Source organism: Bufo gargarizans, chromosome 6 (assembly GCF_014858855.1).
Source record: "Bufo gargarizans isolate SCDJY-AF-19 chromosome 6, ASM1485885v1, whole genome shotgun sequence".
Lineage (NCBI taxonomy): Eukaryota > Metazoa > Chordata > Amphibia > Anura > Bufonidae > Bufo > Bufo gargarizans.
In genome coordinates, this window is record NC_058085.1 from 389550593 (window position 1) to 389694771 (window position 144179).

Consider the following 144179-nt stretch of genomic DNA (forward strand, 5'->3'; position numbering starts at 1 on the left):
AGCAAAACATCTGCGTAGACGAGTCCCTTATACATTTTACCGGGCGCCTTGGCTTCAAACAATACATCCCAAGCAAGCGCGCCCGGTATGGGGTCAAATTGTATAAGCTCTGTGAAAGGGCCACAGGCTATACCCACAAATTTCGGATCTATGAGGGTAAAGATCAGACCCTGGAGCCGGTCGGTTGCCCTGACTACCTGGGGAGCAGTGGGAAGACAGTCTGGGACTTGTTGTCACCCTTATTTGGCAAGGGGTACCATCTTTATGTGGACAATTTCTACACAAGTGTGCCCCTCTTCAGGCATTTGTTCCTAGAACAGATTGGCTGCTGTGGCACAGCGCAAACTAGTCGCGCGGGCTTCCCCCAACGGCTCGTTAGCACCCGTCTTGCAAGGGGGCAGAGGGCCGCACTGTGTAACGAAGAACTGCTCGCGGTGAAATGGAGAGACAAGCGTGACGTTTACATGCTCTCCTCCATTCACGCAGACACGACAATACAAATTGAACGAGTCAGTTTTTAGTTTCCCGACGCACCAGACGCTGGTATAAGAAGGTGTCTGTATATTTAATTCAATTGGCTCTGTATAATAGTTTTGTTCTCTACAGTAAGGCTGGGAGAACACGATCCTTCCTCAAATTTCAGGAAGAGATCATTGAGAACCTCCTGTATCCAGGAGGTTCCGTGGCCCCATCCACCAGTGTAGTTAGCCGTCTACACGAGGGACATTTCCCCAATGTCGTTGCTGGTATCTCAACCCAACCGTCACCCCGAAAAAGATGTTGTGTCTGTAGCAGGAGTGGAATAAGGCGTGACACCCGCTATTTCTGTCCTGACTGCCCTGACCACCCTGCCCTATGCTTAGGGGAGTGTTTCCGGAAGTACCACAAACAGGTACACTTAGCATAGGGATCACATCTCACAGGACAGGCACACAGGGCTATTAGGGCCCATTCACACAGAGCTGCTGCAAACCTCTCCTTTCACCTGGAACAAAGTGCATAATGTACTTCGCCACATCTTTGGGTGATTTGCGCTTTGTACATTGTCCCATGGGGAAGGAGAGGTTTGTCCTATAAAGGTAAAAAAAAAAAAAAAAAAATCACCAGTAAGCAAAAAAGTTAACGTTATGTTCAAAAAGTAAAAGTTTATATGTTCTGTTCAAATGTTATTATAAAGTTAATAAATTTATTGCGTTGTGGCCTGGTTTTTTCTTTTTTTTTTTACCTTCCAGGTGGACCAACCGATCGACTAGCTGCAGCACTGATGTGCATTCTGACAGAAGCATTGCGCTGCTGTCAGATTACACACAAGTCTGTGTATGCGGCGCTGCAAGACGAGATTTCTCCTCTGCAGTAAAAGATACGTTTGCCGAGGCATACGAGCTGAGGAGGAGGCGGCGTTCCTATGCTTTGGCAAACACTTTGTATATAAAAAAAAATAAAAATATCCCGGCAATGATTTATTCATCCACATCGATTGATGTGAATGGAGAAATCTGGTTTGCCAGGGCATACGAGCTAAGTGGGTATGGATGTAGGGCGGAGCTCCTATGTCCTGGCAGACGCCTTTCCCCTCCTTTTTTTTTTTTTGCAGAGATTTTTTCATCCACATTGATCGATGCGAATGAAGAAATCTGTGCCATTCATTATTTTTTTCAGCCCAGAGGCTGAACGGAAAAAAAATATCTCATTACCTGTATGCTCAATATAAGGAGAATAGCAGAAACTCCTAATGCTGGCCATACATGTAATGATTGCGGAGACCCTCAAATGCCAGGGCAGTACAAATACCCCACATGTGACCCCATTTTGGAAAGAAGACACCCTAAGGTATTCGCTGAGAGGCATATTGAGTCCATGAAAGATTGAGATTTTTGTCTCAAGTTAGCGGAAAGTGAGACTTTGTGAGAAAAAAAAATAAAAAATTTCCGCTAACTTGTGGCAATTTTTTTTTTCTATGAACTCGGCATGCCCCTCATTGAATACCTTGGGGTGTATTCTTTCCAAAATGTGGTCACATGTGGGGTATTTATACTGCCCTGGCATTTTAGGGGCCCTAAAGCGTGAGAAGAAGTCTGGGATCCAAATGTCTAAAAATGCCCTCCTAAAAGGAATTTGGGCACCTTTGCGCATCTAGGCTGCAAAAAAGTGTCACACATGTGGTATTGCCATACTCAGGAGAAGTTGGGGAATGTGTTTTGGGGTGTCATTTTACATATACCCATGCTGGGTGAGATAAATATCTTGGTCAAATGCCAACTTTGTATAAAAAAAATGGGAAAAGTTGTCTTTTGCCGAGATATTTAGCTCACCCAGCATGGGTATATGTAAAATGACACCCCAAAACACATTCCCCAACTTCTCCTGAGTACGGCGATACCACATGTGTGACACTTTTTTGCAGCCTAGGTGGGCAAAGGAGCCCACATTCCAAAGAGCACCTTTTGGATTTCACAGGCCATTTTTTACAGATTTGATTTCAAACTACTTTGCACGCATTTGGGCCCCTAAAATGCCAGGGCAGTATAACTACCCCACAAGTGACCCCATTTTGGAAAGAAGACACCCCAAGGTATTTCATGATGGGCATGGCGAGTTCATGGAAGTTTAGTTTTTAGTTTTTGTCACAAGTTGAGAGTTTGTAAGGAAAAAAAATAAAAAATCATCATTTTCCGCTAACTTGTGACAAAAAATAAAAAGTTCTATGAACTCACTATGCCCATCAGCGAATACCTTAGGGTGTCTACTTTCTGAAATGGGGTCATTTGTGGGGTTTTTCTACTGTCTGGGCATTGTAGAACCTCAGGAAACATGACAGGTGCTCAGAAAGTCAGAGCTGCTTCAAAAAGCGGAAATTCACATTTTTGTACCATAGTTTGTAAACGCTATAACTTTTACCCAAACCATTTATTTTTTACCCAAACATATTATTTTTTTTATCAAAGACATGTAGAAGAATAAATTTAGCGAGAAATTTATTTATGGATGTATTTTTTTATTTTTTATTTTACAACTGAAAGTGAAAAATGACATTTTTTTGCAAAAAAATTGTTAAATTTCGATTAATAACAAAAAAGTAAAAATGTGAGCAGCAATGAAATACCACCAAATGAAAGCTCTATTAGTGAGAAGAAAAGGAGGTAAAATTCATTTGGGTGGTAAGTTGCATGACCGAGCGATAAACGGTGAAAGTAGTGTAGTGCAGAAGTGTAAAAAGTGTTCTGGTCATTAAGGGGGTTTAAGCTAGGGGGGCTGAGGTGGTTAATGAAGGCCAATTGAAAAAAAGATTTTTAGCCCAAAATGAGTAAAATGCAATCATAAAAAAAAAATTGCATCTGAAGATGTACAAAGCCTTTAAGAATTGGTTTAAGAGAGGTTTGGAGACTTGACGTTTAATATGGACCATAGGATTTATTTTCTATATAAGCCCGGACCAACCCTAGAGTTCAGCCATGACTACATTCATATGACTACGCTGTGTTTTGCGGTCCGCAAATTTTGGATTAGCAAATTACAGATGCCGACTGCGCAATTTGCGGAACGGAACTGGCTGCCCATGATAGAAATGCCTATTCTTGTTGGCAAAACGGACAAGAATAGGACATGTTATATTTTTTTTTGCTGGGCCACGGAACAAAGCAATGGATGCGAACCCATTAAAGTGAATGGGTCGGCACCTGTGGCTCGGATGCGGAACCAAACAGTGGTCATGTGCACAAGGCCTTATTCATGAACAGACTATAGGTTTGATATGAAACACAGTAAATATTCTTAAAATGTATCAATTGTCTGGAAAATTAAAATCTTTGCAGTATACACCGCGTAACTGAGGATATCTGAAAGTCTACGCACACGAGCACCTAAGGAATAAGCATTTTCATTTTTCAAATATGTCTCCTATGAAAACACCTTAAATAATTAATGGAAGTTTGTTTTCCTCTCAGATGCTAAGACCACAGCTGTATTTCCAGCATGGGGCACGGAGAGTTCACTGGATTTTAAAGGAGATGTTGTAATTGTCGTATGTACAGCTATGGGACAAGAGCAGGAGGATAAACGATCAGCGCTCGTCGGAGAGAATTTGGCTTTCTTCCACTTTCCTAAAATTGATTAACTGAAGACAATCAATCAGTAAAATGTCTGGTGCGTTAGGACAAGAACCGGGACAGATTTCCAGGGACAGAAATATCTGACTAGCCCAGAAGACTGGGTGCATTAGGGTACGGCCATGCGGTCAGGTTTCCTGATGAAGTTTTGGACGCCAAAACTAGGAGTGAGTTCAGAAGAGGAAACGTCATATACGTCCTTTATACTTTCTCTCCTCTTATGATCCACTTCTGATTTTGGCTTCCAAAACCGCATGCAGCAAATAGTGGCCAATAGGATGGAGAAAGGCGCTCATAGGGTGAGTAAGTTCTGCAAATCAAATTTCTACTAAAAGAAAATGGTTTGCTCACCTATTGGGGTTGCATCAATTGGACGCAACAGCAATGAAGGTCAAATATGGATGAGTGACGGTTGGTGCAGCCTAGATTCGTCTGATCGCCTTGGGCAAGGGCCACCCTGCCACTCGGGTAACGGTATGAAAGCAGGAAACGCTGAACTTTACGTAGAGCGCATGGACCACAAAGGGCGCACAAAAACCCATGACCGGTTGTTTTTGTGCGCCCTTTGTGGTCCATGCGCTCTACGTAAAGTTCAGCGTTTCCTGCTTTCAAAGCTGACTGTGTGTCCGTGCCCTTATACTCTAGGGATCAAGGGGTATACGCTCACAGTCAGATCCTCGCCAAACGGACAACTCCTGTGATAAGCAAAAGATCCTTTTTTGGCGGATTGACTATCCTGTTATAATCAGACCTTAAGGGAGTGATCCATTGGGTGAAAATGTTCTTATGCAAGCTATAAATTCTGAACCACTTGCCTAATATTGTGTTGTTCCTCCAAAACTGCTCCGACTCATCATAGCATGGACTCTACAAGACCTCTGGAGGTGTCCTGTGGTATCTGGCACCAACAAGACGCCAGCAGCAGATAGAGATGGCCTTGCGGTTCACCCGGCGGTCGTTTCGCGGAGAACGGGCGAACATATGGCGATGACCGTCGGCGCCATATTCTTTTACATTGTGAAGAACTTTGACCCCTGACACATCCATCAGGTGGTACAGGACAGCCAAATGAGACGTTTTTAGCACATAGACCCCCTACCTTATAACAGAACACGATCTGGCCGCCATTTTACATTCAGTGTTTTGCCAGTGTAGGGAGAGGTTGCTGTGTGGAGCAGGGACAGGCTGTTAGGGACACCAAACGCTAGCTAATAGGGCCACAAAAGTGGTATAGGTGTGATACACAGAGGGGTGCGATATACTTATAATATACTTTCTAACATAGAAAGTATATTATAGTGCATTTGTATTGTGCGGCAGTTGTGTGCGGATCTGCTGCGATACTGCAGGTATATAGAGGGACAAACGCTATTGGAACAAATAATTTCTACTGGTGTGATATACCAGTTGCCCCCATAAAAAACTGATTGAAGCAGGGGTACTATATACCAATAATATACTTTCTATATAGTGCATTTAGGTAGTGCAGCATTTGTCTGCGGTTTTGCTGTTGTAAAATTGATATCCAATGACCGTGTAATCTTCCTCCAGCCACATACTTACTTGTTCTTTTCTGTCCGGTGAATGCCTAATAGTTGGGGCCTCGGAGGAATTCAACACCAGTGATGACCACGTGTTATCGAATTTCAACTATTATCATTAGTTTTTTTTTCAAGAGGGGGGATTTTGTTAGCCATGTTTTTAATCCAATTTTTGATTTTTAGTTATTTTAAACATATGTATTTAACCTGTATTTGTACTGGCCTGCAGTAAAATTGATATCCATTGACCGTGAAATATATCTCCGGCCACCTAATCACTTGATCTTTTCTGTCAGGTGAATGCCTAATGTTTGGGGCCTGTAGTCCAGTGGCCTACAGTAAATTTTTTATCCATTGACCGCATAATAAACTTCGAGCCACATAATCAGATTTTCTTTTCTGTCAGGTGAATGCCTAATTTGTAAGGCCCGTACTACCATGGCCTAAAATTAAAAAAATTCTCGGCTCCAACAGGGCTCATTTCAAAGAATTTCTCTTTAAGACGTATAAAAATGTCCCCTGATTAAGATACATATTTTTTGTTGGAATTTTTGTCCCCCTCTAGTATGTCACTGTCCATGTTGTGGGACTATTTGTACACTTCTACTAAGTATTTGGTGGCTGCAAATATGACCTGAAGGTTTTTCAGGTTCGCCTGCCATTAAAGTGAATGGGGCCTGCCGAGAACTTGCGGCTTGTGAACATTTGATCACGTTTGCGCCATTGCGTTTGCGAACAGTCCCAGACGATGTTCGTCCATCACTAGCAGCAGATCCTTTATGTCCTATACGTTGCTAGGTGAGACCTCTGTGGGATGGACGCGCATCAATGATCCTTGGGCATCCATGACCCTGCCTCTGGTTCACCAGTTGTCCTTCCTTGGACCATTTTTGGTAGTTAGCGGAAGTACAATTAGTTTACTGTACTCCCATATGCCTCCGAAAAGCATCACTTTGCACAGATACATCTGACGGAGCATTGAACAGCAGAACATGGATGTCCGGGATAGGACTCCATGTGGCTGAGCGGCAGTGCTGTACCAGATGAGGTGTCAGAGCTTGGACTACCACTAATCAACAGTGCATTTCAAGTCCCCCCCCCCCCCCCATTTTTTTACACTTTTGCAGGCCAATTTCTTTACATTAGCATTCCCACTGCAACCCTATAGCATTAGCATCCTCATTGGAACCCCATAGCATGAACTCCCCTCTGCATCCTCACTGCAGCCCTATAACATTAGCTTCCCATCTATATCCCCATAGCATTACTGTGGATTCCCCATTGCAACCCCATAGCCTTAATTCCCCACTGCATCCCCATAGCTTTAGCATTCCCAATCCATTAGCATCTCCATTGCAACTCTATAGCATTCACTCCCCCACTACATCCCCATAGCATTAGCATCCCCGCTGCAACCCTATAATATTAGCATCCCCAATACAACACCATAGCATTAGCTTCCCCCCTATATCCCCATAGCATTACTCTAGCTTCCCCATTGCAACCCCACAGCATTAACTCCTCACTGCATCCCCATAGCTTAAGCATCCCCAATGCATTAGCATCTCCATTGCAACTCTATAGCGTTCACTCCCCATTGCACCTCCATAGCATTAACGTCCCACTGCATCCCCATAACATTAGCATCCCCAATACAACACCATACCATTAGCTTCTCCTCTATATCCCCATAGCATTACTCTAGCTTCCCCATAGCTTTAGCATCCCCACAGCATTAACATCCACATTGCATAGGGTGAAGTCCTCAGAGAATATTCACAGCCCGCTGCAGATTATAATTCCGCACCTCTGATCAGGTTCTTCTGCAGATCTCTTTACATCATCCGATTTTGGTCTCTTCCTATCCCATCCACTTTGCTGGTTCTGTAAAACATGCAGATATTCCACATGTAAAAGTCCACCGGGTATCCATACCATGCAGACATACCCTAAAACTACTGGGCAGATCTAGAACACCAGGCACAGGCTTTGACTGCTGTATATAACTTTATTTACTAGAATCCGGAGAACTCCTTTAAGTTTTAGCAACCACAAGACCAATTACTCTTCCCTGATGAAGTGAAGAACAAAAAAAAAATAATATATCCTCCTTGTGCTGGCAGCCTGTAGAAAGTGGCGAGATTTACTGCTCTCCTAATGCTTCTTAAATGACTGTGAAAGACTCACACAGAAACAACAGAAGACCCCAAAGAGCTGAACAGGTGTCCTTCCCCCTGTGTTACAGGCGGCATCGTGTTTCCACATCGCTGGCGTTTCCCTGCTCTCATATGTGGACTTGGCAGGAGGACAAAAAACATAAGAAAAATACCAAGAGGGAGACGCAGATGGAAGGAAACAATGTGCACAAGGCTGGCATGTAACACTGTGCTACATTACTGCTTACGAAAATACACAAAGGAAGTCTCACGTAATAGCGACATAAAACTGTATAAACCCGCAGCCGGCCTTCCCTGCGAGCGCTGGGCTGTATGATTCCTGAGGATATGAAGGCACACAATGACCACTGCTGCCCATCCGCTTTAGCAATCGATCAAAACATCTGACATGTCACAAGTTGTTGTTTTTCAAATGATAGTTCGTGGTGTGAGGGTGGCTCTTGATGAGGCTGCGCAGGGTGTACATGTGGCTCTTGATGAGGCTGCGCAGGGTGTAGATGTGGCTCTTGATGAGGCTGTGCAGGGTGTAGATGTGGCACTTGATGAGGCTGCGCAGGGTGTAGATGTGGTCCGTAGCGTCATGTAGATGTGATCTGTGGTGCAGTGGCTTGGCATGAAGCCTGCTTTTGCTAAGGACAGGGGCGTTGCTAGGTTAAACCATTCGGGGCCTGGGCCCCTGATGTTTTGTCTCAGGCCCCGAATGTCCTGCCTGCCAGATAGATACAACTGTATTACTGTCCTCAGGACGGCAATACAATTGAATCTAATGCACTGCAATAGCTGAAGGACCTGTGGTGACATCACAGGTCACGTGATCAGTTCTAAATGCAGTAGCTGAAAAGGACCTGCGATGATGTCACCATCATGTGACCAGTGCAGGACAGGACGGCTCACCAGTGAAGAGAAGTCCTGGGAAGAAGCTGTGGTGATGTCTGTACATGAGGAGAGGTAAGTGAAGGGAGAGGCAGAGAAATGCTGGGAGTTGTGGTTATTTAACTGGGACTGTGTGTTTTTTACATGAAACTGAAAATTGAGGAGGTGATGTTATTTACATGGGAATGCATTGTGGAGGTTGCTAGGGCAGGGTGATGTTTTTTACATGGGACTATATGTTGAAGGCGGCTGTGGAAGGGAGTAATATTATTTACACGGGACTGAATGTTGAGGGGTAATGGGATTTACATGGGGCTGCATGTTGAAGGCGGCTGGGGAGGGGGTGATGCTATTTACATGGGACTGTATATTGAAGGGAGCAGGAGAGATGGTGTGATGGTTTTTACATGGGACTATATGTTGAAGGCGGCTGTGGAAGGGAGTAATACACAGGACTGAATGTTGAGGGGTAATGTGATTTACATGGGGCTGCATGTTTAAGGTGGCTGGGGAGGGGGTGATGCTATTTACATGGGACTGTATATTGAAGGCGGCTCGGAAGGGGGTGATGCTATTTACGTGGGACTGTATATTGGAGGGGGCAGGAGAGATGGTGTGATGTTATTTAAATGGAACTATATTTTGGAGGGGGCTGTAGGTAGAGGGGGATGTTATTTACATGGGACTGTATATTGGAGGGGGCTGTAGATAGAGAGGGATGTTATTTACATGGGACTGTATATTGGAGGGGGATGAGAGGTGGTGTGATCTTATTTACATGGGACTCTATGATGGAGGGAGGGAAATAATGTTATTTACATGGGACTGTATGGTGGAGGGGCTGAGGAATTATAATTTCTGGGGACACTAAACAGAGGAATATAATTACAGGGGGCACTGCATGCGGCATTATAAATACTGGGGTGCTTTAGGATGAGCATTTTAACAGTAGGGGGCAATATAAATATGGGGGCATTTTAAATCCAGGAGACATTAGGCGTTCTTATTACTACTGGAGGCTCTATAGGAGGGACATAGATCCTTATTATTTCTACTAAGAGCACTGTGGGGGTCTTATTACTAATGAGGGGTCTGTAGAGAGCTTCATTACCACTGGGGGAATAATAGGAGGCCTTATTACTACTGGGAGCTCTGTGAGGGTATTATTAATACTGGAGGGATCTTCTACTAATGGGGGCACTCTTGGGGAGCATTATCACTGTTGGGGGCACTGTAGGGGGCAGTATTACTAATGAGGGTATCCTAGAAGGGAATTACTATTGGTGGGACTATGAGGAGCGCTATTACTATGGAGGGCACTCATTATTCTTCAGAATAGTATTTTGGGGTACAGAAAAGTGAGAAAGCTAAGATGTCTGTGTGTCACACTCTGCAGAGACGAGGCGGCTGAGAGAAGTTGTCCGGACTGAATGGAGAAGATGACAGAGAAGATCTACATCGGAGGAGACGTCACCTGAGAGGCCCTGGATGTGAGAGGTACGTGCTGCTGTATGGCTGTATAGCAAGTACAGTGCTAGTGTTTGCGGTGGTGGGGGGGTTGGGGTCTGTTGGTCGACTTAGAGAATTGGTCAATATGCATTGGGGCTTGGGCCCCGGATTTTTTGAGACCCTAGCAATGCCCCTGGCTAAGGACATTGTGCTGGGTGAGGAACCTGATGATCCGTTTATTCAGGAGGCTGTTGAAGAGTTTCCCCAGGTTGCTGCGGACACATAATCCTCGGTAGTTGGCCGGGTTGTACCTGTCCCCGCTCTTGTGTATGGGGGTTATGGGGCCTTGGTTCCAGCTCTGGGGGAAGTAGCCGGCACTCAGCACAACATTGAAGAGTTTTACTATTGCGGCTTGGGCAGGAGCGGATTGGCCATAGACCTTACAGGGAAATTTCCTGGGGGGCCGCCCGAGCCCTCCTCTCTGCCTATGGCTGGGTACATAATGAGCTATCAGTGGTAATTAACGCAGTGAGAATCAGGTACTCGTGTACCCGGCCAGCGACCACACAGGACCTCCTGAATTCTACTGCTCTGGCCCACATCTCACCTCCTAAGCCTGGATACCGGATACTGGAGACCTGGGGGGGTTACATTCCATCCCATCTGGGCCGCTGGCTTTTTTACCGTTTATCAATGAGACCCTCCCTGTTTTCTCCTGCAGTGTGATTGGTGTTCCCAGAGAATTTGGGAAATCTATCTATTGTAGATTTTCTTTCGGGTAAATGTGGAAACAGTATGTAAATCCACAATTCTCAGTTTTGCAAGCAGGAACGATCCTTTGTATTGCTGCATTACCTCGAAGTGTGAATACTTCCATTATTGCCCCATTTCTGTCTCCACATTCTGCCTCAGATTCCCCATCTCACAGACAGCCCCCCGTTCAGCCTTTGCTCCTCTCTCATCATTGATCTTTCCTTCGTTCTCTTCAGCCGTAGCCTGTAAGTCAATGAAAGAATATTTAGAGAGCGGCACAAAGCACATCCTCCGGTAATGTTCTGCTGACGTACCAGACCTCCGAATAATTCCCCCTTATAAGCAGAAGCTCCTGGCAGTTTATATATTGGCACATTCACATGAAAAAACTCACGAGTTATTACTTTCTGTGTGAATGATCCGTACGCTGCCTCCTATACTACACGGGGAATAATAAATACCTTTATTCATACATAATTCATAAAATACAGCTTAAAATCAGTTGGTGGCGCAGACGCACATAAGGCAGTAAAATGCCCTCACAGGAGATAACAAACAGTATAAGTGCCAAAATATAGGTCGGTCATACATAAATAGGGTATAAAGCCACCACATAAAGTTTCACAAGATCATCACATAAAGTGCCAAGTGCCTCACCACGAATGGATAGATAATCCCGACCTCCTAGATCCCCACATGGTCACATAGGTATGCCTACAAATAAAATCTGTATCTCCCGCGTCCCGACGCGCCTTTTCGCTCAATGCTTCATCAGGGCGTAGTGCTACCTTAGTGGAGGTAGAGAAACAGGTTGAGTCCAAATTTTTTTATAAGGTTCAACAGCTTTACTGGAATAAACTTGCATCGAGACAATATACAGTCTTTCTATTGGCTCCAGCAGGTTTTGGCATAAACTGGCAGGCAAACTTAAATATTCTGCTTTATCTCTCTGCTGTGCTAACCTAGGCTCTATTCTGGCAGATGGACTTTAGGACTGTTCTGGTTGAGCCCCTCGTAATATTCTGTCTGTAAATCGAAAAGCAGTCATGGTGCTCCATGAGCTGCTTCACTCTGGAGGGACTCCTGCTGCAGGAGGGGGGCCTCCTCTTGCTGCTACATCTTGGCACATCTGCATTGGACACTACCCTGGCTTAGACTGACTAGACACTTCCTGCTGCCTCTCCCTTGGTAGGAAATGGGACTAACCCACTTCTGCCCAAAAGGGGGAGAATGGAATGGTAAGTTCCATTCTTACTAAAGATCTTTCTGCCATTCACGCTGCCACCTGCTGGTGAACCAGGCATAGTACATGAACATATATCAGTTTCATAACAACATTGTCAATGCACAGTGAAAAGGACCTGGAATAAATAGACAGATGCCATTGTGGTTAGCAGGGTGATGGAATGGTAATACTACTCTGGGGTATTACAAATAGTAAATGAAACTCACACTTAGGCCTCATGTACACGACCGCACCGCGCGTCAGTTTGAATATTTACGGAGCTATATGTTTGGATCATCAAACCGCCACGTGCTCTGAATAACAAAAAAAGTGTCTGGTCATTAAAAGGTTAAATGATCAATTCGGAACATACTGATATGAGGAAAATAACTGTTACAAGGCGGTAATTTATGTAGTAAAAGAAAACATGTAAAGAAGGTAAATTATGAGATACGTGTTAATATCTGGTTAGAAATATTGATGGCGTACAAACGGTTAATTGACAGGCGTCGTTCAGCGCTCATTGCTCTGCCAACGAGATCATTAGGGCTTTCAGGATCTCGTGTCGTCCTGGCCTTTTGCTCCAAGTGCAATTTAGGAATTCTGAAGGCACATCTGATGGTATCACTTACAGGCTCATGGTCAGTGCCCCGTCTGAGCGTGGCCAGACGCCAGGTGGCACATGTCTTCTGGCGCTAGATCCCATTACACTTTACATTAATTCTGAGAAGCAGTGAATTACTGAGATGAGAAGGGCAGTCGGCCTTGGACGGACAATCCCTTTTTGTCAGAAGAGTAACCCGATGATAAAGTGATCACCGGGTGTCATGCTGCCGGTGCCTCCAGCAATTAGCCGTAAATAGTGGGTGAACCCTGCGGCCAGTGTTCAGTTCTCCTACAGCGCCCCTTGTGGGGAAATGAAGCATGATGGCCAGTTCACACTGAGGTTTTGGAGGAGGGTTGGAGGCAGATTTCCCTACGGGATTTTTAACCAGACCCAGAAGTGGATCCAGTAGGAGGGAGAAATATAAGGCCTCATGCAAACGACTGTATCTGTTTTGCGATCCGCAAATCAGAGAATTGCAAAATACGGATGAGGTCCGTGTGCCGTCATGGTCCACCTTTTCCAGACATATTTTGTATAATGTGTGCTTTCCACATTCGTATGACTGTTCTGCAAAATGATAGCACATGTCCTATACTTGTCTGCAAAATGTGGACCACGGACCCATTGAAATCAGAGGGTCTGCAAAAAATGTGAATGCAACACGGACGGTATCCGCCGACCCCAAAATACATATGGTCTTGCGCATGAGGTCTTAGTCCATCCTTTATATTTCTGATTCCGTTTGAATCCACTTCTGGCTTTGGCTAAAAAACCTGAAGGGAAATCTGCCTCTAACCCTCCTCCAAATAACCTACCCTTACGGTTCTGCACCCTCAGCATTTTTTTGGGGTGTTTTTGAAGCATTTTGCTCATATAGTGTGTTTTAGTACCTGGGTTTTTTATATGCCTTGCTTTTTTTTTTTATAGAAAAGTATGTACCCCCCTTTATTGTGACTTATGTGGAAAATACAGGTACAAAGAACGTTTATTAAAATTGCCAACACATGGTGGCACTTGTGTTTTCTTTAAGCTACAAAAAAATGGAGGTCGGAGGGAGATAAATGCTTGCCAATAACGGAAAAAAAAAAACGCCAGACCCAGAGCATGCTGCAAATTTCAAAAAACGTACATCAAGGGTAAAAAAAAAATAGACTTCCATGCAACAATTGGAGCTGGTGTTTTCTGCCTAAAAATATCGGCAAAAAAAAGCACCCAAAACTGCGGAATAAAAAAAAATATCGCACCCCCCTAAAAAAATTAATAAAAATGAATGGGTTGTCCAGGCATTACACAGATTGTCCTCCAAAAATTGATAGAAGCTCTCTGCCCCTGAATAGGAGCCCCTGCTAATGGTACAGCCACAAGGAGAGATCCGTCAGGATGGAAGTGATGGGTGGGCCGCAGTGTGAGAGACCTGGCAGGACGGAAGTGATGGGTGGGCCGCAGTGTGAGAGATCTGGTAGGATGGAAGTGATGGGTAGGCCGCAGTGTGAGAGATCTGGCAGGATGGAAGTGATGGGTGGGCCGCTGTGTGAGAGATCTGGCAGGATGGAAGTGATGGGTGGGCCGGAGTGTGAGAGATCTGGCAGGATGGAAGTGATGGGTGGGCCGCAGTGTGAGAGACCTGGCAGGACGGAAGTGATGGGTGGGCCGCAGTGTGAGAGATCTGGTAGGATGGAAGTGATGGGTAGGCCGCAGTGTGAGAGATCTGGCAGGATGGAAGTGATGGGTGGGCCGCTGTGTGAGAGATCTGGCAGGATGGAAGTGATGGGTGGGCCGCTGTGTGAGAGATCTGGCAGGATGGAAGTGATGGGTGGGCAGGAGTGTGAGAGATCTGGCAGGATGGAAGTGATGGGTGGGCAGGAGTGTGAGAGATCTGGCAGGATGGAAGTGATGGGTGGGCCGGAGTGTGAGAGATCTGGCAGGATGGAAGGGATCAGTGGGCCAGAGTGTGAAAGATCTGGCAGGATGGAAGTGATGGGTGGGCCGGAGTGTGAAAGATCTGGCAGGATGGAGGTGATGGGTGGGCCAGAGTGTGAGAGATCTGGCAGGACGGAAGTGATAGGTGGGCCGGAGTGTGAGAGATCTGGCAGGATGGAAGTGATGGGTGGGCCGCAGTGTGAGAGATCTGGCAGGATGGAAGTGATGGGTGGGCCGCTGTGTGAGAGATCTGGCAGGATGGAAGTGATGGGTGGGCCGCTGTGTGAGAGATCTGGCAGGATGGAAGTGATGGGTGGGCCGCTGTGTGAGAGATCTGGCAGGATGGAAGTGATGGGTGGGCCGCAGTGTATGAGATCTGGCAGGATGGAAGTGATGGGTGGGCCGCTGTGTGAGAGATCTGGCAGGATGGAAGGGATCAGTGGGCCGGAGTGTGAGAGATCTGGCAGGATGGAAGTGATGGGTGGGCAGGAGTGTGAGAGATCTGGCAGGATGGAAGTGATGGGTGGGCCGGAGTGTGAGAGATCTGGCAGGATGGAAGGGATCAGTGGGCCAGAGTGTGAAAGATCTGGCAGGATGGAAGTGATGGGTGGGCCGGAGTGTGAAAGATCTGGCAGGATGGAGGTGATGGGTGGGCCAGAGTGTGAGAGATCTGGCAGGACGGAAGTGATGGGTGGGCCGGAGTGTGAGAGATCTGGCAGGATGGAAGTGATGGGTGGGCCGCAGTGTGAGAGATCTGGCAGGATGGAGGTGATGGGTGGGCCGGAGTGTGAGAGATCTGGCAGGATGGAAGTGATGGGTGGGCAGGAGTGTGAGAGATCTGGCAGGATGGAAGTGATGGGTGGGCCGGAGTGTGAGAGATCTGGCAGGATGGAAGGGATCAGTGGGCCAGAGTGTGAAAGATCTGGCAGGATGGAAGTGATGGGTGGGCCGGAGTGTGAAAGATCTGGCAGGATGGAGGTGATGGGTGGGCCAGAGTGTGAGAGATCTGGCAGGACGGAAGTGATGGGTGGGCCGGAGTGTGAGAGATCTGGCAGGACGGAAGTGATGGGTGGGCCGCAGTGTGAGAGTTCTGGCAGGACGGAAGTGATGGGTGGGCTGCAGTGTGAGAGACCTGGCAGGATGGAGGTGATGGGTGGGCCAGAGTGTGAGAGATCTAGCAGGACGGAAGTGATGGGTGGGCCGGAGTGTGAGAGATCTGGCAGGATGGAGGTGATGGGTGGGCCGGAGTGTGAGAGATCTGGCAGGATGGAAGTGATGGGTGGGCCACAGTGTATGAGATCTAGCAGGACGGAAGTGATGGGTGGGCCGCAGTGTGAGAGACCTGGCAAGATGGAAGTGATGGGTGGGCCGCAGTGTATGAGATCTGGCAGGACGGAAGTAATGGGTGGGCCGCTGTGTGAGAGATCTGGCAAGATGGAAGTGATCGGTGGGCTGCAGTGTAAGAGATATGGAAGGATAGAAGTGATGGGTGGGCCTCAGTGTAAGAAATATGGCAGGATGGAGGTAATGGGTGGGCCACAATGTAAGAGATCTGGCGGGATGGAAGTGATGGGTGGGCGGGCCGCTGTGTGAGAGATCTGGCAAGATGGAAGTGATGGGTGGGCTTCAGTGTAAGAGATACGGAAGGATGGAAGTGATTGGTGGGCCGCTGTGTAAGATATCTTGCAGGATGGAGGTTATGGGTGGGCTGCAGTGTGAGAGACCTGCAAAAAACAGTGGTACCAGCTAACCTTATTTTTTTAAACGCCTTCTGCTCTTTCCGGGACAGACAGGCCATTACCCTTCAGAAAGGGTTTTCAGCTTTATGAAAATAAAGAATAATCATACTATAATGAAAAGTAAGCAGCGTTCACAACTCCTCACGGTTTCCAGATGTCTATGATGGTGATGCAGTTGACAGCAGAGAGCGACAAAGTGAAGCTCTGTTCACTTGCAGGGGCAGAACCTGGCAGAATAAAACTTCATATTCACACTACTTCTGATAAAATCTCAATAACGGTATGTTAGCCCTGTGCTGTTAGCAGTTTGGATTGTGCAGACTTCCTGTAAGTGTGCCCTTTTGGCATACATTTGGGTGCAGTGCATCATCATGCGCTTAATTTATTTGTAGCCAACTTTACTTTTCAATACAAAGCGATCCCTCGAAAAAGCATGCATCAGGCTGTTACAGCGGCAGCCCGCAGCCACTGCTGTTCTGCTCTCCTCGCCTGGCAGTCCAGACCCGTTGTCTTCTTCTCAGTGGGCCTGGCTGCTTACCGGCAACGCCCATCCTCCTTTGCCCATAGGGTGCGCCTTCACCTCCTCCAGCTCTTAATGGGCCAGGGTGTGCACCCTAATCTTCACTAGTCAATGACTGGCAACCCTGGGGTACTTTAGGCACCTTGTGGGAAGTTGCCTGAGCAATGGCTTTTCTAGCATGCTAGTATCTTGCAAAGGTGTCTGTTCTGTTGTCTGGCTTTGTACTGACTTTCTGCCTGTTTCCAGGATTCTGGCCCTCAGCTGCCTGAACTAACTTGTGCCTTACCTCCGTATTGACCCTCCGCTGCCTGTCCTGACCTGTGTCTGACCTTCGTATTGCTGCTATGCTACCTGCCATAACCTTGGACCGTTTACTGTATTGCACATACTTTTCCAGCCCTGACCTCAACCTGTCCCTGACTATGATTGCGCCTGAGCCTCTGCATCAGTGCATCTGACCCCATGGCTCAGCTGTCAATCACACAGAGACTACACAAGGAGGTAGCGGCCTGGTGGTTCCCCTGCTGCAAGTCCAGATCCCTGTACAGGGGTTAATTAAACGGTAAAAACCAGAGGACCACCAGGAAAATACCCTCAGGAGTAGCCCAAAGTCAAATCTGTCGGTTGACACAGGGTTCCACACCCACTACCGGAACACATGTAGTATTATTTTTTTTAAAGGCAAGTCAATAGAGAACATGTGCAACTGTATTTCGTATAATTCCCTATTGTATATTTGGTGCATAGTTTGAAAAAAAAATTCTGCCGTCTACACCGGGCGTACAGTACAAACACAGCGGGAACAGGGCTTTAGGGTGGTGCTATGACCGGTGCCAAGAAATACACGTTGGTACCAAGTCATTTGGTTTCTTTATTTAACAATTTCCTTATCCGCAGCTGTGTTCACTCCATGAGAATCGTGCCAAGCCACTTGCAGATTGGTCCCAGTCGCAGGACCCTGCAGCTAAAGTGCGTCGCTTAACACTGCATATTCCTGGCCACGGACCAATGGCGTTAACGTACAGCTAAAAGGCTCGTCTGCGGCTCTTACGTAGGTGATATCTGCCCCCTTAACTTACCCTTCCCATTAGCGTCTAATTGCCGATGTTTACAACTTGTCATAATTACTTAATCGCATTGGCGGTGATGTAAGCGGCGCTCTGGGACGCAGCGAGGTCCTGAGGAGGATGCAGCTGTTGTACATGTCTGGCTGGTGGCAGATCCTCTGACCACGTGGAGTCGTATGGAGGACGCCGCTCTGTAGCACTGGCCGCGTTGCATTTGACCTTACTGTGCAGGATCACGTCTTAGAACTTATTGCCTGCGACGTCCCTCTTCTGTCATGTAAAGTTCTGTTCTTCTTCGGACGCCGTAGAGCAAAATGTATCTGGAGTTCTGCAAAACGATACAAAATATACAAAGTAAAATAATATAAAGCACACGCCGTGATGTTTGCCTTATAGATCTCTGTAATATGGCCGTGTGCATGAGGCCTTAAAGGGGTTTCCCATGATTGATGTAAAAATGAAAATCAGACATCATATAGAACATGACAATCTAGAACCGGCCCTGTACCTCTCATGGATCCAGACATCTCCCCATTCATTGTTCCAATTGCTCTGCTAGATTCTCTTAAAGGGGTGTGCACTAATTCCCAGACCTCTCAGACTGGCGGAACCAGCATCCTGTTCAGATCCCTGACACTGCACCCCGCTTCTTTGCTCCCCGGCCTCTGCTGCATGTCTCAGGTCATCATGTATCTTCATGTAAACCCCATTATAACTGGCAACTCGGGAGGCGTGTCCTTTCTGTTTTAGCTCTCTCCAAAGCAGATCAGGGTTGTGTCCTTTCTATTGCAGCTTAGTGGTGTGTCCTTTCTGCTGCAACTCTTTCCCCATCACAACTTCAGGGGAAGTGTCATTTCTTCTACAGCTGTCTCCCTATCACAACTCAGGCGACATGTAATTTGTGCTGCAGCTCTCTTATTATTACAGCTCAGGGGTGTGTCCTTTCTATTGCAGCTCTCTCCCCATCACAGCTCAGCGGTCATGTTTTTTTCTGCTGCACTTCTCTCCCTATTACAGCTTAGGGTGTGTGTCCTTTCTGCAGCAGCTCTCTTCCTGTCAAAGAGCAGGGGGGTGTCCTTTCTGCAGCGTCCCACTAGTGGACGTGGGCACTGCAAAAGCTTGTTTATGTCATATGTTACATCATGCTGTATTTAATTCTTATGTAGAATCCCTGTTACCAGGCTGTTAGGTGCACTACACACATTCCACCACTAGATGGGGTAGCACCACAGTATATATACCACAGTTCAGGCCTAGTTAGTCAGTTGGTGAGATGTAGGAGTTGGAGTTAGAGTGTGGAAGCAGGAGGAGATGGAGTGAGGAGCAAGGGGGAAGGAGAGGACCCCCTCCTCTCAGCTCTCTCACTTTCACAGCTCAGGGGATGTGTCCTTCCTGCTGCAGGTCTGTCCATATCACAGCTCAGGGAGTGTTTAATTTCTGCTGCATTTCTCTACCTGTCACAGCTCAGGGGGGCTGTCCTTTCAGCTGCAGCTCTCTTCCTCTCACAGCTCAGGGGATTGTCCTTTCTGCAGCAGCCCTCCCTTTTACAGCTCAGGGGATGTGTCCTTCCTGCTGCAGGTCTCTCCATATCACAGCTCAGAGAGTGTATCATTTCTGCTGTAGCTCTCTCCCTGTCACAGCTCAGGGGGACTGTCCTTTCAGCTGCAGCTCTCTTCCTCTCACAGCTCAGGGGATTGTCCTTTCTGTAGCAGCCCTCCCTATCACAGCTCAGGGGATGTGTCCTTCCTGCTGCAGGTCTCTCCATATCACAGCTCAGGGAGTGTGTCATTTCTGCTGCAGTTCTCTCCCTGTCACAGCTAAGGGGGACTGTCCTTTCAGCTGCAGCTCTCTTCCTCTCACAGCTCAGGGGATGTGTCCTTTCTGTTGCAGCTCTCAGTATCACAGCTCAGGGGATGTGTCCTTTCCGTTGCAGCTCTCACTATCACAGCTCAGACAGCATGCCCTGCTGCATAGCTCATCCAGTAACTGTCACAGTGGATACGGCTGGTGGTAGTTGAAGTAAGGAACTGAACATGTGCGACCATCCTTATATAGCTCAATAGGGGAACATGCACATTTCTATACAGACTAAACACCAGGTGCCGCCATCAGACCTCCATATCAGACCCCCGTATCAGACCTCAGATCAAACCCCCATCACACCTCTATGCCAGACCCCCGTATTAGACCTCCATGTCAGACCCCCATATCAGACCTTAGATTAGACCCCCATCAGACCTCCATGTCAGACCCGCCTATACCAGACCTCAGATCAGACCCCCGTATCAGACTTCAGATCAGAACCCCATATTAGACCCCCCACATCAGGAACTCAAATCAGACCCCCATTAGACTTCCACGTCAGACCCCCATATCAGACCTCAGATTAGACCCCTATCAGACCTCCATGCCAGACCCCCGTATCAGACCTCCATGTCAGACCCCCATTTCAGGCTTCAGATCCTCATTAGACCTGTATGTCAGACCTCCGGCCCCCAAAAACATCAGACCTCAGATCAGACCTTAAAATAAATTAATAAACTTACCTCTTCTGCTACACTTTTGGAGGAAAAATGCATCTTATAAAGCAAACGATATGGTAATTATTAAAATGGCATTTTCTTTCTGCAGCTCCTATACAGACCTTCATGATAGTAGACCACAGACGAAGCGTGTGTTGTCTAATCTTGTCAAACTATCTTCCTTCTCTCCCCTAGTACGAGCTAACCTACTGAATGTGCGTCACCGAAAAGTAAGGCCCAGATAGAAAAGAATATGCAGGATCTGACTACACAGAGTCTGTTTGCAGTCTGTTACCATGGAGACACATACTGTATCGAAGCTCTATAAACAAAACAGCGGGAAATCTATAATCAAGACCATCTACAGACTCCCTTCATGTATTATTTTAAAGGCAATGAAGATATTAAAAAAAACATAAAAAAACAACTGGTAGACACAGGCTTTGACAACACGCTACAAAAACTAAAAAATAATAATAATAGTTTTTCTAATGTTCATAAACCACGTCTTCAATGTGTGGAAAGATCCCAGAGTTTTGTCTTTGGAGGCCTGGGCTGCAAGTGAATGAGGCCTCATGCACGCGACCATATTTTGTTTCCGTGTCCGATCCGTTTTTTTTGCGGATAGGATGCGGACCCATTCATTTCAATGGGTCTGCAAAAAACGCTGTGTGCTGTCCGCATCAGTATGTCCGTTCCGTTGCTCCGCAAAAAAAAATAGTGCATGTCCTATTTTTTTCTAGTTTGCGGACAAGGATAGGCATTATTACAATGGATCCGCAAAAAAAACGGATGCCATACGGAACGTCATCCGTTTTTTTGGTGGATCCGCAATTTGCGGACCGCAAAACACATACGCTCGTGTGCATGTAGCCTGAGAAGGAAAGTAATTAATAAAATAAAAGGTGAGAATTTCTTTGAAGACGATGAATACAGCGGGATTAGAGCCTCTAAGAAGTGCTAAATGTTATCTGATGGACTCCACGTCTTATCTTATTGGATTCTGTTTGTGTCAATACGGTTTATCTCGGATTCCTGTAAAGTCTTCTCCATAGAAGTGAGCGTATTGTGTGCAGAGCGGAGCGCCAGAAGCCGCCCTAGGAATCCATCCTGCTCCTTCTGTTGACTCAGGTGTCTGCATTCTCAAAGAAGTAAGAATCCTGCAAGAAAGATCTCCAGCGGCAACAGCCAAAACTGTGACGGGAAAATGCGGCTTATAATCGGGGTTGTCATGTGTCAGTAAATTTATAGCGGCCCATAAAAAGCACATCAAACTCCCATCCATCAGCACAGATGTGCGGTGGCTTCCCCGATCTGCAGGGATGTGTGCAGATACACCGTACACGCCTGTGGTATTAGAATTGCGTGCTGTTTGTCAGTGTTTCTTGAGGATTTACAGAGTGTTGAGCGAAGCATCCGAAGCAGAATTTAGGAAAACTTTGATTCTAAACCAATCTGAATTTCGCGGTAGTGAATCAGGTTTTCCTAAAACGGTGGCTGCACGTGTTACAGAGTGAAAGCAAGTGTAGAGGAGACAAGCCCAGGAACGCGAAATCACCCATAATGCCGTGCAGCCAGCCAATCCGCAGAGCTCTATAAAACCCTCATTCCGCACGGTCTCCGCCATTTTCTTCTGAACTGAGCACTAGGGACAGTGTTGCTGCAAACTCATAAGGCGAGGGCTACGCGGTGACATGTGTCGCGCACCAATAATTTGCGTGTCAAAAAGAGTACAACTACATTGTGACGCGTGTTGCGCAACATTCATATCGCAAAAAAACGCTCAAAATTTTGTGCAATGACAGTCAATGGTGTTGCATATGCTGCGATGCGACAGCCGTACAAAAATCCAAATCATATTTTTTGCGACTGTCATTTCGCACTCGCAGCATTTCGCATTGACGCGCAACTTTTGTGTGCCAAAAAGTCGTGCAACAACCGTCGCCATGTAGCCCTAGCCTAACAGAGAATGTAGGATAATATTGGAGAGGGAGACTGCAGGGAGAGTGCAGGGAGACTGCAAGGAGACTGCAGGGAGACTGCAGGGAGACTGCAGGGAGAGTGCAGGGAGACTGCAGGGAGAGTGCAGGGAGACTGCAGGGAGAGAGCAGGGAGCGTGCAGGGAGACTGCAGGGAGACGTCAGGGAGAGTGCAGGGAGACTGCAGGGAGAGTGTAGAAGACTGTGTACATAACTGTGCAGTGCACCAAGAGCCATAGCTAATCCGTTCTGTTAGCTGTGGAGTTACTGTGCGTTGGTATTACAGGCCATTGTTACTTTTGTGATTTATAGTGTTATTAATTCATCACAAATCTAATTTCTTGTCGAACTTTGGGGAAGCTGCCTTATCGAATTTTTCAAAAGTTCGGTCATCCCTTCTACATTGGCCAGTCTGGAGATCTGCTGCAAAGAGCATCCATTACCGTGGAGGACCCAGCATACAGTATCTGTGCATTGCATGGACAGCCAATGAATTTGAATAAGAACTGTGTAATTCTTCGTAACCCCTCCGGGGGCGCTGCAGGGGGATTAAATACTTGTTGCCAGTTTACCGCAAAGAGAATATCTAATTGCAAGGACTATTAATCGGAGGATGCGTTGTGATTACCTAAGGATATGTTCACATGTAGTATTTTTTATTTATTTTTCTGCTGAAAACCCCCCAACATGGAATCCGCTTCAAAATTCCGCCCAGATTTTGATGCAATTTTTGATCCGAACTGTGGGAACACTGGATGTGGATTTGTCACGGAATAAACCTGTCACTTCAGTTTTTTTCCACGTTGCATTTGAAAAAAAAAAGAAAAATGCCGGGTAAATTACCATGCCATCGAAATCATTAAGACGTGCACGCATTATCTGAGTGGATGAGGCACAGAACCCAGGGGTTGTGAAACTATCACTCCCAGCATGCACACATGGTCACCTTCTGACTGCCATGGAACACGATGGAAGTTGTAGTTTCACATCTGTGCAGTGGCAGAGGTAGCTGACCCCTGCTCTGCCACACCGAGACCAGTTATTACAGTACAGGGCGACCGACAGCATAATATACCTCATTCTATATTTTCTTTCCAAGTGAAATTGGTTTGATTTGTAATTTTATTAATTTTACGTCCGTGGTATTTGAACAAAGGGGATGAACTGGGCCACTTTTTGTTGTGCATCACCTTGTGCGGCCACTAGGCGGAGCCATGCAGCCCTTGTCCTGGCTGGACGGAAGGAGAAGCAGTTGTGCTTATCCAGGGGTATACTAGCATGCAAACTAAAAAAACTAAGTAAGCAGATTCCCCCCCCCCCCCCCCCCCCCCACCAGAGCAAAAGATAATCCTGCAGTGTTCCTACTATGTCTAGGGAGATACCCTGAAAAATCTTATCGGCAAGCTAAATCTGTTTGATAACTCAGCCAGATAGATTTCCATGCATTTCTGAAGATAAAACAATGTTAAATTGTATCAAAGGACAAACTCCACTCTGCTACACTGCACTTTATGTGTGAAGAGGAGGTGACCGGAGGGAATAGCTTCCATACTTTCTTGGTTGCAGATTTTTCCTTCTCTTTGAAGAGACCTCTGGATGTGGTGACCACCAGAATCCTGACCCCCTGGAGAACAGCGCCCCCATCAGGTCATCTTGTAGCTTAAGAATAAAGTCTCTTCTTCTCGCTACAGTCCCTCAGGATGAATGTATCCGCTGAGATTTCATGATTATGTATTTTAGCCGTAAAGTTCTGTGCCGCAGCCATGATTAGAGCACAGGTATAGGGGCACGTATGGCGACGCATGGCGTCCTTCTTGTAGGTCGACGACTGACTGGTTCTGCAAAGATCTGATATTGACGACCTATCCTGAGGATTGGCCGTAAATAGTAAAAGCCCGGAGAACCCCCTCATGTCGGGAGTTTTTTCCGGCATGTACGCCCTCATTGATTGTAAGCTCTTGCGAGCAGGGTCCTCAATCCTATTGACTCGTTTGTTGCTATGTAATGTAGTCTCTGATTGTAAAGCGCTGCCGAATATGTTGGCGCCATATAAAGATTATCGCTATTATAAACGGATCAGAACAGCAGCAGATCCATTAACCCTCTCTTCAGAATGACGCTTTTCCCCCACAACGTGGACAAAAAAAAAAAACCTGCAGGTGTTTTTCTGCAGCATGTGAATGGTGTGCAAAATACCCCGTTCACTTCCATTGTCTGTGAAAAATGTATGGAATTTTATTTACGGAATCTGCGCTTAAATCCTTAAGGATGTGGATCCGTGAACCTCTGCGGGTTATAGAGGTTGGCCCTACGCACACATTGGTGGCATATCGCTAGGATAGGCCACTAATGTCACATAGGTGCGGGTTCAGTTGAGTGAGTGTGCTCAGTTATTTTCGGAAGTCCCATAGAAATGAATGGAGTTAAGATGTTTACTTTGGAGGCCTCATCCTAGGGACCCACAGCTATCTGATACCATAGACTGTCATCGTCATGAAAATGGCCGAGTGACGGCCATTAAAAAAAAGTCCATCACACCGTCATATGAATAAGGCCTTAGCCTTTTCTAACTTTATGCCTCGTCTGACAAAAGGGGCGTGGCATATCAGAAAGTGATGGGAAAGGGGGTGTGGCTTAAAGTGTAACTGACATTCTTTTTTTATTTTTGTAATATATAGGTTCAGTGATTCTGACCATTTTTGTAATATACTTTAATTACTGAAATTGTACATTTCTATTAGAAAAATAGCTCTGAAGTGGCCCATTTTGAGCCTTAGCAACGCTCCTCTGTCTTCTGTTTACATAACAGTGGAGACTTGCTGACACTGACCGTGTAATTTCTAGTAATTAAAGTATAATACAAAAATGTTCAGAATCACTGCCACCATATATTACAAAAATAAAAAAAGAATGTCAGTTACACTTTAAATTCTGGCACATTTTTGGAGTAAAAATAAGCCAACCTATAGGTGGTGTCGACTTACGGTAGACTAGAAGGTGTAAAGATGAGACAGATTTATCATCCAGCATCAGCCACTGATAAATGTGGCGCAGTTTAAGACCGTCTACGTTAACACTGTCTTAGGTCTCCTGCACACGGCCATGTCCGCAAACCATGGATCCACAAAATACAGATACCTTCCGTCTGCATTCCGCATTTGTTTTACTCCCATGATTAGAAATGCCTAATTCTCATCCACAGAACAAAGCAGGATGGGACATTTTCACAAATTTAGGGAACGGCCACACGGATCTGCAAAAAATGCAGATGTCTACTTAGCCTCATAGAAATGAACAGGTCACTGCACTATCCGCATTGTACTATCTGCACTGTACTATCCGCATTGTACTATCTGCACTGTACTATCTGCACTGTACTGTCCGCATTGTACTATCTGCCCTGTACTATGCGCATTGTACTGTCTGCACTGTACTATCTGCACTGTACTATCTGCATTGTACTATCTGCACTGTACTATCCGCATTGTACTATCTGCACTGTACTATCTGCATTGTACTATCTGCACTGTACTATCCGCATTGTACTATCTGCACTGTACTATCTGCACTGTACTATCTGCATTGTACTATCTGCACTGTACTATCCGCATTGTACTATCTGCACTGTACTATCTGCACTGTGCTATCCACGGTGTACTGTCTGCATTGTACTATCTGCACTGTACTATCTGCATTGTACTATCTGCACTGTACTATCTGCACTGTACTGTCCGCATTGTACTATCTGCCCTGTACTATGCGCATTGTACTGTCTGCACTGTACTATCTGCACTGTACTATCTGCATTGTACTATCTGCACTGTACTATCCGCATTGTACTATCTGCACTGTACTATCCGCATTGTACTATCTGCACTGTACTATCCGCATTGTACTATCTGCACTGTACTATCTGCACTGTACTATCTGCATTGTACTATCTGCACTGTACTATCTGCATTGTACTATCTGCACTGTACTATCCGCATTGTACTATCTGCACTGTACTATCCGCATTGTACTATCTGCACTGTACTATCCGCATTGTACTATCTGCACTGTACTATCTGCACTGTACTATCTGCATTGTACTATCTGCACTGTACTATCCGCATTGTACTATCTGCACTGTACTATCTGCACTGTGCTATCCACGGTGTACTGTCTGCATTGTACTATCTGCACTGTACTATCCGCATTGTACTATCTGCACTGTACTATCTGCACTGTACTATCTGCATTGTACTATCCGCATTGTACTATCTGCATTGTACTATCTGCACTGTACTATCTGCACTGTACTATCTGCATTGTACTATCTGCACTGTACTATCCGCATTGTACTATCTGCACTGTACTATCTGCACTGTGCTATCCACGGTGTACTGTCTGCATTGTACTATCTGCACTGTACTATCCGCATTGTACTATCTGCACTGTACTATCCGCATTGTACTATCTGCTCTGTACTGTACTATCTGCACTGTACTATCTGCACTGTACTATTTGCACTGTACTGTACTATCTGCACTGTGCTATCTGCACTGTACTATCTGCACTGTGCTATCTGCACTGTACTGTACTATCTGCCCTGTACTATCTGCACTGTGCTATCTGCACTGTACTATCCACACTGCACTGTACTGTCTGCTTTGTACTATCCGCACTGTTCTATCTGCACTGTACAATCCGCACTGTATTATGCGCTCAGTACTATCCACAGTGTACTATCCGCACTGTACTGTCTGCACTGCACTATCCGCACTGTACTATCCGCAAAAACTGCAGCTAGCATACGGATGATACAGATGGTGGTGTGCATGAGTCCCTACTTGTAGACAGTATTAGGGCTTATTCACACAAACGTAAGGGCTCTGTTCCCGTGCTGTGGACCGCAAATTGCGGTCTGCAATGCATGGGCACTGACCATGGGGCAGCCGCATGCGGATCGCAGACCCATTCACTCGAATGGGGTCCGGGATCCGTCCGTTCCGCAAAAAGATAGAACAAGTTCTATCTTTTTGCGGAACGGAAGCACGGAACGGAACACCACAGAAGCACTCCGTAGTCCGGATTTGCGGACCCATTCAAGTGAAAAAAAAAACAAAAAAAAAACGCCATGTGAATCGCCCCTTAGTCTGCAATGGTACTGAAAACTGCTTTCGTGTGAATATAGCCTTAGGAAATGTTCCATCTATAGAGAAAAAAAAAACGCCAAGAAAAGAAGCCAGAGAGACAAAAAAAAAATCCATCTAATGTGCAAAAAAAACAAACAAACGCTTGAGCGTTCAGCGTCTCCTATTTTCCGTAGACATCTGGAGCCGGCTTTAAATGCCACACAGCAAAAAAAATGCAAAGGTGCAGAGAAACACAATAAAAACAAACAAACTGTGTAACAATGCAACTTAATAGCAGGGGTTACAAGTTCCCAACAAAACAAAAAAAAGTTTCAACTCCCAAAGTGTCTTTCATGGCAGAGACCCCTCTGTGCAGCCCCTGGGGTATTGGGGCTCCACTGTTTGCCATTTGTGCTGAGTGCTGGGAGCTGTGTCTGCCGGCCATTGTAGTGGCTGGGTTTAGTCAATGAGCCCCCTCCCCTGCCTGTCCTGTAGGGGGTAAAGCCCTGCACACTAGACATGGAGGAGGGAGCAGGGAGGAGTCAGCCTGGGATATCTGTGTGTCTCTCCGTTGATGGATGACTGCTGTGTGTACTCCTTCCCTGGCTCTCCTTCCTCCTGGTACCAAGGCTCAGACAGCAGCAGATACCGCTCACTGTGCACAGGGCTCTCCAGGCTCAGCGGCTCCGGAGACACTTCCTGCCAGGAGGGCAATGCTGTGAGAAGGTGCTGCCTGCATTGTGCTGAGCACAGCCTTCTGCCTCCAGCCTGAGAGCAAGAAAAGAAAAAGAAGAAAGAGAGAGAGAGAAAGAGAGAGAGAGAGAGAGAGAGAGAGGGATTTCTGCCTCTTTGTAGCACCAGAAGGTTGCAATATTTTTTTTGTTTTGTTACATTGTTTCCTTTCTTTTTGAATTGTTTTGTTTTGTTTTTTCTATTTTTATTTTTTATTTTGTCTCTTCCAAGTTGGAATTTGCCAAGGAATTTGGAAGCTACCTGGATCCTTTGCTCAGGACTCTGATGATTTAAAGGGCTCAGCCCTGGAAACCTTCATGGCTGTAAGGGGATATTTTAGCTTCTCCTTGTGGCTCCTGGTTTGGAGCAGCTTCTGCCAAGTAGGTGCCAATGGATGCCCAGCCTTGTGCTCCTGCAGCGGAACTACAGTGGATTGTCATGGGTTGGGACTTAAATCGGTGCCAAAAAATATCCCAAGGAGCACAGAGAGGCTGTAAGTAGGACCTGATGGCTTCTTATTATATTTTATTTTTAGTATGGGTTGTTGCATTGCTGTTTATGGTCAGTTTTATATTATTTATATATTGCATAGTATTTATTTTATTATAATTATATATTTTTTTTTTACATATTTTGCAATCGTTGGCAGCAGTCCTGTAACTTTGGAAATACTTCCCAGAGCTCTTACAGAACATGTTAATACTGCCCTATACCCCTAGCCTTCCCCATTAATCACCAATATGCTTTGGACTAGCATCCCCCTATACTTTTTTTTTTTTAGTGTAGCAAAGCTGAGTTTGCGTTACTTAGTTACGGTAAGTCCATCAAGTTTAACCAAGTGATGGGTGGGGACATGAATCCCAATGTGTTCTTGATAACAGTCCTGTGTCAACTCATGGATGACCCATAGCGATGTTACAAATTCAGCTCTGCTGCACGGGGCAAACCTAAGTTCTGCTGTGCGTGTGTAGCTAACTTTATTTAATTTCTTTGGCTGTGTTTATGTCCGGCCCGCGTTCATTGCCGGATTCAACAGATCACCGCCAGATCCCTATTGACTATAATGGGATCCGGCCGGCATTCAGCCGGACAGATACCGCTACATGCAACGTTTTTTTTGTCCAGACGACACTTGGCATTAATGCTGGATCACCTCTGACGGAGATGTGAACGCAGCCTTAGGGGGCATTCACACGCTGCAGATTTTGTTGCAGAAATCTCATGCACAAAAAAAAACATATCCTAGGAGATCTGCTCTCTAGCACATACAGCTCAACTACACATGCAAGAAAATCCTCCGCAGTAGCGCACCCTTATGCGGTCTCGACGTAGAGGAGAAAATGGTTGTTTCATGTAATACTGGGAAAAGTTGCACTGAAACATATTCAGTCTACTTCCACAATGGCGTTTTGGCTTTCCATTTGCTAGATCCGTTCAGGGCTCTCACAAGCGGTCCAAAACAGATCCGTTTGCATTCTAATGCATTCCGAATGGAAAAGGATCCGCTCAGAATGCATCAGTCCAGTCACCATTCCGCTTCGGAGACGGACACCAAAACGCTGCCTGCAGCTTTTCGCGAGTGTGAAAGTCATTTAACTTCTGCAGATCCTGCTAGAGGCATGTGTAGTCGAGCTGTGTATGCTAGATCTCTTAGGGCAGGTTCACATGGAGAGTTTTTTTGTGTGCTGAAAAGTAACTGATGTGGAATCCGCTCCAGGAGTCCTTGTGGTTTTTAGGATGCAGCTTTTGATGTGATTTTTGATCCTGCCCATTTCATTTGGAGGTTTGGATGTGAATTCAATGCAGAATCCTCACCAAGAACAAACACGTTTTTTTTAATGCCGCGGAAAAATACAGCGGTGTGTAATCTAATAAGTTGTTTTCCCATTGAAATCAACAAAGAGGATTTTCATGCGTTTTAGGGCTGGTTCACACGACCGTGGTTTTGGTCCGCATCCGAGCCGCATTTTTTGCAGCTCAGGTGCAGACCCATTCACTTCAACGTGGCCGCAAAAGATGCGAGTTCCGTGGCCGTTTTGCATGGACAAGAATAGGCATTTCTATAATGGGCCTCCTGTTCCGTTTCGCAAATTGCGGAAGGCACACGGGCGGCATCCTTGTTTTGCGGATCCGCAATTTGCGGACCGCAAAAACACAGCACGGTCGTGTGAACAAGCCCTTAGGCGCGTTTTTTTAAGTGTGGAATCTACATCAAAAACCACGGCAAAGAAACCCCATGTGAACATGCACTAAGGCGAGGGCTTCACGGCGCTGAAAAATTGTGTGACATCTTCTATAATGATAGTCAATGGTGCGACACGACAGTTGGATTTTTGTGCGACATCATGTGTGTATCATTACAAAAAATGCTGCACGACTTGAAATGACGCGCATCACATGTGGCAGTGTAGTTGTACCCTTTTGATCGCATGGCTTACTGTCGCACGACACACGTCGCCACGTAGCCCTACCCTAAAGGTGCCTTTACGCGCGGCAGATTTTATTGCAGATATTTATTCCTTTCACGTGAATGGGGCTTGCAAAAAAATCAGCGTGCTTGTCACCAATACAACCGCATTCAGGTGAACGGAACTGATTTTGCAGTGCGTGAAGGCGCCCAGGGGTGCGGGCTGTCTTAGGTTACTTTCACACTAGCGTTTTTCTTTTCTGGTATTGAGTTCCGTCCTAGGGGCTCTATACCGGAAAATAACTGATACGTTTTATCCTAATGCATTCTGAATGGAGAGCAATCCATTCAGGATGCATCAGTACAGTTACTGTACGGTTTTCAGACTGAGAAAATACCGCAGCATGCTGTCCAAAATTCCGGAACACTTGCCGGAACGCCGAATCCGGCACATTGAAATGCATTAAGTGTTCCAGGCAAATGGATCCGGTTTTGTGGTCTGCGCATGCACAGACCTTTAAAAAATGTGAAAAAGATAAATACCGGATCCGTTTTTCCGGATGACAACCAGTATTGCAATACATTTGTGAGACGGATCCGCATCCGGATCCGTCTACAAATTGTATCCGTTTGCATACAGATTGCCGTATCCAGCGACGCTAGTGTGAAAGTACCCTTACAGAATCTGTGCATTTCCGCACCAAAACCCGCATGTGTTACTTGATGTTTTTGGAATGCGAATTTAATGCGGTTTGGCAGCAGATCTCACCTTTTGCCATGAAACGGGTGAAATCCGCACAAAAGAAGTGACACGCTGAGGATTTCCAAAATCCACACTGAACGAAAAAGCAAAGTGCACATGACATTTGTGAAATCTCATACACTGTATTACGCCGTGTGTTTTTCTTCTGCGCGTAATCCGCGGCGTGTGCAGATAGCCTAATGGTCGTGTTACGTAAGAAGGCTCCAGGCGTTATAGGTTCACAGTCGTACGTGGGGGGGGGGGGGGTGCAGTTTAGGATGAGAAGGAGCTAGATTTACTGCCTGCTTATGTGACGTAGATGCTGATTATTTATGTTGTTTTCTATTGTTTGGACTTGTATGATACATCCGTAGGTACAGAGCTATACGTAGACGTTGGGTGCAGAGTATGGGAAGTGCAGTCTCTGCGTCTCCTCTAATAGCCCTGGTAAGAAAATGTCTCGTCATGCTTTGCCATTACCACGGCGTGCTTCCTCTCCGAACCTTGTGGAAACTGCACAGTCTGTGCTTGTGAATACTTTATTAGATGGCGTATATGAAATCTGCTTGTATGAATTGGGCTGTCGACCTTTTATAGCAGAAAAGCTGATACTTCCTAAAAATGCACTTTGCAACAATGTAACATTCACAATCACCCTGGGGGTTAAGACCTATCACTAGGAGGATGGCTCAGTGGTTAGCACTGGTGGCTCGGTGGTTAGCACTGGTGCCTTGCAGTACTGGGGTCTTGGGTTCAAATCTGACCATGGACAACATCTGCATGGAGTTTGTATGTTCTCCCTGTGTTTGCGTGGGTTTCCTCCAGGTTCTCCGGTTTCCACCAGGTTCTCCGGTTTCCTCGCACACTCCAAAGACATACGGATAGGGACCTTAGATTGTGAGCCCCATTGGGGACAGTTGGTTGCTAATGGTGATGCCAATGTCTGTAAAGTGCTGCGGAATATAGTAGCGCCATATAAGTGCATAAAAGAATAGTAATACAATATCTATTTTTTATGTCTTCTTGTAGTCACTCGAAGGGTTGTACATACATAGTTGTCAGGACCTTTTCAGGTCCCGCAGTTGCTTACGTGGTCGACAACTTGTCAGATGAGTTTTTGGTAGTTTGTAGGATTGGAATACATTTTGAGCCACGCAAGTTGTGCATCGCGCTGCCCATATCCGAGGGGGCGGTAGAAGTGACCATATTGGGACCTGCGCTCAATGACGTTCGTTCATAGCGTTGAGTGCCGAGTGTATTTCGCTTCGAGACGAGTTTCTGCAATGACGGAAACATCATAAGGTAAGAAGCGGAATGTAAGTGCGCACGGATATGTCAAGGACATTGTCAGAAATAGCCGCGTGTCCCAGATTAACTGCTCCAAATATCGAATGGTCCCTGCTTTACCGACACGCAGCGAAAACCATTTCATTATGTGTCCGATAACCCAGAAAGTCCATGTGATAGTAGATCCCTGGGGACAGAAAACGTCTCGTCGCCTATAGAATGATAATCCTAGAATCCGAGAATCCTTCCTCGAGTTTTCTTCTATTATAGTTGAGCATCATACATAGAAACCTAGAATGTGTCGGCAGATAAGAACCATTTGGCCCATCTAGTCTGCCCAATATACTGAATACTATGGATAGCCCCTGGCCCTATCTTATATGAAGGATGGCCTTCTGCCTATCCCATGCATGCTTAAACTCCTCCACTGTATTTGCAGCTGCCACTTCTGCAGGAAGGCTATTCCATGCATATATCATTCTAGGGACCCAATAACCCAACATGTCTATCCGCAGGGGATGCGCTGGAGACTGAGGAGCTCCAGATGCCCCTGAACAATCAGTACGATGGGGGTCATGTTACAGATCTTGTATTGGGGTCCACCCCTCTGACTAATGAGTCTTTCACACGTCAATGAATCACAGCCGTGGGCTATCCGTGGTCTCCATGGACCTCCATGTGTGTACCTCATATCAGTGGTTTTCCACAGACAGTGGCTCCTTGGTGACACCATGGCTGAGATTACGGATCCCTCATGATAGCCTCATGTACATGACCGTTGTGTGTTTTGCGGTCCACAAATTGCGGATCCGCAAAACACGGATGGCGTCCGTGTGCATTCCGCAATTTGCGGAACGGCCCGGACAGCCATTAATATAACTGCCTATTCTTGTCCGCAAAACGGACAAGAATAGGACAGGTCATTTTTTTTCTTTTTTTTACAGAGCAACAGATGCGGAAAGCACACGGAGTGCTGTCCGCATCTTTTGCGGCCCCATTGGGTCCGCATCCGAGCCGCAAATACTGCGGCTCGGATGCTGACCAAAACAACGGTCGTATGCATGAGGCCATAATCTGTGGGTCCGTGAAAACCACGTACACCGATGCCGTCTTTGTTTGGTCCGTGGTTTTCAAGGATCTTTGTGAAGAAATGATCTGAAAAGAAATGTTTGGCCTAGCAGTGTCTGTGAAATACGGATGACACACAGAGGGCAAAAAAACGGACACACGGACCAAACACGGATCTGTCATGGACATCATCACGGGTGAACCACTTATCATGGAAACCGTGTGAATGAGGCCGAACAGGTCCCAGTGATGTCATACAAAGAAATGTTATTGTATATGGCAAGTAACATCATGGAAGAGGAACTGTGGAAGAGATAGAAAATAAATAGTATCTATCTATTAGGCCTCTTTCACACGACCGTATGGCTTTTTCAGTGTTTTGCAATCCCTTTTTCACGGATCCGTTGTTCTGTTTTTTTCTTTCCATTGTGTTTCTGTTTCTGTGTTCCGTTTTTCCGTATGCCATGTACAGTATACAGTAATTACATAGAAAAAATTGGGCTGGGCATAAAATGATCAATAGATGGATCCGCAAAAACGGAACAGATACGGAAGACATACGGATGCATTTCCGTATATGTTCCGTTTTTTTGCGGACCCATTGACTAGAATGAAGACACGGAACGTGTTTTGCGGGCAATAATAGGACATGTTCTATCTTTAATCGGAACGGAAATATGGAAATGGAATGGTTCCATATACGGGCCGTATACGGAACGCAAAAAACAACCCGTAAATGAAAAAAAAACTAAAAACGGTCGTGTGAAAGAGGCATTGGGGCTCGTTCACACGACCGTTGGTGTCCCGTGCCCGTGCTGTGAACCGCAAATTGCCGTCCGCAATGCACGGACACCTTCCATGGGGCAGGGGCATGGGGATCGCAGACCCATTCAGATCCCTCCGTTCCGCAAAAAGATAGAGCATGTTCTATCCTTTTGCGGTGCGGAGGCACGGAACGGAACCCCAGAAAGCGCTCCGTAGTGTTCCGTTCCGTTGAAATGAATGGGTCTGCATCCGTGATGCGGAATGACAACACAACAGTGCTCGTGTATTGCGGATCCGCAAATGCGGTCCTCAATACGGGAACGGGACACCAACGGTCGTGTGAACGAGCCCTTAGATAGATCTCAGCGGAATGTTCGCGGTGTCTGTGAGACTCATCTGATCGGCTCCAGTTCCGTTTTCTTGGATTAACTTATTCATCTCCAAACTCGATTAATTAAAATTGGAGGGAAAAGCCTGAAATGTCCGACCTCCTGATGGTTTCCCCTCCACGTGAATCAGATTATTTTCTCGCGTTATACGAGAGGCGTTTCCGTTACCCTTCCATGGAAAAGTCTCCGTTTCTCCCCTCGAGCTGCACGCTTTGGAATCACTTTAATGACTCTTTTTTATTTTTTTGTGACAAGCGTAAAACTTTTGATGAATTCCATGAAAACTATGGAGAGGTTTAATGAGAACCACGGCTCGTCCTGAGCTGCGAGGCGTGAAAGCCGCCAGGCGTTGTACGGACAGTGCGTGGCCGGGACCTCGGAGGAGTACAAGGGGCTTATCTTATTTCAAGTGCATTGGTATTCCTCACCTCCGTCCAAGTCCTTATGCTCTGCCTATGTTTAGATCGTTTAGATAGCAGCGCACGTTGAAATTTCCTGCGTTCCCATTGCCAGACCATCTGGAAAAGATGTCTTGTGCTCAGACGTGTGTTCGTGCTTTGCGGAGGCTGCGTTTGCATGTAAACCGTGGCGCTGCGGTAATACTTCTCGGCAGTCGTCTGGTTTTGACAATCCCCATGCACACAGGGTGTCCTGCTGCCGGGACCTCCACCGATCGCCTGTGATCTGTGAGAGCGCCCTGAATTATGTGTTCAGTTTCCCTATAGCGCCTCCACGGGGGAAACAGAGTATGGCACTGTTAGCATGGAAATCAGTGGGATGTCCATGTAATTGAAGGGTGTGCGGGGTCATCCATGGAGACGGATGCTCTTTGTAGCCACTGTCTTCTCTGGCTTAGGCTACTTTCACGCTTGTGCTGTTAGAGGAAGAGGATCTCAATACCGGAATTAACGGATCCGTCTTGATTTTGCACATCAGGAGGCATCAGTTCCGTTAGGATGCGGTTGTGTAAAATCAAAACGGAAAAAAACAGACCCGTCACTAAATACATTAATAGTCAATAGTTGATGAATCGGTTTTTTAGGCTCCTAAAAAAAAAAAAAAATTGATCCGTCACTATTGACTTCATTGTTTTTAGTGCCGGATCCGTTTTTTTTTTCCGTTTTTATGACCAGACACAAAACTGTGTCCGATCATAAAACGGAATGCTGCCGGAACAGAAGACATCCTGATGCATCCAGAACGTATCTCTTTCCATTCAGAATGTATGAGGACTAAACGGAAACGTATTTTTTTTTTTCCGGTATCGAGATCCTCTGCCGGATCTCAATACCGGAAAACAACAACGCAAGTGTGAAAGCAGCCTAAGGGCTCATGCACACTGACGTATTTTGTTTCCGTGCCCATTCCGGGGTTTTTTTACGGCCCGTATGCGGAACCATGCACTTCAATGGGCCTGCAAAAAAAACGGAAATTACTCAGTGTGCATTCCGTTTCCGTATTTCCGTTCTGCAAAAAAATAGAACGTGTCCTATTATTGCCCGCATTATGGATAAGGATAGGACTGTTCTATTAGGGGCCAGCTGTTCCGTTCTGCAAAATACAGAATGCACATGGACGTCATCCGTATTTTTTTGCAGATCCGTGTTTTGCGAAAATCGCAAAATACATACGGTCGTGTGCATGAGCCCACTCTGAATCGAAGACCCCTTTTTTATTAAAGAGGTTGCGGTGCTCAGTTCTAAAGTTCTCCCTTATCCACAGGATAGTGAATAACCATTTGTTCTGTGGGGGTCCGACCGCTGGGATCGCCACGGGTCACAAGAATGGCGGTCCCCTGAATGCATGGAGTGGCAGGCCCACTGCTGCTCTATTCATTCTATATAGGACCCCAGTCGGCCCTCCCATAGAGGTCAATGGACCAGGAGAACAGGACCCCAATGCTCTCGAACCCCCATCAAACAGGAGACTTTAAAGCAGGCATCCTCAATCTGCGGCCCTCCAGCTGTTGCAAAGCTACAACTCCCAGCATGCCCGAACAGTCTACAGTTATCAGCCTACAGCAGGGCATTGTGGGAGTTGTAGTTTTACAACAGCTGGAGGGCCGCAGTTTGAGGATGCCTGCTAAAGCTTCTTTAAAACTTGACACAACCCCTTTAAGAAAGAATTAGCTCCTCGGTGATATATAAACGGGCTTCCTAAACCCGACCGCCCCTTTTATAAATCTGTAGAGCATGAAATTTCTATAAATTTTTAAAAAAAAAAATACAAAAACCTTTATTATGTAGTGCATATAAAGACATCATAAAAAAACTGCACGAGACATTGCCGAGAAAACGTGTCCTCCTGGAGACCTCTCTTCTGGGTCAGCAGCTCCTGTGAGATGTGAAGAGCGTCTTCTGCTCTGGGCCATGACTTCTAATACGACCCGAGTCTGAGCCATTACCCCGCAGTCGGTTCTAGCGCTGAAGAACATTCCTTATGTGTGGTCTTGGTTGGAATAAAATCATGTCCTTCCGCAGAGACGTCGTGCGCTGAGATTGTGCTTGTTGTGACTTACAAGTCAGCCTTGTCCTATGTGTCGGCGCGGAAAGTGCCTGCTCCTGCGCCGCGCATCGGTACGTGATATGTGCTGTGCATGTAGAGCCCCCCCCATCCTTGCAGATGTGTTCTCTGGGCTTTTAATATTGATTACCTCTCTTCAGAATAGGTCATTAATATCAAACACCCGGGATCCCCCGCCGATCAGCTGTATGAAGGGCAGGCGCGCACCGCGCTCGCGTGCCGTCTCCCTTCTCTCTTCCTGCTGCTGTCTATGGCAAAGCCTTCTCCTCATACAGCTGATTGGTTCCGGGGTGTCTGATATTGATGACCTATCCTGAGGATATGTCATTCATATTAATATCCCAGAGAACCCCTTTAGGCTGGGTTCACACGGGCGTTGCGGGAAAAGGTGCGGGTGCGTTGCAGGAACATGCGTAATGCGTTTTGTGCATAATGCATTTTGCACGCGTGTGAGAAAAATCGGCATGTTTGGTACCCAAACCCGAACTTCTTCACAGAAGTTCGGGTTTGGGATCGGTGTTGTGTAGATTGTATTATTTTCCCTTACAACATGGTTATAAGGGAAAATAAAAGCATTCTGAATACAGAATGCATAGTACAATAGCGCTGGAGGGGTTAAAAAAAATAATTTAACTCGCCTTGATCCACTTGCTCGCGCAGCCGCCATCTCTTCTGTCTTCTTCTTTGCTGTGCACAGGAAAAGGACCTGTGGTGACGTCACTCCGGTCATCACATGGTCCGTCACATGATCTTTTACCATGGTGATGGATCATGTGATGAGCGTAGTGACGTCATCAAAGGTCCTATTCCTCACAAAAGAAAACAGAAGAGATGCCGGCTGCGCGATCAAGTGGATTAAAGTGAGTTAAATATTTTAAAAAAAATTTAACCCCTCCAGCGCTATTGTACTATGTATTCTGTATTCAGAATACTATTATTTTCCATTATAACCATGTCATAAGGGAAAATAATACAATCTACACAACCTTGAACCCAAACCTGAACTTCTGTGAAGAAGTTCGGGTCTGGGTACCACAGTCAGTTTTGTATCACGCGCGTGCAAAACGCATTACACCCGCGCAATAAAAACTGAACAATGGAACGCAATCACAGTCAAACCTGACTGCAATTGCGTACCTACTCGCGCGGGCTTGCCGCAATGCACCGGGATGCATCCGGACCTAATCCGGACACGCTCGTCTGCAAGGGGCCTAAGGCTATTTTTTTAGACGGGCGTTGCTTTGCGCACTTGTGCCAAAACGATAGAGATGGCGCTCGGTTTTATTAAATTTGGCACAAGTGTGATGTGGTTTCTCCACTGTTGGTGAAAGTAGGCCAAGGTTTTGCCTGGGGTGGAGGTGGGTTTTTTTTTTTTTGCGCAACTTTTTAAAAAGTTGCACATCGTCAAGGAGATGTAATCCTGACCAACTTTTCACACCACTTTTGAAAGTGGCAAAGCTCATCAAATGTCACAAAATTTCACCAAAAGTCGCAAACCGAGCGCAAATTTTATACCAGATTTGATAAATGTCCCCCATAGGATTTGCTTGGAAGATATGGAATACGTTGGTGTCTCAAGAGCACAACTTTCACTGAAGGATGTTCCTCCTTCTGTAAGTGGTTGGACATTGGTGTAGAGCAGTGGTCTCCAGCTATTGCAAAAATACAAGCCACGGGCTGTCAGGGCATGCTGGGAGTTGTAGTTTTGACAAAATATCTCAGGAAGACCTGGACATTGTTACAATAAAGTGTAACTTTTACTTGTTAAGAATAAAAATGGAGAAAATGCAAAACGTTCTCAAATAATAAGGTGAGAGAAGGATATATAAAAAAATATACGTAATAATCTCATATGCACCTGGATAATAAATGGAGAGATCTTACCAGACCCAGGAATTCAAATTGTGGTTTACATCTGCCGGGTGCCCGTCCTTCAGCGTGGTAACGATGGAATCGGGGCAGCCGGAGCTCGTGATAAAGCTGGGGGGACAAGAACTAGCGAGCCCTAAACCGATAACCCTGCCAAAGCAAGGGTAGGGGGCCCTGCCTAGCAAACACAGAGCACCCGCTCCGATTGGGGCGACCCATCACCTTATGCTCCCAATACTCCTCGCTTCCATTGGGAAGCGGCTTTCATTTTGGTTCTCTAATTTATAAACCATGGAGATCCAATCTTGGTCCATTTGGGCATATTTCATTTTGCATTTTTTGTCCTTATTTGACTATATTCTTTACTGATCCTCTTCACCCCTGATGAGTCCCTTTTCTCGGGACGAAACATGGCATGTTGGGACATTAGTGAGGGACCTTTTTAGGTAATAGGCCCCAAGTAGGGACAGGTTCCTGACGAGGTCGCCCCTATCGGGGCAGGTGGTCTGTGTTTGCTAGGCAGGGACTACTAGCCCCCTACCCTTGCTTTGGCAGGGTTATCGTTTAAAGGCTTGCTGGTTCTTGTCCCCCCAGCTTTAGTTGTCGATGCCTCCGTTTTTGGATCGTTCCTTTCTAAAATCCATGAAAGCCTCCAGAGATAACTCCAGGATTGTCCTAACCCTGTGGGCAGTATCGGACTGGGCTGTCTAGGGCCCACCAGTAAAATCTATTTTGGGGGCCCACCGTACGGATACATTCAAATATTACCTTCTCACACAGCAGCAAGATGCTACCAGATGACTGAATATGGAGGTTGTCGCAGCAACTTTGAGAAGGTAGATCCTGGGTAGAAGAGGACACTGGTGGCTTTCCTCTCTACCTAGAAGTCATCTCATCTCTGATCGTGTCAATAATAATAAACTGGGGAGTTTCTCTAATAATCTATTGTCAAGACTTGTATATGAACATCGGCTGGTTGAGGTGCTGCACGTTGAATATATGTATATAGGGGGTGGGAGACTAGGGGCCCACCTTGCTCAGGGGCCCACTAGGGGATTCACCTGTACCCCTGTGGGCCAGTCCGAGCCTGCCTGTGGGCCCTGACCTCTGGCCAGCCTTAGTTGCAACATGGAGTTTGATCTTCGGCTTTTAGGCCACATGCACACAACTGTACGTACTTAGTGGTCCACGGATCCTCAAAAAACGGATACCCGGGTATGCAACCCCTATCAAAGAAATGCCTAGTTTGGTTTGCAAAATGGACAAGAATAGGACACGTTTTAGAATTCGTGGAACGGCCACATGGATATGGACAGCGCACGGTTGACAAAAAAGAAAAAAACTGATCAGACGCAACCCAAAAATACGATTGTGTACATGAGGCCTTAGGCACCACTCATCACTTGAATGAGTCCACAATTCCAGAGATGCGTTACGGAGTCATGGAACGGAACACCGGCAGCACTACGGAGCGCTTCCGTGGCGTTTCTTTCCGTTGTTCTGCAACCACAAATAAATAGGACATATCATATTTTTTTCCAGTGCGGACAGACCACGGATGTTGCCCGTGCATTGGGGACCGCACAACGGCCGTGTGCAGGAGGCCTTACTTTGTCATTCGGATTGATCCACGAGCAGCCGGCTGCTGACACTGAAGGACCCCTGATAGCTGGGTAACTGGGGGCCATAGTGCTGCCATTGTTGTCCAGCCTGAAATCATGCCCGTAAATTGCACCCGCCGCCTCGCATGCCCCATTTTGGTCAACGCTGACGTAAGATCAGGGGAGAAATTCTCGTCCTGTTTTCCGATGGCGGAGGGTAATTGGCCAATTAACCCTGTTTGTTTTATAATAAAATGTAACTGTCGGAGTCGGGTTTCTTGTGCTATTTGTGGAATTTTTGTCACTTTCCGTTTTATTAGTACATTTCGTTTAAAAAATGAAACGTAACGGGGAATAAGAAAGGGTGCGGGGTGCACGCCAATTAATGGGGGGATTGCAGGTAGCACATAACGCCCCTTGTATTAACTCCATGGACCGCTCCTAACCTGTGCCTGCCAATGAATAGCATCTGTTTATTGGGACTGAATGGGGGACTGTCTTAATTTGGCCAAGGCAGGTCGTGGTAGTAATTAGTAATGAATCATTGTCAACGCGGAGGGCCGTAAAGTATTCTCCATGGAGAAAGGGAGGCATAAGGCACACAGTGTCTCATTCCACAGTGGTGCCACTAATTGAGTTATGGCAGACGTGTCCCTGTCAATGTCCTGCGTGATATTCCTGATATTCTAATTATGAACCAGGAGGATCAGGATGAACGGTCCGCTTTGCGGTAGATCCTGATTGGGTTTGACGTTGTGCAGGAGGTGGATACATTTCAATATAACATGTGATCATCTCCAGTAAATTGTGGATGCCGTGTATGGGGATGTAGACTTTACTGTAGTTACAGGGCTCACTGCAGTAATGGGAATGGTTTAGTATATTCACCGCAGGTTGTCCACGAGGCGACTGACCCCTGTATCACCTGCGGTAGAGCGTCTACGTAGAAAATCATGAATAAAGTCATGTACGGAGCGTCATCCCCAGAGATGAATGGATTCACACGAGCAACTGGGACCAGTGAGAACGCAGCAAACTGGTTTTGAAAATTGTGGGGGAATTTATCATAAGGAGAATATTTGGAGTCAGTTTTGCTCGAGTCTGCGTTGGAGGACGTTATGCCACATTTATCGAATGTCTCACATTTTTTTATAAATTTGTGTTATCCTGAGGAGGGGCTCATGCACACAAACGGTTATTTTTTTTCAGTTTCTGTTCCATTTTTTTTTTTTTTTTTTTTTTACAGGTCTGTATGCAGAACCATTCACTTCAAGGGGGCTTGAAAAAAAAACGGAAATTTCTCTGTGTCCGTTTTGTGGACAAGGACAGGCATTGTTACAATGGCTCCTTAAAAAAAAAAAAATAGATGCAACACGGATGTCATAATTTTTTTTTTTTGCAGACCACAAAATACATGCGTCGTGTGCATGAGCCCTAAACCTAACGCTTCTGTGTAGAGAAGCTCCCCCAGTTTTCCTGCTCCGCGTCTTGCTGGAGCGAGATTGCGACTTTTTAAAAAAAGTCTCAATGATAAATCTGGCGTGAAGCTCATTAACACAGCTGACCGTGGCGGCCACTTTTCTATCCATGTATCAAAACTGGAGCGAGGGGCGTAAAAATGCTAAAAGTTGTAAAATCTTTGCGCAATCGGGTGCAAATAGTCATATTCTGTGACTTTTTGAAGCCAGAATTCTGGACTGAAGGCGTGATAGCTCTATCCCTCGTCTCTCCCGTGTGGCTCGTCTTCTACATCGCGGGCTCCAGGATTTCAGTAGCCGAGTTCTATTCTATGTCCGGTTTTCCTCTCTTTCCGCCATGGTGTCCATCAGTCTGTGACGGAGATGTGAACGAAGCCCAAGGCTCTGCTCTCATGTGCATTAAGCCTCTTTCACACTACCGTATGGCTATTTCAGTGTTTTGCGGTCCGTTTTTGTTTCCGTTGTGTTTCTGTTTCCGTTGCGTTTCTCCGTATGCCATATACACTATACAGTAATTACATAGAAAAAATTGGGCTGGGCATAACATTTTCAATATATGATTCCGCAGAAACGGATATGGAAGACATACGGATGCATTTCCGTATGTGTTCCGTTTTTTTTGCGGACCCATTGACTTGAATGGAGCCACGGAACGTGATTTGCGGGCAATAATAGGACATGTTCTATCTTTCAACGGAAACGGAATGCATACAGAGTACTTTCCGTTATTTTGCGGAACCATTGAAATGAATAGTTCCGTATACGGAACGCAAAAAGTGGCCCGCAAAACGGAAAAAGAAAACGGTAGTGTGAAAGAGGCCTTAGGGCTTCTGGTAATAACAGTAACCGTAATGCTGCGACCGATCCAGCACACAGCGGACGCCATGGCTTCTGTTTATAATGGAAGCTATGATGTAGTGTAACGTGTCCGATACGCGGCGATCTTAGCCCGATACCCATAGCGCGACCAAGAATCGCTGTGTGTTACTGCAGGCATTGAACTGAATGGGGTCACAGTGCAACTCGCAAGTCGCTGCGACACTAGAATCGCAAAGAAATCCAACGACAAAAGTCATGAGGCTATTGGCTCAATGGCTGATGTGCGACACGGCGATCCTTGGTTGCGCGAAGGATATCCGGCCAAGACCGCCCTGTAGCTCCAGGTTTATACAGATGCCCTTTCCCTCAAGGTTCTGTTCACATCAGCATCATGGCTTCTGTAGTGGATCCATCACATGGCGGACACTGGCAGCACCCGCCGGACCTCATTACGTTTCAATATCTGCAATGGAGCCTCTGACGCAGACGTGAACATGAGAAGAGCCGTCCCCTCTCCCGACAGGTCTGTAAATACTTGTACAACATTGCAGCGTGCTGTTCTTCTGTTATTCCTGTTGGAAATGTATCACTCAATTCGCAACTGGTTGTTACCATTCCCCTTGGTTAGAGGGGGCGTCCCTGCACAGTCAGCGACCATCGGACCATGTCAGACTGGGTGTGGGCGCACCCCTAACTGGTAACATCTAGCGGTCAATTTGTGCATTCATTTCTAGGAGGAATAATGGAAGAAAGACACAGATCAAAGATGTTCTGGAATTGTTACAGGAGGGGACAGGATCTCTTTAAGGGGGTCCGGCATTTGTATGCTCCTACCTGAACAGATCCTGATATTGGTGACCTTATATCAATACTAAAGTGGCCTCTTGCACACGAATGTGTGCGCCCCATGGCTGTGCTGCGGCCCGCAATGCACGAACACCCACCGTGGGGCAGCCGCAGCGGATCGCGGACCCATTCATTATAATGGGTCTGCGATCCGGCCGTTCCGCAAAAAGATAGGACAGTTCGGGACGAAACCCTACAGAAGCACTCCGCAGTGGTTTTCGTTCCGCACCCTTCCGCATCTCTGGATTTGTGGACCCATTGAAGTGAACGGGTCCGCATCCGTGATGCGGAATGCACACGGAACGGTGCCTGTGTATTGCGAATCCGCAAATGCGGTCCGCAATACGGCCACTGAGCGCACACGTTTGTGTGCAATAAGCCTTAGGGCTCATGCACGCAAAACACGGATCCGCAACAAAAACGGATGACATCCACGTGACGTCCGTGTTGCATCAGTTTTTTTTTTTTGCATGGATACGTTGTAACAATGCCCGTCCTTGTCCACAAAACAGACAATAATAGGACATATTACGTACACACAGAGACTGAATGCACATGGAGTCATTTCTTATTTTTTTTGCGGACGTATTGAAGTGCAAAAAAAAAAAACGGAACAGAAAGAAAATACGGTCGTGTGCATGAGCCCTTATGGCGCAGCACAGGCCTCATGGTTGATGATTGCACATGTAGGCACAGATCTGCTCTGCCAAGGCAAACATGGGCCTCATCCTCATAGGTGAGAGTCTAACCAGCACGGGCATCACTGCTCTTGAAATTCGCGGTAGGTTCCTGGCTTTTCTGTGACTGATAGTACTGGCCATACTGGCGGCCTCGGTTCTTTTCTTCAGTGCCATTAAACTACAAGGCTGATTCCGCCATGACTGTGTTGGACCGCCACTTGCCCCAACGAGGGCTGTCGCAGGGCGATGAAGAATTTCTCTCCTCGGCTTTGTCAGGCGCGAGGCTGCGCTTTCTTCAAGCTGAATTCTAATTTCACAGAGTCCTGGCAGGATAATTAAAAAATCAACACCGATTACTTGGTGGCTACAATCGCTGCTGGTTCCCATTTCCTAAGGCTGGGGATTTTTTCCCGTCTCTGTTTTGACCGGGCAGAAGTTGCTGTCTGTATCTCTGAGGGGACGCATTTGCATGCTCCTGCCAGCTGCCTCCTTGGCAAGGCTTTGATTCTCCGAGGAGGAGGACAGACCTTCCAGCCTCTGGGTTCAAATCGTAATTGCCAGTGACTGGAGACACGGGTGATTAGAGATCAGACAATGGCCAATAAAATTCTGCCTTTTGCCGAATGCGAAAAGAATGAAACGTTGACACTGACAACAATAAAAAATAGATGAAGCCGTTTGTGTTGGTTTAACCAATATTTCGCGGATGGAGGCGGCGACGATGGCGCCGAGTCAGGTCATTTATCGTGAGCGAGTCTCGGTGGCTGTCGGATCATTTTATTATTTATTTTATTATATATTTAATATATTTTATTTGTTTATAAATTTACTTTGTATCAAAGTGAAGTTTTTGCAATGATCCCAGATACAAATAGTGAGACGTAAGGGTTCATCAGGGGCAATAAATCACGGAGATTTTCATAAAATTTTTTAAAAAAATGCATTAGGTCAAAAAATTCAAGGAGTTGAAAACACATAAATCAAAATTACTCCAAACCACAATTAAGATTGATGAGAAAATAGCGAGGGTCTCACCACAGTCTATGGGGCAGGACTTACCTCTGGGTCTGGGGAGTGTCTGTCGGATAAGGCTACTTTCACACTAGCGTTATTCTTTTCCGGCACGGAGTTCCATCCTGGGGGCTCAATACCAGAAAAGAACTGATCCGTTTTATCCCCATGAATTCTTAATGGAGAGTAATCCGTTCAGGATGCATCAGGATGTCTTCAGTTCAGTCGTTTTGACTGATCAGGACGGAGCTAAAACCGCAGCATGCTACAGTTTAATCTCCGGCCAAAAAAACGGAAGACTTGCCTGAATACTGGATCCGGCATTTTTTTCCATAGCAATGTATTAGTGCCGGATCTGGCATTCAAAATACCGGAATGCCGGATCCATCCTTCCGGTCTGCGCAAAAAAAGGTGAGAAAAATAAATGCCGGATCCGTTTTGCCGGATGACACCTGAAAGACGGATCTGGCATTTCAATGCATTTTTCCGACTGATCAGGATCCTGCCATCAGTTGGCATACGTTTTGCCGGCGACGGAACTGCTTGCCGGATCACTTTGCCGCAAGTGTGAAAGTACTCTAAGGGCAGCCCGTGGCAGCTAGTTTGCACTAGTTACACTTAAAGGGGTTTTCCGGCAATTTATATTGATGTATAAATATCAGATTGGTGGGGGTCCGACACTTGCTACCCCCCACCAATCAGCTGTTTTTGTCAGCCGTGTCAGTTCTGTTCGCTGTTTTGTTTCTGGTGCCATTGGCTGCCAAAAACAGCTGGTCGCAGGGGTGCCAGGTGTCGGACCCCCGCCGATCTAATATTGATGACCTATCCTGAGGAAAAGGCCTCATGCACTCAACAGTTTTTTTTCTCGGTCCGCAAAACGGGGTTCCGTTGTTCCGTGATCGGTTTCCGTTTTTGTTTCCGTGTGCCTTTCTTTATTTTTGAAGGATCACCAGACATGAAGGAAAGTAAAAAAAAATCTAAGTCAAGTTTGCCATGCAAATTATAGGAAAAAAACGGACGCAGACACGCAGATCTTGTGTGCCTCCGTGTTTTTTCACGGACCCATTCACTTGAATGGGTCCGCGAACCGTTATCCGTGAAAAAAATAGGACAAGTCATATTTTTTTCACGGACTGGAAACACGGATCACGGATGCGGATGACAAATGGTGCATTAGCCGAGTTTTCCACGGACCCATTGAAAGTCAATGGGTCTGCAGAAAATCACGGAAAACGGAACAACGGACACGGGACACAACAACGGTCGTGTGCATGTGGCCTAAGTCATCAGTATCCACAATCTGGAAAACCGCTTTACAGAGCACCTGTCAGCAGGATCAACCCTTTTACAACAACATATATCCTATCGGTAGGTGTCTGGTAGTCGGAGGTCTGACCGACAGGGCTCCAGATGATCACTAGAATGGAGTGGTGGACACACATGGGCGCTGCTGCTCCATTCATATCGATGGAGACATCGAACACCCATGATCAGTAGCTGTCCCAGTGCTGGGACCCCCACCAGTATAACCGTTACCCCCTATCTCCCAGTGCTGGAACCTCCACCAGTATAACCATTACCCCCTATCTCCCAGTGCTGGGACCCCCACCAGTATAACCGTTACCCCCTATCTCCCAGTGCTGGGACCCCCACCAGTATCCCCTATCTCCCACTGGATAGAGGATAACCTATTGCTGGAATACCCATCTAAGCGCTGAACACTTGATGCAACGATATGTTGGGTTCAACAACTTGTAGATAGAAGGCTTAGAAAGTTGCGCTGTTCTTTTCTTCTCCTTCACTTCACTGTTCGTCCGCCATCAGGGCCCAATAACAAGTCATTGCCGTCAGCCTCCGAAAGTAACAGCGCCAAAAGCGGAGACATGGGGAAGGATAGGAGAAGGAAAAGTGTAGATGTCACGAAAGATATGGCTGCAATGGTAAGTAGTCATTTGTATTTCTCTGTTGTGTGACCGGTCCTCTGCTGGCGGAATCGACCCCCGTTCTTGAAAATGACAGTAGTGCAAAGCATCCTCGGCGGCTGTGTAAGGCCTCATGCACACGACCGTTGTGTGCATCCGTGGCCATTGTGCCGTTTTCCGTTTTTTTTCGCGGACCCATTGACTTTCAATGGGTCCGTGGAAAAATCAGAAAATGCACCGTTTGGCAGCCGCATCTGTGATCCGTGTTTCCTGGCCGTGAAAAAAATATAACCTGTCCTATTTTTTTCACGGCCAACGGTTCACAGACCCATTTTAAGTCAATGGGTCCGTGAAAAATCATGGATGCACACAAGATTGTCATCCGTGTCCGTGATCCGTGTCCGTGATCCGTGTCCGTTTTTTCCTATTATTTCAATGGCAAACTTGACTTAGATTTTTTTTTCATTTTTCATGTCCGTGGATCCTCCAAAAAACAAGGAAGACCCACGGACGAAAAAACGGTCACGGATCACGGACCCCATTTTTGCGGATCTTAAAAAAAAACGGTCGTGTGCATGAGGCCTAAGTGTGTGTGTGATCATAGGTCGCTCTGTAGTACCCCGCACACAGCCCGCAGGAGAAGGAACCGCGTGTTAGCGGCTTGTGCCGAGATCCGCAAGACATTTTGCGGTGATATATTCCGTAGCAAGGCGAGGTTCAGGCTACTTTCACACTGGCGTTGCTGTTTTCCGGTATTGAGATCCGGCAGAGGATTTCAATACCGGAAAAAAACCTTTCCGTTTAGTCCTCATACATTCTGAGTGGAAAGAGATCCTTTCAGGACGTCTTCCGTTCCGGCAGCATTGCGTTTTGTGACTGGACATAAAACCGCTGCAATCTGTGGATTTGCGTCCGGTCATAAAAACGACCCAAAAAACGGATCCAGCACTATAAACAATGTAAGGCCCCATGCACACGGCCGTGTTTCACAGCCGTGTGCGGGCCGTGGAACCGCGGCCTGGATCCCTCCTGAGAGCAGGAGCGCACGGCGTCACTGGTTGCTATGACGCCGTGCGCTCCCTGCTGCCGGCACAGTACAGTAATACACTGGTATAGACCATACCAGTGTATCACTGTATTGCGGCAGCAGCAGGGAGCGCACGGCGTCATAGCAACCAGTGACGCCGTGCGCTCCTGCTCTCAGGAGGGATCCAGGCCGCGGTTCCACGGCCCGCACACGGCTGTGAAACACGGCCGTGTGCATGGGGCCTAAGTCAATAGCGACGGATCCATTTTTTGATGGAGCCTAAAAAAAATGATCCGTCACCCATTGACTTTCAATGTATTTGAATCCGTTTTTTTTTTTCTGTTTTGATTTCACACAACCGGAACGGATGCCTCCTGATGTGCAAAATCAAAACGGATCCGTTTAATTCCGGTATTGATATCCTCTGCTGGGAAAGTGTGAAAGTAACCTCAGACAGGCATTCCAAGTTCCGTCCGCAGAGCATGGACATATCTATAGCGTCCAGGGTGCGTGAGTTTTTTGAGTAAAAATGTCACACGACCCCTTTTTTGTGACTTTTTGAATGTCCGTGCAAGTATTATGTCTTACAGGCGTTTTTGCGGATTGTTGAGGTTGTGGCAGGGACCAGGGGTGCACCACCAAAGAGGCCAGGTGAGGCGATTGCCTCAGGCAGCACCAGGTAGGGGCAGCCATGGGCTGAAGGGAAGGGGTTAGGTTAAGAAATTGGCAATGGGAAGGGGGGGAGCAGAAAGGCTAGGTGCGCGCCGGGGGCTGGGCCGAGGTGATCGCCTCACCTGGCCTCATTGGTGGTGCACCCCTGTTTGGAGCCATATTGTTCCTAAGGGGGATGGAAGAGTGCCTACGACACATGCACTTGACCCGGCGAATGCGCTCTGTATCCCGCTCCTCTGCTGCAGCGCCCGCTCTGTAGTCCCAGCGTGGCGCGCGGGGCTCATCTCGTGTCATTCCTGTTTTGCTGCAGTCATGCAGAAATCTTTAGATAAACTTGTAATGATTGCCTCTGGTTCAGTGCACTTTGTAATGAAACTCGTGCTCCAGTCCTGCATTGCAGCATTCGCCCACCGCCAGCGCGCTCGCCCACACCTCACGGGTTCTGCTCCGTGCCATGAAAGCCGTCCTCTTACCACTTAATCTTCCTAATCAGCCTGGATGCTTCTCGCCTCTGATTCCTCTCTCACTTTCATAAGACGTTATTATTGTATTCTTCCTTCTGTTGGGTTAACCCATCTGCTGCCAGGGAGCAAACGCATGAAGGGTTAAAAGAGTGTTTAAAAAACGAAAAATTATTAAAAATATTTCTTAATCTGAGAAATTATTAGCTCAGTCTTTACCAAGCTGGAGGTCTAGTGGTCACCACCTGCAGGTCCTGGAGAAACTGCCCGTCCACCTGACGCTCATTCCCCCAGCGCCTGGGACTTCTTCCACACGACCGTATGTATTTTGCGGACCGCTAAAAAAACGGATGACGTCCGTGTGCATTCCATATTTTGCGGAACGGAACAGCTGGCCCCTAATAAAACAGTCCTATCCTTGTCCGTAATGCAGACAAATATAGGACATGTTCTATACGGACATACGGAAACGGAAAGCACATGGAGTACCTTCCGTTTTTTTTTGTTTTGTTTTTTTGCGGACCCATTGAAATGAATGGTTCCTTAAACGGTTCGCAAAAAAATAACAGAACGGACACAGAATGAAAATACGGCCTCTTTCACGCGACCATAGTGCTCCCGTGGCCAAATTGCGGGCCACATGCGGCGGTTCCGCAATACACGGGGCACTCACTTGAATGGGTCCACAAATCCGGAGAACGGAACCCCACAGAAGCACTCCGTAGTTCCGGTCCGTGCTTCCGTTCCGCAAAAAATAGAACTTGTTCTATCTTTTTTGTGAAACAGACGGATCACCTTGAATGGGTCTGGATCCGTCCTGGCTGCCGCACGGACATCGCCCACGAAAAGTATTAGTGCCCTTTCACACGAACAATACGGATTGTGGCAGGATCTGATGGTTTCGCACACGTTTCGCACAAGTTGAATCCATTTTGTCTGGGATTGTATTCAGTGTTTGCATTTTCATTCTGTCCGGATTGTATCCAGATTCCATGCGTTTTTCACGTGCGTTAAAAAATAAAAAAATCTACATCTCCGGCAACAATCACTGAAAAACGCATTGCATCCGCGTGCCTTCCGTTTTTCACGCTATGGAGTCAGAGCTGTGTGAAAAACGAACAATATAGAACATGCTGTGTTTTTTTTCCTGAACGCAAAGTTGATGCTTGTACACAGAACCAGTGAAATGAATGGGTCAGGATTCAGTCCGGGGGCTATGCGTTTGCTACACGTATCGCCGCTGCACTGAAAACTCACTCGTGTGAAAGAGGCCTAAATATGCAATGAATATGACATTTTACATGAATTATTATTACAATATACATTAGTTAAAAATAAAGTATTGTTTTTTATCTACATTTTCCTCCCTGGTAGCGCCCCCTGCTGTTCATCCATCCAGTCCACCTTCTTCTGCATTTAGTAGTGGACAGACATGCTCAGTTGCTTCCCTTCCTCCTACCAGTGCCCCCATAGTGAATACTTTATAATTCATAGAGGTATATATAGCTCTATCTCTCTATAGGTAGCGGAGAGGGAAATTGTGGGGGCGTTACATACCATGTGTATCTCCGGGACTATATAAGAGGGACTGTTGTCTATGCAGTTGAGGAAGGGGTTAACAGGGGTGGAGTTCAATATAACCCTGGGTGATGCAGGCGCTTGATGGTCACGTGGGATGAGCTGTATCCAACCAAACCCATGATGCACTTCTCCTTCCCCCGCTACAGCTTCCAGCCCCACCCCTAGCAAAGACCAGGTAGGTTATAGCTCCTCCCACCCAGCTAGTTCCATAGACACTCCCCTATCACTTCCCCGCCCATGGACATGACATCACAGGAAATAAGAGAGAACGGCATTGACATGGTCATGTGATCGCAGCCAAGAATGGGAGATAGGAGTAGGGTGGCCAGACGGCCAGTCTTAGGCTCCCTGTCCTCCGCCCAGCACAGGGTCTGGACGGACACAGGGATGTCCACCCTTAGTAACATAGTTTATAAGGCCGAAAAAAGACATTTGTCCATCCAGTTCACCCTGTTATCCTGCAAGTTGATCCAGAGGAAGGCAAAAAAAACCTGTGAGGTAGAAGCCAATTTTCCACACTTTAGGGGAATAAAAATTCCTTCCCGACTCCAATCAGGCATCAGAATAACTCCCTGGATCAGCGACCCCTCTCTAGTAGCTATAGCCTGTAATATTATTACGCTCCAGAAATACGTCCAGGCCCCTCCTGAACTCCTTTATTGTACTCCCCATCACCACCTCCTCAGGCAGAGAGTTCCATATTCTCACTGCTCTTACCGTAAAGAATCCTCTTCTATGTTTGTGTACAAACCTTCTTTCCTCCAGACGCAGAGGATGTCCCCTCGTCACAGTCCTGGGGATAAACAGATGATGGGAGTGATCTCTGTACTCACCCCTGATATATTTATACATAGTAATTAGATTTCCCCTCAGTCGTCTTTTTTCTAAAGTGAATAACCCCAATTTTGATAATCTTTCAGGGTCCTGTAGTTGCCCCATTCCAGTTATTACTTTAGTTGCCCTCCTCTGGACCTTCTCCAGCTCTGCTATGTCTGCCTTGTTCACAGGAGCCCAGAACTGTACACAGTACTCCATGTGTGGTCTGACTAGTGATTTGTAAAGTGGTAGGACTATGTTCTCATCACGGGCATCTATGCCCCTTCTGATGCAACCCATTATCTTATTGGCCTTGGCAGCAGCTGCCTGACACTGGTTTTTGCAGCTTAGTTTGCTGTTTACTAAAATTCCTAGATCCTTTTCCATGTCAGTGTTGCTGAGTGTTTTACCATTTAGTATGTACGGGTGACTTGCATTATTCCTTCCCATGTGCATAACCTTACATTTGTCAGTGTTAAACCTCATCTGCCACTTCTCTGCCCAAGCCTCCATCCAGTCCTCTTCCATGTTAATTACTTTACACAGTTAATGCACCCTTGTAGTAGTTCACACTCAGACAGCAGCACTGCGCTGTCTGAGTGTGAGCTGCAGCAACTGACTGAGGCTTCTCTCACCCCCAGTCACTAGAGCCGCAGACATGGCTCCGTGTGGCTGGCTGAGGTGGAGAGAAGCACCCCGGCTGCCCCCAGCTCACCTTTCCCTCAGAAACTTCTTCCCTCTCCTCCCCCCATCCCCCCCCCCTTGGCGGTGATGGGGGCGTGGCTTCACAGATATGCGGGCGTGGCTTCACATAGGTGGGCACTGTTTATGGATTTGGGGGCGTGGCCGTTAAGGTCCAGCTTTCTTGGGTGAAGCCAGTGGCCACTCTAGATAGGAGCAATAAAGGTAAAAGAAATACGTTACAAAATTACGGCTACCGTCATAAGTGATTATTTTAAAAGATGTTGATGCAAACTGGAAAACCCCTTTAAGGAGTATTATTCTCACTGTTCATCCTCTGCTCCTTGCAGTGGGGGGGGGGGGCTCAGTTGTGCATTTCTCTGGACAGCCATTGACAGCTGCTGTGGGGAGGCAGGGACTGGACGCGCAGGACGCGGGTCTGTTTTTCCAGCATTGCGCCTTGGAATGTTCTCTTCATGTGCATATTAATAATGCCTTAGACAAGCGACAGCTGCGGCGCAGGTAGACACCGTGTAAATGTATCGGAGACATCGTCTTCTGCTGAGCGCCATATGACTCAGAAATAATGATCAGCATCTCTGGGATTAGTCCGGAGCGCTCTGTGCGGCCGAGAACAGCCGCCTGCGCCGCCGCTAATTACTGAATATTCTCCATGAGACCTTTCACCGCAGATAGAACCGAACCTCGGACGAAAGCTCCTTCTGCCGAGAGGACGATATTCCTTTAGGGTTCGCACACAGGGTTTTTTTGTGGCACTTTTGAGTCTTTAGTGTTGTTTTTCTGCACTTTTGTATTTTAGTGGCATTTTCTGCACTTTTAGGCCTCATACACACGGACACAGTTGTTTAGGTCCGTATCCGAGCCACATGTTTTGCTGATCAGACTCGGACCCATTCCCTTCAACATTGCTCTGTTCCGTGGCCCCGCAAAAAAAATACATGTCCTATTCTTGTCCATTTTTCTAACATGAGTAGACGTTTCTATCGTGGGCCGCCCATTCCGTTACACAAATTGCAGAGCGCGCTCGGCCGGCATTGGTGTTTTGCAGATCCACAGTTTGCGGACCACAAAACACGGCACGGTCATCATGTAGCCTTAGGCCTCTTTCACATGACCGTTTATATATTTTTTTCGTTTACGGGCCGTTTTTTGCATTCCGTATATGGTGGAACCATTCATTTCAATGGTTCCGCAAAAAAAAATGAATGTACTCCATTTCCGTATTTCCGTTTTTCCGTTCCGTTGAAAGATAGAACATGTCCTATTATTGCCTGCAAATCATGTTCCGTGGCTCCATTCAAGTCAATGGCTCTGCAAAAAAAAACTAAACACATACAGAAATGCATCCGTATGTGTTCCGTATCTGTTCCGTTTTTGCGGAACCATCTATTGAAAATTTTATGCCCAGACCATTTTTTTTCTATGCAATTACTGTATATGCCATATGGGAAAATGGAACGGAAAAACGGAACAGAAACGGAAACACAACGGAAACAAAATACGGAACAACGGATCCGTGGAAAAAGGATCGCAAAAAAAAAAGCCATACGGTCGTGTGAAAGAGGCCCAAGTATTATTTTTTGGCACATGTATTTTTAGTGACATTTTTCTGCACTTTTGTGTCTTCAGTGTCTTTTTATTCTGCACTTTTGTATTTTAGTGGCGTTTTCTGCACTTTTGTGTTTTTAGTAGCCTTGTTTGCACCTACAATTTTCTTTTTCTTAGGCCTCATGCACACGGCCATTGTTTGGGTCCGCATCTGAGCCACCGTTTTTGCGGCTCGGATGCGGACCCATTCACTTCAATGGGGCTGCAAAAGATGCAGAAAGCCCTCTGTGTGCTGTCCGCATCCGTTGCTCCGTTCCGTGGCCCCGCAAAAAAAATATAACCTGTCCTATTGTTGTCCGTTTTGCAGACAAGAATAGGCAGTTATATCAATGGCTGTCCGTGCCGTTCCACAAATTGCGGAACGCACACGGACGCCTTCCGTGTTTTGCGGATCCGCAATTTGCGGACCGCAAAGCACAAAACGGTCGTGTGCATGAGGCCTTTTTCAGTAAAAAAAAACATTTATAGATGTTAGATGAAGACCTCTGATGTCCTTGAAAAAATCAGCCCGTGTTTCATCCATGAAGATGTCCATGTGTCCGTTTTTTACGCTCCATGTGTCATCCGTATTCCACGGTTGCTGCTCTGCTGAAAATAAATTTCCAGAGCATCTCCTATCAGTGGTCAGTGAAAAACGGATGCAGCACGGACGCAACGCAGATGGCATCCGTGTTGTCTCGGTGATGTTCACTGTCCCATAGACCAAAGTAGTGCGTGTCTCCGTGATTTTTTCACTGACCCACAGTCAGTAAAAAAATACTGATGTTTGAACAGACACATTAAAATAAATGGATATGTGTGCTGTCCGTGGAAACTGCGGACAGCGCACGTCAGTGAAAAATGGAAATGTTAACGAAAATGTATTTTCTTTCCTTGTCCGTTCCATATTTTTTTTTGGCGGAAGTTACTCCGTGTGCATTCCGTTTCCGTCTATCCGTATTTCCGTTCCACAAAAAAATAGAACATGTCCTATTATTGTCCGCATTATACTAATACTATTAGGGGCCAGCTGTTCCATTCCGCAAAATACGGAATGCACACGGACGTCATCCGCAAAATACATTCGGTCGTGCGCATGAGTCCTTAGGTGGTGTTTTGTGGGGCTCAATTTTTATTTGGCACCATTTGCACAATGTTTTTGTGCAATTTGGGTTTTTTAAGCCCACACCCAAAAAGCGGAGATGGCGTTTGCCCCAACAGATTTATCATTTATGCTGCTTTTCTAGCGTAAATAATGACTGAAATCTACGCAAGCTACGAGTTGTTATTTTGGACGCACGGACCGCCGAAAGGATGAGCTTAGCTCAGGATGAGGCATAAATTAAGTGCATCTGCCATCGGTCTAGGCAAGTGACTTCCAGCGTGTCGTACCACTGGCGTTTTTCTCTTATAGAGAAGGTATTGGCAGAACGCCTTAAAAAATGCAAATGAAGCCAGAAAGAGAAAAAAAACGCCACCTAATAAACAAAAACGCCAGGAGCAAAAAACTCTCTGTGTGTCTCACATTTCCATAGACCTTCAGCTAACATCTGGAACGCGCGTTTTTACAGTAAATAAATAAAAAATAAAAAAAATAAAAAAGTGTGGAAAAACGTCACTACAAATGTGTGAAAGCAGCCTAAAAATCCATGCGGTATGGAAAACGTTTGTTGTGATTGATTTATGGAACATATCAAGGCGCAAATAATCCGTTTTCCATGTGTTCTCCTGGAAGCACAGCATTCCCCTTGGTAGAACAGATGTTTGTGCTCCAGAGCTGATCTTCCTACTGTGCCTGAAGCCGTAGTCATCCATCCCAACCTCTAGGACCCCAACAGTCCTGAGATAAAGGGTCCTCAGCACGTTAGTCCCGTGGCATCTTCCCTGCTCTCAGAAAACTGCAGTCTGGCTCCATTGGCTTGAATGGGACGCCGATGTGCAGGGAGAGACCGTGAAAGGGATGCAACAATGTATCAGCACTGCATTCCATTCATGCTCAGGATCGGTGGGGGTCTCAGCAGCTGGGTCCCCAAAAATCATACCCTAGAAATAGGCCAACTCTTTAAGAGCTCATTCACACGACCGTATGGCTTTTTCATTGTTTTGCGGGCCATTTTTAACGGATCCGTTTTTTGTTTCAGTAGTGTTTCCGGTCCCGTTCCCTTTTTCCATTCAGTTTTTTCGTATGGCATATACAGTATACAGTAGATACATAGAAAAAATTGGGCTGGGCATATATTTTTCAATAGATGGTTCTGCAAAAACCGAACGGATACGGAAGACATACGGAGTACATTTCGTATGTGTTCCGTTTTTTTTTTTTATGGAGCCACGGAACGTGATTTGCGGGCAATAATAGGACATGTTCTATCTTTGAACGGAACAGAAAAACGGAAATACGGAAACAGAATGCATACGGAGTACATTGCGTTTTTTTGCGGAACCATTAAAAATGAATGGTTCCGTATACGGAACGCAAAAAACCTTCATGTGAATGAGCCCTAAAAGCACAAGTCGGCAGCATCAACCATGTTAAATTAGTCATACTGTCTGGTAGGGTTGATCCTGCTGCTTTAAATTGATACCTGTCTTGTGAAACTCTGTGCCTGAGAAAAAAATACTTTCATTGTTTATGCAAATTAGGGATTCAGTGCACCGAGGGAGGGGTCCTAGCCTCTCAGTGCACCGAGGGAGGGGTCCTAGCCTCTCAGTGCACCGAGGGAGGGGTCCTAGCCTCTCAGTGCACCGAGGGAGGGGTCCTAGCCTCTCAGTGCACCGAGGGAGGGGTCCTAGCCTCTCAGTGCACCGAGGGAGGGGTCCTAGCCTCTCAGTGCACCGAGGGAGGGGTCCTAGCCTCTCAGTGCACTAAAGCCTTCATTTGTATATAAAAAAAAAAATAATTATGTAAATCATTATTTTTTTTTCCCCTAGAGAACGAGCTTACGGATTTAGATAGGTATCACTTGAATAATCTGTGACAACCCTACCATGCAGTATCTCTGCTTTACTGGGGTTGATCCTGCTGCTATGCTCTCTATAAAGAGGACCTAAAATCTCCACCGACATTGCCCATGTAATAACAATTGTGGAGCATCTTTTCTTATGACTCTGTGTTGAACCATTCCTCCGTTATTCCTGCTAGAAGTACCGTAGAATGAATAAATCGGTAGCAGTTTGCAAGAAGGCCCATCTGGGTGTTACCAATTGGGCGGTGCCCCGTCACAGTCTGACAATGGCAGCACTGATTGGATAGTGTCAGACAGGGACACACCTCCAACTGGTAACACCCAGCTGGACCTTCATTACGAACTGCTTGCAATTTATTCATAACTTCTAGCAGGAATAATAGAGGAACGGCACAACACAGAGTGATAAGAATAGAGGCTCCAGAATTATAATTACCGGGGTAATAAGGTAGTTATCTCAGGAAATACAACTTTTTAGTAGATTTTTTCCACGTGTGGCTACAAAGGGAGCAATAAACCCAAAATTGCAGGAAAAAGTCGGAAGGAGGTTTCGATATGTTTTTTTTGGGCAATTCTGTTTTCGCCGGGACGTTGCAGTTTCCGGGGCCTGATCGAGCATAACGCTCCGTCCATTACCAGGGGGGTTTAATGAGGGAAGTGGTGACCACTGTTTTATTAGGAAAGGGCAAGTCTCGGCGTGATGGTATAATCCCGCCGCAGCCGTATCCTGTCCATGGGAGCTCATGCACCGGAATAAAATCTCGCACATTATCAGCATCTGTCCTCGTAAATCGTAAAGGCCTCTCGCTGTTCTCTCGGAGAATTCATTTTTATTTTCCTGGTCCGTGACTTTTAATCTCCCTCGGGCCCCTCGGACCTTGGCAGGTACAAAACAAGCCACAGCAGGCCCATTCAATCCTCGTGATAGAAATCTGGGCGCCAGATGGAGCCTATTCTGCCTAATCTATAGCCGTCTAGCTCCAGGCTCATGTATCATGTGTCCGCCGTGTACGGGATTATGCGCAGCGACCATAATGAATAATTATGACACCACCCGAAAATAAAGGCGGGGTTTTTCGGATTGGAAGCGATTAGAAGTGACTAATGTACGCTGCATGTATGGCACTGGCTGGTGGCATCGGCCGGCACCGGGGTATCCTGGCAGCTGCGGCTTGTACGAACATTAATGGAGATGGATTCTTCTATCTTTTTGCCTATAGCGGTCGCCATATACCAGATATTCCGTGGAGATAATTCTTTGCAGTTTTACGGTTTTCTGCAATACGTTTGTTTTCCAATAATTAAAGGGATTGGATGATCTATCCTCAGGAGATCACTGGTGGGGGTCCAGCATGTGCACCACCACTGGTCAGCGCTGGAACTACAGCTCCACCCATTGTGTAGAGGACGGAACTGGTTACTGCAGCTCTCCGTGCAATGGGAGCCGCGCTGCCGTAAGGCCTTGTCCCGGCACAGAGCAGCCTGCCGGATCCCCATTGACTGCAACATTGTCCGGCGGTTTGTGAGGCAGATTTCTGGCAATAATGTAACATCAAAAATGCAAAAAGGAGTTTAGGTTCAAAGGAAGAAAGAGTTGGTTCTCCTAGAGCAGGGATGGACAACCTGAGGCTCTCCGGCTGTTGCAAAACTACAACTCCCAGCATGCCCAGACTGCCTACATCTATTATCCTACAGCCAAGCATGGTGGGAGTTGTAGTTTTACAACAGCTAGAGAGCCGCAGGTTGGCCATGCCGGTCCTAGAGGGTGCAGCTTTAGGGCGCATGCACAGCCCTGAATCGGTCCGCAATCCGGAAAGGTGCAATGCAGAATGGAGGCACGGAACCCCACGGAGGCACTACGGAGTGCTTCTGTAGGTTTTCTGTCCGTGCCTCCGTATCGCAAAGAAGTAGTGCGCGCATGTCGGATGCGGATCGCAGACTCCATTCAAGTGGATCCTGCCTCCGCATAAGGCGGCCCTACGGCCGGGGCCCATGCATTGCGGACCGCAGCAGGGACCTGGCCAACGCACGTTCATGTGCATGAGCCTATAGGTGATAAGGAAAACAAGGCGCCAGGGGGAAGAAATTGCTAATAGTGGATAGATGTCGTTATCCTCAGTGTGGGAAGACTGTAGGCGAATTGGTGAGGGGAGGCAGCGGCCCACGAAAAATGTTGTCTTCACTGGAGACCAGCGCAAGGCTGCGCGTGAGGAGGTATGAAGGGGTGTGGGGCGCCCGTCGACACCAGTAGCCAGTAAATTGAAGGTGACGAATTCATGTGAAGTCAAGAGATACTAAAATGGATGAGCCAGTGTGCGCAGGCCGTGCCCGTGCAAACTGCAGGTCCGCAATATACGGGCACCGGCCGTGTATGCACCGTTTCACGGATGCGGACCCGTTCTGCAATCTGGAAGATACAGTGTGGAGGGACAGAGAGGAAGGCACTACGGAGCGCTTCTGTGGCATTTCAGTCCGTACCTCCGCAGCGCACAAAAATAGAACATGTGCGGACGGATCACGGACCCATTCAAGTTGAATGGATCTGCATCCGTAAGCACCGGCCACACGGATAGTGCATTGGGGATCGCAACGCACGGCACCGGCAGCACGCTTTCGTGTGCATGAGCCCTTAGCCGGAGGATGGAATCATCACTTGTAAAAAGCTGGACAGCCCCTCTAAATGACGGCTCCCATTGTGCTTAGTTCCTGCAGCTTGAGATCCTATCAGTGCCGCTGTGCAGATGCTGCTGTGCAGGGCTCTGAGGGTTCATCCGGGAAACGCTTCATGGAGGGCAGCGCACAATGGAGCAGAGAAAATGCAGCAGACTTTGGTCGCAGTTTGCACTGAAAAAACTGGCGTACACGTTTTTTAGATGTGGCTTAAAATGCAACCATGTGCCGAAATGTTGGTGCAAAATTCTGTCCAGCTGATAGGTGGTGTAAACGTAGGCCAGAAAGACTGAAGGTGCGCCAGATTTATCATCCGGCATCAGCCGCTATGATAAACCAGGCTCATTTATTTTAGACTGTTTAGTCTGCGTTTATAATTAAGAAATACAAATTAGACAGGATTAGGCCCCACTGTTTACACAGCTCTTTAGTTTAGACTGAGGCGCTCAGCAGCTGGAGGCGTCCACCGCCCCCCGTTCTGCACCAAGTGATGGAGCTCAGCTGTGGACTCCTTCCTGAAGACGGCAGCGCAGAGAATGGTTCTGTCTTCAGCTGGTCAGTAGGCTGAGGTCCTCCACCTGTCCCCTCTACTGACGTGGCTGGTTTAGTAACCACTTGCATCCCCCGTGTAATTAGGATTATGGAGCATCTATTCTTATGATTCTATGTTGTGCCATTCCCTTATTATTCCTGCTAGAAGTTATGAATCAATTGCTAACAGTTTGCAATGAAGGTCCAGCTGGGCGTTACCAGTTGCGGTGTCTTCTTGCGCAGTCTGAGATTATCCAATCAGTGCTGCAAGGGTCAGGGCTGTGCATGGACCAACACCCCAACTGGTAACGCCCAGATGGACCTTCATTGAGAACTGCTAATAAATCATAACTTCTAAGTGGCCATAATAGAGGAACAGCACATCATGGAGTCATAATGGTGGATGCAGGTAGTTCATAGAACAGACACGTCAGGAGATGGATTATTCCTTTGTAAAGGGGTTTTCTGGGATTTTGATATTGATGACCTATCTTCAGCATAGGAAGGAGCCTTCCCATAGGAGTGAATGGGGCGGCTTGTAATTACATAGCTCACCGCTGCGATGTCAATGGCAAGCAGGTAAACAATAGCGATGAGCGGCATAAGCAATATTCGAATTTGCAATATTTAGCAAATTTTGGGCCGAACATTCACTATAAGTTCACAAATTCGAGAATTCGTGATCTCATTCATTATTTACTTGATTGCAAAAATCGGCAATGTATTATATTCGCGATTAGAATATTGGCGATCAACACTAATGGGGAACTTTCCTATTGGTTGCTAGGGATGTTGCTAAGTGCTAAGATAAATTTGCAATAAATTTGCAATTAGCATATTCGTGAATACGAATATATAGCACTATATTCTAAATATTCGCAAATTCTCCAAGTGGCGATATTCGCAATTAAAATTCGAATATTAGCGCTCAACACTAGGAAACAATGAAGGGAAGGCTGCGCTCACATGGAGCTCAACACTGAAACTGCAACACCAAAAGGGAAGTCGTGGAATGATGGAAATCGCAGGATCGGTAGACAGGTTAGTGGTTAATGATAGGCCAACAAAATATTCACAACATCACGATTTATTCAGTGTCGAATATGAGCGCTAGAGATGAGCGAAGTTTTGAAAAATTCGATTTGGCAGCTTCACCGAAGTCCCCCAAGAAATTTGATTCATTATTAATTAATTTATCACTAATCGCTATAAATCAGATATACCTTTGCCTTAGGCCTCTTGCACACGACCGTGTGTCCCCCGTGGCCGTATTGCGGCCCTCATACAGCGGGTCCGCAATACACGGAACACCGGCCGTGTGCATTTCGCATCACGGATTTGGATCCATTCACTTGAATGGGTCCGCAAATCCGGAGATGCGGTATGGAACGGAACCATAGGACGGAAGCACTACGCAGTGCTTTCGTGGGGTTCTGTTCCGTGCTTCCGTTCCGCAAAAAGATAGGACAAGTTCTAGCTTTTTGTGGAACCTATGGGTCGCGGATCCCATTCAAGTGAATGGGGTCGTGATTCGCATGAGGCTGGCCCACGGTCGGTGCCTGTGCATTGCGGACCACAATTTTGCATGGGCACGGTCAGCACACGTTCGTGTGCAAGAGGCCTAAGGGTACGGTCACACAGAGCGGCCATGCTTTGGGCGGGTTGCGGCCTTGCTGTGGTGAAGAACCGCGCTGCCAATTTGATAATGAAGACTGCACTGTATAGTTGGGGAACATGCGCGATTTTTCCGCGCGAGTGCAAAACATTGTAATGCATTTTGCACGCGCATGAGAAAAATCGGCATGTTTGATACCCGAACCCGGACTTCTTCACAGAAGTTCAGGTTTGGGATCGGTGTTGTGTAGATTGTATTATTTTCCCTTATAACATGGTTATAAGGGAAAATAATAGCATTCTGAATACAGCATACATAGTACAATAGCGCTGGAGGGGTTAAAAAATTTAACTCACCTTAATCCACTTGCTCACGCAGCCTGGCTTCTCTTCTGTCTTCTTCTTTGAGGAATAGGACCTTTGATGTCACTGCGCTCATCACATGGTCCATCACATGATCTTTTACCATGGTGATGGATCATGTGACGGACCATGTGATGAGCGCAGTGACGTCATCAAAGGTCCTTTTCCTGTGCACAGCAAAGATGAAGACAGAAGAGATGCCAGCTGCGCGATCAAGTGGATTAAGGTGAGTTAAATATTATTATTATTATTATTATTATTTTAACCCCTCCAGCCCTATTGTACTAAGCATTCTGTATTAAGAATGCTATTATTTTCCCTTATAACCATGTTATAAGGGAAAATAATAATGATCGTCTCCTAGCAACCATGCGTGAAAATCGTACCGCATCCGCACTTGCTTGCGATTTTCGCACAGCCCCATTCACTTCTATGGGGCCTGCGTTGCGTGGAAAACGCACAAAGAAGAGCATGCTGCGATTTTCACGCAACGCACAATAGAAATGAATGGGTCCGGATTCAGTGCGAGTGCAATGTGTTCAACTCACGCATTGCACCCGCGTGGAAATCTCGCCCGTGTGAAAGGGGCCTTAATCATTTTCAGCAACACTGTCCCTAGCGCACGAGCGCTTTCCTCATCTCTCCCTATGCTCAGCTCACAGAACAATGACGAAGACCATGAGGAATGAGGGTTTTATAGAGCTGTGACATCACTGTGCACCATTCTTCTAATCAGATGTTGTGCACATCAGGCTATCATTCCAGTTTGCCATTGTTCTCCCAACCATTGGGACACATAGCATTGAGCAGGGCTGACATCTTGGCCTAGGCGCGTAGCGATCTGCTGGAGTGATAAAGGTTGAAGGATAATAACTGGCACGTCGACGAACAGGTGGCATCACACAATCAAGCCACATGACTTGATCCGATTTTTCAGGTTTCATGTGGCTAAAAAAACTGCTTTCACTCTGGCTTTTATGCCCCTCCCACTTGTCACAGATTGGAGCTAGGTGCTTGAAAATTTGGTATCTGCAGATCTTAGTAACACCTGCTGCTTCCTTGATTTGCATAACCTTATGGCTCGTCCTTCTTGGTGTAATTTCAGTGTTGAGCATGTACCAGTACCACGCTGCCCGCAGGTAGGAAGGCAGGTTCCTTTTAGGGTAAATCAAAGACCCTTTGGTTTACCGTAGAGGTAAGTAGTGCTGCGTCCTTATACAGAACCTTATCTTCCCTTCTCCATTAGCATCAATGTAATAGATGATATCTAGGTGCAGTCCTGCTAGGACCTCTCAGTGACATTACCATAGGGGTACATTTCCTTCCAGTCCTTGGTATGTGGTTGTGAGAGCGGTAGATAGGATAGCCTCACCATATATTGACAGCCGATCTCTCTGGCTGTTCTTGTGTTCTTGCCTCCAGTAGTAGCTTGAGAACAGGAGAACACACAATCATGGAAAGATATTATGGATTTAGAAAGCCTAGTGAACAGGGAGATGTAATCATGGAGGTCCTTGGGCTGAGAAGATGACCGGAGACCAAGGCTGCAGCCTTATTTATAATATATAATGAATACATTTACATATGTGGGAGGATCTGATATTTTTGGAGAACGTGAGCATGGGTTTAAGACGGTTAGCTTCTGGAACCATGTTAAATGTCCAGTTTTGGCTGGAGGTGTCCACTTTATCACACACTGTAATGTAAAGGTAGTCACCAATATTGATCTAGCCTCTAAATTGATGTTAATAGAAAATATTATGGATGTGTAGAGCCTTGGGAACATGGAGATGTAATCATGGAGGTCCTTGGGATGAGAAGATGACCGGGAGACCAAGGCTGCAGCCTTTTGATATAATGCAGGGATGCTCAACCTGCGGCTCCCCAGCTTTTGTAAAACTACAACTCCCATCATGCCCTGCTGTAGGCTGATAGCTGTAGGCTGTCCAGACATGCTGGGAGTTGTAGTTTTGCAACAGCTGGAGGGCCGCAGGTTGGGCATCCCTGATATAATGTATAGTATATAATGAGTACACTTTGACATACAGTATGTGGGGGGAAAATATCTGATATTTTTTGGAAAAGAGAGGGTGCATGTTATACAGGTAGATTCTGGAGCTTTGTGAAATTTAGAATTTTCAGCTGGAGGTTTTGACCGGAAGTGTCCACTATGTAATGTGAAGTTACTCCCCAATATTGATCTAGCCTCTAAAATGATATAAATGGGGAGATAAAGGAAGAGATTATGAATGTAGAGTGTCTGGGAAACGTGGAGCTTTAATCATGGAGGTCCTTGGGATGAGAAGATGACTGGGAGACCAAGACAATAATATTATTTATAATATATAATGAATACCTATTGATCTAGGTGGGGGAAAAATATCTGATATTTTTGGGGAAAGAAAATTTGCTTTGTAGATTCTGGAGCTTCGTGAAATTTTCACTTTCGGCTGGAGGTTTTGACTGGAAGTGTCCACTTTATATCACACTCTGTAATGTGAATTTACCATTATTCATCTAGCCTCAAAAATTATTTTAATGAGAAGATAAAGGAAGTGATTATGAATGTAGAGTTTCTAGGGAACACAGAGATGTAATCATGGAGGTCCGTGGAATGAGAAGATGACCGGGAGATCAAGGCTGCAGCCTTATCATATAATATATAATGAATACCTATTGACATATGTGGGGGAAAAATATTTGATATTTTTGGGAAATGAAAATTAGCTTTTTGGATTCTAGAGCTTCGTGGTATTTTCAATTTTGGCTGAAGGTTTTGACTGGAAGTGTCTACTTTATCACACTATGTAATGTGAAGTTACAATAAAGGAAGATATTATGAATGTAGAGTTTCTAGGGAACACAGAGATGTAATCATGGAGGTCCTTGGGATGAGAAGATGACCGGGAGACCAAGGCTGCAGCCTTATTTATAATGTATAATAAATACCTATTGACACATTGTGGAGGAAAACATGTCTGATATTTATGGGGAAAGAGAATTAGCTTTTTGTAGATTCTGGAGCAATGTGACATTTTGAATTTTGGTGGGAAGTATGTCCACTTCATCGCACAATGTAATGTGAACTCGCTCGCCATTATCTTCAGCTCCAGCCTCTAAAATAATATAGAATAATGGAGCTAATTGATATTGTAATATTCTTGGCACGTAATACAGAAAGCTTAGGTAATGGACTACACCTCCGTGCAGGACCACCTCCACGTATCGTATTTCCAGTACTCAGACCAGTTCGCTTGCAGCATGTCGCTTTCTTTCCTAGAAAACCAGCTAGTGGGTTCATAACGCGGCCCCTGCAGCAGGGGCCACGACTGCAGGGACACGCTCCCCAATACCGCCTGTCTGGCAGTGCAGCTGGGAATGGCGCAGCCAGTTGCTACTGCTGAAGCCCCCGAGGGAGGTAAAGGGCGGTAGTGATGGGATTAGAGTATTAATCGCTTTGTCTGCCAGGATCTATAACACTCGGGAGGTGATGGAAAGAGGGAAGCTTTTGGCAGGTCTGCAGAGGAGCTTTCACTCAGACTGCCCATCATCACAAAAGAAGACATGAAAATCCCACAACCTCCATTCAGCGCAGAACAGAAAACAACTTGACGAAACCTGATTCCCGGCTCTTTATTTCCTCTATTCAAAGCCCATAACAGAGCGAAGTCTCGTACAGTTCATGCGTGGCCTTTAAAGGGTCACAATGGCTTAAACGTAGTTTGATCCATTGTGACAAAAAAAACAGCGTCTTGTGACAATCGCAGACATCAAAGATCGCGCACGGCGGCTGCAAAGAAAGAGATTTACAATGACGTTGACTTAGATTTGTATATATTCCTTCCTGCACGCTTTGCATATTAGGCCTCTTTCACGCGAACTATACGGATTGGCTCGGGATGCGTTCTCTTAAACTCGCGCCATTTCACAAGCAAGTTCAGTCCGTTTTGTCTGCAATTGCATTCAGTGCTTCCATTTTTTTTCCGCGCAGGTGTAATCAGTTTTGATGCGTTTTTCACACGCGTGAAAAAAAAATTGAAGGTTTACAAACAACATCTCTTAGCAACCTTCAGTGAAAAACGCATTGCATCCAGGTTACATCCGGACGCGATGCGTTTTTCACTGAAGCCCTATTCACTTCTATGGGGCCAGGGCTGTGTGAAAAACGCTGAATATAGAACATGCTGCGATTCTCACGCAGCGCAGAACTGATGCGTGAAAAAAAACGCTCATGTGCACAGACCCATTGAAATGAATGGGTCAGGATTCAGTGCGGGTGCTATGCGTTCACGTCGCACATTGCACCCGCACGGAAAACTCGCTCGTGTGAAAGGGGCCTTACAGTCACTGGCAGATAGAATTTAAAGGGACTCCAAAAATCGGTTTCAGAGAAAGCATACCGCCATGTCGTGTAGGTGCCTCGAAGCATAACTGTGCCTTTTTATTGTTAAAATGATTCTTTGTGCACCTTAGGATTTCGGTGCACTGTGGGCGGGGCTGCTTCCTTAGGTGACCCGTCCCTCTGCCTTAAAACGCCCCTCGTGTTGATTGATGGTCTCTCCGATTTCAGAGCCTGTAGAGATGATACAGGGAAGGCTAGGTGCACTGCCCCACCCAGAGTGCCCCTGAAAGCCTTATTTGCATAAAAACTTGCATACAAAACTGGAATACAAAGAGCAAGTGCGAAAATAGGCTTAGACTGTGCAGGGACCGACCCCCCCCCCCCCCCCCCCCCCCCACAACTGGTAACGCCCAGTTACTCCCAGTAACTAAAAGGGTATTCCGGTTGTTAAATGCTATCCCCTACCCACAGGATAGGGGATATCCATTAGATTGGGGGCCTCCTACCACTAGGAACCCCACCGATCATGAGAATGGTGCCCCCGAACGAACCCCTTGAAGCCCCTGAAACAAACAGAGCGGCAGGTCCGGCATGTGCACTGCCCCTCCAACCGCCCAGCGCCCAACCTGCCGCTCCGTTCACTTTGGTGATCTTCAAGGGGTATGAGGGTCCCAGCGGTAGGATCCCTACTGATCTAATAGTTATCCTGTATCCTGTGGGTAAGGGATAACTTGCATCCGCTGAAATACCCCTTTACGTTATAGCTTCTAGTAGGAGTAATAGAGGAATGGTACAATATAGAGTCATAGGAACAGATGCTCCAGAGGATGCAAGCAATGACTAAAACAGACAAGAAAAATCATCCGCATGAAGGAAGCTCGTATTACGCGGGGTACTGTCCTGTAATGAGCCCCCACCGCGTATCATGCAGGATACTTCTCACTAAATACTGACTTTATTCTGACCACTGACTTCCTAGTCGTCTAGTGTTTCCGCGCAGGAGACGTGAACCTGTCCATGTATGTTTGCACGCACCACTGACTAGTGGGCAGACTTTGGCGGGCGCTGCGTTCTTACCTGCCGATCAGATTTCAGGGATCAGGAAGCGGCTTGAGGAGTGCGTGGTGACAGTTGGACTCCAGCGCGGTATATGATATGGCGCTATTAACATTCCGCGCCCCTTACCTTATTTACAAACAACACTGATGAAAGCTTCACAGCCTGCCCGTCGATGGACGCACTCCATCCCGTGAAATGACGGGGGCTTTGGCTCGTAGCTCGGCTGTAGAATTCCTTTACGTTTTCTTTCTCTTTCCAGGATTAGACAGCGGCAGTTTGAAGGATTCTCCAAATAATCAATGATAGGTGGAGAGAACCATTCATATTTTATATAACAAGCACATTTTATATGGGATGTCCGTAATATATATATTGAAAACGGCGCCACCTTTGTTGATAGGCGCTGCCCGGTATTACAGCATGCAAGTGGATGGGGATGAGAAGCAAGACCACTTTCATTTATATACATTTTTATTCCTGGAAAAGCCCTTTATTTGGGGGATGCCTTGGACTTTGTAGGCTTTAGGTCTGTACGGGGGATAGGAGAGTTTTTAGGGGTGTGAACCAAAAACAGCCACATGTCTAGCTTTATTGGCTGCCTGCATGTGGCGGTCCACAGAGGAGGACCACCCACCGAGCCTGGGTGTGTGTGGTCACAAGCAAATGACGCTTTATCCCAAACCCACAGCCTCCGAGAGGAGACCCATCGGTCACAGGCTTCCCGAATTGTATGGGTTTAGGAAACATTAAAGGGGTTCACCGAGACTGGATGGGAACCAGTGATCAGGGGGCTGTGCCTAGTTATTGCATCACTGCTCTATAATGGTGGTGGGGGGTGCCAGGGGTCGGACCCCCTCGAATCTGATATGGATGACCCATCCTAAGGATAGGTCATTAAAAGGTAATTCCTGGAAAATCCCTTTAAAATAGGTTTTCCCATCTTGTACATGACATGATGTCACTAGGGTTGGTGGGGGTCCAGCTACCGGGACCCTTAGTGATTGTGACAATAAAGGGGGGTGCAGATCTGCATCCGCTGCCAACTTTTCCTACAGATTTTGTGCCCGTCTACGTGACTCTGCAAGGGCTGCAGGATGTGCCCATTCACTAGAATTGGGATGTGCTGCCATTCCCTGCAGGACACCGGCGCCTAGGGGAAAACCACAATGCTACACCAGTGCTGGAGACCCCAGAGGTCAGCCCCCCACCCATTATAGACTGATATAGTCTAGTGTCATGCCATCACTGTATACGGTGGCGACAAAGGTGCCCATACAATTACCGTAGCCGTCGGGTAGATGCCCATTTGACCCACAGCTGTTCGTCCCGGGTTCCCTTAGGCCTCGTCCACATTCCCGGGCCAGTGACATGTCTGTGGAAAAAAATAAAAACGTACGTGTTTCATCCGTGAAGGTTGGTCCGTGTGTCCGTTTTTACCATCCACGTGTCATCCGTAAGTCACGGACGTTGCTCAGCTGAAATTTGATTTCAAAAGAGTCTCCTATCAGTCTTCAGTCAAAAACGGACGCACCACAGGATTTTCACGGACCCATAGACTTCATTGGGCGCGCTTGGTCTGCATCGCAGATCAAAGTAGTGCATGTCTCCGTGATTTTATTTTTTACTGACGCGCGGTCAGTAAAAAAAAATACTGAAATGAGAACAGACACATTTAAATCAATGGGTACATGTGATGTCCGCGGAAAACGCGGACAGCACAAATGTGGACGAGGTCTTACACGTCAGCTAGGCGAATAAGCCGCTGCTACACCCCTCCGGGTGCAAAGAACTGGGCATGCTGAAATCCATGCACCCTTCTTCTTCTCCTCCGATATTGCCGTTGGTTCAGTACAACCTCCATCGTCCTATCCTGTAGAAATCGTCTGGTTTGGGGAGCACCTGTAGGCTAGCGTTACTGGCGATTGTTCCGTCTGAGGCTATCCTAATGGGTGACTGATGGCAGCCTGTCCCCACATTGCCCTTACAGCGAATGTCCACCTCCGTTTCATTGTTTACACCACTGATGTGGACATTTCCCAATACCCCAGCAGTATGGCAGCTCAGGCTTCAGGCCTCTTATTTCATCTGGGCAAATAAAAAGGTTCCTCGTTTTTCACGTACGCCAAGCAGGTGTTTTTTTCATTTTTTTAGGTCGTCTCCTTTAAGGGATTATACACCTAGGTGCCTGATCATCGTGATCTCGCGGAGTGACGCAGCCTCCCTGCGTGTTTGCTGTAATGAAGACTGCGAAGGAACCAGACATGGCTCCGCTTCTACTCCAGCGTCCTCAGATATCGGTCTTCATTAATGTCCCCATGACTCCTCGGAGATCAGCCAGGTTTCTTTGAGTGTCCTTCACTGGTTGCAGAGAGTGACAATGGAGTGGGCTGTGGAGCACTCGGGCCTCATGCACACGGCTGAGCAAGGCTACTTTCACGCTTGCGTTGTTGTTGTTTTCCGGTATTGAGATCCGGCAGAGGATCGTTTAGTCCTCATACATTCTGAATGGAAGGAGACCCGTTCAGGATGCATCAGGATGTCTCCCGTTTTGTGACTTCTGCAAACTGCAGTTTTGTGTCCGGTCATAAAAATAGAAAAAAAACGGACCAGGCACTGAAAACAATGTAAGTCAATGGTGACGGATCCATTTTTTTTAGGAGCCTAAAAAACAGATCTGTCACCCATTGACTTTTAATGTATTTAGTGACGGATCCGTTGTTTCAGTTTTGATGTCACACAACCGCATCCTAACGGAACGGATGCCTCCTGATGTGCAAAATCAAAACTGATCCGTTAAATTCCGGTATTGGGATTCTCTGCCGGATGTCAATACCGGAATTAACAACGCAAGTGTGAAAGTAGCCTAAGGCTTCATGTCCGCATTTTGGTCCACAACCTACGGATGTCGAAAATGCGGATACCTTCCCTGTGCGTTCCGTATGTTTCTCACTCCCATCACTAGAAAGGACTATTCTCTTCCACAATACGGACTGGATTAGGACATGTGATATAATGTGTGGAATGGCCGACACGAATCCGCAAAAAACAGGGATGGGTTGATGGTCCCATAGAAATGAACGGGTCAGTGTGCTATGTGCAAAAAATGCCAAAAGTGCACGGATAAGAAACACGACTGTGTGCATGAGTCCTTAGGATGCATGCACGGAGCAGTGTCCTTTATGTGCATTTTCTGCACAGATTTTTGTGCAGATTTTGCTGCGTTTCCGCAATAAAATCCACAGGTCTGACTTGTGGGTTTTATTGCAGAAGGGAAAATCTGCACAAACAATTTACACTCTGAGGATTTCAAAATCTGCAACAGTAGTTATTTTGGCGCAGACCCCGCACAAAAAATGCTTGCAAGTCACCTCTCTTGTTAATTTACACAATGCGCTTCTTTTTCCGCTTGCATTTGAAAATAAATCGCAATGTGGAAAGAAGAAGTGACACGTATATTTGTGACAGACACCACGTCAAAAAACACATTAAAAAGGCAATTTAAAAACCGTGTCGGAAAAAATAGTGCTGCTAAAAAAAAAAAAGTAGAATCTGGTCATTTTTTATTTTATTTTTTTGCATGGAAAAAAACGCAGTGTGAACTTAGTCTTACGGCTCATGCACACAAGCGTATTTTCTTTCCGTGTCCGTTCCGTTTTTGTTTTTTTTTTGCGGACTGTATATGGAACCATTTATTTCAATGGATCTGCAAAAAAACGGAAGTTACTCTGTAAGCATCTCACCACTGAAGAAGGAATTTGATTACTCCGAAACGCCTCTGGTGCCTGGAGCAGTGTATTTGGGATGCGGTATACAAACCGCGATTTATGTTATTGAACTGAATACAAAAGATCGCTATAGCGCAAAAGTGCGACAGCAGGGACTGGCTGAAACCACGCTAACATCTCTCAACTAGGAGACCTGAGCGCAGCCGCACAGATAACATCCCCCGGAGGCTGATTCAAGCTACAGCTTCCCAAACACGTGGGACGCCGCTACAGCCGAGCCGGCGATACTTCAGCGGACATCTAAACTAAGGCCTCTTTCACATGAGCGAGTTTTCTGCGCGGGTGCAATGCGTGATGCGAACGCATTGTGCCCCCGCACGGAATCCGGACCCATTCATTTTTAATGGGGCTGTGTACATGTGCGTTGGTTTTCATGCATCACTTGTGCGTTGCGTGAAAATCCCAGCATGTTCTATATTCTGCGTTTTTCACGCAACGCTGGTGCAAGCAAGTGCGGATGCGATGCGTTTTTCACGGATCGTTGTGAAGAGATGTTGTTTGTATACCTAAACAACTGAACGCGATCGCAGGCAGTCACTGAATGACTTTGCCTGCGAAATCGCGCAGTTTTCACTGACCGCAGTCGCAACGGATCTGGACCTAATCCGGACACGCTCGCCTGCAAGGGGCCTAAGCCACAGTCTGGATATAGAGGGGATCCGCCCACATTAAGTGGTAACGTACACAGTTTATTTGTAACCAAAACATGACTAATGAGATGACAAACAACTGCTACAATTATAAACCAACTAAATACAAGAGACTTATTGTTCTTATTATTATAGAAGAAAGTCATTCCTACCTCTAACAAAGTATCAACTCATCTACAAGTGGGAATATAATGTATCAGGCTGGTTACCTATCTACTATTTATCCAGTGTCTGGCGTCGCAAGATAACTAAAAGGAGGATTGCAACATTTTTATTCTATGCTCATAATTGTGGACAATTACAGTTTTTATATTTTATCTGTATTTTATTTTTAACCCTTATGGACCAATAGAAGGGAGCGATGTGCTATCCACTATTATGACATCACAGTAAGGGCTCATGCACATGTTCCCGCAATTTGCGGTCCCCAATGCACGGCAACATCCGTGTGGCTGCCGCAGACAGATACAGACCCATTCACCTTGAATGGGTCCGTGATCTGTGCGCACCGCAAAAAAGTAGTGCAAAAAGTAGACACACGTACTCCGTAGTGCTTCTGTGGGCTTCCGATCCGTGCCTCCGTTCCGCATCTCCCGGATTGCGGACCCATCAAAGTGAATGGGTTTCGCAATCCCTGATGCGGGATACACACGACCGGTGCCCGTGTATTGCGGACCCGCCGTATGCGGGCCACAATATGGCCACGGCCAGGCAACGGTCATGTGCATGAGCCCTAACTATCCATGTAGATGGTAATTCCATGAGTGTTAAATGCAGATTCACACCCTGAAAGCATACCAGCTGCTACTGTGAGACTGTGAACTACCTACATGTTCAGTTAATTATATTATAAATGGTTAATATTTGTAATTATTTTCATCTGCTATTTTACACGTAAAAGGGGTATTCCCATCTTAGACAATGGGGGCATATCGCTAGGATATGCCTCCATTGTCGGATAGGTGCGGGTCCCACCTCTGGGACCCGCACGTACAAGGAGAACGGAGCCGGGGAGAGTTGTGGCTGGAGGACCCCTGGGTTTCCCAGGGTCCGTCCACCACCAGGCGCAGCTCCCCCATTGAAGTGAATGGGAGCGCACCGCACATGTGCGGCCACCGCTCCTATTCACTTTTATGGGGCCGACAGAAAAAGCCGAGCCAGCGCTCTATTTTCGGCGGCCCCATAGAAATGAATGGAGGGCGGCTGCGCATGCGCAGTGCGCCCTCCTCAAGTTTCTCCACTCCGTTCTCCTTGTAGGTGCGGGTCCCAGAGGTGGGACCCGCACCTATCAGACAATAAGATAAGAAAACCCCTTTAATTTTCATGTTTAGTCTATTTTATTGTTTGATAATAAATATTTGTTTGTAAATACACCAGGTAGCAGAGTGCCCTCCATTTTTATACAATTTTGAATTACTCGGTCGACGCTGGGTGTGTCATGGAGTGTGCACCTGGACCAGAATTTTAGGTTGGGTGAGCCACTATGACCTTGACTTATTCATTCTGTATGCATTCCGTTTCTGTGTGTCCATATGTCCATTCCACAAAAAAAAATAGAACTTGTCCTATTATTGTCCGCATTACGGACAAGGACAGGAATGTATTATTAGGGGACAGTTGTTCCGTTCCGCTAAATACAGAATGCACACAGATGTCGTCCGTGTTTTTTGCGGATCCAGTCGCATGCTATACGCATCATGTGCATGCGACCTAAGGGTCCCTAGGGTGGGTTCACATGCGCGAGTCGTGACCAAGATGAAAACTGCCATCCCAAAGTTTATATCCACTTTGCTGCTAGTGCATGCAAATCTGCAGTGCGCGGACGGACCCTCACTGTACCCCCATATGCCTTCAATTTTATGCATGGCCAGCCCCAGTGACTGGAGTGTATGTGGAGGAAGATTACCCCTTTTATATACAGCAATGAAAACCCTAGGTGTCCATATGGCCTCTGTGTGCGCCCGTCGTGCCTCCGCCGGAGGACTGGAGCTGATTCATGTACAGCCTGATGCTCCCCCCTAATAAGATTTTTCCTCCTAGCATTGATTGAGAACATTTGTGCTACATGTATCTGCCTTATGGCGTTTCTATAAAACCGATTTTACGGGCGGCTAATTAATTTCCTGGATGTTATTGAAAGAAATGCTCAGTTTGCAATGTCAAGGTTTTCCTTAATAGAGAATATTAGCTCCAAATTCAGTGACGTCAGGAGCGCTGCAGGAAAACGAATAATCAGAACCATGGGCCTTGTGGTGAACTGATCAAAAAGGGTATAATCTAATGTGAAAGCTTCCGGACGGATTACTAATGCCGGACATCACGTGGGGGGATATAATCATCGCCTGTAGGGCTCAGGATCTGGTCTCTATCCTGGTGTAAGGAAAGTGAAGGTAATGTCTTAAAGAACATTTCCTCTTACAGGTCTTGGGTTGCCCCCTTCTATGTGCCCCTCATAGGGGGGGTCCCTGCTCGGGATGTATGGTTTGCTGTTAATATAATGAAAAATTCAGCAACTTTCTCATATACTTTGTGCTGTGATTCTTCATATTTTTTTTCAAGATCTCTGCTTGATGTCAGTGAACGGGGAACATCCTGTTTTATCCAGAGGCTGAAAATCCTGTTCCTATCTCACATTTCTCCTGGCAGATAGTTTATACCAGGTCTTAATGCATCAGCAACAGAAATCAGTCTCCCGTCATGATAATTTGCAGTGTAGGCAAGATGCATCGAGTCCAGAGGATGCTATGCAACAGACCCTCAGCTATGAGAAGTATTAAAGGGGTTGCATGTTTGGAAAGGATCAGAATCTATATATGTGAAAGTTTGTTTGTATATTTGGTGTTCATGTCCAGCTGACAGGGTTCTGGAAGGTTTTTGGAAGGTTTTGATGCAGAGCATACACTAATGTAACTGTAGCTGCTGCAGCACTGCTTCTCACTCTGCCTCTCATCTCCCTACAGTTCAGTCTACTACTACAGAGCTTCTTACAATAATTAGACCTATGTTTACCAACCTGTGGCTCACCAGCTGTTGCAAAGCTACAACTCCCATCATGCCCTTATAGCAGCAGCCTGTTGGGGCATAATGGGAGTTGTAGTTTTTGCAACAGCTGTAGAGCCACAAGTTGGTAAACATAGTTATGCAGTATTGTAAGAAGTTCTGTAGTAAAAGGAAAGCTGTGATGTGATTGGTTGCTATGGGCAATAAACCATTTGTTGGCAGTTTGTAGGGAGATGAGAGGCAGACTGCAATGCAGGGAGACGAGAGGTAGACTGAAATGCAGGGAGATGAGAGGCAGACTGAAATGTAGGGAGACGAGAGGCAGACTGAAATGTAGGGAGACGAGAGGCAGACTGAAATGTAGGGAGACGAGAGGCAGACTGCAATGTAGGGAGAAGAGGCAGACTGAAATGTAGGGAGACGAGAGGCAGACTGAAATGTAGGGAGACGAGAGGCAGACTGAAATGTAGGGAGACGAGAGGCAGACTGAAATGTAGGGAGACGAGAGGCAGACTGAAATGTAGGGAGACGAGAGGCAGACTGAAATGCAGGGAGACGAGAGGCAGACTGCAATGCAGGGAGACGAGAGGCAGACTGAAATGTAGGGAGACGAGAGGCAGACTGAAATGTAGGGAGACGAGAGGCAGACTGAAATGTAGGGAGACGAGAGGCAGACTGAAATGTAGGGAGACGAGAGGCAGACTGAAATGTAGGGAGACGAGAGGCAGACTGAAATGTAGGGAGACGAGAGGCAGACTGAAATGTAGGGAGACGAGAGGCAGACTGAAATGTAGGGAGACGAGAGGCAGACTGAAATGTAGGGAGACGAGAGGCAGACTGAAATGTAGGGAGACGAGAGGCAGACTGAAATGTAGGGAGACGAGAGGCAGACTGCAATGCAGGGAGACGAGAGGCAGACTGAATTGCAGGGAGATGAGAGGCAGGCTGAACTGCGGGGAGATGAGAGGCAGACTGAAATGTGGGGAGACGAGAGGCAGAAATGAAATGCAGGGGAAATATAAGATCCAACAGACTCTATGCAAAGGGATACTCTCAAAACAGGGGCAAAAATCTTTCTTCCATGAATGGGCATCTGGGGCAGTAGCTTGCAGGCATGACTAAAGTGTTAGGGCCGCCATACACATTCAGTAGCTGTTGGTCAGCTTTCTCTCCCAACTTCCTCCCAGCTCCTCTATGGACATAGACATGTGGCTTGGCTGGGTGTGTACAGTCGTGGCCAAAAGTTTTGAGAATTACATAAATATTGGAAATTGGAAAAGTTGCTGCTTACGTTTTTATAATAGCAATTTGCATATACTCCAGAATGTTATGAAGAGTGATCAGATGAATTGCATAGTCCTTCTTTGCCATGAAAATTAACTTAATCCCTAAAAAACCTTTCCACTGCATTTCATTGCTGTCATTAAAGGACCTGCTGAGATCATTTCAGTAATCGTCTTGTTAACTCAGGTGAGAATGTTGACGAGGACAGGGCTGGAGATCATTATGTCAGGCTGATTGGGTTAAAATGGCAGACTTGACCAGTTAAAAGGAGGGTGATGCTTGAAATCATTGTTCTTCCATTGTTAACCATGGTGACCTGCAAAGAAACGCGTGCAGCCATCATTGCGTTGCATAAAAATGGCTTCACAGGCAAGGATATTGTGGCTACTAAGATTGCACCTCAATCAACAATTTATAGGATCATCAAGAATTTCAAGGAAAGAGGTTCAATTCTTGTTAAGAAGGCTTCAGGGCGTCCAAGAAAGTCCAGCAAGCGCCAGGATCGTCTCCTAAAGAGGATTCAGCTGCGGGATCGGAGTGCCACCAGTGCAGAGCTTGCTCAGGAATGGCAGCAGGCAGGTGTGAGCGCATCTGCACGCACAGTGAGGCCAAGACTTTTGGAAGATGGCCTGGTGTCAAGAAGGGCAGCAAAGAAGCCACTTATCTCCCAAAAAAAACATCAGGGACAGATTGATCTTCTGCAGAAAATATGGTGAACGGACTGCTGAGGACTGGGGCAAAGTCATATTCTCCGATGAAGCCTCTTTCCGATTGTTTGGGGCATCAGGAAAAAGGCTTGTCCGGAGAAGAAAAGGTGAGCGCTACCATCAGTCCTGTGTCATGCCAACAGTAAAGCATCCTGAGACCATTCATGTGTGGGGTTGCTTCTCATCCAAGGGAGGGGGCTCACTCACAATTTTGCCCAAAAACACAGCCATGAATAAAGAATGGCACCAAAACACCCTCCAACAGCAACTTCTTCCAACAATCCAACAACAGTTTGGTGAAGAACAATGCATTTTCCAGCACGATGGAGCACCGTGCCATAAGGCAAAAGTGATAACTAAGTGGCTCGGGGACCAAAACGTTGACATTTTGGGTCCATGGCCTGGAAACTCCCCAGATCTTAATCCCATTGAGAACTTGTGGTCAATCCTCAAGAGGCGGGTGGACAAACAAAAACCCACTAATTCTGACAAACTCCAAGAAGTGATTATGAAAGAATGGGTTGCTATCAGTCAGGAATTGGCCCAGAAGTTGATTGAGAGCATGCCCAGTCGGATTGCAGAGGTCCTGAAAAAGAAGGGCCAACACTGCAAATACTGACTCTTTGCATAAATGTCATGTAATTGTCGATAAAAGCCTTTGAAACGTATGAAGTGCGTGTAATTATATTTCACTACATCACAGAAACAACTGAAACAAAGATCTAAAAGCAGTTTAGCAGCAAACTTTGTGAAAACTAATATTTGTGTCATTCTCAAAACTTTTGGCCACGACTGTATGTGTATTTATTGGGGGAGAGGAAAAAGAGACTTCTGGTGGCGGCTTATCTTACGGGAGAACAAAAGGATCAGGAAAAAATATTCATTTTGCCCAATCTTTCTAATCCCCAACATCATCTCTCAGGGGGTGAGTCAGGAGCCCCCCATACACATTAAACTGTTGTCCAAACCCCCCGAGGAAGTGAGCTGCGCAAAGGCACTAACCTACTCATTCCTCTGATTAGTGGGGGGCGCTGGGAGTCAGACCCCCACAGATCATGATATTGATGACCTATCTGAGAATAGTCCCCAAAAAAACCTTCAAGAATACGAGGGCTTTTAAATTTAATGTATATAGAATATAACATCCTCCCTTCCTGCCGGATCCTTGTACATGACTCCTGCCCTTACACAGAAAGGGTTTCCCTGCTGTGCCCCTGACCTGATGAGTCCGCATTGCAGACACCCTCTTTATGTCTGTACTGCTTTCTCTTTTTTTGTATTAGTCTCGTTCACATTTCCGCGTCCCTTTCACGTCCGTGAAAAAATCTGTACGCCTTACATCCGTGAAGATGTCCATGAAGGATCCGTGTTTGGTCCGTGTGTCTGTTTTTTACCCTCCGTGTGTTATCCATTTTCTACGGACGCTGCTCAGCTGAAAATTAATTTCCAAAACGTCTCCTATCAGCGGTCAGTGAAAAAACTGACGCAACACGGATGCCATCCGTGTTGTGTCTGTGATTTACAATGGACGTGTTTGGTCCACATCATGGACCAAAGTAGTGCATGTCTCCGTGATTTTTTTTTTCACTGACCCATGGTCCGTAAAAAAAATACTGACGTGTGAGCTGACACATTAAAATCAATGGGTACGTGTGCCGTCCGTGGAAAATGCTCACGTCAGTGAAAAATGGAAATGTGAATGAGGCCTTAATCTGGGAATCTGCCTTTTTCCACCTCGCGTGTCACCTGACATGGAATTTCCATTCGTTTTAATTGCAGACTTTCCATGCATTATGCAGGGTGTCTCTCTCTGCCCCGTCACACCGGCCAGGCATCTGCTCTGAGGAGATAGCAATGGTAAAGACGTGGAAAAGCGGACACTATCGCCGTGATAAAACAAAAACCTTTTGCATAATTTGTCCGTGTGAGTGTCCCCCAGTGGTCTGAAATTTACAAAAACCTATGGCCTGCAGACATCAGGACCCACTGGGAGTTGTAGTTCCAATGGCAGTCTGTAGTATTAGGGCTCATTCACCCTGCATATTACACATCTGTATTAATTCCGTTTTTTATTAATTACCCATATAATTAAAGAGAAACCGCCCCCCCTCCCTCCTGACATGTATGTTTCAGTAAAGATTTTGATTCCCCATGTAATAATAAGGCTCCATTCACACGTCCGCAAAATGGATCCGCATCTGTTCTGAAATTTTGCGGAACGGGTGCAGACCCATTCATTTTCAATGGGGCCGGAATGTGCTGTCCACATCCACATTTGCGGATCCGCACTTCCGCATCCGTGTTTCCGTTTCCGCAAAAAAATAGAACATGTCCTATTCTTGTCCGCAATTGCAGACAAGAACAGGCATATTCTATTAGTGCCGGCAATGTGCGGTCCGCAAAATGCGGAATGCACATTGCCGCTTTCAGTTTTTTGCGGATCCGTGGCTCCGTGTATCCGCAAAACAGGTTGCGGACGTGTAAATGGAGCCTAATTCTGGAACATCTCTTCTTCTGACTCTATTTTGTACTTTCCCTCTATTATTCCTACTAGAAGTCTACACGTGAATTGCCTGCAGTCCTCAATAAAGGTCTGCCTGGGTGTTACCAGTTTGGGGGGGGGGAGGGGGACATATATAAGTCACTGCTTCCAATGTCAGACTGTGCAGGGACCACCCCCCAACTGGTAACACCCTGCTGGACCTTCATTGCAAACTGCTAGTAATTCATTGCTGAACGTCTAGTAGGAATAATAAAGAATGGCGCAGGATAGAGCCATAAGAATTGTTAGAACATGGAGAATGCCAGTAGTTGCTAAAACAGACAAGTCGGGGGAGGTGACGGCTCCTCTTTACATGGTTTTATTTCCATTCCTGTTTTTGCTATTTGCCTGTTTTTTTACGCGCTCGGCGTCCTATTCAATACACATGTTCCAACAGATCTGTATCCTATTGTTTATAGCCAATAAAAAATGCTGGGCATATTTGCGGAATTCTACATTTCAGTAACATAAGAAAAACAGTGAATCCTTTAAAGAAAAAAAAGGGAACAAATACTGATTTAAAAAAAACTGACATTGTGTGTCCGAATACTGAACAAAGACGGATTCCATATGGAAACAACAAGTGCAGCAAATTGTAACAACCTGATCTGTATCTGTAAAGGAGCCCTTTGTACATGGACCGAGTGCAGATGTAGCAGAGCTGGGGTTTCATATAGGACTTCATGCAAATGCTTGACTTAGGAAGGTAACTGTACAACTTCTTATAGGGTCAGACCTCTTGTATATTATTATATGATCTGTTATGTGTATACATGGAGATGTGATCACACAGTATAAGCCCTGGCTGTAGGAAAGCCTTGACGGCAGCATTTCTCCAGTTCTATGTTTGCAGCAGAATTACAACCTGTGCATGGAAGGAAGGAGAGAACAATGCAGAGATAAAGTGTCATTTGTGTAAGAAGATCTTACAGTCCCATTATTCTCCTTCTGTGGATCTTCGCAGTCGCAGGGAGATTTGTGGAACTTCTTCTTGTCCTATAGGGTTACATCAGGATGACTTGATATCCTACATATTTCTCGCATGGGGGGCCTCCGTCTGCGTTGTCCATGAGCATTTGACGAGATGCGTCACTTCTTTACTGACGCGCGGTTTATCTTCTATATGGACACGTCCATTCGACCGGGAAACATTTATTGATGGTGTCATTAAAGAGGTATTCCCATCTCATAAAGTGATGGCACATTGCTGGGATACGGCATCACTTTAGGGTGGTCGGGGTGCCCTCTGGCAACCACTCCGATCCAGAGAGTGAATTGGCTGCAGTGCTGATTAATGGCTGTGTCCCCTACACAGCGGCCCCTGGTCACTCGGCCCCAGAGCTGTGCTCCAGTTCCCTGTACAGAAAATGCCCGGGGCCCTTTGCTAGAAAAAAAAAAAACAGCGAAGGGGCCACAGCTCTGAATAAACACTGCGGTCTCTTCATTCTCAGGGTTAGATGGTGTGGTGGCATTACTTCATAAGATGGGCATACCCCTTTAATTCAGGCCGCGTACACACTGGCTTCCCTTTATAAAGGACGACTTGTATTGGTGACGATTCCTAAGTACATTGGATGCTGACAGACCCCAGTGACTTGTCCAATAGGTACCGATCCTACCTTTTGGACAGAGGGGCACCACCAATGAGGCGATGTCCTCTGGCACCGCCAGGTAGGGGCAAAAGGGGCGCAGCGGTAGGGCCATGGGCAATGAGCGCTTTCATTGTGGCAAAGGGGTTAGGTTAGGAAATTTCAGGCAGCAGAAAGGCGAGGTGCACCCCTGCTTTTGGGGCCTGCACCTTTCTCAAGAAAGGGGCTTTACAGTGAATGGACAGTGCACTGCACATGCGCTGTATCCTCTGTATTCAATGCTACGGGATTTATATTTTCGGAAGTCCCGTAGCAGGGGAGAGTAAGTCACACATACTGGATCACCCCTCCATTCACTGCTATGGGATTTCTGGAAATAGCCAAGCCAGCGCTCTGTTATTTTCAGATGTCCCACAGCAGTGAGTGGAGGTGAGGCTGCATATTCGCGGCTTGCTTTCCATTCACTGCTATGGGACCTCTATTTTCGGAAGTCCCATAGGCAGTGAATGGAGAGGAAGTCACACATGCTGGACCACCCCACCATTCTTTGCTATGGGATGTATGAAAATGGCCGAGCCAGTGCTCTCTATATTCAGATGTCCCACAGCGGCGAGTGGAGGTACGGCTGCACACATGCGTGGCTTGCTTTCCATTCACTTTGGCGCCAGGTTTTTCGGATGGAAGATGGTACCCACGCCTGTCTGACGTTATTGGCGTATCCTATTGATCTGCCATGATTGTCCTAGATGGGAATACCCCTTTAAATGTAAATTTCGTGCACATAGGCTCAAGTCTGAAACAAGACAAGTTGTTGACGAAGCCCCAAGTCCAAATTTTATCACCGATAATTGTGACTTCCTTAGGCTTCTTGCAAATTGCGGGCCGCAATGCACAAACACCCACCGCGAATCGCGGACCCATTCACTTTAATGGGTCCGCGATCTGCCCGTTCCGCAAAAACATAGGACATGTTCTATCTTTTTGCGTAACATGTCCGTAGTGCTTACGTAGGGTTCCGTTCCGTGCTTCCATTCCGCACCATTCTCCGGATTTTCAGAGCCATTGAAGTGAATGGGTCTGCATCCGTGATCCACAAATGCGGTCCGTAATACGGCCACGGGGCGCCACTTGTGCTAAAGAAAATAGCTGCAAATCGGTTGATAAATCTTCTGATCCTTGTGCCCCAAACTTCTAAAAGTCCATTTCCAGATAGTCTACCGGGTCTTTCAGCTGGAACCTAACTCCATTACCGGAGGCGCGAACTGGTCCCAGTAACATACAGTAATTGTGAGGTTCGTATTATATTTGCAATTCCTTATGTGAGGAAATTGGAGCTTCCTTTACTAATTTTGCTGGGAGACATAAGAAAAACATGGTGCTCGGCGCTCTCTGTGTAGACGATTGTACTGTACGAAGAGATTGCCCCTTGTTTCCAAGACTTTGTAGCCTAAAGGTCCCGAGGCCACTTGGGGGAAGAGTCGCCGGCAGCGAGCGAGTTAAAGGTGTGTGATTGAGTTTTACGTTCCCGGGCTTGTGTCTAATGTAATTTATTGTGGTTGAGGCATAAGGGGAGCTGACCTATGAATAGTCCCATAAACCTGGAGATCTCTCCTGAGGTCAGCTTTGATCTAAATTACATGAGCTTCTACTTTTATACAAGGGCCCTCTGTGCCGCATGGCAATATTTAACACACCGCATTTAGATGGGTCTGCATTTAGTTTAAGATGCCCTTGTAAAAAGTGCCAGCATGGTGTTTACGGGCCGCCGGGCCGCCATCTTGAGGGCTGAGCAACAGCCGTCCACGAGAACGCGACTTATTATCAAGTTTGACACGAGATCCGCAACTGGTTTTCTGCCTTAGTCCCATCACATAGTCCCACTGGACAGAGCTGAAATCTCCCAGCATCCCTTGCTAGCTCAGTATCTGCACATTGCTTTCTTTTTGGATTCGCCCGAGGAACTGCCCCACTGCATTATGGGAGCTCAGCGAAGGCGTTCGGGACCTGGCAGTGAAATTGCTGACTGTTTCCACTTCCAACCAGCAGAATTGTGAATGCAGCTCTGGAGTGTAAGGGTCTATTCGCATATGACAAGATTTCTGTGCTATTCCTTTTCGTCTGAATGGAGCTCACAGAAATCTATGTGCCCCCCTTTCCTAAAAAAAACCTCTGTTGGGCCTAGTCCACACGAACGTTTTTTTTTTGCGAGTGTATGGGCCGTTTTTTTGTGTTCCATATACAGTCATTTCAATGGTTCCGCATTAAAAACTGAATGTGTTCCGTGAGCATTCCGTTTCCGTTTTTTCCGTTAAAAGATAAAACATGTCCTATTATTGCCCGCAAATCACGTTCCGTGGCTCCGTTCAAGTCAATGGGTCCGCAAAAAAAACTGAACACATACGGAAATGCATCCGTATGTCTTTCGTATCCGTTTTTGCGGAACCATCTATTGAAAATGTTATGCCCAGCCCAATTTTTTCTATGTAATTACTGTATACTGTACATGGCATACGGAAAAACGGAAATGGAAACACAACGGAACTCAAAAACGTAACAACGGATCCGTGAAAAACGGACCTCAAAAAACTATAAAGGCCATACGTTCATGTGAACTAGGCCTTATATGAATGGAACTGGTTTCCTGAAATTCGTGCAACACATCTAAGTGTACCCTAATTGTAACTCAGCGACAGTAAGAAATGTAATGCGTTTACGAAGTTACTTAAAGGGGTTGTGTCACCTCTCACCTTGGTAGTATATCGCAAGGATGTGCCGCCATTGTCAGATAGGTCACCTCTGGGACTTGCACCTGTCTCTAGAATGGGCCCCCAAAAGTGAAGGATAGCGCACCGCACAAGCGCGGCGTGCCCTCCATTCACTTCAATGGGAGTTACGGAAATGGATAGAGAGCGCACCACACGAGCACGGCCACCAACTCTGTTCACTTCAATGGGACGGACAGAAACAGCCTAGCCAGCGCTCGGGAGAGGGGTGGGGTTGGTGCTCTCGTTCACTTTGGTGACTCTGTTGGAGCGATAGGTGCTGCTCCCACTTCAGGGAGCTGCACTTATGTGACATTAGTAGCATATCCTAGTGATATGTCATCAATGTCTAAGGCGAGACAACCCCCTTAAAGAAGTTTTCCAGAAGTTTCATATGGCTAGCCTGTCCTCAGGATAGTTGATCAATAGCTGATGGGTGGTGGTCTGACTTGAGGCATTTGGTTATTTGAAGACGCTGTGGCCTCATCACAGCCCGCCAATCACAGCGCCATACATTGCACAGTGGCTATGCTTGGTATTGCAGCCCAGACCTATTCAATTAGATTGGACTGAGCTGCACATAAGCCACGAGGCCACAGTGCATGCCTGAGCGCCTCTGCCTTTTCAAACAGCTGATCGGCGGGTGTGATAGGAGTCGGACCCCCACCGATCACTTATTGATGACATATCCCGAGGATAGATTATCAATATTTTGCACCTGGAAAACCCCTTTAACCTTTTAGGGTCTATTCACACATCCGTGTGTGTTTTGCAGATCCGCAAAACACAGACACCGGCGGCAATGTGCGTTCTGCATTTTGCGGACCGCACATCGCCGACACCTAATAGAATTTGCCTATTCAATTTTTTTCGGTATCGGCATTGCGGACCCGGAAGTGGAACTGTGTAAAGTGAATTCAGTAGGAATACAGACGGTCGCCACGACTTTTACGTTTTACATGATTTTGTGCCCGTCTTTTGCTTTGTTCCAAATGTGCTTGACAATGATATGAGATTTCCGTCCCCCGCGGCCGCGCAGCGTGGTGTTCTCTCTTCTGGTTGGTATTACTCTCCTAAATCTCTTTTACAGTTCGCTTTTCTCTGCTTGTATTATGGGAATGTTTATTTTATTTGTGGTTTATTAAGCTACTGTGTTTGTAGGACTTTCCCAAACTTTCCCTCACTAAGAATATTTGTATTTTATTTATTTTTTTACGGAGGCTGATAAGTGACTGGGAGACGCCTGAATCCGGGACGTGAGTCATTGTTTCAGCTCTCCAGTTTGACGTGGTCAAACGTGGCATTTATCCACATACGACTGTCAGTTTCAATAAATCAGATCCGTTTGTCAGGACTGTATACATCCGGCGTCCTTCCTAATCTCTGGTAATAAGTAGTCTGGGCAGTGCAGTCAACATCTGGGTTATGTACCGTACTTCTAAAATTATCGGAAGGAGAATAACAGTGCAAATAAAGCGGCCGTACAGTTTACATAGCCGACAGCCGAATGCTTGTTTGGGCGAATCCTGATACCCCTCCCCCCATATATATTCATACAACCAAGCATGCATGTGTTCTGAATGGGGAGAGGGGAGTAAGATGCCGTCATGGTGGTCTAACCCCTCGCCTGGAGAACATAAGGATCGGGCATGTTAGAATCCAGCTGCCCGATCAAAAGCAGTAGAAGAGAATCAGGAAATCCTGATAAGCATTAGATAACCGACCAGTCTCAGCAAAATCAGCACGCATGGCTGACTGTAAAGGGCATCTGTCAGCAGTTTTGTACCTATGACACTGGCTGACCTGTTACGTGTGCACTTGGCAGCTGAAGGCATCTGTGTTGGTCCCATGTTCATATGTGCCCGCGTTGCTGAGAAAAATAAAGTTGTAATATATGCAAAAAAGCCTCTAGGAGCAACAGGGGCGTTGCCATTGCACCTAGAGGCTCTGCTCTCCCTGCAATTGCCGCCGCACCCTCTGCACTTTGACAAGGTCCTGCAGTGGAAAAGGGTAAACGTCATCACACCTGCCTGGCCCTGTCAATCAAAGTGTAGAGAGCGCACCATTTGCAGAGAGAGCAGAGCCTCTAGGTGTAATGGCAACGCCCCCGTTGCTCCTAGAGGCTCATTTGCATATATATAAATCATCATTTTTCTCAGCAATGAGGAGATATAGGAACATGGGAATATGGATATGTCATTTCTGGGCACCTTATAGTGGCACACTGAGAGAACTGTCTATGGGTCAGAAAAAAACCTCCATATGCCTGTGTCTGAAAAAGGAGGCATCGAGTGGTACCGCGTGGACCCATAGACGTCTGTGCCTACCCTATAATGGCGCCATGCAACTTGGCAGTTGTATTGAGCAATAATACACCTAAGGGCTCATGCACACAAACGTATTTTTATTCCATGGTCCATTCTGTTTTTTTAAAGGTCCGTATGCAAAACCATTCATTTGAATGGAGCTTGAAAAAAAAAAACTGAAATGACCCGTGTGCATTCTGTGTCCGTACGTCTGCGTGTCCGTTCCACAAAAAAATAGAACATGTCCTATTCTTGTCAGTTTTGTGGACAAGGACAGGCATTGTTACCATGGATCCGCAAAAAGAAAAAAGAAAAAAAAAACGGATGCAACACGGATGTCATCATTTTTTTATTCTTTTTTGCGGATCCGTGTTTTGCAGACCGCAAAATACATACGGTCGTGTGCGAGAGCCCTAAAAATTACGATGGAGCCTGTGATAAAGGAAAAAAGTCACATTGGCCTGTGTGTCAACGTTTTTTGCATATAATTAGTTTATAAATGTTGAGATTGTGATTGGCGCGCTCCCAGAAAATGGCTCCATTTGTTGTGAAACAGTGAACTTTACAAACTCCAACCTTTTTGTGATGCACTTAACCCATGGACTTCAGTGCACCGCGCGTCATCGTAACGAAGGATCCGTTATCATGGGAGCATTGAAGAGCTGAAAGATAAATGCAGCGTCTTATTGAAATACTTGGGATGTTTGAATTACTTGATCCCCTGTAATTGTCTGTCATAGTCTGCTGCCTCTGACCTTTCACCTCTGAAACCTGACCTGAATGTGGTGCTTATGTGGGATCTGACTGGGGATACTGGACGCGTCCTCGTGATATACAAAATATGATACAGTAGTAATTCTTGTATGTACAGCAGCTGTGTGTACTAGAGTGTGGTATTAGTGGTTCTGCTAAGTCAAAGCATCTGCTTACCCTTAAGACCATTTACATTTACATATTGAATTAATCTACATAAAAAGTTGAGGAACTTTGTACCGACATTACTTATCCTGTATTATACTCCAGAGCTGCACTCACTATTCTGCTGGTGGAGTCACTGTGTACATACATTACTTATCCTGTACTGATCCTGAGTTACATCCTGTATTATACTCCAGAGCTGCACTCACTGTTCTGCTGGTGCAGTCACTGTGTATATACATTACATTACTTATCCTATACTGATCCTGAGTTACATCCTGTATTATACTCCAGAGCTGCACTCACTATTCTGCTGGTGGAGTCACTGTGTACATACATTACTTATCCTGTGCTGATCCTGAGTTACATCCTGTATTATACTCCAGAGCTGCACTCACTGTTCTGCTGGTGCAGTCACTGTGTATATACATTACATTACTTATCCTATACTGATCCTGAGTTACATCCTGTATTATACTCCAGAGCTGCACTCACTATTCTGCTGGTGGAGTCACTGTGTACATACATTACTTATCCTGTACTGATCCTGAGTTACATCCTGTATTATACTCCAGAGCTGCACTCACTATTCTGCTGGAGCAGTCACTGTGTACATACATTACATTACTTATCCTGTACTGATCCTACGTTACAACCTGTATTATACTCCAGAGCTGCACTCACTATTCTGCTGGTGGAGTCACTGTGTACATACATTACTTATCCTGTACTGATCCTGAGTTACATCCTGTATTATACTTCAGAGCTGCACTCACTATTCTGCTGGTGGAGTCACTGTGTACATACATTACATTACTTATCCTGTACAGATCCTGAGTTACATCCTGTATTATACTCCAGAGCTGCACTCACCATTCTGCTGGTGCAGTCACTGTGTACATACATTACATTACTTATCCTGTACTGATCCTGAGTTACATCCTGTATTATACTCCAGAGCTGCACTCACTGTTCTGCTGGTTCAGTCACTGTGTACATACATTACATTACTTATCCTGTACTGATCCTGAGTTACATCCTGTATTATACTCCAGAGCTGCACTCACTATTCTGCTGGTGCAGTCACTGTGTACATACATTACATTACTTATCCTGTACTGATCCTATGTTACATCCTGTATTATACTCCAGAGCTGCACTCACTATTCTGCTGGTTCAGTCACTGTGTACATACATTACATTACTTATCCTGTACTGATCCTGAGTTACATTCTGTATTATACTCCAGAGCTGCACTTACTATTCTGCTGGTGCAGTCACTATGTACATACATTACTTATCCTGTACTGATCCTGAGTTACATCCTGTGTTATACTCCAGAGCTGCACTCACTATTCTGCTGGTGCAGTCACTGTGTACATACATTACTTATCCTGTACTGATCCTACGTTACAGCCCGTGTTATAGTTCTGATCTGTATTCAAAATCCTGCAGAGCTGAAATCACCCAGCATTCTCCTCTATCTAATTTCCAGCTTGTTCAGGTTACTTGCCCTCTGAGTGCTGTAATCATTACACCAGGCTGTGTCCAGTAATCTGCTGTAGGGAAAGCTGAATACCCCTCTGTAATATACAGTAGATGCTCATCCACGCTACTAGGGATGTGGCTATTGACAAACCTGTTTCCAAAAGCAAGCTGCAGTATAGTGAATGCAGCTCTGGAGTATAATATGGATGGTAAATCAGGTTTAGTGTAATGTAAGGTAAGACTAAGGGCTTGTTCACACGAACGTTGCTTCTCCGTGCCCGTGCTGTGGGCCAGCCGCATGCTGATCTCGGACCCATTCACTTGAATGGGATTCGCGATCCGTCCATTCCGCAAAAAGATAGAGCAAGTTCTGTCTTTTTGCGCTGCGCAGGCACGGAACGGAACCCCAGGAAGCACTCCGTAATGTTTCCGTGGAGTTCCGTTCCGCACCGCCTCTCCGGATTTGCGGACCCATTTAATGCACACGGCCGGTGCCCCGTTTATTGCGGACCCGCCGCATGCGGGCCGTAATACAGCAACGGAAGGGCAACGGCCGTGTGAATGAGCCCTAAAGATGTGTTTCCTTGTGTATCTGGGGCTCATTTTGGAGCTTCCCTCACTATAAAAGGTGAACACACAGTTAATGTCTTCACACGGTCCAGTGTCGTCGTCCCCCCCCCCCCCCCCCAGCCTTCGATGGCTGCCTTCAGAGCTTAGGCGACTTTCACATCTGCGTTTTAGCTGGATCCAGCAGCGATCTGCAAAAAATGCATCCGGTCAATAATACAACCGCCTGCTGCTGTTCAGAACGGATCCGGTTGTATTATCTCTAAAATAGCCATGACTGATCCAGCACTAAATCCATTCTAAGTCAATGGGCGCCAGATCCGTTTTTTTTTGTGTCTGAAAAAAATTGATCTGGCACCATTGACTTACATTGTGTTTCATGCCAGATCCATTTTGATCAGTATCCCATGACGCACACAAAAACGCAGCTTGAAGCGGTTTCATGTCTGGCATGGGAACGCAACCAGACGGAACAGAATGCATTCTGGTGCAATGCGTTCAGTTTTGTCCCCATTGACAATGAATAGGGACAAAACTGAAGCGTTTCCTCCAGTTTTGAGATCCTCTGACGGATCTCAATACCGGAAATAAAAACGCGGATGTGAAAGTAGCCCAAGACCTCTTAGTATTGATCCTGTAATTCTTCAGTGTTCATAGCGGAGATCCTGTGGAAGAAGACGGTTTTATAATATTTCTTACGTTTTTTTTGTTTCTGCAGAGAACTGAATGGGAACAACATATCGCGCATCATGAAGAATGACTTCTCTGGACTCAAGCAGCTCCGAGTCTTGTAAGGACCTGGTCTTTCCATTCATTACATACATTGTCATGGTTCTGACGCATCTTAAAGCGTAACTGTCGTTCTTTTTATTATTTTTGTAATGTTTAGGGGCAGTGATACTGACCATTTTTGTATTATACTTTAATTACTGAAATCACACATTGGAGCTCAATGGAAATTTGGAGGTCAATGGAAATTTCCAACACGGTGCTATTGACTTCAATGGTACTTTACTTTGACCATCTCCACTCTATCTGACCTTGAAGTAGTCACAAGGCATTGCCTCACCTATCGGCATGAATGTCATATCTCCAGGTGAGAAGCTGTAGCCGGATCGGACCTTTAAGAGTTAATAGTTTCATAGTTCCCAGAGATCGAATTATTAAATATTTAAAGTGTAACTATCATTCTTTTTTTTATTTTTTGAATGTGTAGGCTCAGTAATACTAAACATTTTTGTAATATAATTTAATTACTGAAATCGTACATTTCTATTAGAAAAATAGCTCTAAAGTGGCCCATTTTGAGCCTTAGCATCGCTCCTCTGTCTTCTGTTTACATAACAGTGGAGACTTGCTGACACTGACCGTGTTATGTAAACAGAAGACAGAGGAGCGCTGCTAAGGCTCAGAATGGGCCACTTCAGAGCTATTTTTCTAATAGAAATGTACGATTTCAGTAAATAAAGTATATTACAAAAATGTTCAGTATTACTGAGCCTACACATTCCAAAAATAAAAAAAAGAATGACAGTTACACTTTAAGTATTTAATAATTCGATCACTGGGAAAATGTATCATAGTTTACTGCAAACTATGAAACTTTTAACTCTTAAAGGTCCGATCCGGCTACAGCTTCTCACCTGGAGATATGACGTTCATGCCGATAGGTAATGCAATGCCTTGTGACTACTACTACTAAGGTCAGATAGAGTGGAGATGGTCAAAGTAAAGTACCATTGAAGTCAATAGCACCGTGTTGGAGATTTCCATTGACCTCCAACTTCAGGAGGCACAAAAGGAGTCTGTCTGCAGGAGAGGCATTTTCTCACACGTCTGCAGGGATAGTGGGAATTTATAAGGAATAATCCCATCGTGTAAAATAATGGCAGATCTCCAAGACCGTTATTTTATGATCGATGGGGGTTGGACCGATACTGAAATTAAAGGAGCCGCGGAGCTGATTTAACACTCTATACCAGGCATGCTTAACCTGCGGCCCTCCAGCTGTTGCAAAACTACAACTCCCAGCATGCCCGAACAGCCTACAGCAGGGCATTGTGGGAGTTGTAGTTTTACAACAGCTGGAGGGCCGCAGGTTGAGCATGCCCGCTCTATACCCTTCTAAGTTTCCCTGCACGCAGGGTGCTGCAACCGACCCCATTCACTTGAATGGAGATGTGCTGCAGTTCCTGTGCACTGTGGGTGGCCCGGGCTCTGCTGTGCCGTGGACGTAGTGCTAAACACAGATTGTGGGCGTCCCAGAGGTCAGGCTCTCCTAGTCAGACCGTGATGGCCACGTCTTCCGACATACCGTCACTCTATAAGGTGGTAACGCCCCTTTAATGCTTTATGCTGGTCACTCTCTTTAAAGGGGGTATTCTCGCCTTAGGTACAGAATATGCGATACGTGTGCGCCTCTCTCTCCATTTACTTCTAAGGGAGTGATGAAAGGAGTTCAACAATCAGGTTCACTATATAATAACAGTATGGGCACGGCTCACACTCTGGGGTCTGTCCGTCAGTAGGTGCTCAGACCACTTAAGGACCAAGAAGCCAAGGAATTCTTCTAAGAAAACAGTCTGTGGGGCCAGCTGTTTGCCATTTTTAGCATGAAGAAATATAATATTAGATGTTTTTATCCATCGCCACTGGACTTCTACTCTAGTTCCTTGGAAGCATTCCCAGACTTGCTGGTCCTTAAAGGGGTTATCCCAGGATTAATCTAAAAAAAAAAAAAATCAGACATCATATAGGACATGACAACCTCTTTCTACCAAAGCTAGAACCAGCCCTGGACCTCACATGAAGTCACAGATTTCCCTGCTCAATGTATTTCCAGCTGGCAGCTCAGGGAGTGTGGCCTTTCTTCTGCAGCTCTCTCCCTATCACAGCTCAGGGCGCAGTGTTCGTTCTGATGCAGCTCTCTCCCTGTCACAGCTCACAGGTGTGTCCTTTCTGCTGCAGCTCTCTCCATATCACAGCAAAGGGAGTATGTCTTTTTCCTGCAGCTCTCTTCCTATCACAGCTCAGGGTGCATGTCCTTTCTGCAGCAGCTTTCTCCCTGTCACAGTTCAGGGGGTACTCTATGTCTGTTCTTCTGCAGCTCTCTCTCCCTGTCACAGCTCAGGGAGTGTGGCCTTCCCACTGCAGCTCTCTCCCTATCACAGCTCAGGGTGCATGTCCTTTCTGCTGCAGCTCTCTCCCTGTCATAGCTCACAGGTGTGTCCTTTCTGCTGCAGCTCTCTCCATATCACAGCAATGGGAGTGTGTATTTTTTCTTGTAGCTCTCTTCCTATCACAGTTCAGGGGGTATGTCTTTTCGTCTGCAACTCCCTCTCCCTGTCACAGCTCAGGGGGAGTGCCCTCTTTTTTCTGCAGGTCTCTCCTTGTCACAGCTCAGGGGGTGCGGCCTTTCCACTGCAGCTCTCTCTCCTTGTCACAGCTCAGGGGGTGCGGCCTTTCCACTGCAGCTCTCTCTCCTTGTCACAGCTCAGGGGGTGCGGCCTTTCCACTGCAGCTCTCTCTCCTTGTCACAGCTCAGGGGGAGTGCCCTCTTTTTTCTGCAGGTCTCTCCTTGTCACAGCTCAGGGGGTGCGGCCTTTCCACTGCAGCTCTCTCTCCTTGTCACAGCTCAGGGGGTGCGGCCTTTCCACTGCAGCTCTCTCCCTATCACAGCTCAGGGGGCATGTCCTTTCTGCTGCAGCTCTGTCACAGCCCACGTGGCGGCAGTTGAAGGGTAGAACTGAGCATGTGTGACCACCTCAGCAATGTTGCTGAGATGGACAGCGAAATAAGGAAAAGAATGAACCACAAGTGGCGCTATACAGATACATTTTATTCAGGAGGTATAATTTGTATGCAGTTACAAAAATATTCAGATCCAGGTGCTAGTTTTAAAGGTGTAGGATATTTTTCATGGGACACCCCCTCTAAGTGGCACGCCCATACATGTCTAATGAGACTATACTTTTAGACTAGTTGCTTGGGAGCAGTTGAGCTTGCCTGTTTCCCATAGAAGTGAATGGAGAGCGTCATACACATGCACGGCCACCGGTCCATTCCTTCTCCACCAGCAACCACCTCAACTGGTGGGACAGAGGATCATCCTGGAGATGGTTGGGTAACATGGGAATCCTCCTGTAACAGTCTATTATTGACAATGTCATCTCTGGGTAATTACATGGATAACGACGTGATACAAAGTATCCATGTATGGAGGTAATATAATGCAGATGGCTAAACGTGCTTCCCGTCAGTTGTTGGAATAAATTGTCTGCACATTGTCCGGGCGGCTAATAATACGGCGTGGGTCTCCGGGGAGCGAATACCAGACTGTTCTTTACAGCGTTTAGCGTCTTGCAATGTCCCCCGTCTTCACGTCCCCAGAGATTGTCACCCCTACCCCACGGTGTCAATGCTATGTTACCACACACAAGGAATGTAAAACCACAGTCCTCTCCATCCCTTACATGGCGGTTTTCTGGAAGAGTGGATGACGTGTGAGGACATACATGATGGTTCTCCAGCTCTTCCTACGAGGCATGCCTCTACCCTACGGAATATAGAATAAATCCCAGCGAGTGCTTGTAATCTTCAATTCATCTGTTCTTTATTTCATCTCCTATAATGCATGATTCATGAACGCGTTTCGGCCCGTCCGGCCTTCGGCAGCACCTAACGAAGGCTGGACGGGCCGAAACGCGTCCATGAATCATGTATTATAGGAGATGAAATAAAGAACAGATGAATTGAAGATTACAAGCACTCGCTGGGATTTATTCATTACGCTGTGGTCCTGTGTCCGCCCCGTGCGGGTGCGCTTTGGGTCTGAGCGCCGGCTATCTTCTGGTGATCTGCCCTACAGAAAGCATGGACAGACATATGGCGCATTTACGGCATCTTAGGTTAATCAAATTGTCCAGCATTTACTGAGCAAGTTCTGAGACAGCTGGGAAGTTTTTGTGAAGCAAGGAAACCGGCGCGAGGAGCAGCGTGTCGTTCCTCTTGGGGTTAGTAGGCATATTACTTTCAGCACCCCCTGCACTTACAGGTTCTTTGGGTCAAGGTCCTGGTTTCACAGGTCACACATCTTCCTGTTATGGGATATCCCTGTGTTACACCCTGGAGAACACATTGTGTCGTAACACAGTTACAAAACTGGATTCTCTGTATATCAGCCTTGTAAGAGTACGACCAGACGGCGCGGTTGTGATGCGGCCGCCCTGCGTTCCGGTACCGCGCAGCCGAAAGGGCCACAGTGGGCTCTAATTAAACTACTGAAGAACGCTCTGTTCAGTGGGTCTAGATTGTTAATGACCATGCGGCACCTTCTTTACCGCGTGACCATTAACAATCTAGACCCACTTAACAGTGCAGACTTTATTAGTTTCATTAGAGCCCACTGCGACCCTTTCGGCTGCACGGTACGCGAACGCAGGACGGCCGCATCACAACTGCGCCGTACAAGGCTGACATACCGAAAATCCAGTTTTGTAACCAATTAGGGATTCATGTACATGACCGTATTATGGCTCTGTTGAAGGGACCCATAATAGACCACCCATAGACTTTTAGGGAGTCCTACTGGAACTAGTACTGATACCGGAGACATTCCTCCGCCTGTCTCTGGTCTCATGCAAGGGTTTTTTTCTGCCACATTTTGTCACGTTCCACAGGATTTCATATTATGGAGGTATCCCAGAAATATGGAGTCTGGGTTGCCAACCAGAATTTTTTCTGGACAATTTATCCCAAAATCATAGACGGCCAACACTTTTTATGGACCGATTTGGAATAAGTGATAAAGATTATAAGTAATCCCATATCTATAGTGCAATATATAGTTACTGTGAGCTGTAAAATGATAATTACCACCAAAATAATCTACTCAAGTACCACCAGCCTAAAAAAAAAGTGTATTTATTTTCACGGACACAGGAAAAAAGTCTTCTGGGTGGTTGGCAATAGACTGTTCACAGCTGGATTTTTTCCTTCAGTTTAAACTGGAAACCAAAATACTCCAGATTTATGGACACCAAAGGCACCCGACGGACCCTATTGACTTATAATGGAGTCCGCCATAGTGACGCATGCAGCTCTGTTTATACGGTGAAAAATGGCAGATTCTTCAACTCCGACAAAGATGTGAACATGGGTCGGGACCGCTAGCTCTTGGGGCCACTCTCTGTCATCGGTTCACATACTTTTTTATATTACTACATCATTATTTGTATACAATGTAAAATGAATATTGCATTTCATGATGGAAAGCTTGGGAGGGCTTTGTGATGCTGAAGCTGTTCTGCCCCCCACAGTGCCCCCCGTCAGTCCTGAGCCGGGTGAGAGTTATGACTGAAATCCTCTGTTTATCTAGATGGTGACCACAATCCGTCTGGGAAGGAGGACATTTATAAAATGTGTTATGGCAGCAGGAATTAAAGGTGTCTTCTGTTTTCTCTCCCAGGCAGCTGATGGAGAATCAGATTAGCAGCGTGGAGCGCGGAGCGTTTGATGACATGAAGGAGCTGGAGCGGCTGTAAGTGCTCGCACACCAATTATTCCCTCTTCTTATCATATTACTGCATTACCTACAGGCAGCTGGCGTGGACAATGTCCTTCTCGCCATCTCATGGATGTCCTGATAAGTGACGTGTGTGCGAGTGATCAGGCTGTAATGTGGCGCACTATAAGATGCGAGGGCTTGAAGAAAAGCTTGGATGTAGATTATGGGGTGGTCAGGCTATCGTCCAGAGTAGGTATACGAGTTGTCCCCAAAAATAATGGAACGTGTTCATAGCCCTGTGCACACAGCGTATGACGAAAGAGTGACCTATACGGTGCCGTCCGTCGGAGTCATAGGGCAGGACATGCCTAAGACATAAGATGTTGTTAGAGTCTTACTTACATCTTCACTGTCTGAGCAAAGTACATGTGAGGCTGTGTCTTTCCATGGGTAACATCTGTACGTGTTTGGCCTGTAATAGCCAAAAATGGTTGGTTACGCTTGTTAGAACTATGATTCGCTTAAAGGGGTTTTCCAGATATTTGCATGTTTTAAATTTTGATGTCTATAATCCATGCTCGCCTGCTCCCCGCCACTCTGTTCCGGATCTCTGGCTCTTTTACTGGACTTCTGCCAACTTCCGGGTCACGTATGCCATTGCAGCCAATTAGTGGTCTCAGTCGTGACTTGAAACCATGCATGTGTCGCGTGGGAACATGTCACTGCTGAGGCCAGTCATTGGCTGCAGAAGCGCAAGTGACCCTGTCCATCCGGAAGTTTTCAGACAGGGACTGGAAGACTGCAGAAGTGAACAAGGGACCCGGAACACAGCAGCGTGGGAGCAGGTCAGTGTGAATTTTACATCAGGCTGGGCATGAAACGTGCCAAAACCTGGACATCACCTTTAAGGCTTAGACTGTTTCAGCTAGGCATGGTTCAGCGAGCTTGGACTATGGTGGTATAATACATACATATCAGGAGAGAGTTTTGGGTTAGGTCAGGGGCATAGCTAAAGGCTCATGGGCCCTGGTGCAAGAGTTCAGCTCGGGCCTCCTTTCCTCAGTGCTTTGTGGCCAGGGGCAGAGGAGCACATAGCCTTCATGCTGCTGAAATGGCACCTCCCTCATGCCAAATTCTTGAGCTAACCCCTTCCTTCCAGCCAGAGGTGTCACTTGACCAGCATGCACTTTCTATAATACCGGTGTCTTCTTATGCAGCACAAGGGTCTTTGGGACCCCTCAGGCTCCTGGGCCCGGTTGCAACTGCTATCTCTGCACCCCCTATAGCTACACCCCTGGGTTAGGTGTGTAAGGTTAAAATTAAAGATGACCTGTCACCTCTCCTGACATGTCTGATTTAGAAACTACTTGCATTCCCCATGTAATAACAATTCTGGGGCACCTGTTCTTATCCCTCTATGTTGTGCCATTCCACTATTATTACTGCTAGAAGTTATGATTCAATTGCCAGCAGTCTGCATTTGTTACGGACAATGGTTGTGGAACCACTTTGCCAACTAACCGGTTTAACAATGGGATAAAACTGAGGCCATTATCCTGGCGGTCCCCCAGGATTCACCCTTTAACCCCTATACAGGGATCTTGACTTCGCTGCAGGGAAACCACCAGACTGCTACATCTTAGAATAGTCCTGGTGTGGCTGGCAGCTGACACAATAGGATAAAATGACCAACGCAAAGCATCGGAAGCAGAAGCAAGATGTAGACAGAACCAGACTGAGAACAAACAGGCAAAGAACATGCAAAATCCACAGAACAGACTTCAGGAAACAGTTCAGACATAGCAGAAACATAGCAAGACAGTACCATAGGACAAAGTTCAAACAAAGCAAATCCAGATACAGAAACTGGCAAGGCAGGTCAGACCAAATCTAGGGAATTCATTGGCAAACAGAACTAAGACCGAATCCAGATACTCACGGAATGGACACAAGGGCATGGCAAACAGAACTTGGGTAGAATTCATACACGTACAGGCAAGATCCATAGAAAAGGCTTAGGGACAAGACCACTGGAACTAGGACAGAATTCAGACCTCACAGGGAACAGACTCAAGACCATGACAAACAGAACTAGGACAACAGATAAAGTCAGACAGCCAACCAAAGTCACAGAATCCAGTCACAAACAGAACGTGCAAATATCCAACAGCATCTAAAAACTGCACATCCTAACCCAGGGACAGGACACACACCTCGGGAAATCCATAGCAAGGTAACAACTCAGGAAATATATAGCATAACTGAGGGGAGATACAAATCACATTGGCATTAATTCACACCCACCAGTAACCGCAGCCAGGACACACAGAACAGTGGCAATATCAACTGCCATAAAAACCACGGTCGAAATTCAAACCCACAAGAAGCCAAAGCCTGAGAGCACAGTACAATGGCCCTAGTGAAACGCCATTGAAGCAGCAATGAAGGTCCAGCTGCGTATTACCAGTTGAGGGTGTGTCCCTAAACAGTCAGTAAACCAATCGGTACTACCACGGTCAGACTGGACAGGGACACCCACCGACTGGTAACACCCATCTGGACCTTCATTGCAAACTGCTAGTAATTCATTCATAACTTCTAGGAGGAATAATAAAGGAATGGCACAACATAGAGTCATAAGAATAAATCAGGGGTGGCCAACCTTACAGACACAAAAAGCCCGAAAAAAAAAAAAAAGATGATGACTACCAGGAGCCACACGAGTCACAGTATTTTTCGCCCTAAAAGACGCAAGTAGGTTTTAGCGGAGAAAAATAAGAAAAAAATATTCATCAGATCAGACTCCTAAATCAGACCCCCAATCCTCATCAGATCTCCAGATCAGACTTCTAAATCAGACCCCCAATCCTCATCAGATCTCCAGATCAGACTTCTAAATCAGACCCCCAATCCTCATCAGATCTCCAGATCAGACTTCTAAATCAGACCCCCAATCCTCATCAGATCTCCAGATCAGACTTCTAAATCAGACCCCCAATCCTCATCAGACCTCCAGATCAGACTTCTAAATCAGACCCCCAATCCTCATCAGACCTCCAGATCAGACCCTCGATGCTCAGATCATACAGCACAAATCAGACTCCCAATGTCGGACACCCCATGCTCAGATCCCCCCCCCCCCGTGCTCAGATCTCCCCCCCCTCCATGCTCAGATCCCCCCCCATGCTCAGATCCCCCCCATGCTCAGATCTCCCCCCCCATGCTCAGATCTCCCCCCCCATGCTCAGATCTCCCCCCCATGCTCAGATCTCCCCCCCCATGCTCAGATCTCCCCCCCATGCTCAGATCTCCCCCCCCCCATGCTCAGATCTCCCCCCCATGCTCAGATCTGACCCCCCATGCTCAGATCAGAACCACCCTATGCTCACATCAGCCCCCCCATGCTCAGATCAGATCCCTCATGCTCAGCTCAGATCCCCGAAACTCAGATCAGACCCCCCCCCCCATGCTCAGCTGAGATCCCCTCCTATGCTCAGATCATACCCCCATACTCAGTCCTATAATAAAAAAAAAAAATCCCCTACCTCTCCTGATCAGGCACCACTACTCTGCACGTCCGATGCACTCTCCACTGTGACCTGATGCGCAAAACGTCAGGTCATAGTCCGGGTCTCCACGTACTACATTCTGACACTGTGTGCGTCAGGACTTAATGGAGAGCGTTCTGGAGCTGCAAAGGTGCCTGATCAGGAGAGGAGATCTGTTCATGAGGTGGAGAGTGCGCCGGCCTAACTGCTCCCCAGCTCCACCGCTAGAGCTGCACTTGAATAGGCAAACAGCCGCATGTGGCTCGCGAGCCATGGGTTGGCCACCCCTGGAATAGATGCTCCGGAATTGTTATTACATGGGGGGGTTGCAGGTAGTTCCTCAAACAGACATGTCAGGAGAGGGGACAGGTCCTCTTTAAAGACCATCCTAAACATTACCCAGAACTAATCGGTACCTAGTGTGGGATGCCTGAGCTGGGTGGGACAGCTGACCATGGGGACGGGTACAAAACTGCATTTCAAGGCACAAACACCAGTCCATAGAGTGTGCAAATAAATTAGACACAGGACTGTAGTGTAAATGGTCAAAAAGAAGAATGAAGAAAGTCCTGAAAGAAAGTAGATACAGTACAGACCAAAAGTTTGGACATACCTTCTCATTTAAAGAGTTTTCTTTATTTTCATGACTATGAAAATTGTAGATTCAGACTGAAGGCATCAAAACTATGAATTAACACATGTGGAATTATATACATAACAAAAAAGTGTGAAACAACTGAAAAGATGTCATATTCTAGGTTCTTCAAAGTAGCCACCTTTTGCTTTGATTACTGCTTTGCACACTCTTGGCATTCTCTTAATGAGCTTCAAGAGGTAGTCACCTGAAATGGTTTTCACTTCACAGGTGTGCCCTGTCAGGTTTAATAAGTGGGATTTCTTGCCTTATAAATGGGGTTGGGACCATCAGTTGCGTTGTGGAGAAGTCAGGTGGATACACAGCTGATAGTCCTACTGAATAGACTGTTAGAATTTGTATTATGGCAAGAAAAAAGCAGCTAAGTAAAGAAAAACGAGTGGCCATCATGACTTTAAGAAATTAAGGTCAATCAGTCTGAAAAATTGGGAAAACTTTGAAAGTAAGGGCTATTTGACCATGAAGGAGAGTGATGGGGTGCTGCACCAGATGACCTGGCCTCCACAGTCACCGGACCTGAACCCAATCGAGATGGTTTGGGGTGAGCTGGACCGCAGAGTGAAGGCAAAAGGGCCAACAAGTGCTAAGCATCTCTGGGAACTCCTTCAAGACTGTTGGAAGACCATTTCAGGTGACTACCTCTTGAAGAGAATGCCAAGAGTGTGCAAAGCAGTAATCAAAGCAAAAGGTGGCTACTTTGAAGAACATAGAATATGACATATTTTCAGTTGTTTCACACTTTTTTGTTATTTATATAATTCCACATGTGTTAATTCATAGTTTTGATGCCTTCAGTGTGAATCTACAATTTTCATAGTCATGAAAATAAAGAAAACTCTTTGAATGAGAAGGTGTGTCCAAACTTGTGGTCTGTACTGTATATCACATGGGGCGTGTCCTCTGGATTTTGTCTGATCACTTCAAATGTAAGCTTAGATTTAATGAGAACCTGTCCCTAATGTGTGTGCGTAGGATTAGATTGCTAGCTCCTGTGGATACAGGGCCCGGGGTGAACACTTATTTCTAGATGGAATAGGGATATTGCTGTTAGGTCTATCACAGTTTCGCGGTCCATCCGATCGTCTCCCAACAAAGGAGTCATTTTCATGTGTGTGATATAACGAGACTGAAGAATCCTAAAGATACGTGAGGGAACACGATGGAGCCGTGGTCGTCACAAGGCTGGGCTCAAAATCTATTAGTCACAGGAGGAAAGCGATAAACGTTATGTAGAAACACAATGGGCTTAGCAACCAATCAGATTCCACCACTCATTTTCCAAAGGAGCTCTGAAGAATGAAAGGTGGAATCTGATTGGTTGCTATGGGAAACTAAGCCAGTTTTGATAAATCTCCCCATTATGTTCCTGTACCACCTTCTGTCGTGTAATGCTATCATCTGTCATGGTTCCCTGTATCGTGGGCACACGGTGGCTCAGTGGTTAGCACTGTCATAAAGAAGGGCTCCCTATCTTAAAACCACAGTGCGGGTTTATATAGGTAGATAGATAGATCATAACTAGTGTTGAGTGAATCGAATTCCACAAAGTGGAATTTGATCCGACTTTCGGGGAAAATTTCATTCTTCACGAAGCCGAATTTCCTCGTGCTTCGTGGTAGCAAATCGATTTTCCTTGAATGGCAGTAAATAACTTTTTAAAAATCGTACTTACCTCCTCCGTTTGAGCGCGAAGAGTCGGCTGCTGCCATCTTGATTAAAGATCTTGCACAAAATCCAGTGTGCAGTAACATATGACGTCATCACGGGTCTCGTGAGATTTCGTGCCAGATCTTCAATCAACATGGTGGTGGCCGGCTCTTCGTGATCAAATGGATGAGGTAGGTATGATTTTATTATTATTATTTTATTTTTATTTTACACTGTATTATTGCTGTCAGATATCGTGATCATCTATGAACGTGGCATCTGAGGGGTACAATGTAATTCATCACAAAGCAATTTTTTTTTTTTTATTCGGCGAAGCAGCCGTATCGTTTTTTTTCAATACTTCGCTCATTACTAATTATTACTGTGAAATAATCTTCGTATAGTTCATATCCAGGGATATTCTGTTGTGTCTCATTGAAGAGTCTGCAGATAGTCGGATACTCCTGGTCACAGCTTTTTCCCGGGTGCACAGTAAATTACGGAGGATGTTGATGTATACATACTGGTATTATACATACTGGTATTGCTGGGATTACGGCTTCTGGAAAGTTAATCCTGAGTGTTTGTGGGTCTTGGTGTAGAATATACAGGGATATATATCAGACGAGGTGTATGTAATATATCCAGGGGTGTCTGTGCAGTATGGTGGAGCCTGTGGAGCTGTGTGGGGGGCGGTTGCGGCTCGGACCTGGGATTTGCGTATTATACGGGGGGTGCACTGCTGCATCTGATCTCCTTGTTTTTTGCTTTCCCCTCTTTACTTTCAGACGCCTCAACCGAAACCAGCTGCAGGCGTTACCTGAGCTCCTCTTCCAAAACAACCAGGCTCTCTCCAGACTGTGAGTACCCCCTGCACATGACGCCACGTTATTACTGTAATGAATTTGGGAATTAACCCATTATGTTCTGTCTCATTGCCATATGGCCCTGGTTTTGCAAAAAAAAGCAAAAACTAAAAACTGATGGATCCCTAATGTATTTTTGCATCTACAATATTCTAACCCATGGCCGAAAGTATGCGGACACCTAAATAATCAAATCTGCTCCTTTAGGTTTTTTATAGAAAAGGCCAAATAATATAATAAAGTGCAACCCAGACCTTCTTTCACCAAACTGTACAATGGATTCTTAGGTCGAAGGTGTTCTCCTGGTTTCAAAACCCAAACTGGATTTATTACACCTAAGAGCTTGTTTCCATTACTCCAGATCCCAGCTGCTTTACACTCAGCCAGCTGCCACTTGGCATTGTGCACAATGAAAGACACAGCACAGTCCTCCAGCCTCCAAATGCACTTGGTAGGGCCGATATTTCTCTGCTCGTGTGGTCTTCCTCATTGTGGCTGACCTTACAGGTGACCAGGGAGACTCTGGAAGGGCAAGAACTGGATCAATTGACTTGACCGATGACGTCACCTATGATGGAGCTACGTTGGCCAAGGCCATTGATTAGGAGGGGTGTCCACATACTGTTGGCCATGTAGTGTTCCCGATGGCTGGAGTTTTGTGGGATTTGCAGTGTTTTTCCTGTTGGATACAGAATATTCTTTTGTTTTGTATTTTTTTGTCTTGGAGAACATAGACATCTGGTCTGCTTTATAACATTGCAAAATGATGTTCATACTGGAAATTGTCTGCAGCATTCATCTAGGACTAAATAGTGGAAAGAATGATTTCTGATGGTAGCATGTAAGCAGGGGGGGAACTACCATAGCGGCAGACCATGCGACTGCTATGGGGCCCAGGGCAAGAGGGGCCCCAGTCTTAGTTGGGATTTTCTTACTGGAGGTGAAAACTTGGTCAGGACTCTACCCTCTAAAGGAACAACTTTTAGCAAATGAAGCAGTGGAAAAATGGCCCAAGGATCATTGAAGGGGGTTTAGACAGAAACCCTTCTGTTCTGTGTGGGGGGCCTGGTTTGATCCTTGCTATGGGGCCCTTACTTCTCTATGTACGCCACTGAGTGTAAGTGAATATTATGGGACGGTCACTTGTCCAATCAGCACCAAAAAGTAGAAAAATGCGACGCAGTAATAAATCTTTAAATGAGGCACCTAAGATATCGGCAGTGACGCTTGTGTCTGGGCTAAGTCCATAAATACCCTGCGTGCCCGCACCTGTCATCGGGGCACTATGATGTGTAGACATGCCACCCGCGTACAGCGTAATCCGCAGCCGTGCCAAGATTGTCACTGTGTTATTTGAATAATTAGAAGTCGTTATTCAGTCTAGGTGGTTTCTAGAGACACAAAGCGTATGTGTGTATTTCTCACCATTTCCTAATCCGCTCATCATCATAAAGAGGAAGGTTGCGGAGACACGAGAATCCATTGTTATTAGGCGGTAATCATCAAGAAACCTTCTTCTGAGAAAGATCTATTACCGCACGTCCTTCACAGCCTTTATTAAGAAGTTGTGTCTAATTCAGGGTCACCTTTCATAGTTTTCATGTGGATTTTCTGATTACTGTGCCTTTAAATCCCACTTCCTCCTATGTTGGGTCTGGAATGTAAAGATTTAATATGACCAGTGTTGAGTATGGCGGTGTCACGGCCATGGTCATGGTCGTGACTCCTGAACCGCATGCAGTTGCCTGCGGTCTTGGTTGTGTTGTCAATCACAGGTGAGGGCTGAAGTATGTTGCCTCACCTGTGGTTGCCGCTGGCAACATTTTTATGTGGCAGCTTGCTGTTTGTGTATGCGGTTGCACCTGGCTACCTGTCTTTGTAGGTGTGCCTTTTATGTGTTTGGTATGCTTGTTTATTGCAACTTATGGTCCTGTGTTCCTGTGTGTTGTGTGGTGTGTGCTGTGTCCGTGTGTGTTCTCTGGACAGCAGCGCGTCTGCATGGGTTCCTGGCTTTGTGTCTGTGGCAGGTAGGTGCTATACTTGTTGCATTTACCTGCCATTGCCATAAGTTGTTTATGTTTCCCCTTTATTGTAGCCTGGCCTGTGAGACTCCTGTTCCTCCGTGCCTAGGAGGAACAGGTCGTCTTACCCTGCTCCTAGTTGAGGGCAACCCTGAGGGCTAGTAGGGACTTCAAGGTTCCGGAGTATGAGCCCTCCTACCATCCGGGTCGGCTCATACAGCTAGGAGTCAGGGTCAGAGTTAGGGATATGATAGGAGGTGACCTGCTCCCTAATCTCTGTCCTGGCCTTGCAGCGACTCTGGCATCGCACGGCTGAGGGTTTTCCCCATCCTCAGCCGTGACAGGCGACATTGCTAGTAATGGGCATCGGGGCTCTTGTTTTTTTTTTTGGTTTTTTTTTTTTTTTGGAAGAGGGGTTGCCTCTAGATTTCCCAGTGCATGAGAGACTTACCCCCTCCACCAGTGTCCTATGATGTATGTTAAGAAAGGCTGGATAATCTACGGATTTTCTGAGTGTGGCAGATCTGCAGAGTATTACAACAGGAACAAAGTGGATAAGATTTTGCACAAAGTCTCATCCATCCTCTGCAGGCGCAGATGTTGCCCTTTGCAATGCATAGGGTGAAACCCATAGCAAAATCCACTCTAAGAGTATATTCACTGCAGGTTTTCTGTCCCACAATAATGTGCAGAAATCCGCATCGTATGGTACCAGCAAAGTGAATGAGTTTTTAGCAATCCTCATCCACACTCTGCGGGAAAAATCTTGAAATTGACCTGTGGTGGAGATTTTAAAGGCTATGAACAATTTATTTATTTTTTTTATTATTGCATTGTACTCATTTTGAGCTAAAAATCCGTTTTCAATTGATCTTTATTAAAAATGTTGAGCCCTTTTCTCTGTGCAGCCTTGAGATTCTCTAGTAGCAGGCTCTGAATTTTCACTCTGTTCTGTCAGGCAGCTCAGCTGACGGCTCCTTATCTCTGATCTCATTATAGCTCAATTCTTATCTGACTGATAAGAATGTGGCTTAAATAAGTGTTTATGACCTCTTAGTCATTAAGGCATAAGGTTTATTTAAGTGAAAGCACAATTACCACAGCTAGACAGTTAACCCTTTGTGAAATAACAGCTGAATATTTTTAATAAAGACCAATTAAAGAAATTATTTTTAGCCCAAAATGAGTAGAATGCAATCTCAAAAAAAATATAATTGCCCCCGTTGCATGTTGACTTATGCTGCTGATTTTCACTCTGTACAGTACCAGCAAAGTGAATGAGTTTTCAGAAATTCTCATCCGCATGCTGCATTAAAAAATCCCCAGTGGTGCAGATTTTTAAAATGTGCATCATTTCAATTCATGCTGTAGATTTTCACTGCGGAGTTCACTCTTTGCATTGCAAAGAGTGAAATCTACATTGAATCAGCATTTCTGCATTGAAACTTTTTTTTATTTTTTTTTCTGCTGCAGTTTTCTAGCAAAAACGCTGCATATTTTCTGCTCCGGAAAATCTTCAGCACTTCAGTCGCATGTGAACATGCCCAAACCCGTTGCAGATTTTGCTGTGGATGTTTTTTCAGCTGGATCCCATGTGGACGTACCTTGACAGTCTCCCTACACCTCGGTATATGCGAATTGTGCTGCATGCTCTGGCTCAGCGCACAGCACTCCGCTAGTTTACTGAGTAGATGATTCACAGGCGGGGGCACTGATGTATTGTAGTTGTAATTGCATGCACATGTTAACGGATCTGCAGATTCAAATATCTATCTTCACGTTTGCATGCACATAGTTTGCATTACTCGTACTTTTTAGGTTTTGGATCTCAGTGGAACTGCGCTGTGCATGTGCACTATGGCTCCATTGGACTTTACAGGGTATCACTCTTCATAGACCCCCAGTGATCATTTCTAATCTGTAGAGAAAATTTTGGCAAGTGTTTAATTCTTCTTCAGCGCCACCCCAGGGGAGATTAAGTATTGCACACTGCCTATTGAAATCAATGGGCAAGTCAAGTAATGCACAAACGTGTTGGGTCCTCCACCGTGGAAAGCTCTTCTGTGGCATCTCTCTAATGATCCAGTCCAATTTATTGAGGTCTCAAGCGAGAGAACCCCTCTTCTATTAAAGGGGTTGTCCCACAAAAATATTTAACAGTTTTCAAACCAGCAGCTGGGTCTGAATACTCTTGTAATTGCATGTACGGTAACTAAAAATGTATTATAGCTGCTGAGATATTCACTGAAATCTATCTGTAAAGCGCCACCTGCTGTTTTTTACTTTTCTAATTTCTCTGCCCTGCTCACTGAGATGGAAGCACATGCTCAGCTCCATCCTTCAACTGCCACCAGCTGCAGCGGACAGGACATGCCCTCCGAGAAGGGACACACACACCCCTATGCAGACAGTTTGAAATAAATTTAGCAGAACAATTATAGCAATGAATGGGAAGATCTCTGATCCATTTGAGGTACAGGGCTGGTTCTAGATTTGTTAGAGCTCATGCACAAACGCATTTTTTTCCGTGTCCATTGCATTTCTTTTCCGTATGCTTCCATTTCCGTATGTCCGCATGGCCGTTCCGCAAAAAATATAGAACATGTCCTATTCTTGTCCGCAAACAAAAACGATGCAATATGGATGTCAGACGGACGTCATACGTATTTTTTGCGGATCCGTGTTTTGTGGACCGCAAAATACATATGGTCGTGTGCATGAGCCCTTAGGGTCAATTCACACGTTCGTATGAATGGGTAAGCATCCGTTCCACAGGTGCGGACCTATTCATTTCAGTGGGGCCGCAAAAGATGTGGACAGCACACTGTGTGCTGTCCGCATCCGTAATTCTGTTCCGCAGCCTCGCAAAAAAGATAGAGCATGTCTTGGTCCACAAAATGCAGAACGCACATGGCCGATGTCCGTGTTTGTGCGGATCCACAATTTGTGGACCTCAAAACACTTGCGGACGTGTGAATGGACCCTTAGGTCCCTTTCACACGGGCGAGATTTCAGGATTCAGTGCGGGCGCATTGCACCCGCACTGAATCCGGATCTATTCATTTATATGGGGCTGTGCACATGAGCGGTGATTTTCACGCATCACTTGTGCGTTGCGTGAAAATCGCAGCATGCTCCTCTTTGTGCGTTTTCCACGCAACGGACGCCTCATAGAAGTGAATGGGGCTGCGTGAAAATCGCAAGCATCTGCAAGCAAGTGCGGATGCGGTGCGATTTTCCCGCACGGTTGCTAGGAGACGCTCGGGATGGAGACCCGATCATTATTATTTTCCCTTATAACATGGTTATAAGGGAAAATAATAGCATTCTGAATACATAATGCATAGTACAATAGGGCTGGAGGGGTTAAAATAAAAAAATTAATAATTAAACTCACCTTAATCCACTTGTTCTCTTCTGTCGTCTTCTTTGCTGTGCAGGAAAATGACCTATGGTGACGTCACTACGCTCGTCACATGGTCCGTCACACGATGGAAAAAGATCATGTGATGGACCATGTGATGAGCGCAGTGACATCATTAAAGGTCCTATTCCTCAAAGAAGAAGACAGAAGAGAAACCGGGCTGTGTGAACAAGTGGATTAAGGTGAGTTAAATTATATTTTTTGTTTTCAACCCCTCCAGCCCTATTTTACTAAGCATTCTGTATTAAGAATGCTATTATTTTCCCTTATAACCATGTTTCATTTTTTTTACATTATTCATGGGATAACCCCTTTAAATTTGGATACCCCAATAGGGATTATGGTCATTAGGGATAAGCGAATCGACTTCGTTAGAATACTGCAAAAAAACTTTTACCGAAGTCGGGTTCGGTTCAAAGGTACCACTTGGAACCGAAACTGAGTTTGGTAAAAGTTTTTTTTTTACAGTAGAAATACATTTTTGAAGTTATTTCCCGAAGTCTTGCGAAGTAATAACTTTGGCTCATCGGAGCCAATACTTTCTAATACTGTATGGAGTTCCCGCTCCGTACAGTATTCTAACGAAGTTTTATGTGAATCGACCTCAGATGTTTCATCCAAAGTCGATTCGCTCCTCCCTAATGGTCGTGTGTTTTGGGACTTTTCAGGAACCAGTATTTTTTCAATGTACGGATCGAAAAATATGTGTCCTGTTTATGGAGCGGTCCTGTAAGTGTATAGTACTCTTTAAAAAATCATTTTTAAAAAGGTTAAAAAATAGGTAACCCTTTGCATGCCCACTCTTCTCTACGCCTGGTTAGTACGCGGGCTTTTCTCGCTGCCTCTTTTTGTGCAAAGGCCCGACGTGATATATTTATTCAGGCTTCCGACTATATAAATGTAGCCCAGCTCTCCCCGAGTCAGCGACACTTGGTGAAAGGCCGATGGTTGGAGCCCTCCCACATTGTTCCCCGGCCATTCTCCCCAGCTTTGAGCTGCTCAGTGAAGGCCGGCTCTTTAGAAAACGCAGGCCTGTGCTGTCACTTTCTGCCTGTTTTGATCTCTCCTAAACACCATAATTAATCCAATTGCAACAGGAAAAACAACAGCGAAGGAATGTTAAAGCTGCCTCAGTCCGCCCTCTAAGCCGACATCCGTAGTAAATACGAGGCATTTGCATATATTTATCATGTAACGCTGTATGGCGGGCACCGCTCCGCTCCTGCCGTATCAGATGTCAGTGTTTTTTACATTCTTGTCTTGCCATGTGGTCTGTATTTTTGTATTTGGATTGATATTTTTATTTTTTATTTTTGTTGAAAAATTTGTTTGTTTGTTTTTTAACAAACCGTAAAACATAAAACATACAAAACTATCACACAGGGCACATAAAAGCCTTCAATACTTTATACTCTTGTAGCGTTGCATTATGTTATGTAGCACCATGGACATTAGTTTGTTTTTAAAATGGACCCCCAAATATCTTACTTTGCAATTAATTGTATACATTAATTGTAGATTGACATGGACTCTTGGGGTTGCAAGAAGACTTAGGGTGTCTACTACTTGAAGGCTTTTTCCAGTTTTCCTCTATGAATGACGCTGTCATGTATTTCTTGCACCCGTTCTGGGCTGTGGTCACATGACCGTGTCCATGCAGCTCTTTCTTATTTCCTGTGATGTCATGTCCATGGGCGGGGCAGTGATAGGGGAGTGTCTATGTCACTAGCTGGGTGGGAGGAGCTATAAGCTAGCTGGGAGTTTTTAAAGGGGTATTCCCATCTCAGACAATGGGGGCATATCGATATACCCCCATTGTCTGATAGGTGCGGTTCCCAGCGGTGGGAACCGCACCTATGTCGACAACAGAGCGGGGACTTTGCCGGCTGCGTTTACGAGATAGGGGCTTGCCCCAGATTTGAGACAATAGGGGCATATCCTAGCGATATGCCCCCATTGTCTGAGATGAGAATACCCCTTTAAGGCTTTGCTGGGGCTGTGGCAGAGGAACGAGAAGTGCATGTTGAATTGTTTGGGTTTTGTTTAGCACAAAGCCACAACCTAATGAAAGGTGAAAGAAGTGAAAAGGGTCTCAAGACTTTCAAATGCATTTTATACAATCTATCAACTGACTTAGTTTGAGATGGAATTTTACACCAGAAATGTGGCACAATTTTAGCCCAAAACTGTGCATTTAAGCCGCTCCCATTTCCCCACCAGAACCCTTTCCTGTGATCCACACCCCCTTCTCAAGCAAGTCGGAAAAAGTTTTAGAAAACATAGTTACATCAGTTTGCGCCAATTTGCATCACTTTATAGACAGATTCCAGTGCAGACACATTAGTAAGTCTAGGCCAATGTCATGATGGTACAAACATTTGGTCTTGAGTTGTAAAAAATTTTTATCAAAAACACGCACTACAGACCAAGCTTTCTGTTTCTGGCATTTTTCTTAACTTTTAGTGTGTTTTTTGGTGTCCATTTTAATTTTTCCTTTTAGCATTTTTTTTGCACTACTGATGTCACATGGACGTCATCCGTATTTTTTGCAGATCACAAAATACATACGGCTCTTGTGTTAGTGAGCCCTTAAATGCAACATGCTTTGGTGCAGAGTTTTGCTTTGGAGTTTCCCCATAGGCTTCTCGATAGGACTTGAAATACGTATATGAAAAAGGTTTAAAAGGGAAAAAAAAAAGACGACAAAAAAAGGACTAGCTTTAACTAGCCAAAAATGAAATCCACAGAAAAACGAAGTGGAATGGAAGCCTAAATGGGATGTCAGGTGACATATTCACTTTAAGGGTCCTTCAATGTCAATCAGTCGTCTTCTAGACGAATGTAATATTTGGGGGATATCCAGTCTGAGTGAGTCTCTTTACTCTTCCACGGATAGCCAGTGCACCCGGGATATTGTAGATTTCCTCTAAGCCCCTTCCCTGCTTTTCCTCTCATGTCGTTCCGTACTATACTTATACTTTCTTTTACTGGATGCTTTACAAGCTGTGACACCGGTAATAAACATAACGTAAAAATTGTAGACAGATGTTGCAGTCCATGATCTTTAGAGCCCCCTTGGATTTCTTCTTCGCATTATCCAGAGTGTTGTATTTCATTGCACTGCCGCTGATATCGCTGTTCTGATATTGCCAAGTCTCTTGCCAAACTGAACACAAAGTGTCCTTCCCTCTTGAATCCCCAGAGAGCAGTTGTAATCTCTGGGAAAACCTGGCAGTAAGTGTTCAATCTCCCTGCAGCGCCTCCACAGGAGAAACTAAGAATTACATGGTGCCCAACCATACAAATTAGCTGCAGAGCCACAGATGGTCAGTGTAAGCACCTCACCTCCTAAGCCCCCTGCTCCATAGACAACTGGAGGAGGAGGACAGAAGGTGGCCAGATTGATGGCCACCACAGAGGGCCTGCTTTTTGGGGCAGTATATTGTGCTACACTGTGTTATTTGGTTCTGCTGGGATGTTATTTTGCACTATGGTATTGATGACCCCGCCTACTAGTGTTGCCCCGCCTTCTATTAATTAGGACCTGCCTACAACATGGGGCCACTTTTTTTTTTCCAGGGCCACTTTAAGTTCCCAGTCCACCCCTGGTCAGCACTATTGGACCAGGTTATTCCAATAATTTCCTGTGTTATGGAACATGGTGAAGGTTAACTTAAAGGGGTTTTCCAGCTTGCATCAGCATCCTTTAAAACTTTTTTATGAAAGTAGCTGTCATTTTATAATGTGTTTTTTTTTTTTTACCTTTATTGCTTTTATCTCCCGTTCTGGGCTGTGGTCACATGACAATGTCCATGCAGCTCTTTCTTCCTTCCTGTGATGTCATGTCCATGGGCGGGGCAGTGACAGGGGAGGGTCTACGTAACTAGCTGGGTGGGAGGGGCTATAAACTAGCGGGGCTGGAGCTGTGGCAGAGGAAGGAGAAGTGCATTATGGGTTTGGTTGGATCCAGCAACAGGAAGTGCTACTTACAGGATGGAAACAGACCAGAGGGATTGTACGGGGCAGAAGAGTTCAAATGAAAATAAAAAATAGGGTGGAGAAGATGTACATGAGGTAAGCAACTATATGAGCATATCTTTAAAAAAACATAGTAATTCCGGAAAACCCCTTTATCAGCCAAACATCCTTAAGACTTTTTGTTTGGTTTTTTTCTCAAAGGGGATGTGTCTCCTATAATTTTTCTGCCAGTTACAACCAGATAGTTATACCTTTTTTTTCTATTTTTCTTATTATTTTCTGATCGTAGATTTTTGTATTCTATTTTCTGAACATGATTACGAGGGCGGCCATCTTGGCTGAGCTGTTCTTAACAGCATTTAGAGATGTGCTTTATAGCATCTACCATGGGCCTCAGAAATCTCATAGACTTCTATGGGAGAGTTTTCTGGGCATGCTCTGTGACCTGTGCAGAGTTCAGGAGGGAGTAGATAAGCTGTGATATCACCCATTGTGAATAGTGGATCCTGTGTAAGGGGGAGTTCACATCCCCATTATCTTATCGTTCTCCTGATCTAGCAGAAAAACTGAAAAATAAAGAACGAAAACTGATCCTGTAAAGAATAATAAAAATCTTGCATGCAGTACTTTTTTTCCCATCCTAAAAAAACTGATCTCAGATGGAAATGGGTCAAATGTATGGCAGATGTGCACAGGATCATTTTTTTTTATTTTTTTTTTTAACAGGATCTTTTTTTTTCCCTTTTTTTTTTTCTAAATAAATAATAATAACGGGATGTGAACTCTCCCTTATCTATCTATCTATCTATCTATCTATCTATCTATCTATCTATATATATATATATATATATATATATATGATATTGGTATCTGTCATTGTAATCCTGCCTGTGATAATAATGAGATGACTGCAGTAAAGTGATCTGTACGGACCAAGAAGTGGCGTCTAATATTAGGCTTAGTAGCCAGTACAAAAACTGCAGGATTTTAGGATTTTTTTTTTTTAAATATAGTGACATGGAAAAGTAAAAGTAACCACCAAAAATTATTTAAAAATGTGTTTAGCATAAAAACTTGATTTAAACAATAGGTCATTTTCAGAAGACACACTCGCAATAAATGTCCTTAGAAAGTGACATCTTACAGCCAGAACATAATGGAACAGACAGAGATACCAGGAGGAAAGACTGTAACGCTCCCAGTTCCCAGTGTAATTACTGTTGTCTTCTGTGGTGGATCATCTGTACGGGTGTATAGCAGCCCCCAAAAACAACAGGACCCCACAGCATTGCCTTTTTGTTTCTGTTTCCTATTGTCACTTGCATTGTCTTGAATAAAAAGGGGGAGGGGGTGGACCTACAACCACACAGCTGTACACCACTGGCCCAGGGACCTCATTCAGGAATGTTCACGAAGGAGAGGAACGCCTAAGAGTAACCATGGCTAATCATAGTAGCATTCCTTTTGTTATTCCTATTGTCTTTGTTACAATGTTTGTCTTGTTTTCAGCCCAGTCCTCGCTGCGCCTCCTAAAAGGCTCCGTCGGAGGGAACAGCTGAGGCACCAGACATTGGAGTCCCAACATTCTGCTCCCCCTGGAGCTTCAAGGAGAAGGGATCTCCTGATCTTCCATTATGCTGCTGCTGCTGCGGCTTTGTGTCCCGCTGGGTATAATTAATGCTTTGCCCTTCCTGGTATGCTGGTTGTCTACTTGAAGTGCACAAATGGGATCAAGAGTACTTGGGGGAGAAAGAAAGACTTTTTAGGAAATGATGTTTGGATTATCAATCATACTTGTGGAGAGACGGCGTTCGCCTTGCGCTTTTTCTCCAGCGCCAGATTTGGAACAGCTCGTCACCGGTTTACTAGTCGAGGGAGGTTATCGTCAGGAAATAAATGGCCTGTTTTAGGTTGGACGCAATGAATATTTTATAAGCTGCAAGTGTATTGTTTTACTACGCCGTTACCGTTTTCATACTAGAGCGAATATTCAAGGGGAAAGTGAACACGGCTCTTACCAATATCCAGTATAGGATTTGTGCTGATGAAACAAGTTCATGTTCAGACCCTTGAAATTATATATAGAAAATATCTACTTAAAGGGGTCCTCTCGCTTCAACACATGGCATTTATCATGGTACAAGGCACTTACTAATGTATTGTGATTGTCCATAATGCTTCCTTTATTGGCTGGATTCATTTTTCCATCACATTATACATTGCTCATATCCAGGGGTTACGACCACCCTGCAATCCATCAGTCGTGCTTGCACACTATAGGAAAAAGCACCTATGCGTGCTCCAACAGTCCCGGCCACCAGAGCAGCCAACACTTTTTCCTATAGCGTGCTAGCACGACCATCGCTGCTGGATTGCAGGGTGGTCGTAACCCCTGGATCCGAGCAGTGTGTAATGTGATGGAAAAATGAATCCAGCAAGCAAAGGACGCAATATGGACAATCACAATACATTAGTAAGTGCCTTGTATTTACTTTCCCTACATGATAAATTACATTTGGGTCTCTTTCACATGGGCGTGTGCGCCCCGTTGCCGTAGTGCGGACCGCATTACACGGGCGCCGTTCCGTGGGCATTCCGCATCACGGATGCGGACCCATTCACTTAAATGGGTCCGCAAATCCGGAGATGCGGAACGGAAGCACGGAACGTAACCCTACGGAAGCACTATGGAGTGCTTCCGCGGGGTTTCATCCCGTACTTCCGTTGCGCAAAAAGATAGAGCATGTCCTATCTTTTTGCGGAACGGCCGGATCGCGGACCCATTCAAGTGAATGGGTTCCTCGATCCGCTGCGGCTGCCCCACGGACTGTGCTCGTGCATTGCGGACCGCAGCACGACCACGGGGCACACACTCCCGTGTTAAAAAGGGGCCTCACTGAAGTGAGACAACCTCTTTAAAAAGGTGGTCTGAGATGCTGTTTTTTTTTTTTTTTTTACCTAGAAACAGCGCCACTCTTGTTATGAGGTTGTATCTGGTATTGCAGCCCAGGTCCATTCACTTGAATTCTGCAGCGCCAGAAACGGCCATGAAGAAAAATGTCGCTGCTTTTGACGAGTCCCTTTATAGTGTATATTTAGGCAATAAATTGGGGTTTATTGCTTTGGAACCTCCTGTTACCTAAAGGGGTAGTCTCACCATTAAATATCAACTACATCTTATACATCATAAAAGATTAAACATTTTTGCCATTTAAATGCTGTAAAAAAAAAAAGAGTTAACGGTTACTTTTCGTTACCTAGTATAGCACCATCTGGTGTTCACGGTGTATAGCAATGTGCAGGTCTACCTTATGAGCTGAATGCTGGTGGTCACACATGCTCAGTCCCTCCCCCCATAGCCGGGTCTCTGCCTAGTGATCCTCTGTTCACTGCAGGGCAGCCAATAGAAATAGCTTTCTGCCCTTCTTGTCCTAACCTTTGCAGTACATGGCTCCCTATCTGAGAAGGCTCCTTCTCCAGGGGATGTGAGAAGAGACTATATGATCATCTGCCAGAGGGCGGAGGAGACTGACTCTATTTATTATGTAAAAAAAACTCTGTAAATTATTTTAAAACAGCTATCAATGGCATTTCAGGACTTTATGAAGTTGATTCAAAGGTTAAAAGCTCAGACCACAATAACTTTGCCCACTCTCTATAATCGGCTATGGATGACGGGGGAAACCTTGGTATTTTGTGTTTTCCATGAGCATTATGACTCCTTAACAAAGGAGCGGGGGCTTCATGCCTGGAAAACCGTCTGACACGCAATAAGCTCCCACATCTTAATGCGGAAACATCTGTTGCTTGACAAGGGTTAGCTTTCCTGAGATTGGAGCCGTTATACGTTGCAGGGGGCATCTCGTCATCCAACCTCAGAGAATCGCCACCCTGGACTGGAAGGGCTCAGTTTCCCTGTAATAGAGAGAAGTAGCGACAAAATGGCAACAAAACTCACGTTTTCCATGACCTTCTTCTTTCATTTCAGCTAGGCCTTCCTGAAATCCTTTCTTCTGGCAATAATTAGATCAATATAATGAAGATAAATTAGTGCATGGAGTATTTATAAACTACTTGAACCACAGGAAAGCAGTGCAAAGCATGCCAACCCTAATTAAACCTAAAGATTGTGTAACATAACTACGGGCCAGAAATTCTGTACCCCCCCAAATACCAGCGTACAAAGCATTCCTCACACATTGTCCAGACTGACATCGCTACAAATCATCAAAGAGTACAGAGAGCCCGTAACGTAATCATGCAAATATTTACTGCCTATGGCCATGGAAGCATCTCAAGAACATGGGAAACTCATAAGAGGTGATAGGCACGCGTTGTTTCTCCAAAACAAATGAATATCTGCAAGGGAGAACGTTCTTGCTGTGCAGAGCCTTGAAGTCCTTCTGACCTTTTACTTTTCAACATGCAAAGAGGTTTCATAACTCTGCCCAAAACTGCCCTTTCTTGCCCCCTTCACCTGTTTTTTTTACGTGTCCGCACTTTCCCTTCCCTGTTCTGGGCATCAGTGCATCCTGGCAGGATGTTTACCTGCAGAACTTCCTGTTAGGTTTTCTAACCAAACCCAGAATACCTCGCTCTGTAATGGTGCAATGCCTTGCTTCTCCTAGCTAACATGGGGAGGGATGATGTAGAGGGCGAGACTGCTGCAGAGAGAACAATGTGGCAGATGGACCAAGTCCTGGGGAGCATTGCTTAGAAAACACAGTGGAAGCTGATGAAAGCAGGAAGTTCTGCATGTAGACATCCTGCCAGGATGCAGTGATGGTAAGAACAGGGGAAGGAAAGTGTTGACATGAAAAATAGGTGGCGCATAAAAATGCTGGGTGGATAATAACAATTAATTATGAAATCAGAGACCTCTTTAGACAGTCAGGTTTTCCACAATATGTATCAATTGGAGCAGACAAACAAATCATGCTTTTATGAGTTCAAAATTATCCTAAAATTAATGGAAATATATCACTGTATAGCTAACATAACACTTATGATTCTGAGAACCCCCCCTTCCCCACCAAGCAAGCTACGATAGCATCTATGTTGGTTGCCACCCAGGTTTCCTAAGGGCAAATAAGATACTTGATGGAGGAGGAGGACTCCAGGGTCTTTGATCTTAGGGGCGTGTAACTGTAGTTGGGCTGCTCCTTGTTACCATTGTCTCTTCCGTACAATGGGTTACCAGGTTTTCCAGTGTCTCAGTTTCAGTGATCCTGAATCGATCGGCTGTGTTATAGACTGTAGATCCCTGTACACTGTTCCAGGAGCAAGTTTGAATATTTTAGTGGCAAAACTATCTCACATAGACATCAGTAGGAAAGAACCCAAAATGCTAGACGCCAGCATTGAATTTGTAGGCAACCAGTTTCTAGGAACCTAAGTTATTTAGATATTGAGTGTAACCGGGTTCCCCCACATTGCATATCTGTAGTAGAGGAGTGAAGTTCTCTCTGCTGTTTCCATTACTCCTATAGACATTGAATTGAGGATAGGTGATAAAAAAAATCATATTAGAGTATATGGACGTCATAGAGGGGACGCCCTTCTATGAGCCAGAACTGCCTCCCATTCTGACGTACCCAAGCTGGCCTTGCATTACAAGGACAGAAAATCATCTAAATTGCTGCCACGTAATACTACATTTTGCGTTGAGAGAGCTGCAGCAGAAAGGACCCCCCCCCTTCCCAAATAGGGAGAAAGCTACAGCAGACCCCCTCACGGGCAGGGCCCTCTCTCCTTCTGTACCAGTTTGTAACTCGTCTTGTTTATGCTTAGTGTCTGTATTCTGTATGTGCGGCCCTTATCATATGTACAGCGCCATGGAATGAATGGCGCTTTAATAATAGTAATAATAATACTAGGACGAGAGCTGCAGCAGAAAGGAAGCATCCCCTGAACGGAGCTAGGGAGCTGCGTCAGAAAGGCCATGCCCTCTGTTCTTTGATAGGATGAGAGGTGCAGCAGAAAGGACTCGCCTCCTGAGCTGTGATAGGGAGAGAGCAACAGCAGAAAGGACACGCCTCCTGAGCTGTGATAGGGAGAGAGCTGCAGCAGAAAGGACACGCATCCTGAGCTGTGATAGGGAGAGAGCAACAGCAGAAAGGACACGCCTCCTGAGCTGTGATGGGGAGAGAGCAGCAGCAGAAAGGCCATGCCTCCTGAGCTGTGATAAGGAGAGAGCAACAGCAGAAAGGACACGCCTCCTGAGCTGTGATAGGGAGAGAGCAGCAGCAGAAAGGACATGCCTCCCGAGCTGTGATAGGGAGAGAGCAACAGCAGAAAGGAATCGCCTCCTGAGCTGTGATGGGGAGAGAGCTGCAGCAGAAAGGACATGCCTCCCGAGCTGTGATAGGGAGAGAGCAACAGCAGAAAGGACACGCCTCCTGAGCTGTGATAGGGAGAGAGCAACAGCAGAAAGCAATCGCCTCCTGAGCTGTGATAGGGAGAGAGCAACAGCCGAAAAGACACTCCTCCTGAGCTGTGATAGGGAGAGAGCTGCAGCAGAAAGGACACGCCTCCTTTCTTTGCTGCCAGCTTGATATAAATCTAGCAGAGCAATGAATGAGGAGATCTCTGGATCCATGTGAGGTCCAGGGCAGGTTCTACCTTTGTCGTGTACTATATGATGTCTGATTTTCCTTTTGGCACAGATCAGGGATGCCCAACCTGCTGCCCTCCAGCTGTTGCAAAACTACAACTCATCATGTCCGGAAAGCCTACAGCTATCAGTCTACAGCCAAGCATGGTGGGAGTTGTAGTTTTACAACAGCTGGAGGGCCGCAGGTTGGACATCCCTGGCAAAGATTTTTGAGTAATAAATTCAGATCCTGTAGAAAAGTGATACAAGTGCCCCCCATGTTCCTCAGCTCTATACTATACTATACTACTTGTATTTTGAGCAGATACAATGTTTCCTCTTTGCCGGAGACGACTGATCTGTGAATCTTCAGTGTTTTTTCCCGCATGGCGCTGTTGTTGATGGCACACCGGCTCCGGCAGTATGTCACTTCTATCCAGCCCTCTCTCCCGGGCGATCTGTGAGCAATTTGGAAGCCTCCGGCTGAACGCCGCGCGGCGCTCCCGATACCCCCCGTAATCGATGGGGAGAAGGTGAGAGTTTGTAATGCGGGGGAAACGCATCATTAGGATTGCTTCCTCTGGTTTTGTCTGAGGGATAAAGAGACAAGAAAAAGTGATGAAACGATTCGAAGCCACCATGGAAGATCCTGGCGTCGAAAGCCGCCGTTTCCGTGGTAACGCGAGGAGCTTAATTTGGACTCTTGCCATCGGTCAGTGACTTTGTGGTGATTAGTTTAGCTCGCCTTGGGGAATTTCACTGGTTTTATCCCAGTTTTGTTTTCCCTTTTTTTTGTACTTTCGCCCCCTCCTTCCCTCTTCTGTCAGCGGGAAAGTGACGTTGTGTGAAAGTCGGGATGAGTGGCGGCTCCTGAGTAAACACTGGAACGGTTAGACTGGTGAGAAACTGCTCCTTCACTGACTTCTGCCATTAAGATTGATATGTGGCGCTCAGCCACGCCGGCCTATTCATCGGACATAATGTGGCCCCATATTTAAAGTGCAGCCGTCACTTTATAATAGGATTTCCCATTGATCCCCCTTTTCAATACCGAATGCACAGATAGTCCGTGGAGTCCTGGCCTGTGCTAATCGCAGCCGTCTTGTACAAATTGTGCTGCTCGGCGGAGGGCAGGGGGCGGCATCGGATCCCTGTCCCTGCTAATTATGTCAGTGGCAGGGACGGGGCATCGTGGAAGGAGATGGCAGAATCTGGCGACCTCTCGTACCGTCCATAGGTTACATAGAATAACTTGTATCTGGCTGCAAAAATAAAACGGGGTCTGTTCTGATTGCTGTGATTTCATAGAGGGGGGTATGTGTAACTGATAACTAGCCCCCCCCCCACACACACAGCTGATCCCCTGGGATTTCTGAAGACAAATCCGTGGCCGCGCTGACCGCCCGGCTGGGTCCCAGACAATTATATCTAGTGATAAATGGATTGAGAGGGGCAATTAATATGTACAGTGAGGCCTCATGTACACGACCGCGTTTTTTGTTCCGCATCCGATCCGCTTTTTTTTGCAGATCGGACGCAGCCCCATTCATTTTAATGGGGCTGCAAAAATACAGACCGCGCACTGGGCATCCGTAAGTCCTGAACAAACAACAGAACATGTCCTATATATTTGCAGGCAAGGATTGGACATTTCCAAGGACAGGCTGGGAACGTAAAGCGCCCCTGAAAAAAATACTAAAAGTGGTCCCATGTTGTAAAAGGGTCCGAAGTGACAGAAGGCGGGGCATCAGAAGTAGGCGGGGCCAGGAAAACTGTAGTGCAGCACAAAATACCACCCCCAGCAGAACCAGATACCACAGTGCATCACAAAATACCACCCCAGCAGAACCAGATACCACAGTGCGGTACTAAATACTGCCCCAGCAGAACCAGATACCACAGTGCGGTACTAAATACTGCCCCAGCAGAACCAGATACCACAGTGCGGTACTAAATACCGCCCCCAGCAGAACCAGATACCACAGTGCATCACAAAATACCACCCCAGCAGAACCAGATACCACAGTGCATCACAAAATACCACCCCAGCAGAACCAGATACCACAGTGCGGTACTAAATACTGCCCCAGCAGAACCAGATACCACAGTGCGGTACTAAATACTGCCCCAGCAGAACCAGATACCAGAGTGCAGCACAAAATACCGCCCCAGCAGAACCAGATACCACAGTGCATCACAAAATACCACCCCAGCAGAACCAGATACCACAGTGCGGTACTAAATACTGCCCCAGCAGAACCAGATACCACAGTGCGGTACTAAATACTGCCCCAGCAGAACCAGATACCACAGTGCGGTACTAAATACTGCCCCAGCAGAACCAGATACCACAGTGCGGTACTAAATACTGCCCCAGCAGAACCAGATACCAGAGTGCAGCACAGTATACTGCCCCAGCAGAACCAGATACCACAGTGCGGTACTAAATACTGCCCCAGCAGAACCAGATACCACATTCCAGCACAAAATACCGCCCCAGCAGAACCAGATACCACAGTGCGGTACTAAATACTGCCCCAGCAGAACCAGATACCACAGTGCAGCACAAAATACTGCCCCAGCAGAACCAGATACCACAGTGCGGTACTAAATACTGCCCCAGCAGAACCAGATACCACAGTGCAGCACAAAATACCGCCCCAGCAGAACCAGATACCACAGTGCAGCACAGTATACTGCCCCAGCAGAAACAGATACCACAGTGCAGCACATTATACTGCCCCAGCAGAACCAGATACCACAGTGCGGTACTAAATACTGCCCCAGCAGAACCAGATACCACAGTGCGGTACTAAATACCGCCCGAGCAGAACCAGATGCCACAGTGCAGCACAAAATACCGCCCCAGCAGAACCAGATACCACAGTGCATCACAAAATACCGCCCCAGCAGAACCAGATACCACAGTGCAGCACAGTATACTGCCCCAGCAGAACCAGATACCACAGTGCGGTACTAAATACCGCCCCAGCAGAACCAGATACCACAGTGCAGCACTAAATACCGCCCCAGCATAACCTAATACTACAGTGCAGCACAATATACTGTCCCAGCAGAATCAGATACCTCAGTGCAGCACTAAATACTGCCCCAGCAGAACCAGATACCACAGTGCAGCACTAAATACCGCCCCAGCAGAACCAGATACCTCAGTGCAGCACTAAATACTGCCCCAGCAGAACCAGATACCACAGTGCAGCACTAAATACCGCCCCAGCAGAACCAGATACCTCAGTGCAGCACTAAATACCACCCCAGCAGAACCAGATACTACAGTACAGCACAGTATACTGCCCCAGCAGAACCAGATACTACAGTGCAGCACCAAATACCGCCCTAGCGGAACCAGATACCTCAGTGCAGCACTAAATTTCACCCCAGCAGAACCAGATACCACAGTGCAGCACAAAATACCGCCCCAGCAGAACCAGATACCACATTCCAGCACAAAATACCGCCCCAGCAGAACCAGATACCACAGTGCGGTACTAAATACTGCCCCAGCAGAACCAGGTACCACAGTGCGGTACTAAATACTGCCCCAGCAGAACCAGATACCACAGTGCAGCACAAAATACCGCCCCAGCAGAACCAGATACCACAGTGCAGCACAGTATACTGCCCCAGCAGAACCAGATACCACAGTGCGGTACTAAATACTGCCCCAGCAGAACCAGATACCACAGTGCGGTACTAAATACCGCCCGAGCAGAACCAGATGCCACAGTGCAGCACAAAATACCGCCCCAGCAGAACCAGATACCACAGTGCATCACAAAATACCGCCCCAGCAGAACCAGATACCACAGTGCAGCACAGTATACTGCCCCAGCAGAACCAGATACCACAGTGCGGTACTAAATACCGCCCCAGCAGAACCAGATACCACAGTGCAGCACTAAATACCGCCCCAGCATAACCTAATACTACAGTGCAGCACAATATACTGTCCCAGCAGAATCAGATACCTCAGTGCAGCACTAAATACTGCCCCAGCAGAACCAGATACCACAGTGCAGCACTAAATACCGCCCCAGCAGAACCAGATACCTCAGTGCAGCACTAAATACTGCCCCAGCAGAACCAGATACCACAGTGCAGCACTAAATACCGCCCCAGCAGAACCAGATACCTCAGTGCAGCACTAAATACCACCCCAGCAGAACCAGATACTACAGTACAGCACAGTATACTGCCCCAGCAGAACCAGATACTACAGTGCAGCACCAAATACCGCCCTAGCGGAACCAGATACCTCAGTGCAGCACTAAATTTCACCCCAGCAGAACCAGATACCACAGTGCAGCACTAAATATCACCCCAGCAGAACCAGATACTACAGGACAGCACAGTATACCGCCCCAGCATAACCTAATACTACAGTGCAGCACAATATACTGTCCCAGCAGAATCAGATACCTCAGTGCAGCACTAAATACCGCCCCAGCAGAACCAGATACCACAGTGCAGCACTAAATACCGCCCCAGCAGAACAAGATACTGCAGTACAGCACAGCATACCGCCCTAGCAGAACCAGATACCTCAGTGCAGCACTAAATACCGCCCCAGCAGAACAAGATACCTCAGTGCAGCACTAATTACCACCCCAGCAGAACCAGATACTACAGTACAGCACAGTATACTGCCCCAGCAGAACCAGATACCACAGTGCAGCACCAAATACCGCCCTAGCGGAACCAGATACCTCAGTGCAGCACTAAATACTGCCCCAGCAGAACCAGATACCACAGTGCAGCACTAAATACCGCCCCAGCAGAACAAGATACTGCAGTACAGCACTAAATACCACCCCAGCAGAACCAGATACTACAGTACAGCACAGTATACTGCCCCAGCAGAACCAGATACTACAGTGCAGCACCAAATACCGCCCTAGCGGAACCAGATACCTCAGTGCAGCACTAAATTTCACCCCAGCAGAACCAGATACTACAGTGCAGCACTAAATATCACCCCAGCAGAACCAGATACCACAGTGCAGCACTAAATATCACCCCAGCAGAACCAGATACTACAGGACAGCACAGTATACCGCCCCAGCATAACCTAATACTACAGTGCAGCACAATATACTGTCCCAGCAGAATCAGATACCTCAGTGCAGCACTAAATACCGCCCCAGCAGAACAAGATACTGCAGTACAGCACAGCATACCGCCCTAGCAGAACCAGATACCTCAGTGCAGCACTAAATACCGCCCCAGCAGAACAAGATACCTCAGTGCAGCACTAAATACCACCCCAGCAGAACCAGATACTACAGTACAGCACAGTATACTGCCCCAGCAGAACCAGATACCACAGTGCAGCACCAAATACCGCCCTAGCGGAACCAGACACCTCAGTGCAGCACTAAATACTGCCCCAGTAGAACCAGATACCACAGTGCAGCACTAAATATCACCCCAGCAGAACCAGATACTACAGTGCAGCACCAAATACCGCCCTAGCGGAACCAGATACCTCAGTGCAGCACTAAATACTGCCCCAGTAGAACCAGATACCACAGTGCAGCACTAAATATCACCCCAGCAGAACCAGATACTACAGTGCAGCACCAAATACCGCCCTAGCGGAACCAGATACCTCAGTGCAGCACTAAATACCACCCCAGCAGAACCAGATACTACAGTACAGCACAGTATACTGCCCCAGCAGAACCAGATACTACAGTGCAGCACCAAATACCGCCCTAGCGGAACCAGATACCTCAGTGCAGCACTAAATACTGCCCCAGCAGAACCAGATACCTCAGTGCAGCACTAAATATCACCCCAGCAGAACCAGATACTACAGTACAGCACAGTATACTGCCCCAGCAGAACCAGATACCACAGTGCTGTGCAGCACAATATACTGTCCCAGCAGAACCAGATTCTACAGTGCAGCACTAAATACTGCCCCAGCAGAACCAGATGCCACAATATAGCATTATATACCTCCCCAGTAGAACCAGATACCACAGTGCAGCACAAAATACTGCAGCCTGCCCCACAGTATGAAACTGTAGCATCATTCTGAGGACGGTAATATAGGTGAAATCAGGGGGGTACCTGCGACCACTGGCCAGGTGCATAAATGCCTGATGCTAATACATTATTTATTGCTGAGAGCATCAGATCTTTATGTAGCTGGCAGCCATGAGGAAGGCTTGGGCGGCCCTCTGGTCATCGGCCCACCAGGAAATGTTCCTGTAGGATCTATGGCCAGTCTGCCTATTGTCATTTGTATAGACGGGAAAAAGAAAATGGTGGCATGCATGCGACCGGAATCCGTATTTTGCGGATCTGCAGAATCGCATATGGTCTCGTGCATGAGGCCTTAGGCGAGATCTACACATACCACAGTGCAGCACAAAATACTGCCCCAGCAGAACCAGATACCACAGTGCGGTACTAAATACTGCCCCAGCAGAACCAGATACCACAGTGCAGCACAAAATACCGCCCCAGCAGAACCAGATACCACAGTGCAGCACAGTATACTGCCCCAGCAGAAACAGATACCACAGTGCAGCACAGTATACTGCCCCAGCAGAACCAGATACCACAGTGCGGTACTAAATACTGCCCCAGCAGAACCAGATACCACAGTGCGGTACTAAATACCGCCCGAGCAGAACCAGATGCCACAGTGCAGCACAAAATACCGCCCCAGCAGAACCAGATACCACAGTGCATCACAAAATACCGCCCCAGCAGAACCAGATACCACAGTGCAGCACAGTATACTGCCCCAGCAGAACCAGATACCACAGTGCGGTACTAAATACCGCCCCAGCAGAACCAGATACCACAGTGCAGCACTAAATACCGCCCCAGCATAACCTAATACTACAGTGCAGCACAATATACTGTCCCAGCAGAATCAGATACCTCAGTGCAGCACTAAATACTGCCCCAGCAGAACCAGATACCACAGTGCAGCACTAAATACCGCCCCAGCAGAACCAGATACCTCAGTGCAGCACTAAATACTGCCCCAGCAGAACCAGATACCACAGTGCAGCACTAAATACCGCCCCAGCAGAACCAGATACCTCAGTGCAGCACTAAATACCACCCCAGCAGAACCAGATACTACAGTACAGCACAGTATACTGCCCCAGCAGAACCAGATACTACAGTGCAGCACCAAATACCGCCCTAGCGGAACCAGATACCTCAGTGCAGCACTAAATTTCACCCCAGCAGAACCAGATACCACAGTGCAGCACAAAATACCGCCCCAGCAGAACCAGATACCACATTCCAGCACAAAATACCGCCCCAGCAGAACCAGATACCACAGTGCGGTACTAAATACTGCCCCAGCAGAACCAGGTACCACAGTGCGGTACTAAATACTGCCCCAGCAGAACCAGATACCACAGTGCAGCACAAAATACCGCCCCAGCAGAACCAGATACCACAGTGCAGCACAGTATACTGCCCCAGCAGAACCAGATACCACAGTGCGGTACTAAATACTGCCCCAGCAGAACCAGATACCACAGTGCGGTACTAAATACCGCCCGAGCAGAACCAGATGCCACAGTGCAGCACAAAATACCGCCCCAGCAGAACCAGATACCACAGTGCATCACAAAATACCGCCCCAGCAGAACCAGATACCACAGTGCAGCACAGTATACTGCCCCAGCAGAACCAGATACCACAGTGCGGTACTAAATACCGCCCCAGCAGAACCAGATACCACAGTGCAGCACTAAATACCGCCCCAGCATAACCTAATACTACAGTGCAGCACAATATACTGTCCCAGCAGAATCAGATACCTCAGTGCAGCACTAAATACTGCCCCAGCAGAACCAGATACCACAGTGCAGCACTAAATACCGCCCCAGCAGAACCAGATACCTCAGTGCAGCACTAAATACTGCCCCAGCAGAACCAGATACCACAGTGCAGCACTAAATACCGCCCCAGCAGAACCAGATACCTCACATGCCGGAATTTTTCTTCTGTGGAGCAAAATCTTCACGTACGAGATTTCTGCCATGGAATATGCGGCAGATTTTGCCCCCTGCAAAATCCACTGTGTGAACATTCCCTTAGGTAGAGACTTTAACGTAAAAAAAAAAAAAAGCATTAACTTCAGTGAGATGTGACCTGAATCACCATGTCATTAGGTAAATGTCATGACAGGTTCCCTTTAAGAAACTGAACAATTTGTATCTCATCTTGTTCTTTATTTTCCTTTTTTGTTTATAATTTTTATTTTTTTTTTGCAACAAATAAGTGACTTCTTACCTTCCAGTAATCTGACGTTAGCGTATAAATATTTGCAGTAATTTTTTTTTAACTTATCGTTATTATTTGACCAGAATTAGACAGTTTTCCTATAGGGCAAGGCTCTGGCACGCCCCTCCTAGTTAATTGAGGGGTGCATAAGTCATTAACTTGATGCTAGGATTTAAACAAGGGCTGGAGCTGATATTTCAGCAAAGCGTTACTGATGAATAGCTGACCCTCTGACCTCGTCTGGATCTGGGTTTAATTAAACTGTCAGCGCTGGACAGACAGACAAAAGGGGCAGGGTTTTGTCCAGGCCGCAAGGACACTGCCTTGAATGAAATGAATAACTGTTAAAAATTGATCACTCTTTGCTGCGACGAAAATGACAAAGGGTTGGAGGCGACCTCAGGTCCTTCCAGCCACTGCGCTTTCAAATGGCTCTAAGTAAACTACACAGTTTTCTCCCGGTTTTTCTTTTCTTCTCCTAGAGAAGAAAACTGTCAGCCCCCCCCCCCCACACTTTTAATAAAAAAGAAAAAAAAACTTCCATTATCTAAAGGCCATAAATCCAGCTGCGTATCACAGGCCCTAGTAACAGGAAACCCAGCGTGAAGCCTCATATTTGTGAATTAAGATATTTTAACACTTTAGGATCGAAGCAGAGTATAGCGAAGCCTAGCAGGCCTGTGCATGTCTTGTGAGAAGTGAGATTGCGGTAGAAGGAGAAGATATGTCTTGTCAAGGAGATGCAGGGAGACAGGGCAGGAGAATAGGAGCGGCCGATAGAGAAGAGCAAGGCAGGCAGATCTATACCAGAACCTACAGGTCACATCACAGGTAGCAGCTAGGAACACCGTGAACATGTTTTAAAGTGTAAAATGCACTTCAGAAAAACTTTTTTAAGTCGTCAGAAGTTTTTGACCGGTGAGGGGCTACGTACAGATACACCTACTTATAGCTGAAAGTAAGGGGCTTATAATGGGTTCTTCTTGTCTCTCCTCCAGGAGTGGTCCTGGAAAACTAAAAAGTTTTTGTAGTCAGGTCCAAGATGACAGAAGACCTGGCCAACACAAGTAGGCAGGGCCGGCAATACCTTATTGCAGAATATTGTACCACCCCAGCAGAGCCAAATATCACAGTGACACGTTGTGTCCCACTCCTGTTGCCACAATTAAGGAGTCAGAAGGGGCGTGTTGGATCATTACTTACCTGGCTGGTGGCAGTGAGGAGGGCTCAGACGGCCCTCTCGACATCGGCCCACCGGGAAGTTTCCCTGTAGGGTCTATGGCCAGTCCGCCCCTGCTCTCCTCACAAGCCTATATCTAAGTTGTCCAGCCAGCTGAAGGTTTGGTCTTCATGGTTACATTTGATTTTGTGAAGATGATGGTAAGTACCGCAATACAACCTACAAGAACACAAATGACCTTCCAGTCACGTGAAACAAAAAATAATAATTCTGATGGCTGAATGCTTCACCATGATCATACGACTTTTCATGATGCTGTTCCCATAGGGAAATGTCAATCCCATGATATTACCATGATTTGCAGACCATCTAGCCTAATGGTGGCCATACACCTACAGTAGCTGATGGCCGAGCGCCTGTTGACAGCTGTATCTCCTGACTCCTCCATACACTTACACATTTGCTTTATTTACTATGATGAGAGAGGAGAAAGCCTTGGCCAGGTACCTCATTGCCTTTCTCCTGGGAGAATAAGAGGACTGGGAGAAAAATTTGCCCGATCCTTGTCTTTTTGACATAATTTGGTGGGGGACAGTTGGGGGCTCCATATGCACATTATACGGCTGGCTTATCCCATCAGAAACAACAGATTTGGCCAAATATACACTAATGTATATAGAGGCCTTAAAGGGGTATTCCAGTTGTTAGAAGTTATCCACTATCCTCAGTGGTAGGACCCCCTCCGATCACAGGAACGGGGGCCCCGTACCGCGCTGCATCTACCATGAAAAAAAATTCTATGGGAATTCTGGAGATAGTCACTGTACTCAGTTATCTCCAGAAACTAATGGAGCTGCCCTGTGCATGTGCGACCGGCCGCTCCGTTTTATTTCAGGGGTGCTGCAGTGGGTACGCGACACCCTTCTCGTGATCGGTGGGGTTTCCTGCAGTAGGACCCCCACCGATCCAATAGTTACCCCCTTATCCTGTGGATAGAGAATAACTTTTAACAACCGGTATACCCCTTTTAAAGGGTTTTTTTCGGTTTGCATCAACATCCTTTAAATTTCATAAATTTTGGAATCTATTTATTTTACCGATTCACTCCTGTTCGTCCGTTCTGGGCTGTGGTCACCTGACCATGTCCATGCAGCTCTTTCTTATTTCCTGTGATGCTATGTCCATAGGCGGGGCAGTGACAGAGGAGTGTCTATGTAAGGAGCTGGGTGGGAGGGGCTATAAACTAGCTGGGTGTTGTTAGGGGCGGGGCTGGAACTGTGGCAGAGGAAGGAGAAGTGCATCATGGGTTTGGTTGGATGCAGCAACAGGAAGTGCTACCTACAGGATGGAAACAGACCAGAGGGATTGATGTACATGGTTCAAAGGGGTCAAGAGAGTCCAGATTGAAAAATGGGATAGATGTACGTGAGGTAAACAACTGTATGAGCAGATCTGTTAAAAAAAACTTTAAATTTGGATACCCATATCAGATGGCTTTCAGATGAACATTGTCCCAACCCATTCATACACATAGGATAGGCCGCTGCCAAGCTCCTCTTGTGGCATCTTATCTCTCAGGAATGAAAGGGTTGACTATGTTAACCTCCAGCTTCCTGACCCTACATATGCCATTGGGGAAAGAATTGTAGAGACCCCAATGCACATTAGATGGTCACCTATCTCATTAAAGTTGCTGGAGTTGACTGATAGACATCTAACATGTTTGACCAGCTTTAGTGAGACAGATGGATGCGGTTGTGCAAGGTACGACAATTTTGGGAGTACATCCTGTGTTGTAAATGGTTCCCATCCTCTGTGAAGTTTCATTACAGCTCTACCGATGACATCATCAGCTGCCTTTCCATATACAGACAGAAGTGTTTGTGAATACCTGTTTATTGTCTAGGTGCTCTTTGATGGCTATATCGTTTTTAGCCATCACATGAAGTGGCTCCGTCTCTGTCCACCTCCTTGCACGCCCCCCAAGTCTCTGCTCATCACCTCAGGCTCTTCACTTCCAGAAAGAAGTCTTCTTCAGGACGTAAAAAAGCGTTTTCTGTCCGGCCCAGCTGACTTTGAACATGCGCCTGATTGTTGGCAGTCATTACATGTAACCTCGAGCAAAGGAAGGGCCTGACACGCTCTCTCGGAGACACACATATGACTGGCAGATGTCGGTGTGTTAATTGTTCGTGGTCTCGTCCTTGTTTACATCATCAGTGGAGAAGGCAAAAAAAAAAAAAAGCTGAAATCGAGCCGGCTGGAATGGGAGGAAATAATGGCCAGATTCTGTTTGGCAGATTTCTTAAAATGACTCAGGGATGAAAGAGCCGTGAAGGAGAACTAATGAGCTGCTGATATATATCGGAGAAATGAAATCTGCCTCTTGCGTTGTGATCCTGCCAAGGTCACATTTTAATGCTCAGATAATAAGGAGAGGATAGACTTATAATGTGGAAGGCAGAGAGCCATTTACATCAATGCAGATTCACTGCTGGTTTTGATTTGTCTTCTTGGGGATCATGCACACATTCCTAATCCGTTTTTTCTTTTTATCCCAGCTTTTTTGATAAATGACCCCCGTAGACTTCTATAGGTCCGTATAGTACCGCAGTATACCTGCTTTTACGTATACATAAGGTCAACAAGAAAGAAATCAGGGCCTGTTCCGCCCAGAGGCGTTCTATACAATTTAATTTAGCCTCCATGTATCTGGAGTCAGCGTCATCGAGGAGTGGCAGCCGCTAACTTAGTGATCGATATGTGCATTTAAGGGCTCATGCACACAAACGTATTTTCTTTCCATGTCCTTTCCGGGTTTTTTGCAGACCGTATGCAGAACTATTCATTTCAATGGGTCAGCAAAAAAAAAAAGGAAGTTACTCCGTGTGCATTCCGTTTCCGTATGTCTGTTCCGCTAGATATAGAACATGTCCTATTATTGTCCGCATAATGGACAAGGATAGGACAGTTCTATTAGGGGCCGGCTGTTCCGTTCCGCAAAATACAGAATGCACACGGACGTCATCCGTATTTTTTGCGGACCACAAAATACATGCGGTCGTGTGCATGAGCCCTTAAAGGGATTTTCCAGCCCCATGAATTATCTTGTACGCACAGCTGACAATGGTATAAAATAACAAAAGTAGTAATACTCACCGTCCCGTTGTCCTACTGCTCCCTGGTCCTCTGCCAGTCTCTGTTCACTCTGGTCCAGCCAGTCTCTGTTCAATGCAACATGTGATCGCCGCAGCCAGTCACTGGCAGCATGTTATAGAGCAGGAGGAGCTGAGCAGATTGATGTAAAGTTTTATGAGAGAAAAAAAATCAACAACATTTTTTTTATTTATGCATTTAAATCTCTGCTCTTTTTATGCTTAGACGTCATGTGGGTGGTCTCCCTCATGATTGACAGCCTCAGTCATGTAGAGTTAGCTGTCAGTCACTGATGGGACCACCCTGCAGACTCCTTAGCATAAATAAGGGGAGATATAAATGTAGAAATTACAAGTTTTGCTGAATCTTTTCCCATAAACCTTTATATCGGTCTGCTCAGCTCCTCCTGCTCTATAACATGCTGCCTGCAGACTGAACTGCATTTTCATGGCGAGAGGTTCCCTTTAAGTGTCTTAAGATGTGTGGTCTTGGGGCTGACATGAAAATATGGCTTCAGTCATCAATCTGCGTCCTTTCATCCTCATTCTCCTGCTGCAGTTGTAGCCAATGTGTCTTCAGACCTCAGTACCTCCGCCTGTCACTGCCTTTCTGATACAATACATTGCATGTGCTCCACCCTCATTCTGCTGCTGCTGAAGCATGGTCAGACCTCAGTACCTCCGCCTGTCACTGCCTTTCTGATACAATACATTGCATGTGCTCCACCCTCATTCTGCTGCTGCTGAAGCATGGTCAGACCTCAGTACCTCTGCCTGTCACTGCCTTTCTGATACAATACATTGTATGTGCTCCACCCTCATTCTGCTGCTGCTGAAGCATGGTCAGACCTCAGTACCTCTGCCTGTCACTGCCTTTCAGATACGATACATTGCATGTGCTCCACCCTCATTCGGCTGCTGCTGAAGCATGGTCAGACCTCAGTACCTCTTCCTGTCACTGCCTTTCAGATACGATACATTGTATGTGCCGCACCCTCACTCTGCTGCTGCTGAAGCATGGTCAGACCTCAGTACCTCCGCCTGTCACTGCCTTTCTGATACGATACATTGCATGTGCTCCACCCTCATTCGGCTGCTGCTGAAGCATGGTCAGACCTCAGTACCTCTTCCTGTCACTGCCTTTCAGATACGATACATTGTATGTGCTCCACCCTCACTCTGCTGCTGCTGAAGCATGGTCAGACCTCAGTACCTCTTCCTGTCACTGCCTTTCAGATACGATACATTGTATGTGCCGCACCCTCACTCTGCTGCTGCTGAAGAAGCATGGTCAGACCTCAGTACCTCTGCCTGTCACTGCCTTTCAGATACGATACATTGTATGTGCTTCACCCTCATTCGGCTGCCGCTGAAGCATGGTCAGACCTCAGTACCTCTTCCTGTCACTGCCTTTCAGATACGATACATTGTATGTGCTCCACCCTCATTCTGCTGCTGCTGAAGCATGGTCAGACCTCAGTACCACCGCCTGTCACTGCCTTTCAGATACGATACATTGTATGTGCTCCACCCTCATTCTGCTGCTGCTGAAGCACCGTCAGACCTCAGTACCTCCGCCTGTCACTGCCTTTCAGATACGATACATTGGAAGCTTGTGCTCCACCCTTATTCGGCTGCTGCCGCAGCACCGTCGGACCTCAGTGCCTCTTCCTGTCACTGCCTGTCTATATAACGGTATTACGTCTTCTGCCCTTTCTCCTGCTGCACTTATAGCTAAAGTGCATCAAACCTTAAATGATACAGTCATGTCAGCCACCTTCATTCCTCACCTGAAACCCTCAATACCACCGCCTGTCACTGCCTGTCTGATATATAACGGTATAAGACATGTCCTCGATTCTCAATCCCCTGCTGCATTTATAACCAAAGCATCATCAAACCATAGCCCTACTGCCTGCCGTATATGATACAGTCATGTCGACCACCTGTATTCCTCAGTACCACCGCCTGTCGATGCCTGTCTGATATGGAGCAGAAGTGAATGGGACTTGTGCTCAGTAATTATCGTTTTTTTGAGCTGTAATATCACTTTCGGCTTCTCCCCATTATGCCTAACGGTTTAGAAATCCATGGGAGAGCCCGTCTCCTGCGGCAGGGCGCAGCGCGTTGGGCGGCTCGGCATCTGGAGTGCGTGCGTGTTATTTCGTGTAAACAAGGGTTTACTCTCAAGCTGTTGGGCTCCAGCGCAAATTAAATACAATTGTTCTCGCTGGCTTCATGGAAGGGTTCCTCGTGACGTCGACACAAGAGCTGAGGGGAGGGTTTGGCTGCTCATGGGGGGCCAAGCTGGAAATTCTGGATCACAAGAGGCAAATGCAGGGGCTGGAGCTGCAGAATGGGGTCAAATCCTACAACGCTGAGCAGGTGAAAGCTACATCGAAGCAGATGACATGTATCTCTCATTAGGAGGTGCCGAGGGAGCACCTCTTGTATATGAGAAGACGTCAGTTATATAGGACCATATGTCCTGTGCTGTGGTGTCCTCTGAGATTTAGACACTGAGCCACACCAGCTACATCTGCTGCCATGTAGTACCACAGTCATGGTTCTTGCGACACATTGCCCCCCCCCCCCCCATTGAATGCAAAATGGAAAAGATGCATGCGATAGGGCATATTGTGATTATACCCTTATAGGGGGATCTCAGTTGCCACTGTATAAAATCTTCTTAATTTAATTTTCTTCATCAAAAAATTGCAGCAGAAACAATTGCACTCACTGACCTTTGTCTTTTCAAGGGTCAAATATATTTCATAGAGCAACAGTATAAGTGAAAATAAGAAACTTTGTAATATATCTTATTATAGAAAATCGCCTCCACCTATAAGCCTCTTCTCCCCCCCCCCCCTCCCGCTCTGATAACTCAGTATTAATTCACTACTAAAATCCAGCTTGAACTCAATGTAGGCCACATGCTACCAATAGAAGTCTATGGAGAGGGGAGGATGAGGAGTGAGCTGCTGGAGGGAGACAGAGGCACACAGATGCTGCTGCTGGCTTTAGTAATTTATTATATATATATATATATATATATATATATATATATATATTTTTTTTTTTTTAAATCTTCTCTAAAGACTGATACACCAGCGCAGGACCGCACTGGCCATAGACCTCACAGGGAAATTTCCTGGTGGGCTAATGTTCAGGGGGCCACCCAAGTCCTCCATAAATCTGCCAGCTGGGTACATAATAATCTAATGCTCTCATCATTAATTGATGCTAGGAGCATCAGTTACTTGTGCACCTGGCTGGCAGGCACAAAACTCATGTGCATGAGGCCGTACTTGGCATGCAATCATTTTAGGCGGTTGTCCCGTTTTTGACATTCGGGGGCACATCGGTGGGAGGTGGGACCCGCACCTATCCTTAGAACGGAGCCACAAAGTGACCATGCATTTGCGGCCGCCCTTCATTCATTTCTATAGGACTGCTGACAATAGCCCAGTGGTGCGGTTGGCTATTTTCGGAAGTCTCATTGAAATGAATGGGAAGCGCACAGCACAAGTGCGGCCACCGCTCTATTCACTTCTATGGGGCTTACGGATATAGATATTTTCGGCATTCCCATAGAAATGAATGGATGGGGAGGTGCGCCCTCCCTAACTTTGCAGGCTCCGTTCTGAGAATAGGTGGGGGTCCCAGGGATAGGACCAGCACCTATCAGGCATTGAGGGTAAATCCTAGCGATATTCCCCCAGTGTCCAAGATGGGAATACCCCTTTAAAGGTAGAAATTCGTCACAGGGCAGATTTCTTATCTAGCAGCCTCTGCTGGGAGAATGTGGTATTGCATGACGTCCATTCAAATGAATGCAAGTTACGGCTGCTCCAGGGCAGTAACGTAGCGAAGTCCTCGGCACATGACTACCCTTTATGATGCTTATAGGCTGTAGAAGGGCGTATGGAAATGTATTGCAGCCCCTTTACAAGCTGTTTTATACACTTAAAAGTATACTCCAAAAAAACCTGTAGAACGTTCATGTCAGATACAAATTGCATTTATCACTGGTGCGTTTATTTTGCAAATTTTAGCCACAAAGGAGAATGTGCGAATAAAAGGGACGTTCAATTTCCAGCCAATTCCCGTCCGTGAAGGTCAGTAAGGAACGGCAGTGCGATCAGTCACACCCGGGCTCCTGCCTCGTGAATGTCAATCTCACTTCCACACCAATGTGCGATGGGATTCACACCGGCTCCAGGACACGACTCGCTTTCACGTTTAACATCTTTGTTTGCAGAAATCTCCAGACGTGCGAGCGCTGTGGAGACCTAACAATTCGGCTGTTAAAAGCCGGTCCCCTCCACTTGGCAGCGGAGGCAGAAGTCGATGGCGTTCTGCAGTCATATGCTAATACAGTCCAAAGAGGCGAATTCTGCTCGGTCTCGCTGGGTTTTATTGTATCCGCTGGTGCATGTAATGAGCGGGAGTGAAGTGCCTCCGATCTCACAGAAAACACTCTGTAACACGGCAAACTTGACATGGCGCAGAAAAGCGAAGCGCCGGTTATTCACCGGCATCCATTACATGTGACATTCCCATTAGTGCGAACCGCCTTGTACTGAAATCCTGTAAAACAACTGCTCCATTCAGTCTGGCTGCTGGCGGGAGATACTAATAGGTCTGGGCTGTCGGGGGATTGTGGCTGGGGTTCCCTTGCTGAAACTTCACGCCAAAGAGACCGCAAGAATTAATATTTTTTAAACCCTGTTCACACGCGGTGGAAAATGTCTGCACGGATTAAGCCTCATTCACGTGTCTATGTCCGTGCTCGAATCCGTGAGAAGGTGGTCAGTGATGCTTCAGTGAAGCTGTCCCTGAAGGATTCGTGTGTAGTCTGTGTGTCCGTTTTTTGCTGTCCGTGTGCCATCCACGTTTCACTGACACTGAACAGCTGAAAAATAGTTTTTAAAGCATCTCTTCCTAATGATCCGTGAAACACGGATGCCATCCATGTAGCATCCGTAGCTTTCACGGACCCATAGACTGTACTGGGCGTGAACACGGACAAAATAGAGCATTCATCCGTGCTAAAAATATGGACCTATGGATCGTGCTAAAAACTGATGTCTGTATACTGTAGGAGGGTTCAAGGGATGATCGTGGATGATAGGTATGTGTCACCGAGATTCCTGGCCTCAGTGAAGTAAGAGCCGGTATTTTCAGGTGTCAGCGGCAGCTAATGCTGATTGACACTTTGCTATTATAGTAGGGCTGTAATAGCTGATCTGGGACGGCTCTTACTGGGAGTAGTCAAAGTGCTGGGTGGGTGACTACTCCCCACGTTGCAGGCCGGGTCTTGGTTTTGGGTTATAAAACACAGGCAGCACTGTCAGGTGGTATGGATTACTCCTCTCTGACAGTGGAACTCTGTCAGTCTCTGTATTGGGACCTGGATCAAGACCTGCCACCTTGTTGATGTGAAAGCAGGTGGTTTCTGCTTTGTCCAAGGACTTTTTCTTTGCTGCATGGTGTGAACGAACACCAGAATCACAAGGTGACTGTTTTCCTTGAAACTGATCTTTTATTTTGTCATTTACTAAGGCCTCATGCACATGACCGTTGTTTTGATCCGCATCCGAGCTGCAGTTTTTGCGGCTAACTTCAATGGGGCTGCAAAAGATGCGGATAGCACTCCGTGTGCTGTCCCCATCCGTTGCTCCGTTCCGTAGCCCCGCAAAAAATATATAACATTCCTATTCTTGTCCGTTTTGTGGACAAGAATAAGCATTTCTACAATTGGCCACCCGTTCCGTTCCGCAAATTGCGAAAGGCACACGGGTGGCTTCCGTTTTTTTGCAGATCCGTGGTTTTTGGACCGCAAAAAACTGAACGGTCGTGTGCATGAGGCCTTAATGGGTGAATAAACACTAAACTGTTTAATTCAAATACTTTGTTGTTGCCTCTATACTGCGTCGGCTAACCTGCCGATCATCCCTACAATACACACATTAAAATGAATGGGGACGTGTGCTGTCAGTGGAGAACACGTACAGCACATGTGCATGGAACACTGAAATGTGAATGAGGCTTTAGTCATTGATTTCACCTGGAATTTTTTTAAAATTTTTCATTTCAGTTGAGGTTCACGTGGTTTTTACAGTGCAGCTATGCCATGAATTTGCTTGCGTGATTTGCTTGCGTGATGACATCATTGCACTTTTGACTTTGGCGCACCTTTCATATGACTTAGTGCATAGGCAGACTGGGAACTTAAAGTGGCCCTTGAAAAAAAAAAAGTTTAAATTAATGGGCCCATGCGGGAGTCCAAATTGACACAAGGCAGGGCCGATATAAGCAGGCGGGGCCAGCAATACTGTAGTGCAAAAAATACTGCCCCAGCAGACGCAAATACCCAGTGCCGCAGCACCGTCCTGAGGAAGCCGTGAATACCGTTGAATGCAGGAGGGCGTTTTCTTCTGCCGGCCAGGTTCATACTGTAAGTACTAGACGCTCCTAGCATTAATTACTGCTGATAGCATCAGATCGCTATGTACCCGACTGGCAGCTATAAGGAGGGCTTGGGCGGCCCCTTGGGAGATTTCCCTGTAGGGTCTATGACCATTCCGCCCCGTGACTTGGTCGCACACTTTTTCCCCATTGTTTTACACTTGCATTATTGGACAAGTAGGATGTAATTAGTGCACGATGTTGCACAGATTGGCGTCAACGCCATGACCGCATGACCGAAGCCACCATGTAACTGTAGCCTAAAGGGAAACTCTAGCACACGACCGTATTTATTTTGCAGTCCGCTAAAAACGGATTCGCAAAAAACGCGGATGGCATCCGTGTGCATTCCATATTTTACAGAACGGAACAGCTGGCCCCTAATAGAACAGTCCTATCCTTCTCCGTAATGCAGACAATAATAGGACATGTTCTCATTTTTTGCGGAACGGAAATACGGACATACAGAGGAAATGGAATGCACACGGAGTAACTTCAGTTTTTTTGCAGACCCATTGAAATGAATGGTTCCGCATACCGTCCGCAATGGACATGGGAAGAAAATACGATTGTGTGCATGAGCCCTTATTGGATGCAACATGGACCTTGCATGGATGTCATCTGTCTTTTTTTGCGGGTCCGTGTTTTGCGGACCCCAATATACATACGGCTGTCTGATTGAGCCATTACATAGGCCGGGCAATAAACAAATGCCAGGTGACGATATCCAAGTTCTTCTTCGATATGCCTTCTGGAATCATGTGAAGAGGCCTGTAGTTATAAGTCTTCATCCTTACTTGCTAAGCAGTAGTCAAAAAACTTCCAGCCTTTGGAAGGCGGATGGAGTCCCCGTGGCTTCACAGTAAAGAGTTGTAGGGACTGCTGAGTGCCGCCATATGGTGCCTCTCCATGGTTTCTATGGGAGAATACCTGCATAATACATGGCCTTCAGACAGCTGTTGGAAGGGACTGTGGCCCTCGGGTGAGCGATGTGGTCTCTTCCATGGACGGTGACAACACATTCATCGGTCACATGGCCTTTCTTGAGCTCAGTCCCATTCAAGTGAATGAGCCTTTGTTGCAATACCAAGCACAGCCACTATACAATGGGGGGTGCTGTGTGCCGTATACTCTGATGAGGCCACAGCTCTTACCCCAGGGTCCCAGGAGTTGGACCCCAACTGATCCGACATTGATGACCCCTCCACGCTCTTCCTACGGCCGATATTGGCACTACCAATGCGGTTGTCAATGACCCCCGTGGCCCTGCTTCAAAAAGAAGGGAGATCCTGACAATGCTGGATTCCTGTGATTGGGAGAAGCCACGTTTTTCCACTACGAGTGACCTCTCTGATTGGACCTTGCCTGTTGTTTATTTCGACATCTACTAAATATATTCACAGTAGGGATTAAAGTTCACCTGTCAGCAGAATCAACCCTTCGAAACTAGGCATACTGCCCGGTTAAGTTCATCCTGCTGATTTAAATGGTAACTGTCTTGTGAAAATAAGCTGTGGCGTTTCCGAGAAAGGAGGGTTTCAGCGCACCTAAAAGCGGAGGTGCACTGAGGGACTAGGAGTGCACCGAAGCCCTCATTGCATAGCTTTATTTCTTGGGAGCACTACAATTGATTTTCACAGGACAGGTATCATTTTAATCAGCAGGATCTACCCTACCAGGCAACGTGCCTTCTTCAGTAGGTTTGATCCTGCTGACAGGTGCTTTTGAAATGCCCAGGTCGTGGCGATTGTTGTGACTCTCTCGCCCCGGTGGTCGTCCACTCTTTCCTCTCTTCGCGCTTTCCTTTCTGGCCCGTTCCTACGTCTGATGTCTGCCTCTCTTTTTCATCTTCCCTTCCCCGGATCCTTCCCCGCTTCGGGGATAGTATGACAGCTTTCTGACTGGAGCATCAGAGCATCCTTTGAAAACCAAAGAAGCTGTGGGGATTTTTCTCTCTCCCTCCATTGCCTGTTTGAATAACGAACCTTTCCCAGAGCTCGATGAATATACATGGTATTCACATGAAAGGCGGCAGACAATTTAACTGATCCCCGAGATACCCTCAGCTTCGCCACTTCTCGCCGCTTTCAACCAGAAATGCAAATGTTTAAGGATGCAAACAGACTTTACCGCAGGCCTGCGTCTACAGCTGCAAGGCATTGACATTGGAACACGTATCCGCCGTAACAGCCGCAGACGTATTTATCTGCAGGTCACAGGTTCGCCTCCACGCCGGCTTGTAAACCAGTAAACACCTGAGCGACCCGCGCTTTAACACTTGTGAAGGGCGACCTCGAGGAAATCACTAAGTCAGTCCTGTCGCCCCGATGCAGGTTTATGGCACGTTCAGCTAAAGAGTAGAACAGAGTGTTTATAACGTGCAGAAGCAGAAAATGCGCTGCTGCCAGATGTGAACTGTGCCCCATACAGACAACCTGCCGCTTCAACGAATGCAGTTATAGGGTACTTTCACACTAGCGTTTTTCTTTTCCGGTATTGTGCCGTCCTAGGGGCTCTATACCGGGAAAAAACTGATCAGTTTTATCCTAATGCATTCTGAATGGAGAGCAATCCGTTCAGGATCCATCAGTTCAGTCCCTCTTACGTTTTTTGGCCGGAGAAAATACCGCAGCATGCAGCCAGCAGCTCTGGCCAAAAATCAGGAACACTTGCCATAATGCCGCCATTAATTTCCATTGAAACGTATTAGTGCCGCATTGACGGATCCATTCTTCCGGTCCGCGCATGCGCAGACCTTTAAATCTGTGGGGAAAAAAAATACCGGATCCAATTTTCCAGATGACACCGGAGAGACGGATCCGGTATTTCAATGCATTTGTCAGATGGATCCGCATCCAGAACCGTCTGACAAATGCCATCCGTTTGCATCCGGATTGCCTGCCAGAATCCTCTGCCGCAAGTGTGAAAGTACCCTTAGGGTGGGTTCACATCAGCGTTATGTATAGCGTTATGACTTTCCGTTATAGCATGGTTATAACGGAAAATAACGGAATCCATAAGACGGAAGTCAAACCGGAAGCCTTTAAGAGGCATTCCGTTTTGATCCTTCATAATAGAAGTCTATGGGAATCATAATGGATTTGTCTGGTTCCCGTTATGCAGTACGGACAAAAAAAAGTCCCGTTATGATTCCCATAGACTTCTATTATGAAGGATCAAAACAGAATGCCTCTTAAAGGCTTCCGTTTTGACTTCCGTCTTATGGATTCCGTTATTTTCCGTTATAACCATGCTATAACGGAATACATAACGCTGATGTGAACCCACCCTTAGTTTCACACTAGCGCTAGGGAACAGCCTGCCTGATTTCATTGAATTCCCGGTATTGCCGGAAGCTCGATTGTCTCCATCCAGCCCCATTATCTATAATGGGTACCCGCGGAGATCCGGTCAAATATGTTGAGAATCAGCCAGAAGAAAACCGCTGCGCGTCCATTTGGTGGTATCTTCCGGGGTTCCGTTTTTTTTTTTTTCTTACTGCATGGTATAGCGTATCAGAGGCATGCACTAAAAAGTATACAGCCGAACTTTTGTAAGAATTCAATTTGGTACTTGCCTCTCACTCGGCTGTTTGCACTAAAGTTGTATAAAGCTGGAGCGGGCATATTAAACCGCCGTTCCATGCAAAGTCGAGGGGAATCGGGTGATTGGGTTACCCTGTTCTAGTTATCAGGGTCCTCAAAAATCTCACTTAGAAAATGTATGCTGCCCATGCACCATGGTAAAAACGTATTTCCTGCAGTAAGAAAGGATCAGGCACGTCGAAGTCCAAATGTCTTTCCCCTGACATCTGCCATTGGGCGGCTGAAGTTTGGAGTGACCTCCATACCTGTTAAGACTATTGAAACTACATGCACTCTTGACCAAGTTGAGCATTCATGTACATGGAGAGGTCTGAAGGCGCAGTCTTCCAAACGAGCGTTCAAATGAGCAGTGTGTTAGAAAACGTATGCTGCCCATACACCGCAGTAAAGAAAGGATCAGGCACGTCGAAGTCCAAATGTCTTTCCCCATGACATCTGCCATTGGGCGGGTGATGTTTGGTGTGACCCCCATACCTGTTAAGACTATTGAAACTACATGCACTCTTGACCAAGTTGAGCATGCATGTACATGGGGAAGTCTGTAGGAACAGTCTTCCAAACGAGCGTTCAAATGAGCAGTGTGTTAGAAAACGTATGCTGCCCATACACCACGGTAAAAGCTTAATTCCTGCAGTAAGAAAGGATCAGGCACGTCGAAGTCCAAATGTCTTTCCCCTGACATCTACCATCGGGGTGAGGTTTGGTGTGACCCCCATACCCGTTAAGACTATTGAAACTACATGCACTCTTGACCAAGTTGAGCATGCATGTACATGGGGAAGTCTGAAGGAGCAGTCTTTCAAACGAGCGTTCAGATGAGCAGTGTGTTAGAAAACGTATGCTGCCCATACACCACGGTAAAGAAAGGATTGAGCACGTCGAAGTCCAAATGTCTTTCCCCATGACATCTGCCATTGAGGTAAAGTTTGGTGTGACCCCCCCCCCCCATACTCATTAAATAGTATTGAAAGTACATGCACTCTTGACAACTTGAGCATGCATGCATGCCAAATAAGAAGAGTTTAAATGAGCAGTATGGGCGGCTTTAGACTCTTTTAGTCATCCATTCACACCCGCACCAGCTGATGGTCGGCTGACAGCTATTCCTCTTGCCTCCATACACATGCACTCTCAGCTCGGCATGCATGTGTTCTGAATGGGAAGAGGGAAATACACCGCTCACAAACACCCCTGGAAGGAGTTTATCTCCCCTGAAAAATTGAAAATGCCCCATCCTTTTTTCCCCCAACACGGGCAGCCAGTCGGGAGACCACCATACACTAAGACAGTCAGCTGGTTCTGCTGAAATTGGTATGTATGGGCGCCATTACACCTCCTATCTCCATAGACATAACCTGTTGAACTGAGCCGAGCATGCATCTCATGGAGTTTGCTAGCGATCCAATGTGCAAGACTTTGACCTTGAACTGGACGCAGTAGGTAATGGTGATACCCCTTGGATGGAGCTGAGCTTAATGCATCTCCCATCACCTTGTTTATAGGGAAATAATGGGGTTTATAATGTGCAGTGAGAGACAGATGCACATACACCCGGCCGTACACATGTAATGTATGCGCTCATTGTCATCCGCTCTGATCTTATTACTGCCCCAGCGGGGGTCTGTAAATTTAGCCGGAGGCTACGGCTCGTTAAAATGCTTCTCTCGAGGATCCCGGCCCGCTGCAGAGTCTGCATTCCTCTACAAGGTTATTAAAGGCACCTAAAAATGGGACCATTTATTTTTGTAAAGCAGAAAGTCAAGTCCAGGCCCTGGGCCTTAAGAAGCTGAGATGATGGCATTGTCCTGTGAAAGCCGACACACGAACATCTGCCTGCTGTCAGTCACATCTGCTCTACAGAGGCAGACATGGCAGTGTCTGTCATCAGCCCTTTCATCCCGCCGTGAGTCACAGGCTACGTCTTAAATATGGCCGTGCACAGCTTTCCTGGACTCCTGAATGGCAAATCTGCATACAGATGTAGCAAATGTTAACCTGACACTTAACACATTCAATACACAAGTGCAGCAATTGACCCTTGAGACGACAACAACCATTGAAAATTCACATTTTCTGTAACCCTATATGTAACATGTTAAGTGTCAAGTTAATGTTTGCTACGTCTGTAGTCACACAGCACTGCGGCATTGCTGTATGACTAGGATTTGAGTTTTTTTTTTTTACAAATTGTGGTCACGTCGCGCTTTTTGTTTCATGCAAATTTGCAATATTATGATGTTTTGCAAAAATGGTGTAAAAAAAAATTAGATTTTTGCTCAAGGTTAAAACTTGATGTGGCGATGAATAGATGGGTGACAGCTGTGCGAAAGTAATCTTGGGAACTGTGTGAGAGATAGATAGATGAATAATAGACGGATGGGTGGATAGATAGATGGATAGCAGGGGTGTACCTCCAATGAGGCCAGGTGAGGCAACTGCCTCAGGCGGCGAGACCTAGAGACAAGTGGGGGAGGGTGGTGGCAGGGCCGTGGGAAATGGGCGCTTCCATTTTGGTGCTCATCA

The 144179-nt window shown here is 46.3% G+C and overlaps 1 protein-coding gene across 1 annotated transcript; it reads left to right on the forward strand.

The window, feature by feature from the left end:
• Positions 1-28195: 28195 nt before the first annotated feature.
• On the forward strand, positions 28196-102938 carry LOC122942270 (slit homolog 1 protein-like; the record flags this gene model as incomplete). The annotated part of the gene is made up of 4 exons (XM_044299774.1): positions 28196-28820; positions 90442-90513; positions 96190-96261; positions 102867-102938. Coding segments are annotated over exons 1-4 (392 nt in total), but the record flags the coding sequence as incomplete, so codon positions are not given.
• Positions 102939-144179: the final 41241 nt, after the last annotated feature.